The sequence below is a fragment of the Oncorhynchus masou genome, chromosome 29 (genome assembly GCF_036934945.1).
Source record: "Oncorhynchus masou masou isolate Uvic2021 chromosome 29, UVic_Omas_1.1, whole genome shotgun sequence".
In the NCBI taxonomy this organism is placed as follows: domain Eukaryota; kingdom Metazoa; phylum Chordata; class Actinopteri; order Salmoniformes; family Salmonidae; genus Oncorhynchus; species Oncorhynchus masou.
This window is the reverse complement of record NC_088240.1, coordinates 87089222-87233400: the sequence shown is the minus strand read 5'-3', so window position 1 is coordinate 87233400 and position 144179 is coordinate 87089222. Positions and strand designations below refer to the sequence as shown.

Below are 144179 nucleotides of genomic sequence, written 5' to 3'. Positions count from 1 at the left end.
ATCTCTCTGACAGAAACAACCGGGTGTTGTTCTCCTCCTCCCTCATCTCTAAATGATCTCTGACAGAAACAACCGGGTGTTGTTCTCCTCCTCCCTCATCTCTAAATGATCTCTCTGACAGAAACAACCGGGTGTTGTTCTCCTCCTCCCTCATCTCTAAATGATCTCTGACAGAAACAACCGGGTGTTGTTCCCTGCCTCGCTCACTAAAAACAAGCAGCCAATTATGGAACGGGTGTTGTTCTGTGTCCCTCATCTCTAAATGATCTCTCTGAAGAAACAATGGGTGTTGTCCTCCTCCCTCATCGAAGAACAGAAACAACCGGGTGTTGTTCTCCTCCTCCCTCATGTCCTTCTGACAGAAACAACCGGGTGTTGTTCTCCTCCTCCCTCATCTCTAAATGATCTCTCTGACAGAAACAACGGTGTGTGTGTCCTTCTAATCTCGAAGAATGTGCGTGTGTCCTTCTAACGAAGAACGGGTGTGTGTGTCCTCATCTAAATGATCTCTGACAGAAACAATTTGTGTTGTTGTCCTCCTCTCATCTCTAAATGATTCATGACAGAAATGTGTGTCCTTCAAAAACAAGCAGAATGGTGTGTGTGTCCTTCTAACGAAGAATGTGTGTGTGTCCTTCTAACGAAGAATGTGTGTGTATCCTTCTAACAAAGAATGTGTGTGTGTCCTTCTAACGAAGAATGTTTGTGTGTCCTTCTAACGAAGAATGTGTGTGTGTCCTTCTAACGAAGAACGTGTGTGTGTCCTTCTAACGAAGAATGTGTGTGTGTCCTTCTAACGAAGAATGTGTGTCCTTCTGTGTGTTGTAACGAGGCCACTGGGACCGGAGAGTGAACGGATTACTATTACACCCAGAGGGCTGAACCTGAATATGGTCCACACACACACACACACACACACACACACACACACACACACACACACACACACACACACACACACACACACACACACACACACACACACACACACACACACACACACACACACACACACACACACACACACACACACACACACAGTGTGATGACAGCAGTGTGTCAGCTGCCAGAGGACAGGGGAAATCAAACACGACACAACATCTCGAGGAGCCAATAAGGCTGAACTCTGATCAAAGCTCTTCCTGTAAGGAAAGAGGTTCAGTTCCACTTCACTGACTTCTCTACAATCCAAACAGAACTCTAATACCCATGACATCAGTCACCAAGATCCTCGCAACATTCATGGCTGTACACATACTAATTCTAACAGGCCATTAGGCTGCTTACAGACACTAACTTAAAACAACTTTTGATTTGGACAAACATATTGTAACATGTAACAATTAATGACACGGTAAACTCTATTTTGTAATTATAATTTTTTTCTCCTAAAGACAAAATCATATACTCATATACTTCAAAAACCAATTATTATTCATGTTGTATCATAGATTTATTTTATTTTATTTTATCTTTATTCAATGCCGGCTTAGGAACAGTGGGTTAACTGCCTTGTTCGGGGGCAGAACAACAGATTTTTACCGTGTCAGGTCGGGAATTCGATCTTGCAACTTTTCGGTTACTAGGCTACCTGCTGTAACCACTATTCTACCTGCTCTAACCACTAGGCTACCTGCTCTAACCACTAGGCTACCTGCTCTAACCACTAGGCTACCTGCTCTAACCACTAGGCTACCTGCTCTAACCACTAGGCTACCTGCTCTAACCACTAGGCTACCTGCTCTAACCTCTAGGCTACCTGCTCTAACCACTAGGCTACCTGCTCTAACCACTATGCTACCTGCTCTAACCACTAGGCTACCTGCTCTAACCACTATGCTACCTGCTCTAACCACTATTCTACCTGCTCTAACCACTATGCTACCTGCTCTAACCACTATGCTACCTGCTCTAACCACTATGCTACCTGCTCTAACCACTAGGCTACCTGCTCTAACCACTATTCTACCTGCTCTAACCACTAGGCTACCTGCTCTAACCACTATGCTACCTGCTCTAACCACTAGGCTACCTGCTCTAACCACTAGGCTACCTGCTCTAACCACTATGCTACCTGCTCTAACCACTAGGCTACCTGCTCTAACCACTATGCTACCTGCTCTAACCACTAGGCTACCTGCTCTAACCACTATGCTACCTGCTACCTGCTCTAACCACTATGCTACCTGCTCTAACCACTATTCTAGGCTATGCTACCTGCTCTAACCACTATGCTACCTGCTCTAACCACTATGCTACCTGCTCTAACCACTAGGCTACCTGCTCTAACCACTATTCTACCTGCTCTAACCACTATGCCACCTGCTCTAACCACTATTCTACCTGCTCTAACCACTATGCTACCTGCTCTAACCACTATGCTACCTGCTCTAACCACTAGGCTACCTGCTCTAACCACTATGCTACCTGCTCTAACCACTAGGCTACCTGCTCTAACCACTAGGCTACCTGCTCTAACCACTAGGCTACCTGCTCTAACCACTATGCTACCTGCTCTAACCACTATTCTACCTGCTCTAACCACTATGCCACCTGCTCTAACCACTATTCTACCTGCTCTAACCAGGCTACCTGCTCTAACCACTAGGCTACCTGCTCTAACCACTATGCTACCTGCTCTAACCACTAGGCTACCTGCTCTAACCACTATTCTACCTGCTCTAACCACTATATGTCTAAGTATTCTACCTGTAATGATAATGTTATATGATGTACTGTTTTATCAGTTTTACGTGTTTGGACCCCAGGAAGAGTAGCTGCTGCCTTGACACTATGCAGCTAACCACTATGCTACCTGCTCTAACCACTATGCTACCTGCTCTAACCACTAGGCTACCTGCTCTAACCACTATTCTACCTGCTCTAACCACTAGGCTACCTGCTCTAACCACTATGCTACCTGCTCTAACCACCCCAGGAAGAGTATGCTGCTGCCTTGACAACAGCTATTGGCTACCTGCTCTAACCACTATGCTAAACCCCTAGGAAGAGTACCTGCTCTAACCACTATGATACCCTTGACAACAGCTAACCACTATGCTACCTGGATCCACACTATTAAACCCCTAGGAAGACCTGCTCTAACCACTAGGCTGCCTTGACAACCAGCTAGGGGTTCTACAATATGCTACCTGCTCTAACCACTATGCTACCTGCTCTAACCACTATGCTACCTGCTCTAACCACTAGGCTACCTGCTCTAACCACTAGGCTACCTGCTCTAACCACTGGGGTTAACCACTAACCTGCTAAACCCCAGGAAGAGTAGCTGCTAACCCTTGACTAACCACAGCTACCTGCTCTAACCACTATGCTACCTGGGCTTCTCTAACCAAGGCTAAACCCCAGGAAGAGTAGCTGCTAACCTTGACAACAGCTATTGGGGATCCTAACCACTATAAACCCCAGGAAGAGCTAGCTGCTAACCCTTGCTACCTGCTCTAACCACAGCTAACCACTATGGGCTCTAACCACTAGGCTACCTGCTCTAACCACTAGCGCTACCTGCTCTAACCACTATGCTACCTGCTCTAACCTCTAGGCTACCTGCTCTAACCACTATGCTACCTGCTCTAACCACAGCTACCTGCTCTAAGCACTAGGCTACCTGCTCTAACCTCTAGGCTACCTGCTCTAACCAAGGCTATCTGCTCTAAAGGCTACCTGCTCTAACCACTAGGAAGATATGTAGTGGTGTAATGCTGTTATATGATGTACTGTTTTATCTTTTGTTTTACGTGTTTGGACCCCAGGAAGAGTTGCTGCTGCCTTGACAACAGCTATTGGGGTTCCACAATTAAACCCCAGGAAGAGTAGCTGCTGCCTTGACAACAGCTAATGGGGTTCCATAATAAACCCCAGGAAGAGTAGCTGCTGCCTTGACAACAGCGATTGGGGTTCCACAATAAACCCCAGGAAGAGTAGCTGCTGCCTTGACAACAGCTATTGGGGATCCACAATAAACCCCAGGAAGAGTAGCTGCTGCCTTGGCAACAGCTATTGGGGTTCCCACAATAAACCCCAGGAAGAGTAGCTGCTGCCTTGACAACAGCTATTGGGGTCCCACAATAAACCCCAGGAAGAGTAGCTGCTGCCTTGACAACAGCTATTGGGGATCCACAATAAACCCCAGGAAGAGTAGCTGCTGCCTTGACAACATCTATTGGGGATCCACAATAAACCCCAGGAAGAGTAGCTGCTGCCTTGGCAACAGCTATTGGGGATCCACAATAAACCCCAGGAAGAGTAGCTGCTGCCTTGACAACAGCTATTGGGGATCCACAATAAACCCCAGGAAGAGTAGCTGCTGCCTTGGCAACAGCTATTGGGGTCCCACAACAAACCCCAGGAAGAGTAGCTGCTGCCTTGATAACAGCTATTGGGGATCCACAATAAACCCCAGGAAGAGTAGCTTCTGCCTTGGCAACAGCTATTGGGGATCCACAACAAACCCCAGGAAGAGTAGCTGCTGCCTTGGCAACAGCTATTGGGGTCCCACAATAAACCCCAGGAAGAGTAGCTGCTGCCTTGGCAACAGCTATTGGGGTCCCTAATGAAATACAGTTCTATCCTTAGTCACATGTGTCTCTTTCCCCACTAACTAGTCTTGTGAGACAATCTGATCTGCTTCAATATCATACTCCAGTTTAGTTTAATATAATTATTAGTGACTGTCCAGTCAGAGGAATAGTTGACAGGTGATTGATGCTTGGCAGGACAGAGACTTCCTGTTTGGCAGTTGCAGGAATTCTGGGATGTGCTGAGGCCAGAGCTGACTGTGTGCCCATGCAAACACACACACACGCACACACACACGCACACACGCACACACGCACACACGCACACGCATGCACGCGCCCACGTGCGCACACGCGCACACACGCACACACACACACACACACACACACACACACACACACACACACACACACACACACACACACACACACACACACACACACACACACACACACACACACACACACACACACACACACACACACAGACCTGCTCTCCAGTCTAAAGGAGTCCACTGTATACAGATCTGCTATGACTGCTGCTGTTTCATGTGGGGGTACCGAGGGCTAAGTAAATAAGATAGTAGAGGTACACCTCAGAGTTTTTGTTGGCCAGGGAGTTGCAGTTTGTGTGTATTTAACACTGCCAGTCACGGAGTGTAAACCTAGTCTTGTTGACTGACCATGTTTGTAATGTTAACAGAGCTCCCCTCTGCCTCTCAGTGTACAGGGACCTCTCAGTTTGGTGTGGGGGAATGACCTGCATGGCCTCTGCTACACTGCCCCACAGCACTGTGTGTGTGTGTGTGTGTGTGTGTGTGTGTGTGTGTGTGTGTGTGTGTGTGTGTGTGTGTGTGTGTGTGTGTGTGTGTGTGTGTGTGTGTGTGTGTGTGTGTGTGACTTACATACTGAGTGTGCTGCTGTGTAGAGACCTCAGGGCTCCAAAATATTTGAAAGAAAACCAATTTGAACCCAGGTGTAGTATACTGTAGTAGTCCTGAGTCTTGTGGGGAATCAGACCTGAGTCAGCACAGGAAACAGATAGAATAACTGCCTCCCACATGGCACCCTATGCCCTACATAGTGCACTACTTTTGACCAGAGCTCTATGGGCCCTGGTCAAAAGCAGTCCACTATTTAGGAAAATTAGGTGCCATTTGGGACAGGACCAATGACTTTCCTTTTAGTGTGAACTATACAATTATGCTTTCTAATACATCCTCCTTAATAACTCTAGTGTGAGTTTAAATCAGGTGTTCGTCCAGTGCCTCGGTCCCTAGGGGCGATACAATACCATAAATCTAATATATTAATCATTGTGCGTCTATCAAATGCTGTAGAAGTGTTATATCATTGGAGATTCAAAAGCAGGGCTGCTATGAAGATTGCCAGGAGAATATAGCAGTGAGAATATAGCAGTGAGAATATAGCAGTGAGAATATAGCAGTGAATATATAGCAGTGAGAATATAGCAGTGAGAATATAGCAGTGAGTGTATAGCAGTGAGAATATAGCAGTGAGAATATAGCAGTGAGAATATAGCAGTGAGAATATAGCAGTGAGAATATAGCAGTGAGAGTATAGCAGTGAGAATATAGCAGTGAGAATATAGCAGTGAGAGTATAGCAGTGAGAATATACCAGTGAGAATATAGCAGTGAGAATATAGCAGTGAGAATATAGCAGTGAGAATATAGCAGTGTTATAAATCAGTGTCAGACAGTCGCTGATTGTTTGAGAACAAGTTCTTGTCATGGATATGAATTGTTGTAAATATCTTGTGTTTAATGGTTTAAAGATGATTCTGAGGAGAACAGAGTTCTGTCGTGAGACGTTGTGTACTGAATTTGAGTTTCTACCACAATAGTGAACATTCTGACAATCAGAAGAAAACATTGAACATGCAGGAAGTTATATTTATTGCAGCGTCTACAGCCTTGCAGTGAGTGTTTGTCAGTCAGTTCAGGGTGTTTTAAGAGTTCCCTCTTGACTGTGTAAATATGGTCACTCTTCCTGGGGTCCAAACACATGAAGGCACTTACATTACATATCAAACTAATAATGAAACAGTTAAAGATATAGCATTATTACACCACTACATATCTACAATATAAAATGTACAATAACTGGTATTGGTTAAACATAAGAGTATATCATTTTGTTTTTAGGATTTTTTTAAATTTACAAATGGCACCCTATTCCCTATATAGTTCCCTATGGGCCCTGGTCAAAACGTAGTGCACTATATAGAGGATAGGGTGCCATTTGGGACCCTTTTCAGAGTCTTCTCTAAACTCATTAAGTATTTATCATGGTGTTCAAGGCCAGAGAACCCAAGTGTACCACTGCATCTCCCAGACAGCTAGTTAGGTATTATACTGGTAATGAAAGCCAGAAGGTTTAGGTTCATTTTAGTTTGTTGCTTGTTGAGCTCCTTTCCATCATGTTATGACTGTTATGACATGTTATGTTATGGTTCTGTTCAGCGTGACCTTTAAAACTGGAATCACCAGTAGGGGGAAACAGCGCCACGGGCCACCACAGGCCACCACAGGCCGCCACAGGCCCCCACAGGCCCCACAGGCCGCCACAGGCCCCCAAGGGCCCCCACGGGCCCCCACGGGCCGCCACGGGCCGCCACGGGCCCCCACGTGCCCCCACGGGCTGCCACGGGCCCCCACGGGCCCCCACAGGCCCCCACAGGCCCCCACAGACCGCCAAAGGCCCCCACAGGCCCCCACAGGCCCCCACAGACCGCCACAGGCCACCACAGGCCGCCACAGGCCACCACAGGCCCCCACAGGCCCCCACAGACCGCCACAGGCCGCCACAGGCCCCCACAGGCCACCACGGGCCGCCACGGGCCGCCACCACAGGCCCCCACAGGCCCCCACAGGCCGCCACAGGCCACCACAGGCCGCCACAGGCCACCACAGGCCCCCACAGGCCCCCACAGGCCGCCACAGGCCGCCACAGGCCGCCACAGGCCCCCACAGGCCGCCACAGGCCGCCACAGGCCCCCACAGGCCACCACAGGCCGCCACAGGCCGCCACAGACCGCCACGGGCCCCCACGGGCCTCCACGGGCCGCCACGGGCCACCACAGGCCGCCACGGGCCCCACGGGCCACCACGGGGCCCCCACCGCAGGCCCCCGGGCCCCCACAGGCCGCCACGGGCCCCCACAGGCCCCCACAGGCCACCACGGGCCCCCACGGGCCGCCACGGGCCGCCACGGGCCCCCACAGGCCCCCACAGGCCCCCACAGGCCGCCACAGGCCCCCACAGGCCGCCACAGGCCCCCACAGGCCGCCACAGGCCCCCACAGGCCCCCACAGGCCCCCACAGACCGCCACAGGCCCCCACAGGCCCCCACAGGCCGCCACAGGCCCCCACAGGCCCCCACAGGCCGCCACAGGCCCCCACAGGCCCCCACAGGCCCCCACAGGCCCCCACAGGCCGCCACAGGCCCCCACAGGCCCCCACGGGCCGCCACAGGCCGCCACAGGCCGCCACAGGCCCCCACAGGCCCCCACAGGCCGCCACAGGCCCCCACAGGCCCCCACAGGCCGCCACAGGCCGCCCCAACACCGTTGTTATTGTTTGTGTTGCCGTGCTGAGGCGCGTTGTGCATCAAGGTAAATTAAATCGCACTACATATTGTGCTCTCCTATCGAGCGTGAAATGTCTGATGGGGAAAAAACAGTGTTGGTTGTTTGCAGTAACTTCTTTGTTGTTGTAATGTCCCAAACTGACAGTTTCACCATTACGGATTCCAGCATAGAAAAACAACATCAAACCTTTGAGTTCGAGCAGTAAAATAAACTTAGAAAATAAACTCAGAAATACACAGAAAAACATGAAATAGTAATACCCATTCAAATGTATTTCAAATGGAATATTTTATTTGTTCTTGTTGTTTGTTTTAATATATTTAATGAATCTACTTCATCAGGCAAAAATGTTAATCTACTTTCCTACATCCCCCCTTCATACTGCAACCTAATTGTCGCCCAAACTCTCAGTCAAACTCTCTCTTCCTCTCCATCTTGTTGTTACTTGGTTGATCCCATCTGTTGGAGTAGAGAGAGTAGAGTTTTGACAGGCAGAGGTCCTGCTCCCTGAGAGTTAGCGCTCAGCTCGAGGGGGCTTGTTACGATCAGGGGTGAACTAGCCGCCCGTCCATCACCCTGACAGGACTGACAGCCATTCAGCCAGACCTGAAGAGGCCCTGCCAGCAATCAAAGGCTTTTTCATTGAGGGAATCCAGCTCTAGTCTGTCATCAGGGAGGGGGTGTTACCAGCTGTCAGACCCAGAGAAGAGAAGAGGGGTCCACTATAGTACCGCCCCCTCCTCTCCCCCTCCTCTCCATTCTACTCCCTCTGTCAACTTTCTAGACCGAGGCATTGGGCCAGAGCAGGAGCTCCACCCTCTCTCTTGCTCTTTCTCTGTGGCTCTCTCTCTCTCCTTCTCTTTCGTTCTCTCTCACTCTGTCTCTCTCTCACTCTTCCTTTCTCTCTCTCTACATTTCTCTCTCTCGTTCTCTCTTTCATTCTCTTCCTCTCTCTCTCTTTCGTTCTCTCGTTCTCTCTTTCATTCTCTTCCTCTCTCTCTCTTTCGTTCTCTCTCTCTCTTTCATTCTCTTCCTCTCTCTCTCTTTCGTTCTCTCTCTCTCTTTCGTTCTCTCTCACTCTTTCTCTCTCACTTTTTCTCTCTCTCTCTTCCTCTCTCTCTCTTTCGTTCTCTCTCACTCTTTCTCTCTCTTACTTTCGCTCACTTTCTCTCTTCCCCTCTTTATGTGAAAACACAAAGATCATCTTTAGCATTTATATCATCGTTGGTCTATCTATTGCTGAGTGGTTCATTTTGAGGGTGTATACTGAAGCAACGTTAGAAAGACACATGATGCAACCTGAATGCATTCCCTGTACTCAGTAGGGTACCACACATTGTCTGGGTTGAACATGTGATGACAGGAGAGGTTTGCGTGTCTCGATCCAGCTGCTGGTTGTGGCAGGAACAACTCGTGTCTGTCGGGTGTGTAGTCCCACCTCTCACACAGCTCTCTTTTCATTTTGCAACCAGACTAATTATTGTCCATTTTGAAATAGTTATTTTAGTACTACAAAATAAGTGCCCACTCTGTATTTCATTGCGGGCCCACCTCAAAATAATTGAAATGCCTGGGGAGATATTAGCCTGTGTGCCAGACTGTGCTGTCTTGCCAAACATGTAAAAACTATTGGATAGTCCCGTGTGGCTCATTTGGTAGAGCATGGTGCTTGCAATGCCAGGGTTGTAGGTTTGAATCCCACAGAGGACCAGCACAGAAATGTTTCCACTCACTATTGTACGTCTCTCTGGATTAGAGTGTCTGGGAAAATGACTGAAATGTAAATGATAAGACTCTGGTTGTATTTGTGGCTCGTTGACCAAAACACTAATCTGTCATGAATTTCACTACACCTGCAATCACATCAGCTAAATATGTTTATGGACCAATCACATCAGCTAAATATGTTTATAGACCAATCACATCAGCTAAATATGTTTATGGACCAATCACATCAGCTAAATATGTTTATAGACCAATCACATCAGCTAAATATGTGTATGGACCAATCACATCAGCTAAATATGTTTATGGACCAATCACAACAGCTAAATATGTGTATGTGACCAATAACATGTGATTTGATTTGAACAGGAAAATAAGGAAGGATCAGACTCAGTGGAAGAAAGGAAAATGAATTCCCTCTTTAGAAATACTCTTTAAAGCTACAATCCTTAGTTGAAACAATAACTGAAAGGCTGAGGGATGGGCCTGAAGAAATGTCACCACTCTCAAAGTCATAGACAGAGCAGTCTGTTTGTGCTATCATGTCAAAACCTCGGGACTCAACATGTTGTCTGGACAAGGACAGCGACGTACTTGGCTAGAGAACAAACAGATCTGGGACCAGGGGATCTACCTGTGGGACTCTTTTCATTGGGTCATTGAACTAAACCATGTTTATCTTGGAATGGCATATATCTCTCCATTTACTCTTGGTGCATGAATACCCAATCTAAATACACTATCTACACATTGTGAGGATACCAGAGAGCGCTGGAGACAATAGCTACATAAAATATACGTTGCAGATAGTTTTTGTAGGTGAACATGTGATAATTCATCAAGAATGAAGTTGTATTAGCTACCTGTAAATACAACATTGACTTTTAATCAAGTGTAATGGTGAAGTGTTGAACCTTGAAGTCCTCCGAAGGAGGGAGTTCAGCTCAGTCACAGATTGATGAGCCACTCGGGACCAGGGCTTCGATGGGATGTGAAGGAAAGAACAGGGTTCACCTCAAGATGTCACTGTCGATTGATGATCATTATTGATGTTTAATGAAAACAGAATGTATTTGAAATGAGTTCGGATGTTGTTTTTCACCCTGCAACAGCGTGTATTTCTTCTGCTGACGTGACAGGTTCCAGTGATGCAGCTCTGCAGGAGACTGGAAGACCTACAGGAACACCCATATCACACATCAAAGAGTGGATGGAGAAAGATATTAAAGTTGGCCTTTTCAAGCATCCAGTAAACAAATGAGTAATCAATAAATGCATTGATTGATTGATGACTAATCTCTCGTATCACCTGGCTTGTCTGTGGTTTTTGTGTGTGAAGTTTTGAACAGATGTGAATGTTTTATTTTTTATTGTCAGTGTTCCCATTGCTGTTATTGTGAGACTGTCTGTGGGGCTTAGTGTTGTAATAATCTCGGTTAACCCAGAACTAAAATCTCTTAGTCTTTACGGAGTCTGTCCACGAAAAGATTAGTGTTGTTAAACAAAGGTTTGCCAAGGTTGATATGTGTCCTGGGGTGAGACTAGTATCAGAGGAGAGGGCTGGGGTCCTGCAGGGGGGGGAGGGGGAAGAGGAGGGCCCTCACGTCCTGTGTGGGAGCAGCAACCTCTGACCTCCTCCTCTCCTTATTTTTCTACACTCAACCCCCACCCTCCATCTCTCCTCTCTCTCTCAACCCCCACCCTCCATCTCTCCTCTCTCTCTCAACCCCACCCACTCTCCATCTCTCTTCTCTCTCTCAACCCCACCCTCCATCTCTCCTCTCTCTCTCAACCCCACACACCCTCCATCTCTCCTCTCTCTCTCAACCCCCACCCTCCATCTCTCATCTCTCTCTCTCAACCCCCACCCTCCATCTCTCCTCTGTCTCTCAACCCCCACCCTCCATCTCTCTCTCACAACCCCACCCTCCATCTCTCTCTCTCTCTCAACCCCAACCCTCCATCTCTCCTCTCTCTCTTAACCCCCACCCTCTATCTCTCCTCTCTCTCTCAACCCCCACCCTCCATCTCTCCTCTCTCTCAACCCTCCACCCTCCATCTCTCCTCTCTTGCAAACCCCCACCCTCCATCTCTCCTCTCTCTCAACCACCCCACTACCCTCCTTCTCTCCTCTCTCTCAACCCCCCCACTACCCTCCTTCTCTCCTCTCTCTCAACCCCCCACCCTCCATCTCTCTTCTCTCTCAACCCTCCCATTACCCTCCTTCTCTCCTCTCTCTCAACCCCCCCACTACCCTCTGTCTCTCTTCTCTCTCAACCACCCCACTACCCTCCTTCTCTCCTCTCTCTCAACCCCCCCCCCACTACCCTCTGTCTCTCTTCTCTCTCAACCACCCCACTACCCTCTTTCTCTCCTCTCTCTCAACCCCCCCCCCACTACCCTCTATCTCTCCTCTCTCTCAACAACCCCACTACTCCCCTTCTCTTCTCTCTCTCAATCCCCCCACCCTCTACAATATTTATGCTCTCTCTCGTCCAATTTCTCTCAGCTTTACATGTGTCCAAAGCAGAGACAATGTTGACCAAACATAAAACCCTGGCATCTAGTCTTGTTTTGTCATGTCTGAGAGCACTGTTTGGCCGACCACGGGCAATGGACACATCACATCACTTAGTTCCTGGAGGAACATAGGGCCTGTACTAAAGTTATCCTCTTAGTTCCTGGAGGAACATAGGGCCTGTACTAATGTAATCCTCTTAGTTCCTGGAGGAACATAGGGCCTGTACTAAAGTTATCCTCTTAGTTCCTGGAGGAACATAGGGCCTGTACTAAAATTATCCTCTTAGTTCCTGGAGGAACATGGGGCCTGTACTAAAATTATCCTCTTAGTTCCTGGAGGAACATAGGGCCTGTACTAAAGTTATCCTCTTAGTTCCTGGAGGAACATAGGGCCTGTACTAAAATTATCCTCTTAGTTCCTGGAGGAACATGGGGCCTGTACTAAAATTATCCTCTTAGTTCCTGGAGGAACATAGGGCCTGTACTAAAATTATCCAATATTTCCAGTCTTGGGTTGTTCTTTTTGCCTCTGACCATGACAGCAGATCTTCTTGAGTTCTGTATGTGAACTTCTGTGCCAGGTCAAGGTTGGGCGTCCTTTTCTGCACCTGCCTTTTCAAAGACCTGTAGCTTGTGTTCTGCTCCATAGAGTAGCAGTAGGCAACGGATAACAACAGTTAAAAGGTCTCAGTGACAAGGTGACGAGCATCAGTTCCTCCTGTCTATGTCATAAGGAACAGGATGACATCACTTCTGAGCTGTACTGCTTCTTATCAATGAATATTTAATGTGTCAAAACACTGAGGGGCCTTTGATTGGGACAGGAAACCAAACCAAGCAGACAAGGTAGCACAATAAACGTTGAAGAACAACATGTGTACAGTACATGTATCTCCACCGGGTCCCAAACACTTTGATTGGGACAGGAAACCAAACCAAGCAGACAAGGTAGCACAATAAACGTTGAAGAACAACATGAGTACAGTACATGTATCTCCACCGGGTCCCAAACACTTTGATTGGGACAGGAAACCAAACCAAGCAGACAAGGTAGCACACTAAACGTTGAAGAACAACATGTGTACAGTACATGTATCTCCACCGGGTCCCAAACACTTTGATCGATTTCTGCAGTTAAGAACAGCATCTTGAAGTCTTTGTCTCTCTATTGCACACAAAAGCCTTTTGAATGCCGAGCCCTGGAGTGAAGGGAGGCGTGAAGTGAGAAAGAGGGAGATATAGAGGAGTTAAAACCTTTGACAGGCGAGAGAACCAACACAAGTTCCTTCGACATCCACACAGAGAATATGTGGTACTGTATGGCTGTACGGGGAGTTGGATCTATGGATCTGAGGGCTTCTGTTTTAACGTTCAATCAACCAGATCCCAACCAGGACATCATCATCATCATCACCACCAGGTTCAATCAACCAGATCCCAACAGGACATCATCCCCACCACCAGGTTCAATCAACCAGATCCCAACAGGACATCATCCCCACCACCAGGTTCAATCAACCAGATCCCAACAAGACATCATCCCCACCACCAGGTTCAATCAACCAGATCCCAACAGGACATCATCTCCACCACCAGGTTCAATCAACCAGATCCCAACAGGACATCATCATCCACCACCAGGTTCAATCAACCAGATCCCAACAGGACATCATCCCCACCACCAGGTTCAATCAACCAGATCCCAACAGGACATCATCCCCACCACCAGGTTCAATCAACCAGATCCCAACAGGACATCATCATCATCACCACCAGGTTCAATCAACCAGATCCCAACAGGACATCATCCCCACCACCAGGTTCAATCAACCAGATCCCAACAGGACATCATCCCCACCACCAGGTTCAATCAACCAGATCCCAACAGGACATCATCCCCACCACCAGGTTCAATCAACCAGATCCCAACAGGACATCATCTCCACCACCAGGTTCAATCAACCAGATCCCAACCAGGATCTGCCTTTTTATCATCATCCTATAAACCTGTCTTCATATCAGGCCTTCATATCAGTCCTGATCTTCCTGACTAGTCCTGTCTTCATCTAGTCCTGTCTTCCTGTCCAGTCCTGTCTTCCTGATCCCAACAGGACATCATCCTGTCTTTCTATCTAGTCCTGTCTTCATATCAGTCCTGTCTTCCATCTAGTCCTGTCTTCCTGTCTAGTAAATGTAAATGTAAATGTAGTCCTGTCTTCCTATCTAGTCCTGTCTTCCAACAGTCTAGTCCTGTCTTCCTGTCTAGTCCTGTCTTTCTATCATCATCTGTCTAGTCCTGTCTTTCCACCAGGTTCAATCTAGTCCTGTCTTCCTATCTACCAGATCCCAACAGGACATCATCCATCTAGTCCTGTCTTCCTGTCTAGTCCTGTCTTTCTGTCTAGTCCTGTCTTCCTGTCTAGTCCTGTCTTCCTATAAAGTCCTGTCTTCATATCTAGTCCTGTCTTCCTGTCAGGTAGTCCTGTCTTCCTGTCTAGTCCTGTCTTCATATCAGTCCTGATCTTCATATCAGTCCTGTCTTTCTATCTAGTCCTGTCTTCATATCTAGTCCTGTCTTCCATCTAGTCCTGTCTTCCTGTCTAGTCCTGTCTTCAATCTAACCAGATCCCAACAGTCCATCATCATCACTGTCCAGGTTCAAGTCCTGTCTTCCTATCAGATCCCAAGTCCTGTCTTCCTATCTAGTCCAGGTCTAGTCCTGTCCTCTAGTCCTGTCTTCCTATCGAGTCCTGTCTTCCTATCATCATCTTCCCAGTCCTGTCTTCCTGTCTAGTCCTGTCTTCCTATCTAGTCCATATCTAGTCCTGTCTTCCTATCTAGTCCTGTCTTCCTATCTAGTCCTGTCTTCCTATCTAGTCCTGTCTTCCTATCTAGTCCTGTCTTCCTATCTAGTCCTGTCTTCCTATCTAGTCCTGTCTTCCTGTCTATCTAGTCCTGTCTTCCTATCTAGTCCTGTCTTCCTGTCAGTCCTGTCTTCTATCTAGTCCTGTCTTCCTAAGTCCTGTCTTCCTGAGTCCTGTCTTCCTATCATCATCTAGTCCTGTCTTCCTGTCTTTCAGTCCCAGTCCTGTCTTCTATCTATCTATCTAGTCCTGTCTTCCTGTCCAGAGTCCTGTCTTCCTATCTAACATCTAGTCCTGACATCTAGTCCTGTCTTCCTGTCTAGTCCAGTCTTCCTGTCTAGTCCTGTCTTCCTGTCTAGTCCTGTCTTCATCTAGTCCTGTCTTCCTATCTAGTCCTGATCCCAACCTAGTCCTGTCTTCCTGTCTAGTCCTGTCTTCCTATCTAGTCCTGTCTTCCTGTCTAGTCCTGTCTTCCTGTCTATCCTGTCTTCCTGTCTAGTCCTGTTCTATCTAGTCCTGTCTTCCTGTCTAGTCCTGTCTTCTATCTATCTAGTCCTGTCTTCCTGTCTAGTCCTGTCTTCCTATCTAGTCCTGTCTTCATATCTAGTCCTGTCTTCCTGTCTAGTCCTGTCTTCCTGTCTAGTCATCTTTCTATCTACCACCAGGTTCAATCAAGTCCAGATCCCAACAGTCCTGTCCTTCTATCTAGTCCTGACATCATCTGTCTTCCACCACTGTCAGGTTCTAGTCCTGTCTTCATATCTAGTCCAAGTCCTGTCTTCAGACATCATCCTGTCTTCAATCTAGTCCTGTCTTCAATCTAGACATCTGTCTGTTTCATATCACTATCTAGTCCAGTCTAGTCTTCAATCTGTCTACCAGATCCCAACAGGACATCATCTGTCCCACCACCAGGTTCTAAGTCCAACCAGATCCCATCTAGTCCTGTCTTCCTATCTAGTCCTGTCTTATATCTAGTCCTGTCTTCTATCTATCTAGTCCTGTCTTCCTATCTAGTCCTGTCTTCCTATCTAGTCCTGTCTTCCTATCTAGTCCTGTCTATATCTAGTCCTGTCTTCCTATCTATCTAGTCCTGTCTTCTATCTATCCTGTCTTCCTGTCTAGTCTTCCTATCTAGTCCTGTCTTCCTGTCTAGTCCTGTCTTCCTATCTAGTCCCTATAGTCCTGTCTTCCTATCTAGTCCTGTCTTCTATCTAGTCCTGTCTTCCTATCTAGTCCTGTCTTCCTGTCTAGATCCATGTCTAGTCCTGTCTTCATATCTAGTCCTGTCTTCCTATCTAGTCCTGTCTTCCTATCTAGTCCTGTCTTCCTATCTAGTCCTGTCTTCCTATCTAGTCCCTAGTCCTATCTAGTCCTGTCTATCTAGTCCTGTCTTATCTAGTCCTGTCTTCCTGTCTAGTCCTGTCTTCATATCTAGTCCTGTCTTCATATCTAGTCCTGTCTTTCTATCTAGTCCTGTCTTCATATCTAGTCCTGTCTTCCTATCTAGTCCTGTCTTCCTGTCTAGTAAATGTAAATGTAAATGTAGTCCTGTCTTCCTATCTATCTAGTCCTGTCTTCCTGTCTAGTCCTGTCTTCCTGTCTAGTCCTGTCTTCATCTATCTAGTCCTGTCTTTCTATCTAGTCCTGTCTTCCTGTCTAGTCCTGTCTTTCTATCTAGTCCTGTCTTCCTATCTAGTCCTGTCTTCCTGTCTTCATATCTAGTCCTGTCTTCCTGTCTAGTCCTGTCTTCCTGTCTAGTCCTGTCCTTCTATCTAGTCCTGTCTTCCTGTCTAGTCCTGTCTTCCTGTCTTCCTGTCTAGTCCTGTCCTAAAGTCCTGTCTTCATATCTAGTCCTGTCTTCCTGTCTAGTCCTGTCTAGTCCTGTCTTCCTGTCTAGTCCTGTCTTCCTGTCTAGTCCTGTCTTCATATCTAGTCCTGTCTTCATATCTGTCCTGTCTTTCTATCTAGTCCTGTCTTCATATCTAGTCCTGTCTTCCTATCTAGTCCTGTCTTCCTGTCTAGTCCTGTCTTCCTGTCTAGTCCTGTCTTCCTGTCTAGTCCTGTCTTTCTATCTAGTCCTGTCTTCCTGTCTAGTCCTGTCTTTCTATCTAGTCCTGTCTTCCTATCTAGTCCTGTCTTCCTATCTAGTCCTGTCTTCCTATCTAGTCCTGTCTTCCTATCTAGTCCTGTCTTCCTATCTAGTCCTGTCTTTCTATCTAGTCCTGTCTTCCTGTCTAGTCCTGTCTTTCTATCTAGTCCTGTCTTCTAGTCCTGTCTTCCTATCTAGTCCTGTCTTTCTATCTAGTCCTGTCTTCCTATCTAGTCCTGTCTTCCTGTCTAGTCCTGTCTTCATATCTAGTCCTGTCTTCATATCTAGTCCTGTCTTCCTATCTAGTCCTGTCTTCCTATCTAGTCCTGTCTTCCTGTCTAGTCCTGTCTTCCTATCTAGTCCTGTCTTCCTATCTAGTCCTGTCTTCCTATCTAGTCCTGTCTTCCTGTCTAGTCCTGTCTTCCTGTCTAGTCCTGTCTTCCTATCTAGTCCTGTCTTCCTGTCTAGTCCTGTCTTCCTATCTAGTCCTGTCTTCCTATCTAGTCCTGTCTTCCTGTCTAGTCCTGTCTTCCTGTCTAGTCCTGTCTTCCTGTCTAGTCCTGTCTTTCTATCTAGTCCTGTCTTCCTGTCTAGTCCTGTCTTTCTATCTAGTCCTGTCTTCCTATCTAGTCCTGTCTTCCTATCTAGTCCTGTCTTTCTATCTAGTCCTGTCTTCCTATCTAGTCCTGTCTTCCTGTCTAGTACTGTCTTCATGTCTAGTCCTGTCTTCATATCTAGTCCTGTCTTCCTATCTAGTCCTGTCTTCCTATCTAGTCCTGTCTTCCTATCTAGTCCTGTCTTCCTATCTAGTCCTGTCTTCCTATCTAGTCCTGTCTTCCTGTCTAGTCCTGTCTTCCTGTCTAGTCCTGTCTTTCTATCTAGTCCTGTCTTCCTGTCTAGTAAATGTAAATGTAAATGTAGTCCTGTCTTCCTGTCTAGTCCTGTCTTCCTGTCTAGTCCTGTCTTCATATCTAGTCCTGTCTTTCTATCTAGTCCTGTCTTCCTGTCTAGTAAATGTAAATGTAAATGTAGTCCTGTCTTTCTATCTAGTCCTGTCTTCCTGTCTAGTAAATGTAAATAAATGTAGTCCTGTCTTCCTGTCTAGTCCTGTCTTCCTGTCTAGTCCTGTCTTCCTATCTAGTCCTGTCTTCCTGTCCTAGTCCTGTCTTCATATCTAGTCCTGTCTTTCTATCTAGTCCTGTCTTCCTGTCTAGTCCTGTCTTCCTGTCTAGTCTTCCTGTCTAGTCCTGTCTTCCTATCTAGTCCTGTCTTCCTGTCTACCTGTCTTCCTGTCTAGTCCTGTCTTCCTGTCTAGTCCTGTCTTATATCTAGTCCTGTCTTTCTATCTAGTCCTGTCTTCCTGTCTAGTAAATGTAAATGTAAATGTAGTCCTGTCTTTCTATCTAGTCCTGTTTTCTAGTCCTGTCTTCCTATCTAGTCCTGTCTTTCTATCTAGTCCTGTCTTCCTATCTCGTCCTGTCTTTCTATCTAGTCCTGTCTTCATATCTAGTCCTGTCTTCCTATCTAGTCCTGTCTTCTAGTCCTGTCTTCCTATCTAGTCCTGTCTTCCTGTCTAGTCCTGTCTTCCTATCTAGTCCTGTCTTTCCTATCTAGTCCTGTCTTCCTGTCTAGTCCTGTCTTTCTATCTAGTCCTGTCTTCCTATCTAGTCCTGTCTTCCTGTCTAGTCCTGTCTTCCTGTCTAGTCCTGTCTTCCTGTCTAGTCCTGTCCTTCTATCTAGTCCTGTCTTCCTGTCTAGTCCTGTCTTTCTGTCTAGTCCTGTCTTCCTGTCTAGTCCTGTCTTCCTATAAAGTCCTGTCTTCATATCTAGTCCTGTCTTCCTGTCTAGTCCTGTCTTCATATCTAGTCCTGTCTTCCTGTCTAGTCCTGTCTTCCTGTCTAGTCCTGTCTTCATATCTAGTCCTGTCTTCATATCTCGTCCTGTCTTTCTATCTAGTCCTGTCTTCCTATCTAGTCCTGTATCTAGTCCTGTCTTCCTGTCTATCTAGTCCTGTCTTCCTATCTAGTCCTGTCTTCCTGTCTAGTCCTGTCTTTCTATCTAGTCCTGTCTTCCTATCTAGTCCTGTCTTCCTATCTAGTCCTGTCTTCCTATCTAGTCCTGTCTTCCTATCTAGTCCTGTCTTCCTATCTAGTCCTGTCTTTCTATCTAGTCCTGTCTTCCTGTCTAGTCCTGTCTTTCTATCTAGTCCTGTCTTCCTATCGAGTCCTGTCTTCCTATCTAGTCCTGTCTTTCTATCTAGTCCTGTCTTCCTATCTAGTCCTGTCTTCCTGTCTAGTCCTGTCTTCATATCTAGTCCTGTCTTCATATCTAGTCCTGTCTTCCTATCTAGTCCTGTCTTCCTATCTAGTCCTGTCTTCCTGTCTAGTCCTGTCTTCCTATCTAGTCCTGTCTTCCTATCTAGTCCTGTCTTCCTATCTAGTCCTGTCTTCCTGTCTAGTCCTGTCTTCCTGTCTAGTCCTGTCTTCCTATCTATCTAGTCCTGTCTTCCTATCTAGTCCTGTCTTCTAGTCCTGTCTTCCTATCTAGTCCTGTCTTCCTGTCTAGTCCTGTCTTCCTGTCTAGTCCTGTCTTTCTATCTAGTCCTGTCTTCCTGTCTAGTCCTGTCTTTCTATCTAGTCCTGTCTTCCTATCGAGTCCTGTCTTCCTATCTAGTCCTGTCTTTCTATCTAGTCCTGTCTTCCTATCTAGTCCTGTCTTCCTGTCTAGTACTGTCTTCATGTCTAGTCCTGTCTTCATATCTAGTCCTGTCTTCCTATCTAGTCCTGTCTTCCTATCTAGTCCTGTCTTCCTGTCTAGTCCTGTCTTCCTATCTAGTCCTGTCTTCCTATCTAGTCCTGTCTTCCTATCTATCTAGTCCTGTCCTGTCTTTCTATCTAGTCCTGTCTTCCTGTCTAGTAAATGTAAATGTAAATGTAGTCCTGTCTTTAGTCCTGTCTTCCTGTCTATCTAGTCCTGTCTTCATATCTATATCTAGTCCTGTCTTCCTCCTAAATGTAGTCCTGTCTTTCTATCTAGTCCTAGTAAATGTATATTAGTCCTGTCTTCCTGTCTAGTCCTGTCTTCCTGTCTAGTCCTGTCTTCCTGTCTAGTCCTGTCTTCCTGTCTAGTCCTGTCTTCCTGTCTAGTCCTGTCTTCATATCTAGTCCTGTCTTTATATCTAGTCCTGTCTTCCTGTCTAGTATGTAAATGTAGTCCTGTCTTCCTGTCTAGTCCTGTCTTCCTGTCTAGTCCTGTCTTCCTGTCTAGTCCTGTCTTCCTGTCTAGACCTGTCTTCCTGTCTAGTCCTGTCTTCCTGTCTAGTCCTGTCTTCATATCTAGTCCTGTCTTTCTATCTAGTCCTGTCTTCCTATAGTAAATGTAAATGTAAATGTAGTCCTGTCTTTCTATCTAGTCCTGTTTTCCTATCTAGTCCTGTCTTCCTATCTAGTCCTGTCTTTCTATCTAGTCCTGTCTTCCTATCTAGTCTTCCTGTCTAGTCCTGTCTTCATATCTAGTCCTGTCTTCCTGTCTAGTCTGTCTATCTAGTCCTGTCTTCCTAGTCCTGTCTTCCTGTCTAGTCCTGTCTTCATATCTAGTCCTGTCTTTCTATCTAGTCCTGTCTTCCTGTCTAGTAAATGTAAATGTAAATGTCTTCAGTCCTGTCTTCCTATCTAGTCCTGTCTTTCTTCTATCTAGTCCTGTCTTCCTGTCTAGTCCTGTCTTCATATCTAGTCCTGTCTTCCTGTCTAGTCCTGTCTTCTAGTCCTGTCTTTCTATCTAGTCCTGTCTTCCTGTCTAGTCCTGTCTTCCTATCTAGTCCTGTATATCTAGTCCTGTCCAGTCTAGTCCTGTCTTCCTGTCTAGTCCTGTCTTCTATCTAGTCCTGTCTTCCTGTCTAGTCCTGTCTTCATATCTAGTCCTGTCTGTTCTGTCTTCATATCTAGTCATATCTGTCCTGTCTTCTATCTAGTCCTGTCTTCCTGTCTATCTAGTCCTGTCTTCCTGTCTAGTCCTGTCTTCCTGTCTAGTCCTGTCTAGTCCTGTCCATATCTAGTCCTGTCTTTCTATCTATTAGTCCTGTCTTTCCTTCTAGTCCTGTCTTCCTATCTCCTGTCCTATCTAGTCCTGTCTTCCTAGTCCTGTCTTCCTGTCTAGTCCTGTCTTCTATCTAGTCCTGTCTTCCTGTCTAGTCCTAGTCCTGTCTTCATATCTAGTCCTGTCTTTCTATCTAGTCCTGTCTTCCTGTCTAGTCCTGTCTTCCTATCTAGTCCTAGTCCTGTCTTCCTATCTAGTCCTGTCTTCCTGTCTAGTCCTGTCTTCCTGTCTAGTCCTGTCTTTCTATCTAGTCCTGTCTTCCTGTCTAGTCCTGTCTTTCTATCTAGTCTGTCTTTCTATCTAGTCCTATGTCCTGTCTTCCTATCTAGTCCTGTCTTTCTATCTATCTAGTCCTGTCTTCCTATCTAGTCCTGTCCTATCTAGTCCTGTCTTCCTATATTAGTCCTGTCTTTCTATCTAGTCCTATCTAGTCCTGTCTATCTTCCTGTCTTCCTATCTAGTCTAGTCCTGTCTTCCTATCTAGTCCTGTCTAGTCCTGCCTTCCTATCTAGTCCTCTTCCTATCTAGTCCTGTCTTCCTATCTAGTCCTGTCTTCCTTTCTAGTCTCTTCCTATCTAGTCCTGTCTTTTCTGTCTGTTCTATCTAGTCCTGTCCTGTCTTCCTATCTAGTCCTGTCCTATCTAGTCCTGTCTTCCTATCTAGTCCTGTCTTCTATCTAGTCCTGTCTTCCTATCTAGTCCTGTCTTCCTATCTAGTCCTATCTAGTCCTGTCTTCCTATCTCCTGTCCTATCTAGTCCTGTCTTCCTATCTCCGTCCTATCTAGTCCTGTCTTCCTATCTGTCCTATCTAGTCCTGTCTTCCTATCTCCAGTCTTTCTAGTCCTGTCTTCCTATCTAGTCCTGTCTAGTCCTGTCTTCCTATCTAGTCCTGTCTTCCTATCTAGTCTAGTCCTGTCTTCCTATCTAGTCCTATCTAGTCCTGTCCTATCTAGTCCTGTCTTCCTATCTAGTCCTATCTAGTCCTGTCTTCCTATCTAGTCCTATCTAGTCCTGTCTTCCTATCTCTAGTCCTATCTAGTCCTGTCTTCCTATCTAGTCCTGTCTTCCTGTCTTCCTATCTAGTCCTGTCTTCTGTCTAGTCCTGTCTTCCTGTCTAGTCCTGTCTTCCTATCTCTAGTCCTGTCTTCCCTATCTAGTCCTGTCTTCCCTATCTCCTGTCCTAGTCCTGTCTTCCTGTCTAGTCCTTCCTGTCTAGTCCTGTCTTCATATCTAGTCCTGTCTTTCTATCTAGTCCTGTCTTCCTAGTAAATGTAAATGTAAATGTAGTCCTGTCTTTCTATCTAGTCCTTCCTGTCTAGTCCTGTCTTCCTATCTCCTGTCTAGTCCTGTCTTCCTGTCCTTCCTGTCTAGTCCTGTCTTCATATCTTCTATCTAGTCCTGTCTTCCTGTCTAGTAAATGTAAATGTAAATGTAGTCCTGTCTTCCTGTCTAGTCCTGTCTTCCTGTCTATCTAGACCTGTCCTAGTCCTGTCTTCCTGTCTAGTCCTGTCTTCATATCTAGTCCTGTCTTTCTATCTAGTCCTGTCTTCCTGTCTAGTAAATGTAAATGTAAATGTAGTCCTGTCTTTCTATCTAGTCCTGTTTTCCTATCGAGTCCTGTCTTCCTATCTAGTCCTGTCTTTCTATCTAGTCCTGTCTTCCTATCTAGTCCTGTCTTCATATCTAGTCCTGTCTAGTCCTGTCTTCATATCTAGTCCTGTCTTCATATCTAGTCCTGTCTTCCTAGTCCTGTCTTCTGTCTAGTCCTGTCTTCCTGTCTAGTCCTGTCTTCATATCTAGTCCTGTCTTTCTATCTAGTCCTGTCTTCCTGTCTAGTAAATGTAAATGTAAATGTAGTCCTGTCTTTCTATCTAGTCCTGTTTTCCTCCTGTCTTCCTATCTAGTCCTGTCTTTCTATCTAGTCCTGTCTTCCTATCTAGTCCTGTCTTCCTGTCTAGTCCTGTCTTCATATCTAGTCCTGTCTTCCTGTCTAGTCCTGTCTTCATATCTCGTCCTGTCTTTCTATCTAGTCCTCTTCTAGTCCTGTCTTCCTATCTAGTCCTGTCCTATCTAGTCTAGTCCTGTCTTCCTGTCTAGTCCTGTCTTCCTGTCTAGTCCTGTCTTTCTATCTAGTCCTGTCTTCCTGTCTAGTCCTGTCTTCTATCTAGTCCTGTCTTCCTGTCCAGTCCTGTCTTCATATCTAGTCCTGTCTGTCTTTCTATCTAGTCCTGTCTTCCTGTCTAGTCCTGTCTTCCTGTCTAGTCCTGTCTTCCTGTCTAGTCCTGTCTTCCTGTCTAGTCCTGTCTTCCTGTCTAGTCCTGTCTTCCTATCTAGTCCTGTCTTTCTATCTAGTCCTGTCTTCCTGTCTAGTAAATGTAAATGTAAATGTAGTCCTGTCTTTCTATCTAGTCCTGTTTTCCTATCGAGTCCTGTCTTCCTATCTAGTCCTGTCTTTCTATCTAGTCCTGTCTTCCTATCTAGTCCTGTCTTCCTGTCTAGTCCTGTCTTCATATCTAGTCCTGTCTTCCTATCTAGTCCTGTCTTCATATCTAGTCCTGTCTTCCTATCTAGTCCTGTCTTCCTATCTAGTCCTGTCTTCCTGTCTAGTCCTGTCTTCCTATCTAGTCCTGTCTTCCTATCTAGTCCTGTCTTCCTATCTAGTCCTGTCTTCCTGTCTAGTCCTGTCTTCCTAGTCCTGTCTTTCTATCTAGTCCTGTCTTCCTGTCTAGTCCTGTCTTTCTATCTAGTCCTGTCTTTCTATCTAGTCCTGTCTTCCTATCTAGTCCTGTCTTCCTATCTAGTCCTGTCTTTCTATCTAGTCCTGTCTTCCTATCTAGTCCTGTCTTCCTGTCTAGTCCTGCCTTCCTATCTAGTCCTGTCTTCCTATCTAGTCCTGTATATTAGTCTTTCTATCTAGTCCTGTCTTCCTATCTAGTCATGTATATTAGTTCTGTCTTTCTATCTAGTCCTGTCTTCCTATCTAGTCATGTATATTAGTCCTGTCTTCCTATCTAGTCCTGTCTTCCTATCTAGTCTTCCTGTCTAGTCCTGCCTTCCTATCTAGTCCTGTCTTCATATCTAGTCCTGTCTAGTCCTGTCTTCCTATCTAGTCCTGTCTTCTTTCTAGTCCTGTCTTTCTATCTAGTCCTGTTTATTTGTCTGTCTTCCTATCTAGTCCATCTAGTCCTGTCTTCCTATCTATCTAGTCCTGTCTTCCTATCTAGTCCTGTCTTCATATCTAGTCCTGTCTTCCTATCTAGTCCTGTCTTCCTATCTCTATCTTCATATCTAGTCCTGTCTTCTATCTAGTCCTGTATATTAGTACTGTCTTCCTATCTAGTCCTGTATATTAGTCCTGTCTTCATATCTAGTCCTGTATATTAGTCCTGTCTTCATATCTAGTCCTGTCTTCCTATCTAGTCCTGTATATTAGTCCAGTCTTCCTATCTAGTCCTGTCTTCCTATCTAGTCCTGTCTTCCTATCTAGTCCTGTCTTCATATCTAGTCCTGTCTTCCTATATAGTCCTGTATATGAGTCCTGTCTTCCTATCTAGTCCTGTATATTAGTCCTGTCTTCCTATCTCGTCCAGTCTTCCTTTCTAGTCCTGTCTTCCTATCTAGTCCTGTCTAGTCCTGTCTTCCTATCTAGTCCTGTCTTCCTTTCTAGTCCTGTCTAGTCCTGTCTTCCTATCTTCTAGTCCTGTCTTCCTATCTAGTCCTGTATATTAGTCCTGTCTTCATATCTAGTCCTGTCTTCCTATCTAGTCCTGTATATTCCTGTCTTCCTATCTAGTCCTATCTAGTCCTGTCTTCCTATCTAGTCCTATCTAGTCCTGTCTTCCTATCTAGTCCTGTCTTCCTATCTAGTCCTATCTAGTCCTGTCTTCCTATCTAGTCCTGTCTTCCTGTCTAGTCCTGTCTTCCTGTCTAGTCCTGTCTTCCTGTCTAGTCCTGTCTTCCTGTCTAGTCCTGTCTTCCTGTCTAGTCCTGTCTTCCTGTCTAGTCCTGTCTGTCTAGTCCTGTCTTCCATCTTGTCCTGTCTTTCTAGTCCTGTCTTCCTGTGTCTTCTATCATCCAGTCTTCCTTTCTAGTCTTGCCTTCCTATTAAGTCCAGCCTTCCTATCTAGTCCTGTCTTCTATTCCTGTGTTCCTATCTAGTCCTGTCTTCCCATCTAGTCCTGTCTTCTATTCCTGTGTTCCTATCTAGTCCTGTCTTCCCATCTAGTCCTGTCTTCTATTCCTGTGTTCCTATCTAGCCCTGTCTTCCTGTCTAGTCCTGTCTTCTATTCCTGTGTTCATATCTAGTCCTGTCTTCCCATCTAGTCCTGTCTTCTATTCCTGTGTTCATATCTAGTCCTGTCTTCCTGTCTAGTCCTGTCCAACAATGGATAGCCTGGCTAATTCATGTCAATCTAATGAAGTCTGGGATGCCTAAAGTAGTGAAAAATATAGGGAATACGGTGCCATTTATAGTGCACTAATTTTGACCAGGGCCCATAAGGTATAGTGTCCTATATAGGGAAAAGGGTCAGCCGTTTGGGACGCAGCCCTCCTCTCTCTACTGAACTCAGCCCTCACGTGTGCCTTCTGGTCTGTTTCATCTAAAGGCTAATGCATGAGGTTAATACCCAGTAGAGCTCAAAGTGACAGAGGTATTTCAACTACTCCTTAGACTAGATGCATGCCTGCTGGTCAGGGGGCAATCCCCATCACCTCTACAGTCAAAACTGATCTAGTGGTCCAAAACTTACCCAGTTCATATATATATATATGGTAGTATATATATATATGTATATATGTATATATATATATACTACCATTCAAAAGTTTGGGGTCACTTAGAAATGTCCTTGTTTTTGAAAGAAAAGACATTCTTTGTCTATTAAAATAACATAAAATTGATCGGAAATACAGTGTAGACGTTGTTAATGTTGTAAATGTCTATTGTAGCTGGAAATGGCAGATTTTTATGGAATATCTACATAGGCGTACAGAGGCCAATTATCATCAACCATCACTTCTGTGTTCCAATGGCACGTTGTGTTAGCTAACCCAAGTTTATAATTTGAAATGGCTAATTGATCATTCGAAAACCCATTCGCAATTATGTTAGTACAGCTGAAAACTGTGTTCTGATTAAAGAAGCAATAAAACTGGCCTTCTTTAGACTAGTTGAGTATCTGGAGCATCAGCATGTGGGTTTGATTACTGGCTCAAAATGTCCAGAAACAAAAAACTTCTTTCTGAAACTCGTCAGTCTTTTCTTGTTCTGAGAAATGAAGGATATTCCATGTGAGAGATTGCCAAGGAACTCATACAACGCTGTGTACTACTCCCTTCACAGAACAGTACAAACTGTCTCTAACCAGAATAGAAAGAGGAGTGGGAGGCCCCGGTGCACAACTGAGCAAGAGGACAAGTACATTAGAGTGTCCAGTTTGAGAAACAGACACCTCACAAGTCCTCAACTGGCAGCTTCATTAAATAGTACCCACAAAACACCAGTCTCAACGTCAACAGTGACGAGGCGACTCCGGGATGCTGGCCTTCTAGGTAGAGTGCCTCAGTCCAGTGTCTGTGTTCTTTTGCCCATCTTAATCTTGTCTTCTTATTGATCAGTCTGAACATGTTTTTTTCTTTGCAACGCTGCCTAGAAGGCCAGCCTCCCGAAGTCGCCTCTTCACTGTTGACATTTCAGTGGGGAATACTCATGCAATCTGGCAATCCTCCAACCAGGAGTTCTTGAAAAACTATGCATTTTTTAAATTGACAACTATATCCAATGCCTTGTGGTCAGGGGTCAACCTACATCACCTTTAAAAACGCTCAGATCTGTGGGTACTGACTGAACAGTTCACGCTGGCAATCTCAGATGTGTGGATGTTGACTGAACAGTTCAGACTAGCTGGCTCAGATCTGTGGATGTTGACTGAACAGTTCAGACTGGCTGGTTCAGGTCTGTTGATGTTGACTGGAAGTGGGTGGATGGGTAGATGGGTGGGTGTATAACAAGAACATCCAACAACCCAAAGGTTGCGTGTTAGAATCTCATCATGGACAACTTTAGCTACTTTGCAATAACTTTACATTTTAGCTAACCCTAACCTTAACCTTAACCCTAACTTTAACTCCTAATTCCTAGCCTACGTAAACGTCCAACTTCAACTGTAGGTGGCTAATGCTAATGTTATCTAGGTGACTAACGTTAGCGTTAGCCACCTACAGTTAAAGTTGGAAGTTTACGTACACCTTAGCCAAATACATTTAAACTCAGTTTTTCACAATTCTTGACAGTTAATCCTAGTTCCCTGTCCTAGGTCAGTTAGGATCACCACTTTATTTTAAGAATGTGAAATGTCAGAATAATAGTAGAGAGAATTATATATTTCAGCTTTTATTTCTTCATCACATTCCCAGTGGGTTAGAAGTTTACATACACTCAATTAGTATTTGGTTGCATTGCCTTTCAATTGTTTAACTTGGGTCAAACGTTTCGGGTAGCCTTCCACAAGCTTCCCACAATAAGTTGGATGGATTTTGGCCCATTCCTCCTGACAGAGCTGGCGTAACTGAGTCAGGTTTGTAGGCCTTCTTGCTCGCACACGCTTTTTCAGTTCTACACATTTTCTATAGGATTGAGGTCAGGGCTTTGTGATGGCCACTCCAATACCTTGACCTTGTTGTCCTTAAGCCATTTTGCCACAACTTTGGAAGTATGCTTGGGGTCATTGTCCATTTGGAAGACCCATTTGCAACCAAGCTTTAACTTCCTGACTGATGTCTTGAGATGTTGCTTCAATATATCCACATCATTTTCCTCCCTCATTATGCCATCTATTTTGTGAAGTGCGGTTGGGATGGTGTTCTTCGGCTTGCAGACCTCCCCCTTTTTCCTCCAAACATAACGATGGTCATTATGGCCAAACAGTTGTACTTTTGTTTCATCAGACCAGAGGACATTTCTCCAAAAAGTACAATCTTTGTCCCCATGTGCAGTTGCAAACCGTAGTCTGTATTTTTTATGGTGGTTTTGGAGCAGTGGCTTCTTCCTTGCTGAGCGGCCTTTCATGTTATGTCGATATAGGACTCGTTTTACTGTGGATATAGATACTTTTGTACCTGTTTCCTCCAGTATCTTCACAAGGTCCTTTGCTGTTGTTTTGGGATTGATTTGCACTTTTTGCACTGAAGTACGTTAATCTCTAGAAGACCGAACACGTCTCCTTCCAGAGCGGTATAATGGCTGTGTGGTCCCATGGTGTTTCTACTTGCATACTATTGTTTGTACAGATGAACGTGGTACCTTCAGGCGTTCGGAAATTGCTCCCAAGGATGAACCAGACTTGTGGAGGTCAACAATTTTTTCCTGAGGTCTTGGCTGATTTCTTTTGATTTTCCCATCATGTCAAGCAAAGAGGCACTGAGTTTGAAGGTAGGCCTTGAAATACATCCCCATGTACACCTCCAATTATCTCCAATTATGTCAATTAGCCTACCAGAAGCTTCTAGATCCATGACATAATTTTCTGGAATTTTCCAAGCTGTTTAAAGGCACAGTTATCTTAGTGTATGTAAACTTCTGACCCACTGGAATTATGATACAGTGAATTATTAGTGAAATAATCTGTCTGTAAACAATTGTTGGAAAGATTACTTGTGTTACTTGTGTCATGCACAAAGTAGATATCTTAACCGACTTGCCAGAAATTTGTGGAGTGGTTGAAAAACCAGTTTTAATGACCTCAACCTAAGTGTATGTAAACTTCTGACTTCAACTGTAGCCAATTCGTCACATATCATCTGCGAAATGAATGATGGACATCCACAAATGAATACAAACAAAACGTAACATGCTGTATCATACTAAATGAAGGGAGACAGATGTACATTTACTATGTTACTTCTACTCCTGAGTCCAGGTTTACTTATACAGTCATAATTCTATTTAGAATGGATGGGTAGTATAGTGCAGTATAGTGCAGTAGAGACTAGTATAGAGTAGTATAGAGTAGTATAGTGTGGTATAGTGTAGTATAGTGTAGTATAGAGTAGTACCGTGTGGTATAGTGTAATATAGTGTAGTATAGAGTAGTATAGAGTAGTATAGTGTGGTATAGTGTAGTATAGTGTAGTATAGAGTAGTATACCGTGTGGTATAGTGTAATATAGTGTAGTATAGAGTAGTATAGAGTAGTATAGAGTAGTATAGTGTGGCATAGTGTAGTATAGTGTAGTATAGAGTAGTATAGAGTAGTATAGTGTAGTATAAAGTAGTATAGAGTGGTATAGTGTAGTATATAATAGTATAGAGTAGTTTAGTGTAGTAGAGACTATCATAGTGTAGTAGAGATTAGTATAGCGTAGTATAGAGTAGTATAGAGTGGTATAGTGCAGTATAGATTAGTCTAGAGTAGTATTGTGTAGTATCGTGTAGTATAGTGTAGTATAGAGCAGTATAGTTTAGTATAGAGTAGTATAGTGTAATATGGAGTAGTATAGTGTAGTATAGAGTAGTATAGTGTAGTATAGAGTAGTATAGTGTAGTATAGAGTAGTGTAAAGTAGTATAGTGTGGTATAGTGCGGTATAGTGTAGTATAGTGTGGTATAGAGTAGTATAATGTAGTATAGAATAGTATCGTGTAGTATAGTGCAGTATAGAGTAGTATAGTGTAGTATAGAAGTATAGTGTAGTATAGAGTAGTATGGTGTGGTATAGAGTAGTATAGAGTAGTATAGAGTAGTATAGAAGTATAGTGTAGTATAGAGTAGTATAGTGTAGTATAGTGTAGTATAGTGTAGTATAGAGTAGTATAGAGTAGTATAGTGTAGTATAGTGTAGTATAGAGTAGTATAGAGTAGTATAGTTTAGTATAGAGTAGTATATAGTAGTATAGAAGTATAGTGTAGTATAGAGTAGTATAGTTTAGTATAGTGTAGTATATAGTAGTATAGAAGTATAGTGTTCCCTTGTGCTGCTATTTACCTTGCTATCCTTATGAAATGATAACATCATTCTGATTTCAAAGTGCAGTACAACATAAATGAGTAATACTCATGAAGTGAATGAAGCTGTCCCCTGGGCTGGTACAGTATGTTGTAATGAGGGTATGCATACATTCATGTAAATAGGCTACTTACTGGGCATTGCATTTGCATGGGCTTACTGGCAGAGTAGTTTCCAAAAATGAATTTAGATTGTTTCCTGTTCCTAGATGTCCTGCTGGGGTTCTATTTCCCCAGAAATTACACTCTCTGGTGTTATGATCATTATTATCATACAAATAGCTTTTATTTACATATGACTGACTGATTCACACAGGTTAGCAGAGGGTAGTGAGCTTCTAGTTTCAGTTTCCCTTTCAGATTCTGCATACAAAGCTGTTTATAATACTCAATCAGCATTTCGTAATGAAAGCATGTTATGGTCTTGTAACTAGGATTCTGTCATCATAAACAAACAGTTGGAGAGAGAAAGAAGGAATAAAGAGAGAGACAGTGAGTGAAAGAGAGAGAGAAAGGAGAGAGAGAGGAGGAAGAGAGGGAGAATGAATAAGGAGAGAGTAAGCAAGTGAAAGAGACAGAGAGAAGAATAGAGAACAAGAGCATGGAGCATGACAGAATGATAAACAGAGAGAGAGAGAGAGAGAGAGAGAGAGAGAGAGAGAGAGAGAGAGAGAGAGATCAAAGACTACTATATAGTCAGGCCCCGTAACCACACTGAGGTTGGTCCCCTCGGCTCCCCCTTCCTCTCCTTCCTGTTCTCCTCTGTTCAGTGGATTTGAGAATAAACTCAATCCCTGTTAAATTATAGATTACAGCCCGTCTCTGGCTATGGTCACAGTATGGCTGTGCTGATTGACTGCCTGCTGAGCTCTCTCTCTCTCTGTGTGTGTGTGTGTGTGTGTGTGTGTGTGTGTGTGTGTGTGTGTGTGTGTGTGTGTGTGTGTGTGTGTGTGTGTGTGTGTGTGTGTGTGTGTGTGTGTGTGTGTGTGTGTGTGTGTGTGTGTGTGTGTCGAACCAGTTCTGAGCCTCACACAGCTGTTTCACCTCTCAACCTCATTAATTAAAAGCAACATCAAACACTCTCGACAACCCTTCACAGAGCTGGAGCAGGGGATATAGTTAAAGAGACTATATGAATATGGAAACATCTCTTCTCTCACATTCAGTACAATATGGTTTCTGTTGGTGCTGTTGCTGTTTGAAGTCTTACCTTGTGCAATATTATTTACGGTGCATGGCTCTCTGAGACTGTACACATCATCTGGTGGAGCCTATACAGTACCTGTGCTGTGATATGGAGAACACTGTGGTCTGATATGGAGAACTCTGTGCTGTGATATGGAGAACACTGTGGTGTGATATGGAGAACACTGTGGTGTGATATGGAGAACACTGTGGTGTGATATGGAGAACTCTGTGGTCTGATATGAAGAACTCTGTGGTGTGATATGGAGAACTCTCTGGTGTGATATGTAGAACACTGTGGTGTGATATGGATAACTCTGTGGTCTGATATGGAGAACTCTGTGGTGTGATGTGGAGAACACTGTGGTGTGATATGGAGAACACTGTGGTGTGATATGGAGAACTATATGGTCTGATATGGAGAACTCTGTGGTGTGATATAGAGAACTCTATGGTCTGATATGGAGAACTCTGTGGTCTGATATGGAGAACACTGTGGTGTGATATGGAGAAGACTGTGGTGTGATATGGAGAACTCTAGGTGTGATATGGAGAACTCTGTGCTGTGATATGGAGAACTCTGTGGTGTGATATGGAGAACACTGTGGTCTGATATGGAGAACTCTGTGCTGTGATATGGAGAACTTTGTGGTGTGATATGGAGAACTGTGTGGTCTGATATTGAGAACTTTGTGGTCTGATATGGAGAACTCTGTGCTGTGATATGGAGAACTTTGTGGTGTGATATGGAGAACTGTGTGGTCTGATATGGAGAACTTTGTGGTCTGATATGGAGAACTCTGTGGTGTGATATGGAGAACTCTGTGGTGTGATATGGAGAACACTGTGGTGTGATATGGATAACTGTATGGTCTGAAATGGAGAACTCTGTGGTGTTATATAGAGAACTCTATGGTCTGATATGGAGAACTATGTGGTGTGATATGGAGAACTCTGTGGTGTGATATGGAGAACTCTGTGGTGTGATATGGAGAACACTGTGGTGTGATATGGAGAACTCTGTGGTGTGATGTGGAGAACTCGGTGGTGTGATGTGGAGAACTCTGTGGTGTGATATGGAGAACTCTGTGGTGTGATATGGAGAACTCTGTGGTGTGATATGGAGAACTCTGTGGTGTGATATGGAGAACACTGTGGTGTGATATGGATAACACTGTGGTGAGATACGGAGAACTCTGTGGTGTGATATGGATAACACTGTGGTGTGATATGGAGAACTCTGTGGTGTGATATAGAGAACTCTATGGTCTGATATGGAGAACTATGTGGTCTGATATGGAGAACACTGTGGTCTGATATGAGAACTTTGTGGTCTGATATGGAGAACTCTGTGGTGTGATATGGAGAACTCTGTGGTGTGATATGGAGAACACTGTGGTGTGATATGGAGAAGACTGTGGTGTGATATGGAGAACTCTGTGGTGTGATATGGAGAACTATGTGGTCTGATATGGAGAACTCTGTGGTGTTCTATGGAGAACTCTGTGGTGTGATATGGAGAACTATATTGTCTGATAAGGAGAACTCTGTGGTGTGATATGGAGAACTCTGTGGTGTGATATGGAGAACTCTGTGGTGTGATATGGAGAACTCTGTGGTGTGATATGGAGAACTCTGTGGTGTGATATGGATATCATTGTGGTGTGATATGGAGAACTCTGTGGTGTGATATCGAGTACACTGTGGTGAGATATGGAGAACTCTGTGGTGTGATATGGAGAACTCTGTGGTGTGATATGGAGAACACTGTGGTGTGATATGGAGAACACTGTGGTGTGATATGGAGTACACTGTGGTGTGATATGGAGAACACTGTGGTGTGATATGGAGAACACTGTGGTGTGATATGGAGAACACTGTGGTGTGATATGGAGAACTCTGTGGTGTGATATGGAGAACTCTTTGGTGTGATATGGAGAACTCTGTGGTGTGATATGGAGAACTCTGTGGTGTAATACGGATAACACTGTGGTGTGATATGGAGTACATTGTGGCGTGATATGGAGTACACTGTGGTGTGATATGGAGAAGACTGTTGTGTGATATGGAGAACTCTAGGTGTGATATGGAGAACACTGTGGTGTGATATGGAGACCTCTAGGTGTGATATGGATAACTCTGTGGTGAGATATGGAGAACACTGTGGTGTGATATGGAGAACACTGTGGTGTGATATGGAGTACACTGTGGTGTGATATGGAGAACACTGTGGTGTGATATAGAGAACACTGTGGTGTGATATGGAGTACACTGTGGTGTGATATGGAGAACACTGTGGTGTGATATGGAGAACATTGTGGTTTGATATGGAGAACACTGTGGTGTGATATGGACAACACTGTGGTGTGATATGGAGAACACTGTGGTGTGATATGGAGAACACTGTGGTGTGATATGGAGTACACTGTGGTGGGATATGGAGTACACTGTGGTGGGATATGGAGAACACTGTGGTGTGTTATGTAGAACACTGTGGTGTGATATGGAGAACACTGTGGTGTGATATGGAAAACATTGTTTATTTAGTCCTGTTCCATGTTACCAGGTTGTCTATGCAACACTGTTCTGCACATACTGTGCTGTATGGCTGTAGGAGTGGAAAATGTCTTCCTTTCCTTCATATTTCCAGAACATTGGATGACCATGTTTCTGGTCTTCAGCTTGTGTTAGAACTCTTCAGGTCGCTCTCATAGACAACCTAGAACACAAACACACACCAGTCAACAAAACAGATCATGTCTACTGCAGAATAAATATTTTAATCCATAAAGGAAGCGGCTTCCATGAAATGAAGCTCCACCTTGAGGTGTCTCATCTGCAAAGAGGATGACATGTTTTACTTATGAGATTGCATCCAATGGCCAATGATTATCAACACAAGCAACACATGATTATATCCTCTGACACTACAGAACAGGACACAACCATGTCCCAAATGGCTGCCTATTCCCCACATAGTGCACTACCTTTGACCAGAGCCCTATTCTACAGTACATCCACTGACCAGCAGAGAGCACTGAGGCCCACCGCGGTCTTCCTCTCGCAGCTCACTCCTGACCAGCAGCAGGGAAGTTGGTCTCCTCACCACTCTCCTCTACCTGCTCCCTCTCTCCTTGGCTCTCCTCCTCCTTCTCCTCCTCTCCCTCCTCCTGTTGCTCTTGTTCCAGGTCGTAAAGCATTACAGGAATGTAGGTGATGCCCAGAGGGGCAGTGGGCAGGACTATCAAGCAGGGGGAGGAGTCTCTCTCTTTCTCTTCCTGGTCTGTGTCTGGCTCCTCCTTGTCCGAGGACAGGATGGCCTGCTCCATGTTCCATGACTGAACAGATATTGAACCTGTGCAGTCACCGTTTGCAGTAATTTCTTGGTCCACTACTTCTGTGGTTGATCCTCTTGTATCAGACCAACTATGGCCATCTGTTTCAGAGTCTCTCTTGTCAACAATGTTGTGCAGATCCTCAATAAACTCTGGATGTTCATTGTCTGATCGCAGTCTTCCATTAAAGATGATTGGGCCGTCGTACACATCAAGGGAGGCACAGCACAGAAAACAATAGCAGAACCACCACTTGGCGGATCCTTTGCGTGGTCCTCCTTCCATGGTCAAATGTGAAATAACAGAATTAGAAAGAATAGAACAGCCCTCCCCATTCAAATGAATACGCCATGATTGGTGAACTGGCAGCCATTATCGGTGGACTGGCAGCCATTGTGAGTGTTATCAGGAGCACAGCAAGAAGTAATAGCAGGTGTTCCACTCAATCTATGCTGTGATTTGTTGTGTCAACTCAACTGACATTTCAAAAAAATACATTCTATGAGCCACATCAATTACTTTGCATCATTTGAATGGACATTCTATATTACCATGGAAACCAGCATCAGCTGATAGAACATTCCAAATTACCATGGAAATGTCCTGTCAATGTTAATTCAATGACTTGTCCCTTGTGTGTTCTTAGTTCTGGGCAGAGCCATAGTCCAACGTTCTTTCCTATTGACCTCCATTATGAAAGAGGCAACTCTGTTGTTGATATTATGGTAATACAGAAATTAAAGAAACATGCCGAAAAGCTGCTGTGTTGTTCAATGTACATGTAGCCAGATCAAAAATCTCAACCTACGGTTCGCAATGCTCTGTCTGTAGGGAAAAAGAGCCTGCAAGAAGAGCCCTGTGGCTTCAGGCTATTAGGTGTTGGAGAGTGGGAAGTGTGGGGACCCGGTGTCCAAGTAAGCAACACGTAGCCATGTGTGTGGAAAACATTTCATCACAGGTAAGACGTTTAACTTGTTAGTACTGTCCGTTTGTAACTCCACTCACTACTTGTAGCTGTATACTGTAGTCAGTTTGTTTGTGTTGCTGGTCTTGGCTAGCTTATTGGTGTTAGCAGGCATTATTTTCATTTTTGGGAAAAAAACGTTCCCGTTTTAAACGGGATATTCCGTCAGGAAAAGATGCTAGAATATGCATATAATTGACAGCTTTGGATAGAAAACACTCTAACGTTTCCAAAACTGTAAAGATATTGTCTGTGAGTATAACAGAACTGATGTTGCAGGCGACTGATGTTGCAGGCGACTGATGTTGCAGGCGAAAGCCGGAAGTGCCCCAGGTTTTGAAAGCGCTGCGTTCCAATGACTCCCTATTCAGCTGTGAATGTACCATCAACGAGCTTACGCTTTCTACGTATTCCACAAGGTGTCTACAGCATTGTGACGTAGTTTTACACATTTCTGTTGAAGAATAGCCGTAGGCGGCCACATTGCGTGAGTGGTCACATGGTGGCTCCGAGAGAGATTCTCGCGTAAAATACAGAGGTAGCCATTACTCCAATCGGTCCTAGTGAAAAACAAATTGTACCGACGGATATATTATCGAATAGATATTAGAAAAACACCTTGAAGGTGGATTCTAAACAATGTTTGCCATGTTTCTGTCGATATTATGGAGCTAATCTGGAATATTTTTCGGAGTTGTGGTGACCGCAATTTCCGGGTGATTTCTCAGCCAAACGTGAAGAACAAATGGAGCTATTTCGCCTAATATTTTGGGAAAAAATGAACATTGGCCGTCTACCTGGGAGTCTTGTGAGTGAAAACATCCGAAGTTCATCAAAGGTAAACGATTTAATTTGATTGCTTTTCTGATTTCCGTGACAAGGTTGCCTGCTGCTAGCAAGGCATAATGCTATGCTAGGCTATGATAATCTTACACAAATGCTTGTCTAGCGTTGGCTGTAAAGCATATTTTGAAAATCTGAGATGACAGGGTGATTAACAGAAGGCTAAGCTGTGTTCCAATATATTTCACTTGTGATTTTCATGAATAGGAATATTTTCTAGGAAGATTCATGTCCTTTGCGTTATGCTAATTAGTGTCAGATGATGACAACGGTCCCGTTCACGGGATGGGGTGTCACTACAGGTTAATGTTCTGTAGGTAGCTAGCTAGCACTCACTCGCTCAGGTTGCTGCTAGCATAGTCATGAGAAGGGACATGAAGGAAGCACACTATGAAGTGTTTCTAAGTAGTGAGAACTCTAGGGAGCAAGGCAATGTTGAAAAGTCATCCTTAGACATGTTATACTTTTCTTAAATGTATTTTTGAAATGAACTAAAACAAGCAGACAATAATAGAAAATTGCATTTGAAAAAGGTGATATTTTTTGCTGTGAGCCAATACGGTAACCAAGGTAACAACAGGTTGATTTCCCCTTTTCTGATTCCGACTGGGTCTATAGAGAGTTCGACCAGGTTTAGAATGGACGCCATGTTAGCTAGTCTGGTGTACAAGACTCTAACATTCCACTCCTTGTCATTGCCAGAGACTCAAATATGAACATTCTATTATGAATGTGCTGGAAGAGAACAGAGGATCCCCCCTCACAGCTATCCTCCAATCACAACGATTATGAAAATATTGGAACTCACTTTTTTCCTTTACAGAATGAGTTGGTATCCGGTTGCTAATCAACCGTTTTTGTTTGTCCAGATGAAACCAGTCCGTCAAAAGTTGCTAGGTTACATCTAAATTCCCAAACTAAATAAATACTGCAGTTTCATCCACAAAACCTCTTAGCTTTGATTAAGCCTCAAAATACAACAACTTGCCTAGCTAACAGCTAAATGTTTGTTTTTGATTTTGTTATATTTTTAATTATATTTTCAAGGCTCCACATCTTGTTATGGAAAATATGAATGTTATTTCCAACAACCAATGAGCAACTCCTCATCCAACATGGTGAAGGAATGGAATATTAGCTGAAGAGACTGGTACTCAGGTTACATGTTAACTGAAGAGACTCTGGTACTCAGGTTACATGTTAACTGAAGAGACTCTGGTACTGAGGTTACATGTTAACTGAAGAGACTCTGGTACTCAGGTTACATGTTAACTGAAGAGACTCTGGTACTCAGGTTACATGTTAACTGAAGAGACTCTGGTACTCAGGTTACATGTCAGCTAAAGAGACTGGTACTCAGGTTACATGTTAACTGAAGAGACTCTGGTACTCAGGTTACATGTTAGCTAAAGAGACTGGTACTCAGGTTACATGTTAACTGAAGAGACTCTGGTACTCAGGTTACATGTTAACTGAAGAGACTCTGCTACTCAGGTTACATGTTAACTGAAGATACTCTGGTACTCAGGTTACATGTTAACTGAAGAGACTCTGGTACTCAGGTTACATGTCAGCTAAAGAGACTGGTACTCAGGTTACATGTTAGCTGAAGAGACTCTGGTACTGAGGTTACATGTTAACTGAAGAGACTCTGGTACTGAGGTTACATGTTATCTGAAGAGACTGGTACTCAGGTTACATGTTAACTGAAGAGACTCTGGTACTCAGGTTACATGTTAGCTGAAGAGACTCTGGTACTCAGGTTACATGTTAGCTGAAGAGACTGGTACTCAGGTTACATGTTAGCTGAAGAGACTCTGGTACTGAGGTTACATGTTAACTGAAGAGACTCTGGTACTCAGGTTACATGTTAGCTGAAGAGACTCTGGTACTCAGGTTACATGTCAGCTAAAGAGACTGGTACTCAGGTTACATGTTATCTGAAGAGACTGGTACTCAGGTTACATGTTAACTGAAGAGACTCTGGTACTCAGGTTACATGTTAACTGAAGAGACTCTGGTACTCAGGTTACATGTTAGCTGAAGAGACTGGTACTCAGGTTACATGTTAGCTGAAGAGACTCTGGTACTGAGGTTACATGTTAACTGAAGAGACTCTGGTACTCAGGTTACATGTTAGCTGAAGAGACTCTGGTACTCAGGTTACATGTCAGCTAAAGAGACTGGTACTCAGGTTACATGTTAACTGAAGAGACTCTGGTACTCAGGTTACATGTTAACTGAAGAGACTGGTACTCAGGTTACATGTTAGCTGAAGAGACCTGCTACTCAGGTTACATGTTAGCTGAAGAGACCTGCTACTCAGGTAACATGTTAGCTAAAGAGACTGGTACTCAGATTACATGTTATCTAAAGAGACTGGTACTCAAGTTACATGTTAGCTGAAGAGACCTGCTACTCAGGTTACATGTTAACTGAAGAGACTGGTACTCAGGTTACATGTTAGCTGAAGAGACCTGCTACTCAGGTTACATGTTAACTGAAGAGACTGGTACTCAGGTTACATGTTAGCTGAAGAGACCTGCTACTCAGGTTACATGTCAGCTGAAGAGACTCTGGTACTGAGGTTACATGTTAGCTGAAGAGACTCTGGTACTCAGGTTACATGTTAACTGAAGAGACTCTGGTACTCAGGTTACATGTTAACTGAAGAGACTCTGGTACTGAGGTTACATGTTAACTGAAGAGATTCTGGTACTGAGGTTACATGTTAACTGAAGACACTCTGGTACTCAGGTTACATGTTAACTGAAGAGACTCTGGTACTCAGGTTACATGTTAACTGAAGAGACTCTGGTACTGAGGTTACATGTTAACTGAAGACACTCTGGTACTCAGGTTACATGTTAGCTGAAGAGACTCTGGTACTCAGGTTACATGTTAGCTGAAATAAACAAGTCAGGATTAAGCTGTCCCAGTTTATCTAACCTGTCTGGATTAACCTCTTGGAACTCCCCATCCCGGATCCGGGATCGTGACTAAAGCCTCAGGCTCATTAGCATAAGGCAACGTTAACGATTTCTGAAAATCGCAAATAAAATGAAAATAATGCGTCTGCTCTCAAGCTTAGCCTTTTCTTAACCTGTTGATGCTCTGGGGGCGCTATTTCATTTTTGGATGAAAAACGTTCCCGTTTTAAACAAGATATTTTGTCACAAAAAGATGCTCGACTATGCATATAATTGATAGCTTTCGAAAGAAAACACTCTGACGTGTCCAGAACTACCAAGATATTTTCTGTGCGTGCCCTAGAACGTGAGCTTCAGGCAAAACCAAGATGAGACGGCATCCAGGAAATGAGCAGGATTTTTGAGGCTCTGTTTTCCATTGTCTCCTTATATGGCTGTGAATGCAAGAGGAATGAGCCTGCCCTTTCTGTCGTTTCCCCAAGGTGTCTGCAGCATTGTGACGTATTTGTAGGCAGATCATTGGAAGATTGACCATAAGAGACCACATTTACCAGGTGTCGGCCGGTGTCCTGCGCCGAAATTGGTGCGCAAAAGCCAGCTGCCAGTATTTTTCCATGGGATACAGAGAGGAAAGCAAGCTTCCACGAACTGCATATCAATGAAGAGATATGTGAAAAAACACCTTGAGGATTGATTCCAAACAACGTTTGCCATGTTTCGGTCGATATTATGTAGTTAATTCGGAAAAAGTTTTACGTTGTAGGTGACTGAATTTTCGGTTCGTTTCGGTAGCCAGACGCAATGTAGAAAACGGAACGATTTCTCCTACACACAGACGCTTTCAGGAAAAACTGCGCATTTGGTATGTAACTGAGAGTCTCCTCATTGAAAACATCAGAAGCTCTTCAAAGGTAAATGATTTTATTTATTTGGTTATCTGGTTTTTGTGAAAATGTTGCGTGCTAAATGCTACTCAAAATGCTATGCTAGCTTTGCATACTCTTACACAAATTAGTCAATTTCTATGGTTCAAAAGCATATTTTGAAAATCTGAGATGACAGTGTTGTTAACAAATCAGGATTAAGATGTCCCAGTTTATCTAACCTGTCTGGATTAACAAGTCAGGATTAAGATGTCCCAGTTTATCTAACCTGTCTGGATTAACAAATCAGCATTAAGATGTCCCAGTTTATCTAACCTGTCTGGATTAACAAGTCAGGATTAAGATGTCCCAGTTTATCTAACCTGTCTGGATTAACAAATCAGGATTAAAATGTCCCAGTTTATCTAACCTGTCTGGATTAACAAGTCAGGATTAAGATGTCCCAGTTTATCTAACCTGTCTGGATTAACAAATCAGCATTAAGATGTCCCAGTTTATCTAACCTGTCTGGATTAACAAGTCAGGATTAAGATGTCCCAGTTTATCTAACCTGTCTGGATTAACAAATCAGGATTAAAATGTCCCAGTTTATCTAACCTGTCTGGATTAACAAATCTGTCCCAGTTTATATGGTGTCCCACTCTTTCTGAATTCACCCTTCAGTAATTGTAAAATTCTTGTGGATTTTGTCTATTTAATAATACTCTGGTATTCCGTAACTGTGTAGTATCATTGGGATCATTGTTTATGCCCTACTGCATAAAATAACCCTAACCCTAACGCATTAAATAACCCTAACCCTAAAGCATTAAATAACCCTAACCCTACTGCATAAAATAACCCTAACGCATCAAATAACCCTAACCCTAAAGCATAAAATAACACTAAAGCATTAAATAACCCTAACCCTAAAGCATTAAATAACCCTAACCCTACTGCATTAAATAACCCTAACCCTAAAGCATTAAATAACCCTAACCCTACTGCATTAAATAACCCTAACCCTAAAGCATTAAATAACCCTAACCCTAAAGCATTAAATAACCCTAAAGCATTAAATAACCCTAACCCTAAAACATTAAATAACCCTAACCCTAACCCTAACGCATAAAATAACCCTAACCCTACTGCATTAAATAGCCCTAACCCTACTGCATTAAATAACCCTAACCCTAAAGCATTAAATAACCCTAACCCTAAAGCATTAAATAACCCTAGCATTAAAGACTGGTACTCAGGTTAAATAAAGCATTAAATAACCCAGCATTAAATAACCCTAACCCTAAAGCATTAAATAACCCTAACCCTAACGCATAAAATAACCCTAACCCTACTGCATTAAATAACCCTAACCCTACTGCATTAAATAACCCTAACCCTAAAGCATTAAATAACCCTAACCCTAAAACATTAAATAACCCCAACCCTAATGCATAAAATAACCCTAACCCTACTGCATTAAATAACCCTAACCCTAAAGCATAAAATAACCCTAACCCTACTGCATAAAATAACCCTAACCCTAAAGCATAAAACAAATAATATACTTCACAATATTCAACACAAACCACACAGACATATTTTTGCATGCCAGTGCTTTTTAATTATTTACAAAACCACCTGAGGAAGACAGACATACATTCTATTGAACCTTTCCATTGCACAAATTCTCTCAATATTTCATCTAAGTATCCGTGTAGAATGTAGAAACGGTGAGCAAAATGCTAATTGTGTATCCCCCATACAATACATATAGAGCCTAATATATATATATATATATATATATATATAATATATATATACTATATATATACTTATTTCATCTTTATTTCACTATAATATATGAAAATATTGTCCGTTTGAATTCTGCTACGGAGTTGCTTTCTAAAATAGGAAACTGAGTCCGTCCGTATAGTACCACTTTCAATAGTGCACCACCTCCAGTACACATCTCCCTCCTCTCATCAGTGGAGACAAACTACTGTGGAGTAAAGACCGTTTACAGGAACATCTCAAATAAATGATCAACACACTATTCAGTGTCAACAACAGAACGACCATGTCAACACATATCAGCATGCTGTCCCATTTGGACTGTAGAAACCTCAGCATACCTCAACTCTACAGATACATTTGGACTGTAGAAACCTCAGCATACCTCATCTCTACAGATACATTTGGTTTGTAGAAACCTCAGCATACTTCAACTCTACAGATACATTTGGACTGTAGAAACCTCAGCATACCTCAACTCTACAGATACATTTGGACTGTAGAAACCTCAGCATACCTCAACTCTACAGATACATTTGGACTGTAGAAACCTCAGCATACCTCAACTCTACAGATACATTTGGACTGTAGAAACCTCAGCATACCTCAACTCTACAGATACATTTGGACTGTAGAAACATCAGCATACTTCAACTCTACAGATACATTTGACAAATAAATGCATACACATATAGTGTACACATCCAGTATTGATATCATGCATGTACACATTGAACAGAGCAAATGTTCAGCCACAGGCTGAGTACACTAACATGTACAATAAATGCATGCAACCAAAAGGTTGGTCATAGGCTACGTCACAAATGATACCCGATTCCCTATATAGTGCACTAGTTTAGACCAGCTCAAAAGTCCCACACTATACTCTGTATGGGGTGCCATTTGTGACACAGACATAGACATGTCAGCTACTCAAGTAGCTGACATAAACATTCAGGAACAAGATCATGCTCCGGTCTACATTCATTAAGGAAAACGACAGGATAGATAGAGGGAGACAGAAATAGAGAGGGCAGGGGGAGATACAGAGAGAAATACAGAGAGATACAGAGAGATACAGAGAGAGAGGACGGGGGGGTAGATACAGACAGAAATACAGAGAGATACAGAGAGATACAGAGAGAGAGGACGGGGGGGTAGACACAGAGAGAAATACAGAGAGATACAGAGAGATACAGAGAGAGAGGACGGGGGGTAGACACAGAGAGAAATACAGAGAGATACAGAGAGATACAGAGAGAGAGGACGGGGGGTAGACACAGAGAGAAAAACAGAGAGATACAGAGAGAGAGGACGGGGGGTAGACACAGAGAGAAATACAGAGAGATACAGAGAGATACAGAGAGAGAGGACAGGGGGGGTAGACACAGAGAGAAATACAGAGAGATACAGAGAGATACAGAGAGAGGACGGGGGTAGACACAGAGAGAAATACAGAGAGATACTGAGAGATACAGCGAGAGAGGACGGGGGGGTAGACACAGAGAGAAATACAGAGAGATACAGAGAGAGAGGACGGGGGGTAGACACAGAGAGAAATACAGAGAGATACAGAGAGATACAGAGAGAGAGAGGATGGGGGGTAGACACAGAGAGAAATACAGAGAGATACAGAGAGAGAGGAGGGGGGTAGACACAGAGAGAAATACAGAGAGATACAGAGAGATACAGAGAGAGAGGGCGGGGGGTAGATACAGAGAGAGAGGGCGGGGGGGTAGATACAGAGAGAGAGGGCGGGGGGTAGATACAGAGAGAGGGGGCGGGGGGGTAGATACAGAGAGAGAGGGCAGGGGGTAGATACAGAGAGAGAGGACGGGGGGTAGATACAGAGAGGGAAAGAGAGAGAGGACGGGGGGTAGATACAGAGAGAGAGGACGGGGGGTAGATACAGAGAGAGAAAGAGAGAGAGGACAGGGGGTAGATACAGAGAGAGAGGGCGGGGGGGGGGTAGATACAGAGAGAGAGGGCAGGGGGTAGATACAGAGAGAGAGGGCGGGGGGTAGATACAGAGAGAGAGGGTGGGGGGGGTAGATACAGAGAGAGAGGGCGGGGGGTAGATACAGAGAGAGGGGGCGGGGGGTAGATACAGAGAGAGAGGGCAGGGGGTAGATACAGAGAGAGGGGGGGGGGTAGATACAGAGAGAGAGGGCGGGGGGGGTAGATACAGAGAGAGGGGGCGGGGTAGATACAGAGAGAGAGGGCAGGGGGGTAGATACAGAGAGAGGGGGCGGGGGGGTAGATACAGAGAGAGAGGGCAGGGGGTAGATACAGAGAGAGAGGACGGGGGGTAGATACCGAGAGGGAAAGAGAGAGAGGACAGGGGGGTAGATACACAGAGAGAGAGGGCGGGGGGTAGATACAGAGAGAGAGGGCGGGGGTAGATACAGAGAGAGAGGGCGGGGGGTAGATACAGAGAGAGAGGACGGGGGGTAGATATAGAGAGAGGGCAGGGGGGTAGATACAGAGAGAGAGGACGGGGGGTAGATACAGAGAGAGAGAGGGCGGGGGGGTAGATACAGAGAGAGAGGACGGGGGGTAGATACAGAGAGGGAAAGAGAGAGAGGACGGGGGGTAGATACAGAGAGAGAGGGCGGGGGGTAGATACAGAGAGAGAGGAGGAGGGGGGGGGTAGATACAGAGAGAGAGGGGCGGGGGTAGATACAGAGAGAGAGGAGGGGGTAGATACAGAGAGAGAGGAAGGGGGGTAGATACAGAGAGAGAGGGCGGGGGTAGATACAGAGAGAGAGGGCGGGGGGGTAGATACAGAGAGAGGAAGGGGGGTGGATACAGAGAGAGAGGGCGGGGGGGTAGATACAGAGAGAGGAAGGGGGGTAGATACAGAGAGAGAGGGCGGGGGTAGATACAGAGAGAGAGGAGGGGGTGGTAGATACAGAGAGAGGGGCGGAGGTAGATACAGAGAGAGAGAGGAGGGGGGGTAGATACAGAGAGAGAAAGAGAGAGAGGACGGGGGGTAGATACAGAGAGAGAGGGTGGGGGTAGATACAGAGAGAGAAAGAGAGAGAGGACGGGGGGTAGATACAGAGAGAGAGGACGGGGGGTGGATACAGAGAGAGAGGGCGGGGGTAGATACAGAGAGAGAGGAAGGGGGGGGTGGATACAGAGAGAGAGGGCGGGGGGTAGATACAGAGAGAGGGTGGGGGTAGATGCAGAGAGAGAAAGAGAGAGAGGATGGGGGGTAGATACAGAGAGAGAGGACGAGGGGTAGATACAGAGAGAGAGGAGGGGGTAGATACAGAGAGAGAGGGCAGGGGGTAGATACAGAGGAAGGGGGGTAGATACAGAGAGAGAGGGCGGGGGATAGATACAGAGAGAGAGGGTGGGAGGGGTAGATACAGAGAGAGAGGAAGGGGGTAGATACAGTGAGATACAGAGAGAGAGGGCGGGGGGTAGATACAGAGAGAAAGGACGGGGGTAGATACAGAGAGAGAGGGCGGGGGGTAGATACAGAGTGAGAGGGCGGGGGGTAGATACAGAGAGAGAGGAAGGGGGGTGGATACAGAGAGAGAGGGCGGGGGGTAGATACAGAGAGAGGAAGGGGGGTAGATACAGAGAGAGAGGGCGGGGGGTAGATACAGAGAGAGAGGAGGGGGTGGTAGATACAGAGAGAGGGGCGGAGGTAGATACAGAGAGAGAGAGGAGGGGGGGGTAGATACAGAGAGAGAAAGAGAGAGAGGACGGGGGGGTAGATACAGAGAGAGAGGGTGGGGGTAGATACAGAGAGAGAAAGAGAGAGAGGACGGGGGGTAGATACAGAGAGAGAGGACGGGGGGTAGATACAGAGAGGGAAAGAGAGAGAGGACGGGGGGTAGATACAGAGAGAGAGGGCGGGGGTAGATACAGAGAGAGAGGAGGGGGGGGGTAGATACAGAGAGAGAGGGCGGGGGTAGATACAGAGAGAGAGGAGAGGGGGTAGATACAGAGAGAGAGGAAGGGGGGGGTAGATACAGAGAGAGAGGGCGGGGGGTAGATACAGAGAGAGAGGGCGGGGGGGTAGATACAGAGAGAGAGGAAGGGGGGTGGATACAGAGAGAGAGGGCGGGGGGGTAGATACAGAGAGAGGAAGGGGGTAGATACAGAGAGAGAGGGCGGGGGGTAGATACAGAGAGAGAGGAGGGGGTGGTAGATACAGAGAGAGGGGCGGAGGTAGATACAGAGAGAGAGAGGAGGGGGGTAGATACAGAGAGAGAAAGAGAGAGGACGGGGGGTAGATACAGAGAGAGAGGGTGGGGGTAGATACAGAGAGAGAAAGAGAGAGAGGACAGGGGGGTAGATACAGAGAGAGAGGACGGGGGGTGGATACAGAGAGAGAGGGCGGGGGGTAGATACAGAGAGAGAGGAAGGGGGGGTGGATACAGAGAGAGAGGGCGGGGGGGTAGATACAGAGAGAGAGGGTGGGGGTAGATGCAGAGAGAGAAAGAGAGAGAGGATGGGGGGTAGATACAGAGAGAGAGGACGAGGGGTAGATACAGAGAGAGAGGAGGGGGGGTAGATACAGAGAGAGAGGGCAGGGGGTAGATACAGAGGAAGGGGGGGTAGATACAGAGAGAGAGGGCGGGGGATAGATACAGAGAGAGAGGGTGGGAGGGGTAGATACAGAGAGAGAGGAAGGGGGTAGATACAGTGAGATACAGAGAGAGAGGGGCGGGGGGTAGATACAGAGAGAAAGGACGGGGGTAGATACAGAGAGAGAGGGCGGGGGGTAGATACAGAGTGAGAGGGCGGGGGTAGATACAGAGAGAGAGGGGGGGGGGTAGATACAGAGTGAGAGGGGGGGGGGGTAGATACAGAGAGAGTGGGCGGGGGTGTAGATACAGAGAGAGAGGAAGGGGGGTAGATACAGAGAGAGAGGGGGGGTAGATACAGAGAGAGAGGAAGGGGGGTAGATACAGAGAGAGAGGGCGGGGGTAGATACAGAGAGAGAGGAGGGGGTAGATACAGAGAGAGAAAGAGAGAGAGGACGGGGGGTAGATACAGAGAGAGAGGGTGGGGGTAGATGCAGAGAGAGAAAGAGAGAGAGGACGGGGGGTAGATACAGAGAGAGAGGGCAGGGGGGTAGATACAGAGGAAGGGGGGTAGATACAGAGAGAGAGGGCGGGGGATAGATACAGAGAGAGAGGGTGGGAGGGGTAGATACAGAGAGAGAGGAAGGGGGTAGATACAGTGAGATACAGAGAGAGAGGGCGGGGGTAGATACAGAGAGAGAGGACGGGGGTAGATACAGAGAGAGAGGGCGGGGGGTAGATACAGAGTGAGAGGGCGGGGGGGTAGATACAGAGAGAGAGGGCGGGGGGGTAGATACAGAGTGAGAGGGCGGGGGGGGGGTAGATACAGAGAGAGTGGGCGGGGGGTAGATACAGAGTGAGAGGGCGGGGGGGGATAGATACAGAGAGTGAGGAAGGGGGGGGATAGATACAGAGAGTGAGGAAGGGGGTAGATACAGTGAGATACAGAGAGGGAAAGAGAGACGGAAAGAGAGCGAGAAAGAGAGAGATCACAGTGATTTCTTGGACATGAAGGCATAACACATTGGTTACTGGACATCTTTGGTTTCAAAGCCGGTCCATGGATGCACAAGCTTTAACAAACAGGAGGTTTATCAGGTGGGCAGCATTACTACATTTCACAAGAGCAGTGCAACGAAGTTGTGAGCAGGAATCTAACATGAATGGATGTTTCACACTCAAGGTTCTTGTCATAAAGATCAACACGTAGTTCACTGACGTGTCCTACAAGATGGAAACAAAGTGTAAAAAACAGACCTTTTTTAATACCCCAACTAGATCAGGTTGAGGTACAGACACTACAGACACTACAGTACCACACAGCCTCCCTCTTCCTCTCTCCCCCTCCCTATCTCCTAATTCCCCCTCCCTCTCTCCTCCCTCCTCCTCTCTCCCCTCCCTATCTCCTAATTCCCCCTCCCTCTCTCCTCCCTCCTTCTCTCTCCCTTCCCTATCTCCAAATTCCCCCTCCCTCTCTCCTCCCTCCTTCTCTCTCCCCTCCCTATCTCCTAATTCCCCATCCCTCTCTCCTCCCTCCTTCTCTCTCCCCTCCCTATCTCCTAATTCCCCCTCCCTCTCTCCTCCCTCCTTCTCTCTCCCCTCCCTATCTCCTAATTCCCCCTCCCTCTCTCCTCCCTCCTTCTCTCTCCCCTTCCTATCTCCTAATTCCCCCTCCCTCTCTCCTCCCTCCTTCTCTCTCCCCTCCTTAGCTCCTAATTCCCCCTCCCTCTCTCCTCCCTCCTTTCTCTCCCCCTCCCTAACTCCTAATTCCCCCTCCCTCTCTCCTCCCGCCTTCTCTCTCTCCCCTCCCTATCTCCTAATTCCCCCTCCCTCTCTCCTCCCTCCTTCTCTCTCCCCTCCCTATCTCCTAATTCCCCCTCCCTCTCTCCTCCCTACTTCTCTCTCCCCTCCTTAGCTCCTAATTCCCCCTCCCTCTCTTCTCCCTCCTTCTCTCTCCCCCTCCCATTTCTCCTAATCCCCCTCTCTCTTAATTCCTCCTCCCTCTCTCCTCCCTTCTCTCTCTCCCCTCCCTATCTCTTAATCCCCCTCCCTCTCTCCTCCCTCCTTCGCTCTCCCTTTCCCTCTCTCTTCAAACCTCAGCCCCCTGCCCCTGAGACAGCTGACCAGACCCTATACTTCCATCTGACCCCAGATGACCACTAGACTCTGTAGTGAGAACTGAAGTCTGACCAAGTACTGAATTTGACCCAAACTCTGGATGACCACTAGACTCTGTAGTGAGAACTGAAGTCTGATCAAGTACTGAATTTGACCCAAACTCTGGATGACCACTAGACTCTGTAGTGAGAACTGAAGACCGATCAAGTACTGAATTTGACCCAAACTCTGGATGACCACTACACTCTGTAGTAAGAACGGATGTCTGATCAAATACTGAATTTGACCCAAACTCTAGTTGCGAGTTCTGACTGGAGTCAGGATTTTGATTGGTCTCTTGGTTGGGTCCTGACTCAGAGCCAGGACTCTGATTGGTCTCTGCAGTTCTGTGTGTGTGCTGCTGATAGGACGAGCCCAGCTCCTTCCACTTCATGCGGTTGGCTGCTATCCCATCAACCATAGGCTTCAGCTTCACGTTTAGCTTCATCAGAGCCTAGAGGGGAGACAGTGTGGGAGACTGACTTAGAAGGGGCTGAATCGCAGACAGACATGGGCTCATTTCATGCAGGACGACTGAAAAAAGGGCTGAAATAAAGACATTCCAGAGGACATCATACTGTGGAAACATACAGCTCTGGACTACTGGACTGAGATTTTATTGCGCTGGATTTCCCCTTGAACTTGGTGTGTCAGTAACAAACAGACGAGATGGGTTTAGAACAGGCGAGTCCGTTACCTGGTAGAGGGGCTTACAGATCCCATCTATCCACTCCAGCTGCAGGGCGGGCAGCTCGTCTTTACGATTACGGTCAAAGATGGCCTGAGGAGAGAGACGTCGAGATGTCAAGGCTAACTTTAGTCATTTCATCCCAACAGTTGAATATCTAAAGAAAGAACTCCCTACATCAAGGCTAACTTTAGTCATTTCATCCCAACAGTTGAATATCTAAAGAAAGAACTCCCCACATCAAGGCTAACTTTAGTCATTTCATCCCAACAGTTGAATATCTAAAGAAAGAACTCCCTACATCAAGGCTAACTTTAGTCATTTCATCCCAACAGTTGCATATCTAAAGAAAGAACTCCCTACATCAAGGCTAACTTTAGTCATTTCATCCCAACAGTTGCATATCTAAAGAAAGAACTTCCTACATCAAGGCTAACTTTAGTCATTTCATCCCAACAGTTGCATATCTAAAGAAAGAACTCCCTACATCAAGGCTAACTTTAGTCATTTCATCCCAACAGTTACATATCTAAAGAAAGAACTCCCTACATCAAGACTAACTTTAGTCATTGCATCCCAACAGTTGCATATCTAAAGAAAGAACTCCCTACATCAAGGCTAACTTTAGTAATTTCATCCCAACAGTTGCATATCTAAAGAAAGAACTCCCTACATCAAGGCTAACTTTAGTCATTTCATCCCAACAGTTGCATATCTAAAGAAAGAACTCCCTACATCAAGGCTAACTTTAGTCATTTCATCCCAACAGTTGCATATCTAAAGATAGAACTCCCTACATCAAGGCTAACGTCTGGGAACCCAGAGGGCGTTAGAAAGACACTGAAGCTCAGCAGAAGGAAATATAAAAGTCGACTTCCTAAATGCTGTGCAGACTAAAGGTGCATTAATGGAGTTTGGACTCAAGGGAATCAAGGTCGTAGTGGATGGAGAGTTAATATCAAAGTTGATGATCTGACATTGAAGAGAAGTTTATTTTGAAGGGAAGGGTAGTTGGAAGCGAAGTTGTACAATGAAGTGTAGTTTAACAGCATGTGTAGTTTAACAGGAAGTGTAGTTTGAAGGGAAGTGTAGTTTGAATGTAAGGGAAGTGTAGTTTGAAGGGAAGTGTAGTTTAACGGGAAGTGTAGTTTAACGGGAAGTGTAGTTTAACAGGAAGTGTAGTTGAATGGGAAGTGTAGTTTAACAGGAAGTGTAGTTTGATGGGAAGTGTAGTTTGAAGGGAAGTGTAGTTTGAAGGGAAGTGTAGTTTGAAAGGAGGTGTTACAGTAGTACTGTATTCTGCTTACCGCTGGAGTTAACTTGAGCTCAGACCTCTCCCTGTCACCTTGCTCGAAAAACTCACTGGTCACCAACTCCGCAACCTGTAGGGGGATTGTCAATGATGTCAATGATGATCCTTTGGACCCTAGTCAACACTAGTACATTATACAAGGATTAGGGTGTCATTTGTGACACAGGAAGAAGTTTTGTAACATTTCACCTGTTTGGAGATCTCCCAGGGGCGGGTCACTGCACCCAAGTCACATGCTGTCATTAGCATAGACCTGGTGATGACAGAGGTCAGAGGTTGTTTAGAACCAAACCAAGTCTCCACAGAAGGAGATTGTTGATCATGGTTCAATAAACAAGTAAGACAGATAGAAGGACCTGAGAAGTTCTCTGTGAGCCTCGTCTGTCCAGCTGAACTCTCCAGAGAGAACGCGGTCAAAGAACTGGCTCCTCCTCCTGTTTAGGAGCACAGACAGAGTCAAAGAACTGGCTCCTCCTCCTGTTTAGGAGCACAGACAGAGTCAAAGAACTGGCTCCTCCTCCTGTTTAGGAGCACAGACAGAGTCACAGAACTGGCTCCTCCTCCTGTTTAGGAGCACAGACAGAGTCACAGAACGGATACAAGGAAAAGGAGGGAGGTTCAATGGCAAAGCAGACGGGAGGTGGCCTGAGTGCCAGTCTGTTTGTGTTATCAAGTTTCTGTTCTACAACTGCATGTGGAAGTTGTAAGTCTTACTGGAAGTGCAGGGTGAGGTCAGTGGAGAGGATGGCCTGTTTCAGTAGCTGCATCATACTACTGTACTCTTTGGAACACAGGTTGGCAAAGATATTATGACCCTGTTGGAAGACATGAGCAAAATATATATTAAGATTTTATGACCCTGATGGAAGACATGAGCAAAATATATATTAATATTTTATGACCCTGATGGAAGACATGAGCAAAATATATATTAATATTTTATGACCCTGATGGAAGACATGAGCAAAATATATATTAATATTTTATGACCCTGTTGAAAAAGATATATTATCAGGTAATACATGCAAGGGGGAATTTCAGGGTTGAGGAATAAATGGAAGCTCTTAAGCCTTGGTTTCTCTAATGACTGCCTCGCCTGGTTTACCAACTACTTCTCTGATAGAGTTCAGTGTGTCAAATCGGAGGGCCTGTTGTCTGGACCTCTGATAGTCTCTATAGGTGTGCCACAGGGTTCAATTCTCGGGCTGACTCTCTTTTCTGTATACATCAATGATGTTGCTCTTGCTGCTGGTGATTCTCTGATCCACCTCTACTCAGACGACACCATTCTGTATACTTCTGGCCCCTCCTTGGACACTGTGTTAACAACCCTCCAGACGAGCTTCAATGCTACACAACTCTCCTTCCGTGGCCTCCAACTGCTCTTAAACGCAAGTAAAACTAAATGCATGCTTTTCAATCGATCGCTGCCCACACCTGCTCACCCGTCCAGCATCACTACTCTGGACACCTCTGACTTAGAATACGTGGACAACTACAAATACCTGGGTGTCTGGTTAGACTGTAAACTCTCCTTCCAGACTCACATTAAGCATCTCCAATCCAAAATTAAATCTAGAATCGGATTCCTATATCGCAACAAAGCATCCTTTGCCAAACATACCCTTGTAAAACTGACCATCCTACCGATCCTCGACTTTGGTGATGTCATCTATAAAATAGCCTCCAACACTCTACTCAACAAATTGAATGCAGTCTATCACAGTGCCATCCGTTTTGTCACCAAAGCCCCATACACTACCTAACGCTGCGACCTGTACGCTCTCGTTGGTTGGCCCTCGCTTCATACTCGTCGCCAAACCCACTGGCTGCAGGTTATCTACAAGTCTCTGCTAGGTAAAGCCCCACCTTATCTCAGCTCACTGGTCACCATTGCAGCACCCACTTGTAGCACACGCTCTAGCAGGTATATCCCACTAGTCACCCCCAAAGCCAATTCCTCCTTTGGTCGTCTTTCCTTCCAGTTCTCTGCTGCTCATGACTGGAACAAATTGTAAAAAATTCTGAAGCTGGAGACTCATATGTCCCTCACTAACTTTAAGCACCAGCTGTCAGAGCATTTTACAGATCACTGCACCTGTACTTAGCCTATATGTAAACAGCCCATCTATCTACCTACCTCATCCCCATACTGGTATTTATTTATTTTGCTCCTTTGCACCCCAGTATCTCTACCTGCACATTCATCTTCTGCCCATCTACCATTCCAGTGTTTAATTGCTATATTGTAATTACTTCGCCACCATGGCCTATTTATTTCCTTAACTTACCTCATTTGCACTCACTGTATATAGACTTTTTGTTTTCTTTTATTCTACTGTATTATTGACTGTATGTTTTGTTTACTCCATGTGTAACTCTGTGTTGTTGTATGTGGCGAACTGCTTTGCTTTATCTTGGCCAGGTCACAGTTGCAAATGAGAACTTGTTCTCAACTAGTCTACCTGGTTAAACAAAGGTGAAATAAATCCAATTTAAAAAAGTAAAAAAAGTAAAGGTGATGGTCGCCAAGTTCACCTCACTCTGTAGGATCATGACTGCATGGTTGAAGTGATGGTGCTCCAGAGTAGCTGATGTCCCGTAGAGCAGGGCCAGAGCAGAGCCAGTCCTGTAGGAAGCAGCAAAGGAGGGACATTCAACTGATTGATTGATTGATTAACAGGGAAGATGGACTGACAGGCAGGACGGACGGACGTGCAGACTGACTGACTGATCAGACTTCTTTATTTTCCTTCATTTTCCTTATTTGTCTTCGGCGCTCAGCCGAGGTGACTCACTTGGCCTGGAAGGCGTTGTTGGTGCCACGGTGGTCTAGGTCATGGCAGAGACAACCCACCATCAACGCCAGGGTCTCTGCATCCGACAGAACATCCTGGAAGCCAGCCGTCTGCGGACACAGAGGTAACGGAAGTACCGAATCTATCCAAACATGACTTGTGTCCCAAACGGCACTCTATTCACTATATAGTGCACTACCCTTGTCCCGTCCCTGGTCAAAAGTGGAGAACAAAATAGGTCATTTGGGACAGATCCATTGTAATTGGTTAATCTTCACTTTAATTGCCTTGGTGGGGAAACAAATTGAGGAACAATGTGAAGAAAACAGTTTTCCATGACAAAGGGGTTGAATACTTATTGACTCAAGGCATTTCAGCATTAAATGTTAAATTCATTTTAAAAGTTTAAAAAAACATAATTCCACGTTGACATTATGGGGTATTGTGTGGAGGCAAGTGACACAAAATCTCAATTTAAGAAATGTTTTAATTCTGGCTGTAACACAACAAAATGTGGAAAAAGTCAAGGGGTGTGGATTCTTGATGAAGGCACAGTAGAACCCTTTTTTGAAGGTTCTATAAGGGTTTTAAATTGAACTTTTACAGTGCTGTAGAAAACCCTTTCCTAAGGTTCTACAAAGAACCATTCAAATATGGTTCTATATACAATAGCACCAAAAAGGTTCCGCTATGCTTACAACCCTTTTCGTTGCTATTGAGAACTCTTTTTAATGGTTCTTTATAGAACCTTTATGGAGATTGACAAAGATTCTTTAAAGAACCAATCTCAAAAGTTCTACAAATAATATTTTGAAGAACATTACGCTGTGTTTTATTCTGGTTAGTTTTATATTGTTAAAACTCCATAGTTGTCATTATTGTGTTAACTGGTAGCTGTGGAAGGGCTGGGGTCCCTGAGGAGAGGATTGAGATCGTCTGACTCAGCAAACAGAACTGACACAAGGTCTTACACAGAGTCTTTTACGAGACACTGTCCTGGCCATATTCAAATGTGACATGTAATAACACAACAGATGACATCAACTGGAATGACACTCTCACTCACGGCTGCACAAAAAGATTTTTGAGCAAACCCCGCCCTTACATTTTAATTAGCACTAAAAGATCAAATAACCCTTTTCTGAACTGTAAAGAACCATTTAAGGGCTCAAAGGGAACTTTGACTCATTATGGTTCGGTTCCACATAGAACCATCCGCCTTACCAAAGAACCCTTGAGGAACGCTCTTTTCTAAATGTGTACACAGAGCATCTTTTGTTGTGTTGACTCACTGTGATCATGAGGAACATGCACTGGCACACGTTGAAGGCATGCCTCCAGTTATGGTATGCCACCGTGCGATAGTTCTTCCTCACCGTCAACAGCCAGCGACACAGGACCTGAGAGGGAGGAGGAACCGTCTTATGGAATAAATGTTTGCTTTGCTGTTGTTCTCATATCAGGTGTTACTGTAACATGTCACCAAGAGAGTTCATCAAAAACAAGATCAATAGGGTTGTAATATTCTGGCACTCCAAATAGGGTTGTAAAATGCTGGCACTCCCAATGGTGTTGTAATATTCTGGTACTCCCAATAGGGTTGTAATATTCTGGTACTCCCGATAGGGTTGTAATATTCTGGTCCTCCCAATAGGGTTGTAATATTCTGGTACTCCCAATAGGGTTGTAATATTCTGGTACTCCCAATAGGGTTGTAATATTCTGGTCCTCCCAATAGGGTTGTAATATTCTGGCACTCCCGATAGGGTTGTAATATTCTGGTACTCCCAATAGGGTTGTAATATTCTGGTCCTCCCAATAGGGTTGCAATATTCTGGTACTCCCAATAGGGTTGTAATATTCTGGTACTCCCAATAGGGTTGTAATATTCTGGTCCTCCCAATAGGGCTGTAATATTCTGGTACTCCCAATAGGGTTATAATATTCTGGTACTCCCAATAGGGTTGCAATATTCTGGTCCTCCCAAAATTCCCAGGTTTTACAGAAACCCTAGTTGGAAGATTCCCGGAATCAGGACAGAATAACCAGGAAATCTGCTACAATCCAACTTGGATTTCTGGAAAATGTAGTGATTTTGGAAAAGTTGCTGGAGAGAAATCTGAAAGCCTCTCCATTCTCCCTCATTGTTGACCTCACTCACGTTGTAGTCAATCTTAAACTTCTGGACGGCTAAGTTCCAGAAACATCCGGAGGGAGGCAGTGATCATGGCGTCGTTGTCCAGTGAGAAATCGTTGAAGTGGAACTCTTCGATGCCCAGCTCACTGCTCAAAGGGATCTTAGCAGCCTGAGGGAGTAGAATGTGGGGGTGAATATTCTGGCGTCCTAGTAGGTGAACAGGAAATGACAAACTCAAGGCCTCAGGTCCTCCGACCTACCTTCACCCCCCTGCCACCAGTCCCTCCAGTCCCTCTTTATGATTGGTCCTCCTCCCCCCACCTCCTCCTCCCCCTCACCAGTCCCTCCAGTCCCTCTTTATGATAGGTCCTCCTCCCCCACCTCCTCCTCCCCCTCACCAGGAAATCTGCTACAATCCAACTTGGAGTCCCTCCAGTCCCTCTTTATGATAGGTCCTCTGACCCCCACCTCCTCCTCCCCCTCACCAGTCCCTCCAGTCCCTCTTTATGATAGGTCCTCTGACCCCCACCTCCTCCTCCCCCTCACCAGTCCCTCCAGTCCCTCTTTATGATAGGTCCTCTGACCCCCACCTCCTCCTCCGGAGGAGCCAGTCCCTCCAGTCCCTCTTTATGATAGGTCCTCTGACCCCCACCTCCTCCTCCCACCTCACCAGTCCCTCCAGTCCCTCTTTATGATTGGTCCTCTGACCCCCACCTCCTCCTCCCCCTCACCAGTCCCTCCAGTCCCTCTTTATGATAGGTCCTCTGACCCCCACCTCCTCCTCCCCCTCACCAGTCCCTCCAGTCCCTCTTTATGATAGGTCCTCTGACCCCCACCTCCTCCTCCCCCTCACCAGTCCCTCCAGTCCCTCTTTATGATAGGTCCTCTGACCCCCACCTCCTCCTCCCACCTCACCAGTCCCTCCAGTCCCTCTTTATGATAGGTCCTCTGACCCCCATCTCCACCTCCCCCTCACCAGTCCCTCCAGTCCCTCTTTATGATAGGTCCTCTGACCCCCATCTCCACCTCCCCCTCACCAGTCCCTCTAGTCCCTCTTTATGATAGGTCCTCTGACCCCCACCTCCTCCTCCCCCTCACCAGTCCCTCCAGTCCCTCTTTATGATAGGTCCTCTGACCCCCACCTTCCCCCCGCCACCAGTCCCTCCAGTCCCTCTTTATGATAGGTCCTCTGACCCCCACCTCCACCTCCCCTCACTAGTCCCTCTAGTCCCTCTTTATGATAGGTCCTCTGACCCCCAGCTCCACCCTCACCAGTCCCTCTTTATGATAGGTCCTCTGACCCCCACCTCCTCCTCCCCCTCCACCAGTCCCTCCAGTCCCTCTTTATGATAGGTCCTCTGACCCCCACCTCCTCCTCCCCCTCACCAGTCCCTCCAGTCCCTCTTTATGATAGGTCCTCTGACCCCCCCTCCTCCTCCTCCCCCTCCACCAGTCCCTCCAGTCCCTCTTTATGATAGGTCCTCTGACCCCCACCTCCCCGCTCACCAGTCCCTCTTTATGATAGGTCCCCTGACCCCACCTCCACCCTCACCAGTCCCTCTTTATGATAGGTCCTCTGATCCCCACCTCCACCCTCACCAGTCCCTCTTTATGATAGGTCCTCTGATCCCCACCTCCACCCTCACCAGTCCCTCTTTATGATAGGTCCTCTGACCCACAACTCCACCCTCACCAGTCCCTCCAGTCCCTCTTTATGATAGGTCCTCTGACCCCCAACTCCACCCTCACCAGTCCCTCCAGTCCCTCTTTATGATAGGTCCCCCGACCCCCACATCCACCTCCACACCTCACCAGTCCCTCCAGTCCCTCTTTATGATAGGTCCCCCGACCCCCACATCCACCTCCACACCTCACCAGTCCCTCCAGTCCCTCTTTATGATAGGTCCTCCGACCCCCACATCCACCTCCACACCTCACCAGTCCCTCCAGTCCCTCTTTATGATAGGTCCTCCGACCCCCACATCCACCTCCACACCTCACCAGTCCCTCCAGTCCCTCTTTATGATAGGTCCTCCGACCCCCACATCCACCTCCACACTTCACCAGTACCTCTTTATGATAGGTCCTCTGACCCCCACATCCACCTCCACACCTCACCAGTCCCTCCAGTCCCTCTTTATGATAGGTCCCCCGACCCCCACATCCACCTCCACACCTCACCAGTCCCTCCAGTCCCTCTTTATGATAGGTCCCCCGACCCCCACATCCACCTCCACACCTCACCAGTCTCTCCAGTCCCTCTTTATGATAGGTCCTCCGACCCCCACATCCACCTCCACACTTCACCAGTACCTCTTTATGATAGGTCCTCCGACCCCCACATCCACCTCCACACCTCACCAGTCCCTCTTTATGATAGGTCCCCCAACCCCCACATCCACCTCCACACCTCACCAGTCTCTCCAGTCCCTCTTTATGATAGGTCCTCCGACCCCCACATCCACCTCCACACTTCACCAGTACCTCTTTATGATAGGTCCTCCGACCCCCACATCCACCTCCACACCTCACCAGTCCCTCTTTATGATAGGTCCTCTGACCCCCACATCCACCTCCACACCTCACCAGTCCCTCTTTATGATAGGTCCTCCGACCCCCACATCCACCTCCACACTTCACCAGTACCTCTTTATGATAGGTCCTCTGACCCCCACATCCACCTCCACACCTCACCAGTCCCTCCAGTCCCTCTTTATGATAGGTCCCCGACCCCCACATCCACCTCCACACCTCACCAGTCCCTCCAGTCCCTCTTTATGATAGGTCCCCCGACCCCCACATCCACCTCCACACCTCACCAGTCTCTCCAGTCCCTCTTTATGATAGGTCCTCTGACCCCCACATCCACCTCCACCCTCACCAGTCCCTCTTTATGATAGGTCCCCCAACCCCCACATCCACCTCCACACCTCACCAGTCTCTCCAGTCCCTCTTTATGATAGGTCCTCCGACCCCCACATCCACCTCCACACTTCACCAGTACCTCTTTATGATAGGTCCTCCGACCCCCACATCCACCTCCACACCTCACCAGTCCCTCTTTATGATAGGTCCTCTGACCCCCACATCCACCTCCACACCTCACCAGTCCCTCTTTATGATAGGTCCTCCGACCCCCACATCCACCTCCACACCTCACCAGTCCCTCCAGTCCCTCTTTATGATAGGTCCTCCGACCCCCACATCCACCTCCACACTTCACCAGTACCTCCAGTCCCTCTTTATGATAGGTCCTCTGACCCCCACATCCACCTCCACACCTCACCAGTCCCTCCAGTCCCTCTTTATGATAGGTCCCCCAACCCCCACATCCACCTCCACACCTCACCAGTCTCTCCAGTCCCTCTTTATGATAGGTCCTCCGACCCCCACATCCACCTCCACACTTCACCAGTACCTCTTTATGATAGGTCCTCCGACCCCCACATCCACCTCCACACCTCACCAGTCCCTCTTTATGATAGGTCCTCTGACCCCCACATCCACCTCCACACCTCACCAGTCCCTCTTTATGATAGGTCCTCCGACCCCCACATCCACCTCCACACTTCACCAGTCCCTCTTTATGATAGGTCCTCTGACCCCCACATCCACCTCCACACCTCACCAGTCCCTCCAGTCCCTCTTTATGATAGGTCCCCCGACCCCCACATCCACCTCCACACCTCACCAGTCCCTCCAGTCCCTCTTTATGATAGGTCCCCCGACCCCCACATCCACCTCCACACCTCACCAGTCTCTCCAGTCCCTCTTTATGATAGGTCCTCCGATCCCCCACATCCACCTCCACACTTCACCAGTACCTCTTTATGATAGGTCCTCCGACCCCCACATCCACCTCCACACCTCACCAGTCCCTCTTTATGATAGGTCCTCTGACCCCCACATCCACCTCCACACCTCACCAGTCTCTCCAGTCCCTCTTTATGATAGGTCCCCCGACCCCCACATCCACCTCCACACCTCACCAGTCCCTCTTTATGATAGGTCCTCTGACCCCCACATCCACCTCCACACCTCACCAGTCCCTCCAGTCCCTCTTTATGATAGGTCCCCGGCCCCCACATCCACACCTCACCTCACCAGTCCCTCTTCATGATAGTCCTGGGGTGTACTCATTAGTCTGACGTAACAAAACATTTTGCAATGAAAATGGACGTTTCTCTTGGACAAATTCAGGTATATTCCTCCCTGTTTCATTCCATTTTCTTCCGTTTGGTTCCTAGTGAATACACCCTGGGAAAGTAACCAGGTGACTTCTACATGGACACCTGTTTGGATTATTATCTTGTAGATTTTGTTTGTTTTGTTTGTTTGTTTTTCTATTTCTTCTACATGTAATGTAATTCTCAGACATACCTTGAGTCTGTCCACCTCTACCTTGGAGCATGTGGCGTGGTAGGACAGCATCTGAGGAAGGAGAAAACATCATCATGGACTCTCTCTCCCTCTTTATATCTCTCTATATCTCTATCTCTCTCTCTCTCTCTCTATATCTCTCTTTCTTTCTTTCTCTTAGTCTTTCTCTTTCTCTCTCTCTCTCTCTGGCCCCCTGCAGGTGGGTGTGGGACATGCATGATGATATGGGATCTAGCGCAAAGTAGTGCACTATATAGGGAATAGGGTGCCATTTGGGATGCATACAGAGACGCAATATTGTCTTCTTCCCACTACTCATGACTGCATTTTTACAGTATTATCCTCTACTGCCTGAGCCGATCCGGCACATTAATATTCAGCAGGGTTCTTCTCTCCCACCATAAATATTTCAGCTATTTTCACTGTTTCCAAAGAGGGGATGCTGTCAAAAAAAGATTGCACACAGCAAAAAGTGTCAGGAGTAAAAAATATACTAGTATATGATATATCAATATATAGTATATAAATATATATATAGTATATATATAGTATATATACTATATATATATAATATAATATATTAGTATATAGTATATATAATATAATATACTAATATATAGTGTATATAATATAATATACTAGTATATAGTGTATACATAATATAATATAATATACTAGCATATAGTAAATATAATATACTAGTATATAGTGTATACATAATATAATATAATATACTAATATATAGTATATATAATATACTAGTATATAGTGTATACATAACATAATATAATATACTAGTATATACATAATATAATATACTAGCATATAGTAAATATAATATACTAGTATATAGTGTATACATAATATAATATAATATACTAGTATATCGTATATATAATATACTAGTATATAGTGTATACATAACATAATATAATATACTAGCATATAGTAAATATAATATACTAGTATATAGTGTATACATAATATAATATAATATACTAGTATATAGTATATATAATATACTAGTATATAGTGTATACATAACATAATATAATATACTAGTATATAGTGTATACATAATATAATATACTAGCATATAGTGTATACATAATATAATATACTAGTATATAGTATATATAATATACTAGTATATAGTGTATACATAATATAATATAATATACTAGTATATAGTATATATAATATACTAGTATATAGTGTATACATAATATAATATACTAGTATATAGTATATATAATATACTAGTATATAGTGTATACATAACATAACATAATATACTAGTATATAGTATATATAATATACTAGTATATAGTGTATACATAATATACATAATATAATATACTAGTATATAGTGTATACATAATATAATATAATATACTAGTATATCGCCTCTCATCAAGTCTGATATGTGTTTTAACCACATTACCTCCGTTGTTTCATGAAGCATTCTGAGGACCAGACAGACAGACAGACAGACAGACAGACAGACAGACAGACAGACAGACAGACAGACAGACAGTCAGTCAGTCAGTCAGTCAGTCAGACAGACAGACAGACAGACAGACAGACAGACAGACAGACAGACAGTCAGTCAGTCAGACAGACAGTCAGACAGACAGTCAGACAGTCAGTCAGTCATACAGACAGACAGACAGACAGACAGACAGAGGAGCCCAAAGCCCAGCAACTAGACTGGCTAGCTAACACGTTCATTTTACATTTACATTTATTCATTTACCAGACACTCTTATCCAGAGCGACTTACAGTTAGTGCATTCATCTTAAGATAACCAGGGGAGACAACCATCTATCTCAGTCATAGTAAGTACATGTTTTCTCAGTAAAACAGCTATCAGTAAAGTCAGAGCTTGTAGGGGGGGAAAGTCAAGTGTGAGTGTTAGTGCACGAAAGGCATATTTTAAAAACTTTTAAAACTAAACGCCTAGTGAGTGAAGGGAGAAGAGTACATGGCTCAGTCCCAAATTGCACCCTAAGCCCTTTATAGTGCACTACTTTTGACCATTTGTGACGCATCCTATCAATGCTCACATCCAGGGCCACAGACTGCTTGGCCCAGGTCTTCTTCACTTGATTGTACATCATGGTGTTGTTGATCCCCAGCCCACAGAATATCACAAAGGCCTGTATGGAGAAAAACGTTTTGACCAATAAAACAGCTTTCGAATTAAGCAACAAGGCATGAGGGGGTGTGGTATATGGCTGATATACCACGGCTAAGGGCTGTTCTTAAGCCCTTCTTCACATCGCGGAGTGCCTGGATACAGCCCTTAGACGTGGTACATTGGCCATATATCAAAAACCACAGAGGAGCCTTATTGCTATTATAAACTGGTTGCCAATGTAATTAGAGCAGTAAAAATAAATATTTTGTCATAGCATGGCTGTCAGCCAATCAGCATTCAGGGCTCGAACCACCCAGTTTATAATATCTATTATACAACAGGTGGGTCTAATCCTGAATGCTGATTGGTTATAGCCAGTGTCTATTCCACAAGTTACCACCGGCTAAATCTATGACATTGAAATGTCTATTTACTCTGTTCCATCTGACTGCTGAATCCACTGTCTCATCATACATACATACAGTGAGGGAAAAAAGTATTTAATCCCCTGCTGATTTTGTACGTTTGCCCACTGACAAAGAAATGATCAGTCAATCATTTTAATGGTTGGTTTATTTGAACAGTGAGAGACAGAATAACAACAAAAATATCCAGAAGAATGCATGTCAAAAATGTTATAAATTGATATGCATTTTAATGAGGGAAATAAGTATTTGACCCCCTCTCAATCAGAAAGATTTCTGGCTCCCAGGTGTCTTTTATACAGGTAACGAGCTGAGATTATGAGCACACTCTTAAAGGGAGTGTTCCATATCTCAGCTTGTTACCTGTATAAAAGACACCTGTCCACAGAAGCAATCAATCAATCAGATTCCAAACTCTCCACCATGGCCAAGACCAAAGAGCTCTCCAAGGATGTCAGGGACAAGATTGTAGACCTACACAAGGCTGGAATGGGCTACAAGACCATCGTCAAGCAGCTTGGTGAGAAGGTGACAACAGTTGGTGCGATTATTCGTAAATGGAAGAAACACAAAAGAACTGTCAATCTCCTTCGGCCTTGGGCTCCATGCAAGATCTCACCTCGTGGAGTTGCAATGATCATGAAAATGGTGAGGAATCAGCCCAGAACTACATGGGAGGATCTTGTCAATGATCTCAAGGCAGCTGGGACCATAGTCACCAAGAAAACAATTGGTAACAGACTACGCCGTGAAGGACTGAAATCCTGCAGCGCCCGCAAGGTCCCCCTGCTCAAGAAAGCACATATACATGCCTGTCTGAAGTTTGCCAATGAACATCTGAATGATTCAGAGGACACCTGGCTGAAAGTGTTGTGGTCAGATGAGACCAAAATGGAGCTCTTTGGCATCAACTCAACTCGCCGTGTTTGGAGGAGGATGCATGCTGCCTATAACCCCCAAGAACACCATCCCCACCGTCAAACATGGAGGTGGAAACATTATGCTTTGGGGGTGTTTTTCTGCTACAACTTCACCGCATCAAAGGGACGATGAACGGGGCCATGTACCATCAAATCTTGGGTGAGAACCTCCTTCCCTCAGACAGGGCATTGAAAATAGGTCGTGGATGGGTATTCCAGCATGACAATGACCCAAAACACACGGCCAAGGCAACAAAGAAGTGGCTCAAGAAGATACACATTAAGGTCCTGGAGTGGCCCAGCCAGTCTCCAGACCTTAATCCTATAGAACATATGTGGAGGGAGCTGAAGGTTTGAGTTGCCAAACATCAGCCTTGAAACCTTAATGACTTGGAGAAGATCTGCAAAGAGGAGTGGGACAAAATCCCTCCTGAGATGTGTGCAAACCTGGTGGCCAACTACAAGAAATGTCTGACCTCTGTGATTGCCAACAAGGGTTTTGCCACCAAGTACCAAGTCATGTTTTGCTGAGGGGGTCAAATCCTTATTTTCCTCATTAAAATGCAAATCAATTTATAACATTTATAACATGCGCTTTTCTGGATTTTGTTGTTGTTATTCTGTCTGTTCAAATAAATCTACCATTGAAATTATAGACGGATCATGTCTTTGTCAGTGGGCAAACGTACAAAATCAGCAAGGGATCAAATACTTTTCTCCCTCACTGTAGATATAGATAGATAGAACCTGCTCAATCCACTGTCTCAACATATATATAGATAGATAGAAGCTCAATCCACTCTCATCATACATACATAGATATATAGAACCTGCTCAATCCACTGTTTCATCATACATACATAGATATAGATAGATAAAACCTGCTCAATCCACTCTCATCATACATACATAGATATATAGAACCTGCTCAATCCACTGTTTCATCATACATACATAGATATAGATAGATAAAACCTGCTCAATCCACTCTCATCATACATACAGTATATAGATATAAATAGATAGAACCTTCTCAACCCACTGTCTCATTATAGATATATAGATAGGGAGAGGGAGAGGGAGAGAGGGAGCTCGCCTCAAACAGTCTTTGATCTGCATCATTGAACGTCCTCCTGTCCAGGCGATTTAGAATCTGGGCAACCCCTTAAAACAGTACAGAAAATACATCAATATTTGTAATTATTGAATGGGTGGAATAGCAGAGAGGTAAAAAGACAGAGTGGTTTTCAAGTGACAGTGGATGGCTGAACAGACTGGTGAACCCACCTATTATCTGATGAGTCCGATTCCAGATGGGGACGCACAGTACTGATCTGATGTGGAATCCTGAGGCTTGATCTGCCTGGGGAGCACAGAGTGGAATGTTACTGTGTGTGCAAGTGTGTGTGTGTGTGTGTGTGTGTGTGTGTGTGTGTGTGTGTGTGTGTGTGTGTGTGTGTGTGTGTGTGTGTGTGTGTGTGTGTGTGTGTGTGTGTGTGTGCACGCACGCATACAGATGTGGAATCTTAATTTAATCACTCTCTTGTTGCTGAGAATGTTCCTGCACAGAAGGAAATGCAAACCTGCAGTGTATTCAAGGTTTAAAAAAAGCTTTCAAAGTTTTTAATTTCCACTTTAAAATGTCAGGATTGTCAGGATCAACAAATGTATCAACCCCCTACAAAACATTTGCCTTAATTAATCCAAAAAACATTTCCTGTTTCTTGGATTATTTTCCTGCTGTAGCAAACTGGCTCAAATTAAGATCCGACATCTGTACGTGCGTGCCTGCGTGTGCCTGTGTGTCCAAATGTGTGTGTGTGTGTGTGTGTCCATGCGTGCGTGTGTTGATTGTGAGTGATTGGTGCCCCACCTCAGCATCAAAGCGGGGGTCCTGACAGACGTCGCTGATGTTGACAGGAAGTCCTGTGGACGCCACCAGCTCAGCAATGCTGTTATTGATCAGCCAATCAGAGCAGGACAGCTTCTCCATGCTGACTTTGTCAAAGAGACACACACTCTCAAGAAATGCCAAATACATGAATTGGGGATACAGGAGGATGTCAGTCCTTCCTATCAATGATTATGTATAACTATTAAAATATCTTCTCCCAAGCAGCGGAGACTTCACCTGATGTCACGGTCCATGTTGCACAGGGGAGACATGAGCTCAAAGGTCTTTGAGAACTTTACCACCTGCATAAAATACACACAATTACAGAGGGGAAAATTGGAGAGGGAACATTGGAGAGGGAGAATTGGAGAGGGGAGAATTGGAGAGGGGAGAATTTGAGAGGTGAGAATTGGAGAGGGGAGAATTGGAGAGGGGAGAATTAGAGAGGTGATAATTGGAGAGGGGAGAATTGGAGAGGGGAGAATTGGAGAGCAAAGTATTGGAGAGGGGAGAATTGGAGAGCGAAGAATTGGAGAGGGGAGAATTGGAGAGGGAAATTGGAGAGGGAGAAATGGAGAGAATTGGAGAGGTATTGGAGAGGGGAGAATTGGAGAGCAAAGTATTGGAGAGGGGAGAATTGGAGAGCGAAGTATTGGAGAGGGAGAATTGGAGAGGGAGAATTGGAGAGGGGAGAATTGGAGAGTAAAGTATTGGAGAGGGGAGAATTGGAGAGGGGAGAATTGGAGAGCGAAGAATTGGAGAGGGGAGAATTGGAGAGGGGAGAATTGGAGAGGGAAGAATTGGAGAGGGGAGAATTGGAGAGGGGAGAATTGGAGAGCAAAGTATTGGAGAGGGGAGAATTGGAGAGGGGAGAATTGGAGAGCGGAGAATTGGAGAGCGGAGAATTGGAGAGCGAAGTATTGGAGAGAGGAGAATTGGAGAGGTGAGAATTGGAGAGGGGAAAATTGGAGAGGGGAGAATTGGAGAGGTGAGAATTGGAGAGGGAGGTATTGGAGAGGGAGGTATTGGAGAGGGAGGTATTGGAGAGGGGAGAATTGGAGAGGGGAGAATTGGAGAGGGGAGAATTGGAGAGCGAAGTATTGGAGAGGGGAGAATTGGAGAGGGGAGAATTAGAGAGCGAAGTATTGGAGAGGGGAGAATTGGAGAGCGAAGTATTGGAGAGGGGAGAATTGGAAAGGGGAGAATTGGAGAGGGGAGAATTGGAGAGAGGAGAATTGGAGAGGGGAGAATTGGAGAGGGGAGAATTGGAGAGTGAAGTATTGGAGAGGGGAGAATTGGAGAGGGGAGAATTGGAGAGGGGAGAATTGGAGAGAGAAGTATTGGAGAGGGGAGAATTGGAGAGGGGAGAATTGGAGAGGAGAGAATTGGAGAGCGAAGTATTGGAGAGGGGAGAATTGGAGAGGGGAGAATTGGAGAGTGAAGTATTGGAGAGGGGAGAATTGGAGAGGGGAGAATTGAAGAGGGGAGAATTGGAGAGCGAAGTATTGGAGAGGGGAGAATTGGAGAGCAAAGTATTGGAGAGGGAAAACAGAAGGATAGAGAAATTAAGAAAATAAAGGAGGAGAGAAGAGCTGAGGTCTCACAGGTGAGTTTATTGTTTATGACACATTCATAGCAGAGGAGAGGAGAGAAATGAGAGAAGGAGGGGGAGAGGAGCCAGGGAGAAGAAATTAGGAGGGGAGGGAGGAGGAAAAGAAGGAAGCAGAGGAGAAGAGGGGAGAGAAGCTGGGGAGAAGAAATTAGAGGAGGGGAATGAGAGGAGCCAAGAGAAGGAAGCAGAGGAGAAGAGGGGAGAGGAGCCTGGGAGAAGGAAGTAGAGGAGAAGAGGGGAGAGGAGCCGGGGAGAAGGAAGCAGAGGAGAAGAGGGGAGAGGAGACAGGGAGAAGGAAGCAGAGGAGAAGAGGGGAGAGGAGCCGGGGAGAAGAGGGGAGAGGAGCCGGGGAGAAGGAAGCAGAGGAGAAGAGGGGAGAGGAGACAGGGAGAAGGAAGCAGAGGAGAAGAGGGGAGAGGAGCCGGGGAGAAGGAAGCGGAGGAGAAGAGAGGTCAGTCTCACAGGTGAGTGTATATCCTCCAGCAGCAACACAGAGCAGCGTTCACACTGCAGCAGGGTCACAGCTCTCTGCATGATCTTCCTCACTATCTTCTCCAGGTCTGTCTGTTCTTCAAACAGGTCATTCACCACCTCTAGCAGAGCCTGGAGGAGCACAACAACAACACTGACCACTCTCTCTATTTGTCTAAGAAATGGAGAGAGAGAGAGTCTGGAGAACGGTGTAGTGTACAACTCATCAGAGGGTATAAAGATTAGCTTGTGATTGTTGTAAGACATGTTTTCCCATTTTTTGTTGTGAACAGTAGATTCAATGTATACTGTAAACTGTTTGTCCCTTTAAATGCAATAGACATCTAAATGATGGCTTACATAATCAGGACTAATCATCTTGTTTATGGTTGGAAGTCTAATTCAACATAAATTGAGAGACAGACAGGCTATGTGAGAGACAGACAGGCTGTGTGAGAGAGACAGGCTGTGTGACAGACAGGCTATGTGAGAGAGACAGACAGGCTATGTGAGAGACAGACAGGCTATGTGAGAGACAGACAGGCTATGTGAGAGACAGACAGGCCATGCACTCTTAGGAAAAAAATTGTTATGTAGAACCTAAAAGGGTTCTTTGGCTGTCCCCATAGGAGAACCCTTTGAAGAACCCTTTCCACAGAGTGTTCCATGGAACCCTTTCCACAGAGAGTTCTCTACATGGAACCCAAGAGGTTCTACCTGGAACCAGAAGGGTTCTCCTATGGGGGCAGCCAAAGAACCCTTTCCACAGAGAGTTCTACATGGAACCCAAAAGGGTTCTACCTGGAACCAGAAGGGTTCTCCTATGGGGGCAGCCAAAGAACCCTTTCCACAGAGAGTTCTACATGGAACCCAAAAGGGTTCTACCTGGAACCAGAAGGGTTCTCCTATGGGGGCAGCCAAAGAACCCTTTTGGAACCCTTTTTTGGAAGAGTGTGTGAGCCAACTTACTCTGCTCCTCTCGTACTCCTTCCGAGACTCTGAAAACAACGTGGCGTTGGAGATGGATATTCCGCAGAACGGTAGATACATCTGCAGCACCTGATGGGGGGAAAGCAGAGGAGGAGACAGAAAGAGTTCTAGTTCTGAGGCTAAATGATAAACAGAAAAAACAACATCTAGAATTCAGTGGTTGGAGTCTGATCTCAACTTTACTGTGTTCCTTCTAAACAGCCAAGTCACAAAATCCATCAGTGGGATATAACAAACTTTTTTGGTCCGTCTAGAGTATCTGTGTATACACGTGTGCATGTGTGTGTGTTGGTGGCTAGTTTACCATTGATAACGTTCTTCTTTTCTTCAACGTCTAATAACACACCTGGCTGCTTTCCTCTTAATGGAGTATTGATTTAGTAAATTCATTACTCAGGTATTAAGTAGGTATTCTGAATGTGCTAGACAACAAGCAGTCACTTACGTAAGATTGAGTCTTTTTTAATTGGTTTTCTGTTAAGCAGCCTGTGGGTTTACTGCCTAGACCTATTTTCAACACACACTGAACATACATCTCAACCCAACTCTTTGATATGTGCTGCCATTTCTCTCAAAGACTAGGTTCAAACCTAGTTTTTTCAAACCTAGATTAGCAAATAGCATGCATCACAGATAGCATGCATCACAGATAGCATGCATCACAGATAGCATGCATCACAGATAGCATGCATCACAGATAGCATGCATCACAGATAGCATGCATCACAGATAGCATGCATCACAGATATCATGCATCACAGATAGCATGCATCACAGATAGCATGCATCACAGATAGCATGCATCATAGATAGCATGCATCACAGATAGCATGCATCACAGATAGCATGCATCACAGATGCATCATCATAGATAGCATGCATCACAGATAGCATGCATGAAAGCATGCATCACAGATAGCATGCATCACAGATAGCATGCATCTGTGAAAATTGTTTTAACAAGGGGTTGCCAAGAATTGCACGTCTTCATATAAATGAGTCTGTGTCCATCGCTCTTTTGAAGATCTAATGCATAAAGTGTTGAAAAAGAGTTGACGGTCTTGTTTAACTAAATCCTGCCACCTGGTGGGCATTAAGGAGAACTCCACGGCTAATCCCAAATGGCTCCCTGTTCCTTACTCACACCATTCCCAACGTAGGGCCCATAGAGTCCTGATCTAAAGTAGTGCACCATGTAGGGATTAGGGTTCCATTGAGGACATCAAAACAAAAATCACCTGGCGACGAAGAGAGAAAAACTATTTCACAGGAAATGGTTGAACAGGACCAATGTGTGAAAAAATATGTACATTAGTGAAAGCCCTATAGCTCTAACATCTGTATTGGGGTTAGTAGTGAAAGCCCTATAGCTCTAACATCTGTATTGGGGTTAGTAGTGAAAGCCCTATAGCTCTAACATCTGTATTGGGGTTAGTAGTGAAAGCCCTATAGCTGCAACATCTGTATTGGGGTTAGTAGTGAAAGCCCTATAGCTCTAACATCTGTATTGGGGTTAGTAGTGAAAGCCCTATAGCTCTAACATCTGTATTGGGGTTAGTAGTGAAAGCCCTATAGCTGCAACATCTGTATTGGGGATAGTAGTGAAAGCCCTATAGCTGCACCATCCGTATTGGGGTTAGTAGTGAAAGCCCTATACCTCTGACATCTGTATTGGGGTTAGTAGTGAAAGCCCTATACCTCTGACATCTGTATTGGGGTTAGTAGTGAAAGCCCTATACCTCTGACATCTGTATTGGGGTTAGTAGTGAAAGCCTTATACCTCTGACATCTGTATTGGGGTTAGTAGTGAAAGCCTATAGCTACAACATCTGTATTGGGGTTAGTAGTGACATAGCTACAACATCTGTATTGGGGTTAGTAGTGAAAGCCCTATAGCTGCAACATCTGTATTGGGGTTAGTAGTGAAAGCCCTATAGCTGCACCATCCGTATTGGGGTTAGTAGTGAAAGCCCTATACCTCTGACATCTGTATTGGGGTTAGTAGTGAAAGCCTTATACCTCTGACATCTGTATTGGGGTTAGTAGTGAAAGCCCTATACCTCTGACATCTGTATTGGGGTTAGTAGTGAAAGCCCTATACCTCTGACATCTGTATTGGGGTTAGTAGTGAAAGCCCTTATACCTCTGACATCTGTATTGGGGTTAGTAGTGAAAGCCTTATACCTCTGACATCTGTATTGGGGTTAGTAGTGAAAGCCCTATACCTCTGACATCTGTATTGGGGTTAGTAGTGAAAGCCCTATAGCTGCAACATCTGTATTGGGGTTAGTAGTGAAAGCCCTATAGCTGCACCATCTGTATTGGGGTTAGTAGTGAAAGCCTTATACCTCTGACATCTGTATTGGGGTTAGTAGTGAAAGCCCTATACCTCTGACATCTGTATTGGGGTTAGTAGTGAAAGCCCTATACCTCTGACATCTGTATTGGGGTTAGTAGTGAAAGCCCTATAGCTCTGACATCTGTATTGGGGTTAGTAGTGAAAGCCCTATACCTCTGACATCTGTATTGGGGTTAGTAGTGAAAGCCCTATACCTCTGACATCTGTATTGGGGTTAGTAGTGAAAGCCCTATACCTCTGACATCCGTATTGGGGTTAGTAGTGAAAGCCCTATACCTCTGACATCTGTATTGGGGTTAGTAGTGAAAGCCCTATACCTCTGACATCTGTATTGGGGTTAGTAGTGAAAGCCCTATACCTCTGACATCTGTATTGGGGTTAGTAGTGAAAGCCCTATACCTCTGACATCTGTATTGGGGTTAGTAGTGAAAGCCCTATACCTCTGACATCTGTATTGGGGTTAGTAGTGAAAGCCCTATAGCTATAACATCTGTATTGGGGTTAGTAGTGAAAGCCCTATACCTCTGACATCCGTATTGGGGTTAGTAGTGAAAGCCCTATACCTCTGACATCTGTATTGGGGTTAGTAGTGAAAGCCCTATACCTCTGACATCTGTATTGGGGTTAGTAGTGAAAGCCCTATACCTCTGACATCTGTATTGGGGTTAGTAGTGAAAGCCCTATACCTCTGACATCTGTATTGGGGTTAGTAGTGAAAGCCCTATACCTCTGACATCTGTATTGGGGTTAGTAGTGAAAGCCCTATACCTCTGACATCTGTATTGGGGTTAGTAGTGAAAGCCCTATAGCTATAACATCTGTATTGGGGTTAGTAGTGAAAGCCCTATACCTCTGACATCCGTATTGGGGTTAGTAGTGAAAGCCTTATACCTCTGACATCTGTATTGGGGTTAGTAGTGAAAGCCCTATAGCTCTAACATCTGTATTGGGGTTAGTAGTGAAAGCCCTATACCTCTGACATCTGTATTGGGGTTAGTAGTGAAAGCCCTATAGCTGCAACATCTGTATTGGGGTTAGTTCTTATTGGATATTCCTGTATGTGAAATAATAATCTACCCGGTTGGTTCTGAGACAGTAACACTGATCTCCCATTGGTGGAGATAGTGGTGATGATGTCAATGACAATAATGAATTCTCATTGTACAGGAACTTTAGTTTTACCACTCTTCTATTGGTCCATGAAGCCAGACAAGCTCAATCGAGCCCAGCTAAAGGATTTGAAATGATTTCTAGTAGTATTCTGAACTCAGGTGTGCTGTGGACTGACCTTCTCGTCGTCCTCCGTAAAAGGTGTTCCGATTGGGTTCTTGTTGATGGCCTGCACAACCCCGATGACCTCTCCATCACTGTTACAGATGGTCATACACAGGATGGACTGGGTCTTATAGCCGGTCAGCTTGTCTATCTCATCACTGAACCGATGATCCTGCAGGGGGAGACATATAGGAGGAGAAATACACACACACACACACACACGCACACGCACACGCACACGCACACGCACACGCACACGCACACACACACACACACACACACACACACACACACACACACACACACACACACACACACACACACACACACATAAACACATCTTTTTATTATTCAGAAATCAGAGACAGCCTAAAATCAATCTGAACCAACAGAATAGATTTGACTGTAGCCTAGTTAATATGGGTCAAAACACTGTGTTAATGTAGCCTACAGCACTGTAGTACACTGTGTTAATGTAGCCTACAGCACTGCAGTGCACTGTGTTAATGAAGGCTACAGCACTGCAGTGGACTGTATTAATGAAGCCTACAGGACTGCAGTGCACTGTATTAATGTATCCTACAGCACTGCAGTACACTGTATTAATGTAGCCTTACAGCACTGCAGTGGACTGTGTTAATGAAGCCTACAGCACTGCAGTGCACTGTGTTAATGTAGCCTATAGCACTGCAGTGCACTGTGTTAATGAAGCCTACAGCAGGAGCTACATGGTATTCTTATGTGCAGTGCACCAGAGACCTACAGGTAACTGCCAAAAAATGAAAACCCCAACATAAAGTGTGTTAATGTTGGCCACCACAAGCCAGTACCAGGAACTATTGGAGGGAGAGGGGCACCACGCAGCCAGTACCTGGAACTATTGGAGGGCGTGGGGCACCACGAGCCAGTACCAGGAACTATCGGAGGGCATGGGGCACACGAGCCAGTGCCAGGAACTATTGGAGGGCGTGGGGCACCACAGCCAGTACCAGGAACTATTGGAGGGCATTAACGAGCCAGTACCTGGAACTATTGGAGGGCGTGGGGCACTACGAGCCAGTACCTGGAACTATTGGAGGGCGTTGGCCTCCACGAGCCAGTACCTGGAACTATTGGAGGGCGTGGGGCACTGTGCCAGTACCTGGACCTATTGGAGGGCAGCACCACGAGCCAGTACCTGGAACTATTGAGGCTATAGCACAAGCCAGTACCTGGAACTAATGGAGCGTGGGGCACCACAAGCAGTACCTGGACCTATTGGAATGTAGCACCACAAGCCAGTACCTGGACCTATTGAGGGCGTAAGGCACCATGAGCCAGTACCTGGAACTATTGGAGGGCGTGGGGCACCACAAGCCAGTACCTGGAACTATTGGAGGGCGTAAGGCACCACAAGCCAGTACCTGGAACTATTGGAGGGCGTTGGGCCACCACGAGCCAGTACCTGGAACTATTGGAGGGCGTAAGGCACCCAAAACCTGGACCTATTGAAAACCGAGCCAGTACCTGGACCTATTGGAGGGCGTGGGGCACCACGAGCCAGTACCTGGAACTATTGGAGGGCGTGGGGCACCACGAGCCAGTACCTGGACCTATTGGAGGGCGTGGGGCACCACAAGCCAGTACCTGGACCTATTGGAGGGCGTGGGGCACCAAGAGCCAGTACCTGGACCTATTGGAGGGCGTGGGGCACCACGAGCCAGTACCTGGACCTATTGGAGGGCGTGGGGCACCACGAGCCAGTACCTGGACCTATTGGAGGCGTGGGGCACCACGAGCCAGTACCTGGAACTATTGGAGGGCGTGGGGCACCACGAGCCAGTACCTGGACCTATTGGAGGGCGTAAGGCACCACAAGCCAGTACCTGGACCTATTGGAGGGCGTGGGGCACCACGAGCCAGTACCTGGACCTATTGGAGGGCGTGGGGCACCACGAGCCAGTACCTGGACCTATTGGAGGGCGTGGGGCACCACGAGCCAGTACCTGGACCTATTGGAGTGCGTGGGGCACCACGAGCCAGTACCTGGAACTATTGGAGGGCGTGGGGTACCATGAGCCAGTACCTGGACCTATTGGAGGGCGTGGGGCACCACGAGCCAGTACCTGGACCTATTGGAGGGCGTGGGGCACCACGAGCCAGTACCTGGACCTATTGGAGGGCGTGGGCCACCACGAGCCAGTACCTGGAACTATTGGAGGGCGTAAGGCACCACGAGCCAGTACCTGGACCTATTGGAGGGTGTGGGGCACCACGAGCCAGTACCTGGAACTATTGGAGGGCGTAAGGCACCACGAGCCAGTACCTGGACCTATTGGAGGGTGTGGGGCACCACGAGCCAGTACCTGGAACTATTGGAGGGCGTAAGGCACCACGAGCCAGTACCTGGAACTATTGGAGGGCGTGGGGCACCACGAGCCAGTACCTGGAACTATTGGAGGGCGTAAGGCACCACAAGCCAGTACCTGGAACTATTGGAGGGCGTAAGGCACCACGAGCCAGTACCTGGACCTATTGGAGGGCGTGGGGGAAGTAACTGAAAGGTGGCTGGTTTCATTACCCGAGCCAACAAGGTGAAAAATCTTTTGATGTGCCCTTGAGCAAGGCACTTTAACCTAATTTGCTCCCGGGGTGCCATATGTCTGGGGCGGCAGGTAGCCTAGTGGTTAGAGCATTTGACCCATAAGGGTTGCAAGATTGAATCCCAGAGCTGTCAAGGTAAAAATCTGTATTTTTCTGCCCCTGAACAAGGCAGTTAACCCACTGTTTGTAGGCTGTCATTGAAAATAAGAATTTGTCTTTAACTGACTTGCCTAGTTAAATAAAGGTTAAAAAAACACATTTCACTTCACCTATCCAGGGGTATGTGACAATCAACATTACTTCAGTTTTTTTCAGTCTTCCACAAAAATTCCATAATTCGGAGTTCCATAATTTGATAGTGGTGGAAAACGCTGTCTCAGGAGCTGCTCCAGAATCTCCCATAAGGGTTTAATTGGGTTGAGATCTGGTGACTGACACACACACACACACACACACACACACACACACACACGCACACACACACACGCGCACACGCGCACACACGCGCACACACACACACACTCACACACGCACACACGCACACACACACACACACACACACACACACACACACACACAATCTCTTTAAACCCTCTATGCTCATTTGAGACCCCTCTTTCAAAGTCACTGAGAACTCTTCTTCTAGCCATAGTAGCCAAAGTAATGGGCAACTGGGGATTTTTATACATGACCCTAAGCATGATGAGATGTGAATTGCTTAATTAACTCAGCAACCACACCTGGTGTCTATATACATGTATCTCTCATTTACTCAAGTGTTTATTTTGGCAGTTACCTGTACACCTTATTGCTCTAATACAAAGTTGTATCCCAAATGTGACCCTATTACCCAACTAGTGCACTACTTTTAACCAGGGCCTGCACTATATTTTCAAATGTACTGCACTATGGAGGGAATAGGGTGCCATTTGGGATGACACATGTCAAATAAATTGGTCCACTGGGTCCCAGGACTGGGCTTAACATCTCTCAATATCCCACGAGGCTGCTCTATTCCTGCTAGCCTATTGTCTATTGCCAGTAGCCCAGTTCCCACAAGGCTGCTCTATTCCTGCAAGCCTATTGTCTATTGCCAGTAGCCCAGTTCCCACGAGGCTGCTCTATTCCTGCTAGCCTATTGTCTATTGCCAGTAGCCCAGTTCCCACGAGGCTGCTCTATTCCTGCTAGCCTATTGTCTATTGCCAGTAGCCCAGTTCCCACGAGGCTGCTCTATTCCTGCTAGCCTATTGTCTATTGCCAGTAGCCCAGTTCCCATGAGGCTGCTCTATTCCTGCTAGCCTATTGTCTATTGCCAGTAGCCCAGTTCCCACGAGGCTGCTCTATTCCTGCTAGCCTATTGTCTATTGCCAGTAGCCCAGTTCCCACGAGGCTGCTCTATTCCTGCTAGCCTATTGTCTATTGCCAGTAGCCCAGTTCCCACGAGGCTGCTCTATTCCTGCTAGCCTATTGTCTATTGCAAGTAGCCCAGTTCCCACGAGGCTGCTCTATTCCTGCTAGCCTATTGTCTATTGCCAGTAGCCCAGTTCCCACAAGGCTGCTCTATTCCTGCTAGCCTATTGTCTATTGCCAGTAGCCCAGTTCCCACGAGGCTGCTCTATTCCTGCTAGCCTATTGTCTATTGCCAGTAGCCCAGTTCCCACGAGGCTGCTCTATTCCTGCAAGCCTATTGTCTATTGCCAGTAGCCCAGTTCCCACGAGGCTGCTCTATTCCTGCTAGCCTATTGTCTATTGCCAGTAGCCCAGTTCCCACGAGGCTGCTCTATTCCTGCTAGCCTATTGTCTATTGCCAGTAGCCCAGTTCCCACGAGGCTGCTCTATTCCTGCTAGCCTATTGTCTATTGCCAGTAGCCCAGTTCCCATGAGGCTGCTCTATTCCTGCTAGCCTATTGTCTATTGCCAGTAGCCCAGTTCCCACGAGGCTGCTCTATTCCTGCTAGCCTATTGTCTATTGCCAGTAGCCCAGTTCCCACGAGGCTGCTCTATTCCTGCTAGCCTATTGTCTATTGCCAGTAGCCCAGTTCCCACGAGGCTGCTCTATTCCTGCTAGCCTATTGTCTATTGCCAGTAGCCCAGTTCCCACGAGGCTGCTCTATTCCTGCTAGCCTATTGTCTATTGCCAGTAGCCCAGTTCCCACAAGGCTGCTCTATTCCTGCTAGCCTATTGTCTATTGCCAGTAGCCCAGTTCCCACGAGGCTGCTCTATTCCTGCTAGCCTATTGTCTATTGCCAGTAGCCCAGTTCCCACGAGGCTGCTCTATTCCTGCTAGCCTATTGTCTATTGCCAGTAGCCCAGTTCCCACGAGGCTGCTCTATTCCTGCTAGCCTATTGTCTATTGCCAGTAGCCCAGTTCCCACGAGGCTGCTCTATTCCTGCTAGCCTATTGTCTATTGCCAGTAGCCCAGTTCCCACGAGGCTGCTCTATTCCTGCTAGCCTATTGTCTATTGCCAGTAGCCCAGTTCCCACGAGGCTGCTCTATTCCTGCTAGCCTATTGTCTATTGCCAGTAGCCCAGTTCCCACGAGGCTGCTCTATTCCTGCTAGCCTATTGTCTATTGCCAGTAGCCCAGTTCCCACGAGGCTGCTCTATTCCTGCTAGCCTATTGTCTATTGCCAGTAGCCCAGTTCCCACGAGGCTGCTCTATTCCTGCTAGCCTATTGTCTATTGCCAGTAGCCCAGTTCCCACGAGGCTGCTCTATTCCTGCTAGCCTATTGTCTATTGCCAGTAGCCCAGTTCCCACGAGGCTGCTCTATTCCTGCTAGCCTATTGTCTATTGCCAGTAGCCCAGTTCCCACGAGGCTGCTCTATTCCTGCTAGCCTATTGTCTATTGCCAGTAGCCCAGTTCCCACGAGGCTGCTCTATTCCTGCTAGCCTATTGTCTATTGCCAGTAGCCCAGTTCCCACGAGGCTGCTCTATTCCTGCTAGCCTATTGTCTATTGCCAGTAGCCCAGTTCCCACGAGGCTGCTCTATTCCTGCTAGCCTATTGTCTATTGCCAGTAGCCCAGTTCCCACGAGGCTGCTCTATTCCTGCTAGCCTATTGTCTATTGCCAGTAGCCCAGTTCCCACGAGGCTGCTCTATTCCTGCTAGCCTATTGTCTATTGCCAGTAGCCCAGTTCCCACGAGGCTGCTCTATTCCTGCTAGCCTATTGTCTATTGCCAGTAGCCCAGTTCCCACGAGGCTGCTCTATTCCTGCTAGCCTATTGTCTATTGCCAGTAGCCCAGTTCCCACGAGGCTGCTCTATTCCTGCTAGCCTATTGTCTATTGCCAGTAGCCCAGTTCCCACGAGGCTGCTCTATTCCTGCTAGCCTATTGTCTATTGCCAGTAGCCCAGTTCCCACAAGGCTGCTCTATTCCTGCTAGCCTATTGTCTATTGCCAGTAGCCCAGTTCCCACGAGGCTGCTCTATTCCTGCTAGCCTATTGTCTATTGCCAGTAGCCCAGTTCCCACGAGGCTGCTCTATTCCTGCTAGCCTATTGTCTATTGCCAGTAGCCCAGTTCCCACGAGGCTGCTCTATTCCTGCTAGCCTATTGTCTATTGCCAGTAGCCCAGTTCCCACGAGGCCGGACCAGCGTCAACATGTTGCCTCTGCCTCGCCAGACGCCCGTGGCCATGATATATGATGTGTAGCGTGCGACTGGTGGATGGGACTCCGGAGAGGGTGAGAGATGCAGCCTTGCAGGGAATGAAATGAACATGGTTTTCATATCTCTGTCTATGGAGGAAATGTTGGTGGATGGGCAGTATGTTTGTTCATGTAATTGCAATAATTACACAATTTTTTTGCCGCAATTGTTGTCATGGTGATAATGTGTGGATGACAGCATAAAATGGAGGTGTTCTGATGGGGGAAGATATACAGCCTTCAGGAAGTATTCACACCCCTTTACTTTGTCCCAAACAAATGTGTGACAGCCTGCATTTCAATTGGATGAAATGTAGATATTTGTGTCACTGGCCTACACACAATACCCCATAATGTCAAAGTGGAATTAGGAAAATCAGGATACCTGGAGTTACCAAGTCAATTCATGAGGTGCTCTGGAGCAGACGGTGGTTCAGGTTCTGTAGAGAGAGAGACTGAGAGGATGCCGTTTCACATTTCTCTTCTTCCACTTTGACATTACAGAGTATTTTGTGTAGATCGTATCCATAGAGGATTCACACACTATTAATGTCATGGTTTTTCGTTTCTTTTTCCCAATAATAGCATTGAATCAAAATGAAATATTACAATTTTGCATTTGTGGTTTGCAGCGATGGGTCTACTTTAGGAAACCTGGTGTTTCCAACTTGATAATGTTTACCTCATATGCGTTAGGTATGTTTACAGTCTCCCCATGCTCTGCCACGTATCCGATAATGCCCTTTCCCCACGGCACCTGCACCTCGTTAGAGTTCAGAGTGCTCGAAGAGGGTCGCACCGTGGTGCCCAGGTGCACGTCGAATAACTTAGACACGAGCGTTCTCTTGTGAGATGGTCCCTCAACTAGGAACAGCGAGCACCTATCTGCATCCACCAGGATACACACATTGATTAGGATCTTATAACTCAGGTTGGTCATGTCCAGGTCATTGGAGACATCTTTCACCAACTCAAGGAAGAACTCCCTCTCGTTGGTCTCCTTCAGTCTGTATTTGTAGTCGATGGCACTGGAAGCGTACTGGGGCACATTGACCCTGGATTCGAGAAGGGCGCTCAGAATGTGCCCGGTGGTTGGCGGCAAAGAACTAGCTTTGCGCAGTAACGCGCGGCGTCTCATGCTGGACTGGGAATCATCGTGTTCCCTGTGACTGGCGTGCTCGTCGTAGGTTCTGTGAGCGGTGGTGGCTTTGGACCGGGCAAAGTTCCTTCGCAGCTCCATGTGGGAGGAGCGGCGCCGGAGACCGTCAGGGTTGGTCGGCCAGAGCGGGTCCCTGGGCACTCCACCACACTTTTCCTCGCCAAGGGAGACTTTGGACCGCTGTTGGTCCTTCAACCACCTGCTCACCGTATCGCATTTTCCTTTACGCACGACATACTCCTCAAAGAGGTCCGGGTGGCCGTCCAAAAACGCTTCCACATCAGAGAAGTCAAAAGTAGTCATCAGGGAAAAATAAAAGACCCTAAGAAGAAGCAAAATAATATCAGGATAACAGGAGATACTGAATCAATGAATGAGGTGCTCTGGAGCAGACGGTTGTTCAGGTTCTGGGGAGAGAGAGAGAGGATGCCGTTTCAGGTCTTCATTTACTCCCTGCTGCCCATTTAAAACAATCCGTCTTTGTCCTCTTCTATGGAATGCTGCAAGCAAAGATTTTCAGCTAGAGTATTAAATCAATTATTAATGAATTATGTTTACTTCTTGAGACTAACGCCGAGTGTAGCAATTTGAGGGGCTGTGTGTCAGTCAGCTGAGACTACAACACCGGATTCCCTGGTGGTTCTGAAGCTTATACAATGCAGATCAGGAGGAAAACACTGTCCGCTTGTTGCAGATCAGGAGGAAAACACTGTCCGCTTGTTGCAGATCAGGAGGAAAACACTGTCAGCTTGTTGCAGATCAGGAGGAAAACACTGTCAGCTTGCTGCAGATCAGGAGGAAAACACTGTCAGCTTGTTGTAAACAGTCAGCTTGTTGCAGATCAGGAGGAAAACACTGTCAGCTTGTTGCAGTTCAGGAAGAAAACACTGTCCGCTTGTTGCAGATCAGGAGGAAAACACTGTCAGCTTGTTGCAGATCAGGAGGAAAACACTGTCAGCTTGTTGCAGATCAGGAGGAAAACACTGTCAGCTTGTTGCAGATCAGGAGGAAAACACTGTCAGCTTGTTGCAGATCAGGAGGAAAACACTGTCAGCTTGCTGCAGATCAGGAGGAAAACACTGTCAGCTTGCTGCAGATCAGGAGGAAAACACTGTCAGCTTGCTGCAGATCAGGAGGAAAACACTGTCAGCTTGTTGCAGATCAGGAGGAAAACACTGTCAGCTTGTTGCAGATCAGGAGGAAAACACTGTCCGCTTGTTGCAGATCAGGAGGAAAACACTGTCAGCTTGCTGCAGATCAGGAGGAAAACACTGTCAGCTTGTTGCAGATCAGGAGGAAAACACCGTCCGCGTGCCTGTAGCAGTAGATGTTATCTTTCTTTATTTGCCAGGGACACTTGAAATAGCACACTATTCCATATTTAGTGCACTGCTTTTTGCCAGGGCCTATGATGAGTGAATAGGGTGTCATTCCAGACTCGGGCTCTCTCTCTTTACAGGGCTCCAATTTAAAATGAATGAGAATATTAAATTACATTTCCTTTGAATCATTTTAGAGTGAATGCAGCCAAATATATTGTATGTGTGTGTGTGTGTGTGTGTGTGTGTGTGTGTGTGTGTGTGTGTGTGTGTGTGTGTGTGTGTGTGTGTGTGTGTGTGTGTGTGTGTGTGTGTGTGTGTGTGTGTGTGTGTGTGTGGAATAGCACAGAGTGAGATAGAGAGGGAGAAAAAGAAGAGAGAACATTAATGTTAATGTCCAAGTGCTCCTTTGTCGACACACACTTGCCAGCCCAGCACACCTTGAGAAGCCAGTTACCACTTTGTACAGGACATAAATAATCCTCCCTCTGCTCTCAGATATGGAGCACCAACTTTGAAGTTTATGGAGCACAATTTGTTATTTACAGTGGGATTTACTGTCCATATGCACATTTTAATTACATTATTAAAACACTACACTTGTGTCTAAAATGGCACCCTATTCCCTATGAAGTGCACTACTTTGGGCCATCCTCATAGGCTCTGGTAAAAAGTAGTGCAATATATAGTGAATAGCGTGCCATTTGGGACTCAAATCCTTCTGGATAAACAACAATAGTTGATAATATAAAACAGAAAAGGCTGAGTGGTAGGACTAACAGTAATGATGGTGATGACTAAAGGCTGAGTGGTAGGACTAACAGTAATGATGGTGATGACTAAAGGCTGAGTGGTAGGACTAACAGTAATGACGTTGATGACTAAAGGCTGAGTGGTAGGACTAACAGTAATAACGGTGATGACTAAAGGCTGAGTGGTAGGACTAACAGTAATGACGGTGATGACTAAAGGCTGAGTGGTAGGACTAACAGTAATGATTGTGATGACTAAAGGCTGAGTGGTAGGACTAACAGTAATGACGGTGATGACTAAAGGCTGAGTGGTAGGACTAACAGTAATGACGTGATGACTAAAGGCTGAGTGGTAGGACTAACAGTAATGATGACTAAAGGTGATGACTAAAGGCTGAGTGGTAGGACTAACAGTAATGACGGTGATGACTAAAAGCTGAGTGGTAGGACTAACAGTAATGATTGTGATGACTAAAGGCTGAGTGGTAGGACTAACAGTAATGACGGTGATGACTAAAGGCTGAGTGGTAGGACTAACAGTAATGACGGTGATGACTAAAGGCTGAGTGGTAGGACTAACAGTAATGATGGTGATGACTAAAGGCTGAGTGGTAGGACTAACAGTAATGATGGTGATGACTAAAGGCTGAGTGGTAGGACTAACAGTAATGACGTTGATGACTAAAGGCTGAGTGGTAGGACTAACAGTAATGACGGTGATGACTAAAGGCTGAGTGGTAGGACTAACAGTAATGACGGTGATGACTAAAAGCTGAGTGGTAGGACTAACAGTAATGATTGTGATGACTAAAGGCTGAGTGGTAGGACTAACAGTAATGACGGTGATGACTAAAGGCTGAGTGGTAGGACTAACAGTAATGACGGTGATGACTAAAGGCTGAGTGGTAGGACTAACAGTAATGACGGTGATGACTAAAGGCTGAGTGGTAGGACTAACAGTAATGACGTTGATGACTAAAGGCTGAGTGGTAGGACTAACAGTAATGATTGTGATGACTAAAGGCTGAGTGGTAGGACTAACAGTAATGACGGTGATGACTAAAGGCTGAGTGGTAGGACTAACAGTAATGACGGTGATGACTAAAGGCCTAGGACACAATCTTGCTCCAATCTGACTTTTTTATATTTCTATATAACTTTCTGTATTTCTAGTGTGCCGTTTTTACACTGTATAGATGTTCCTGCCAAAACCAGCAGCTGGATCTACGCACTGGTATTTTCTTTCTTTCTAGAACTAATTTTACAATTACATCACTCCCTGCAGAGTCGACAGGAAGTGGATATTTCTCGTTTTCATTATACAGTCATTTTCAACTTAATTTTCGTTTCCCATGAAAAACAGAAGCAGCGACTCTGTTCAGGCGTCCTTCAATGTGTAATATCTCTTTTGTAATTGAGTCCTGCATGGTAAAGGGGGATACATTCAGCTCTTGTCTTAACCGCCCTACACGTGTACATGACTTGACTTCTTAATAAACAGGGCTGTAGTCCAGTGGCCTTGTCTCTCCATATCTAGTCCTTCTTAATAAACAGGGCTGTAGTCCAGTGGTCTTAACACCATTACTGTTAGTCCTACCACTCAGCTTTTAGTCATCACCAACATTACTGTTAGTCCAACCACTCAGCCTTTAGTCATCACCGTCATTACTGTTAGTCCTACCACTCAGCCTTTAGTCATCACCGTCATTACTGTTAGTCCTACCACTCAGCCTTTAGTCATCACCATCATTACTGTTAGTCCTACCACTCAGCCTTTAGTCATCACCATCATTACTGTTAGTCCTACCACTCAGCCTTTAGTCATCACCATCATTACTGTTAGTCCTACCACTCAGCCTTTAGTCATCACCAACATTACTGTTAGTCCTACCACTCAGCCTTTAGTCATCACCGTCATTACTGTTAGTCCTACCACTCAGCCTTTAGTCATCAACGTCATTACTGTTAGTCCTACCACTCAGCCTTTAGTCATCACCGTCATTACTGTTAGTCCTACCACTCAGCCTTTAGTCATCACCGTCATTACTGTTAGTCCTACCACTCAGCCTTTAGTCATCACCATCATTACTGTTAGTCCTACCACTCAGCCTTTAGTCATCACCAACATTACTGTTAGTCCTACCACTCAGCCTTTAGTCATCACCATCATTACTGTTAGTCCTACCACTCAGCCTTTAGTCATCACCAACATTACTGTTAGTCCTACCACTCAGCCTTTAGTCATCACCAACATTACTGTTAGTCCTACCACTCAGCCTTTAGTCATCACCGTCATTACTGTTAGTCCTACCACTCAGCCTTTAGTCATCACCGTCATTACTGTTAGTCCTACCACTCAGCCTTTAGTCATCACCGTCATTACTGTTAGTCCTACCACTCAGCCTTTAGTCATCACCAACATTACTGTTAGTCCTACCACTCAGCCTTTAGTCATCACCATCATTACTGTTAGTCCTACCACTCAGCCTTTAGTCATCACCGTCATTACTGTTAGTCCTACCACTCAGCCTTTAGTCATCACCAACATTACTGTTAGTCCTACCACTCAGCCTTTAGTCATCACCATCATTACTGTTAGTCCTACCACTCAGCCTTTTCTGTTTTATATTATCAACTATTGTTGTTTATCCAGAAGGATTTGAGTCCCAAATGGCACGCTATTCACTATATATTGCACTACTTTTTACCAGAGCCTATGAGGATGGCCCAAAGTAGTGCACTTCATAGGGAATAGGGTGCCATTTTAGACACAAGTGTAGTGTTTTAATAATGTAATTAAAATGTGCATATGGACAGTAAATCCCACTGTAAATAACGAATTGTGCTCCATAAACTTCAAAGTTGGTGCTCCATATCTGAGAGCAGAGGGAGGATTATTTATGTCCTGTACAAAGTGGTAACTGGCTTCTCAAGGTGTGCTGGGCTGGCAAGTGTGTGTCGACAAAGGAGCACTTGGACATTAATATTAATGTTCTCTCTTCTTTTTCTCCCTCTCTATCTCACTCTGTTCTTTTCCACACACACACACACACACACACACACACACACACACACACACACACACACACACACACACACACACACACACACACACACACACACACGCACACGCACACGCACACGCACACACACACATTCACACACATTCTCCCCTCTAGGTCTCCATAGATTAGTTCTGATTTGTTTAGAAATGTGCTTTGAAATATTCACTTTATTCTCCTGGAAACTGGAAACGAGTCCAGCTGGATTGCTTTGAGCACCAGGCTCCTATCATTCTCAGCAACACAGATGAGAGAGCACTAAGCCAGGAGAGTTGTCTCCATCATATAACTGTTTGGCCAGTCCATTGTCCATGAGACAGAAATGGACTGGCCATAGGGCAGATGGGCTCTACCGTCTTCCTTTATCCCATGCGGGCCTGTCTAAATGGGATGTTTTGGCAGAATTATCATTATTTGGCTAATCATGAGGGCATCTTGGAAAAACGTGTGTGGTATGGGGGCCTCGTTGGGAATAAATGGGCCAGTGTGTTAGAAATTCCCTTTCTGGTTCCAGTCCGCCCCCTTCATTGTCTTTGAGATCTGGTACAGAGCAGAGGAGACGTGAAGTGGTGTGATGTCTCAGGGGGGTCGGTGGCTGTTGCAACATGTTGCAACATTGTAAACGCTCATCATTAGTCTGTGTACAATGGCTGTTGATTAATTCATTTAAATGTCATTTAAATGTTCTGCAAATTTCATTTCATATATTAATTCCCCTACAGCATAATTATGTCTTCCCATACAGCAGCATAGTTGTATGTCTTCCCATACAGCATAGTTGTATGTCTTCCCATACAGCATAGTTGTATGTCTTCCCATACAGCATAATTATATGTCTTCCCATACAGCATAGTTGTATGTCTTCCCATACAACATAGTTGTATGTCTTCCCATACAACATAGTTGTATGTCTTCCCATACAGCATAATTATATGTCTTCCCATACAGCATAGTTGTATGTCTTCCCATACAGCATAATTATGTCTTCCCATACAGCATAGTTGTATGTCTTCCCATACAGCATAGTTGTATGTCTTCCCATACAACATAGTTGTATGTCTTCCCATACAACATAGTTGTATGTCTTCCCATACAACATAGTTGTATGTCTTCCCATACAGCATAATTATATGTCTTCCCATACAGCATAGTTATATGTCTTCCCATACAGCATAATTATGTCTTCCCAGCATAAGTACAGCATAGTTGTATGTCTTCCCATACAGCATAATTGTATGTCTTCCCATACAGCATAATTATGTCTTCCCATACAGCATAGTTGTATGTCTTCCCATACAACATAGTTGTATGTCTTCCCATACAGCATAAGTTTATGTCTTCCCATACAGTACAGCATAGTTGTATGTCTTCCCATACAGCATAGTTGTATGTCTTCCCATACAGCATAATTGTGTGTCTTCCCATACAGCATAGTTGTATGTCTTCCCATACAGCATAATTATGTCTTCCCATACAGCATAATTTATGTCTTCCCATACAGCATAGTTGTATGTCTTCCCATACAGCATAGTTGCATGTCTTCCCATACAGCATAGTTGTATGTCTTCCCATACAGCATAGTTGTATGTCTTCCCATACAGCATAATTATATGTCTTCCCATACAGCATAGTTTATGTCTTCCCATACAGCATAATTATATGTCTTCCCATACAGCATAGTTGTATGTCTTCCCATACAGCATAATTATATGTCTTCCCATACAGCATAATTATGTCTTCCCATACAGCATAGTTGTATGTCTTCCCATACAGCATAGTTGTATGTCTTCCCATACAGCATAATGTCAACCCATGTTGACACATAGACTATGTTGTCTAGTCTATGCCATAATGAGGCCTTCCCATACAGACATACAGACAGACAGACAGACAGACAGACAGACAGACAGACAGACAGATATCTACTGTATTCACAACACTGGTATGTCTTCCCTACAGCAACGTTTTATGGGCCCCAGTGTGTAGTGAGCATAATCAAACTTCCTCTATAATATCCTGGTGTCTTAACCCAAGCAGAGCCAACAGAGCCTGGAGAAATAGTCTGCATCTATTCCACATGTATAATGCAGCCCATGTTGACAATGGAACTATGTTGAGCAGAACAGCTCTTCAGTTGAGGCTGAACAGGCTGATTGGTCACAGACAGATATCTACCAAATGGGACACAACACTTTTATAGTGCACTACTTTTGACCAGAGTTCATAGATAGTAGTGCACTATATAATATATGGTGCCATTTGTCACCAAGCAGAGCCAACAGAGTGGAGAAATCCTATTCATCTATATACATAATATAATAATAATAATAATAATAATATATCCCATTTAGGCAGAACAGGCTGATTGGTCACTGGACTTACATGTCCCCAAATGGGGCCACTACTTTTATACATATGGTTGACCAGAGTTCATAGATAGTAGTGAACCCACTATATTGGGAATATGGTGCCATTTGTCACAGTGACTGAGCCAGTGAACAGGACCCATACTGTAGTGCATTACTTTTGACCAGAGTCCTATGGAAGCCTATTGGCCCAAAATAAGTGCACTAAATAGAGAATAGGGTGCTATTCGGGATGAGAGCTTAGTTCTGGGTCAGCTGCAAGAAGTGATACATCTCTGTGTTTTGCTGAGACTTTGGACAAGGTCTCACGAGAATCCCAATTAAGGAGCTAATGCTGAATATATTTCCTTAAAACAGTTGGTAAACCAGGCATGTCTCGGCTTCTTGGCAAACACTCAATGTTTACGTCCAAAATGGCACCCTATTTCCGATGTAATGTACTACTTTGACCTGGGCCCGTCGTGCATTATGTAGGCTATAGGGTGCCATTTTGGACGCCCCTACGACACGTCCGAAATTGTATTGATTATGAGGGATGCGGGGGATGGAACGGTTGCCTAGATTTTAGAATAAGGGCAGGGCATTGTAGCCTAGAGGTGTGTTGTTTTTCATGGCGGGTCGATGTTTTTATTGATAGACGCAGTGTGAATTGAAACATGGAGCGGGAGAGCGCCTGTTTTTAACAAGGTTCAAATCAATAAAACACCCTTAGCATTGACCAACTTATTAAATTAGTAAACAAAGAAAGTCCTACTTCTATTCTTGATACTGTGAGAAATTGATCCACAAACTAGGCAAATTGCTCCTGGACAAAAGCCGTTATTGTGTTTTCTGGAACAACCCGATCCTCGCATAGACTCAGCACCATAGACAACTAAAGGAGAGGATATATTCAACGCCGCGAAATCCTGCCTTTGATCCCGATTCCATTGTGATTTCACAAGAGAAGGTGACCTGCTCTGACGTAATCAACAGCGCATGATTGTACTGCCACAAACCTGTACGGACCGCAAAGCAGTTCTTTCCGATCTAAACCTAACAACGGCGTTGCCCTTGGGAACATAAGGTCGGTAGACCTCTTCGCGCTGAAGTACATTACCCCGTTGACCCAATTTATTCTGGGTCAGTCTTTGATGTCTTGTAGAGAAAAACAACACATAGGCCTGCATGTGAAACGAACATAAAATTAGAAAGTACTGCAGTCAGTCGTGTGCGAATGTTTAATAACATAAATAGAGCGAATTCAAGGTGTAGTATTCTAGCGGTGTATCTATCCTGCCATTCTAATGTTATGTGTGCATGCAGGTGAGTGCAGGCCTATATACATAAAAGCATGGATAATGAAGGCTATACACTGTGACCTGAGGTCTGGATTAGTTCACAGGTGTGTGTGTGTGTGTGTGTGTGTGTGTGTGTGTGTGTGTGTGTGTGTGTGTGTGTGTGTGTGTGTGCGTGGAGGAACATGAGTAGCCATGCAGTAACCAGAGCCCACCTCTGTCATTGAACCCATCTGTTGGCATCAGACACTGCCTCATGCTAACCTGTTTCAGGCTTTGTGAGGCTGGTCATTCTTCTCTCTGCTGCTACACTGAGCTGTGACGCTGTGATATTATCACTGGGGAGACTCCATGACACGTCACTGAGCCCACGCTCTGATATTATCATGGGGAACCATGACATCTGCTGTGGCTGTGATATTATCGGGGAGACACTGACCGTCATGCTGTAACCTGATATTATCACTGGGGAGACTCCATGACACGTCACTGAGCTGTGAGGCTGTGATATTATCACTGGGGAGACTCCTGACACGTCACTGAGCTGTGACGCTGTGATATTATCACTGGGGAGACTCCATGACACGTCACTGAGCTGTGACGCTGTGATATTATCACTGGGGAGACTCCATGACACGTCACTGAGCTGTGACGCTGTGATATTATCACGGGGGAGACTCCATGACACGTCACTGAGCTGTGACGCTGTGATATTATCACGGGGGAGACTCCATGACACGTCACTGAGCTGTGACGCTGTGATATTATCACTGGGGAGACTCCATGACACGTCACTGAGCTGTGACGCTGTGATATTATCACGGGGGAGACTCCATGACACGTCACTGAGCTGTGACGCTGTGATATTATCACGGGGGAGACTCCATGACACGTCACTGAGCTGTGACGCTGTGATATTATCACGGGGGAGACTCCATGACACGTCACTGAGCTGTGACGCTGTGATATTATCACGGGGGAGACTCCATGACACGTCACTGAGCTGTGACGCTGTGATATTATCACGGGGGAGACTCCATGACACGTCACTGAGCTGTGACGCTGTGATATTATCACTGGGGAGACTCCATGACACGTCACTGAGCTGTGACGCTGTGATATTATCACGGGGGAGACTCCATGACACGTCACAGTGACGCTGTGATATTATCACGGGGGAGACTCCATGACACGTCACTGAGCTGTGACGCTGTGATATTATCACTGGGGAAACTCCATGACACTTCACTGAGCTGTGACGCTGTGATATTATCACGGGGGAGACTCCATGACACGTCACTGAGCTGTGATGCTGTGATATTATCACGGGGGAGACTCCATGACACGTCACTGAGCTGTGACACTGTGATATTAGTAGCATCTTTCTGTATGGTACAGGTCCTGCTGAGAGCACAGACACAGAGATGAAGCCTGTCTGCTGCTCAGCCTAGACAGTGGATAGGGTGTCACTAACCCAGATCCTGTTGCGGACGCTAGCCTACTGCTGTTGACAACGCCATCGTCACTATGACCAGCCTAGGGATCCAGCAACGTCCCACTGACCACAGACAGATCGGGAGGAGTCCTTTACTCCTGTCTCACAAACAGAGGTCCTCCTCCTCCCTGCCCCTCCTGAAACGCCTGCACCAGGCTGGGGGGCCGTATGCTGTCGCTGAGCCCCAGACAGACCCGCCGTTGCAGGGTGACTACTTCTCCCTCCTCCAGCGACTGAAAGAGGAGACTTACATGTACAAACAGAACAAGGATCTGAAACAGGTACAGAGCAGGATGCCATGGTCTAAGCAACAGCCTCACTCTCCACCTCTGGCCAGGTAAGAGAACAGTCTTATCCTCCTGCATGACTCCATTTTGTTTGCCAGTGCTCTACAGTATATTTGGTTATTGTACTGTCTGTGTTGTACATCATGTCTTGGTGCATTATGTACTGTCTGTGTTGTACATCATGTCTTGGTGCACTATGTACTGTCTGTGTTGTACATCATGTCTTGGTGCACTATGGGAACTACATGTACAGTGGAATGTTATTCGGTCCATCTTGAACTTTGCGACCTTTTGCCACATTTCAGGATTCAAACATAAAGATATAAAACTGTATTTTTTTTGAAGAATCTTTGACAAGTGGGACACAATCATGAAGTGGAAACATTTATTGGATATTTCAAACTTTTTAACAAATCAAAACTGAAAAATTGGGGGTGCAAAATTATTCCCCTTTACTTTCCCAGTGCAGCAAACTCTCTCCAGAAGTTCAGTGAGGATCTCTGAATGATCCAATGTTGACCTAAATGACTAATGATGATAAATACAATCCAGCCACAGGATGTAATCAAGTCTCCGTATAAACGCACCTGCACTGTGATAGTCTCAGAGGTCCATCGCGCAGAGAGCATCATGTAAAGTGGCTGTTCCACTGGATGTCAGAAGGTGTATTCACCAATTTGTAAGTCGCTCTGGATAAGAGCGTCTGCTAAATGACTTAAATGTAAATGTAAAAGAACAAGGAACACACCAGGCAGGTCCGAAAATTATGTTGTGAAAAGTTTAAACATTTTTTACAAAAAGATTTCCCAAGCTTTAAACATCCCAAAGTCACTGTGCAAGCGATAATATTGAAATGGAAGGAGTATCAGACCACTGCAAATCTACCAAGACCTGGAAATCCCTCTAAACTTTCAGCTCATACAAGGAGAAGACTGATCAGAGATGCAGCCAAGAGGCCCATGATCACTCTGGATGAACTGCAGAGATCTACAGCTGAGGTGGGAGACTCTGTCCATAGGACAACAATCAGTCGTATATTGCACAAATCTGGCCTTTATGGAAGAGTGGCAAGAAGAAAGCCATTTCTTAAAGATATCCATAAAAAGTCACCATTAAAGTTTTGCCACAAGCCACCTGGGAGACACACCAAACATGTGGAAGAAGGTGCTCTGGTCAGATGAAACCAAAATTGAACTTTTTGGCAACAATGCAAAACGTTATGTTTGGCGTAAAAGCAATACAGCTCATCACCATGAACACACCATCCCCACTGTCAAACATGGTGGTGGCAGCATCATGGTTTGGGCCTGCTTTTCTTCAGCAGGGACAGGGAAGATGGTTAAAATTGATGGGAAGATGGATGGAGCCAAATACAGGACCATTCTGGAAGAAAACCTGATGGAGTCTGCAAAAGACCTGAGACTGGGATGGAGATTTCTTCCAACAAGACAATGATCTGAAACATAAAGCAAAATCTACAATGGAATGGTTCAAAAATAAACATATCCAGGTGTTAGAATGGCCAAGTCAAAGTCCAGACCTGAATCCAATCGAGAATCTGTGGAAAGAACTGAAAACTGCTGTTCAAATGCTCTCCATCCAACCTCACTGAGCTCAGCTGTTTTGCAAGGAGGAATGGGAAAAAATGTCAGTCTCTCGCTGTGCAAAACTGATAGAGACATTCAAGCGACTTACAGCTGTAATCGCAGCAAAAGGTGGCGCTACAAAGTATTAACTTAAAGGGGCTGAATAATTTTGCACGCCCAATTTTTCAGTTTTTGATTTGTTAAAAAAGTTTGAAATATCCAATAAATGTCGTTCCATTTCATGATTGTGTCCCACTTGTTGTTGATTCTTCACAAAAAAATACAGTTTTATATCTTTATGTTTGAAGCCTGAAATGTGGCAAAAGGTCGCAAAGTTCAAGGGGGCCGAATACTTTCGCAAGACACTGTAGCTTAGCTGATGGAAAGAAATCCTTTAGTCTGTCATAGACTTGATGGTCAGAGATGTTAGGAATCATGTCACATGGGAATGTTAGCGGGTCACATCTGAACAGGAATGTCATTGGGAACCCTACATCCCATATGCCATCCTATTCCATTTACAGTCAACTACTTTGACCTGTCCAAATGGGGAATAGGGTAACATTAGGGATGACCTTGACTTGTTCCTCAGCAACAGGTTTAAATGTCCTCTTGCAGTCCTCTTCCCAGAGGCCCTAGCAGCAGAGTCCCACCACTTCCTGGAGTTCCCAGTAGCAGCAGCAGGGTTTTAGCGTCGGGTAAAACCCAGCGTGGACTGAGCCAGCACTCCAGCCACAGGATGGCGTCCTCCTCCCAGAAGACTAAACACACCCCTGCCATCATCAAGGGCCATCGCCACTTAAGCTACGGAGGATCCGTCCCACCTGAGTAAGATTATCATTAGGGCCATGACTTTTTAATGACGGAAACTTGACTTCTGATTACTTGAACCCTTCTGAGTATCAAGCATTCAATAGCATTCAGAAAAGTATCTCTCAAAATAATATAAACATTTTTAAAAAACTATTCCAAGTGTGAGCCAAAGTCCTTGATTTCAAGTAATTGTGAGATTGTGGATGGCTTGAAAATGTACAAACCAGGGTTTTTCTCCTTTGAAATGTCAACATTCACCTACCAAGGGTATGTTGTATTTGTTGGAACAGGGTTCCAAATGGCAGATAAACCTACACTGTGCACTCCTTTTGACCAGTAGTGCACTCTATAGGGAATAGGGTGCCATTTCCAGGCAACTGAGGGTTCTTCTCCTTTAATGTCTTCACAGGAACATCACCATTCAACAGTTTTATGACCTTACACCTACCAAGAAAAGTAACGTCCGCCTCAACGACCAGCTGTAGGTTGCCTTTTACATATTATAAAGTGTGTCCCAAATGGCACCCTATTCCCGATATGGTGCACTATTGTTGACCAGGGCCCATATTTGTGGTCAAAAGTAGTGCACTATAAAGGGAAGAGGGTATACATTTGGGATGAACTGCTATAGTTCATCACTGGCCCATGGCTGAAATCAGTTTTACACCAATATAATGTTCATATTGATTATCCTCTTATTTTACAAACATTTATTTTCAGTATACCAAAACCAACGGACATCAACATCGCGTGTACTCATTCTGTGATCTAGATCAGTTTCTCATTCTCAATTGTTACAGTACTACTGGAATATCCTTAATGTCTGGGCTCTCCTTCACTGTTCCTGGAGAGCTACCCTCCCTCCCGACAGAGAGATAACTACACCCTGTTCCTGAAATACCCTCCTGTAGGGTTCCCTTCACCCTGTTCCTTTGCTACCCTCCTGTAGGTTATACAAGAGAGATACCCTCCACAGTTATAACTCCAACCATGTTCCTGGAGAGCTTTACCCTCCTGTACAGAGATAATCCAACCCTGTTCCTGAAGCACTCCCCTACCCTCCTGTAGGGTTTCCCTCCAACCCTGTTCCTGGAGAGATACCCTCCTGTAGGTTAACTCCAACCCTGTTCACTGCTTTGCTCCCCTCCCTACAGGAGATAATAATACAGTTGTAATGGCTGTACTTCCTTCAGGTTAACTCCAACCCTCCCTCCCTACAGAGAGATAATACCCTCCTGTAATGGTTCTCTCTCCTTCCTAATCTTAGCACACCTGATTCTAATAAGAGCTGGTTGATAAGCTGAATCAGGTCAGTTCCTTCACTGGGGTTGTTAACCTACAGAGATAATCCAGGAACAGTTGTAATGGTTAAAACCTTCACAGGAGCCCTCCCTCCCTCCAGAGAATAATGAGTTACAGTTGTAATGGCTAACTCTTCCAGGAACAGTGTTAGTGAAAACTCCCTACAGAGAGATAATCCAGGAACAGGGTAATGGCTGTTTCCTTCACAGGAGCCCTCCTCTCTCCAGGAACAGGGTTTGTGTTAAAACCTACAGGAGGGTAGCTCTCCAGGAACAGTGTTGGAGTGAAAACCTTCAGGAGGGTTGCCTCCAGGATAAGGGTTGTAAGCTGTCCTTCCTTCACTGCTATGCCCTCTCTCCAGGAACAGGGAGAGATAAAATGATAGGAGGGTAATGGCTCCTTCCAGGAACAGGGTTTCCCTAAAACCTACAGAGGGACTCTCCAGGAACAGGGTTGGAGTTAACCTTCAGGAGGGTAACTCTCCAGGAACAGTGTTGGAGTGAAAACCTACAGGAGGATAGCTCTCCAGGAACAGGGTTGGAGTTAAAATGGAGGGTAACTCTCCAGGAACAGGGTTTGTGTTAACACCTACAGGAGGGATCTCCAGGAACAGGGTTGGAGTTAAAACCTACAGGAGGGTAGCTCTCCAGGAACAGGGTTTGAGATAAAACCTACAGTTGTCATGGCTGCTCTCCAGGAACATGGTTTGAGATAAAAACCTACAGGAGGGTAGATCCAGGAACAGGGTTGAGACTGCTATGCCTTCCCCAGAGATAATGATAATGATACTGTCCTTAAACCTACAGGAGGGTAGCTCTCAGGAACAGGTTTGGAGATAAAACCTACAGGCCAGTAGCTCTCAGGAACAGGGTTGGAGACTCCCAGTTCTACAGAAACAATATATACAGTTGTAATGGCTGTGCTTCCTTCATTGTTATGCCCTCCTCCTGAACAGTAAGATCATTATAAAATGTGTAGGATTAATATCCATCTTAGTTGTAATGGACATGTTGTCTCTGTCACTTTATTGCTCTGCCCTCCCAACAGAGGGGAGATAAGGACAGTTTAATGGCTAATATTCCTTCACTGCTATGCTTACAGAGAGATAATACAGTTGTAATGGCTGTCCTTCCTTCACTGCTATGCCCTCCCTCCCTACAGAGAGATAATGATAGCAGTTGTAATGGCTGTTGTCCTCCCTTCACTGCTTTGCCCTCCCTCCCTACAGAGAGATAATGATACAGTTGTAATGCCTGTCCTTCCTTCACTGCTTTGCCCTCCCTCCCTCCCTCCCTCCCTCCCCAGAGAGATAATGATACAGTTGTAATGCCTGTCCTTCCTTCACTGCTATGCCCTCCCTCCTTACAGAGAGATAATGATACAGTTGTAATGGCTGTCCTTCCTTCACTGCTTTGCCCTCCCTCCCTCCCTACAGAGAGATAATGATACAGTTGTAATGCCTGTCCTTCCATCACTGCTATGCCCTCCCTCCCTACAGAGAGATAATGATACAGTTGTAATGGCTGTCCTTCCTTCACTGCTATGCCCCCTCCCCTACAGAGAGATAATGATACAGTTGTAATGGCTGTCCTTCCTTCACTGCTATGCCCTCCCTCCCTACAGGGAGATAATGATACAGTTTTAATGGCTGTCCTTCCTTCACTGCTTTGCCCTCCCTCCCTACAGAGAGATAATGATACAGTTGTAATGGCTGTCCTTCCTTCACTGCTATGCCCTCCCTCCCTCCCTACAGAGAGATAATGATACAGTTGTAATGGCTGTCCTTCCTTCACTGCTATGCCCTCCCTCCCTCCCTACAGAGAGATAATGATACAGTTGTAATGGCTGTCCTTCCTTCACTGCTTTGCCCTCCCTCCCTACAGAGAGATAATGATACAGTTGTAATGGCTGTCTTTCCTTCACTGCTTTGCCCTCCCTCCCTCCCTACAGAGAGATAATGATACAGTTGTAATGGCTGTCCTTCCTTCACTGCTATGCCCTCCTCCCTCCCTCCCTACAGAGAGATAATGATACAGTTGTAATGGCTGTCCTTCCTTCACTGCTTTGCCCTCCCTCCCTACAGAGAGATAATGATACAGTTGTAATGGCTGTCCTTCCTTCACTGCTATGCCCCCTCCCTCCCTACAGAGAGATAATGATACAGTTGTAATGGCTGTCCTTCCTTCACTGCTTTGCCCTCCCTCCCTACAGAGAGATAATGATGCAGTTGTAATGGCTGTCCTTCCTTCACTGCTATGCCCTCCCTCCCTCCCTACAGAGAGATAATGATACAGTTGTAATGGCTGTCCTTCCTTCACTGCTATGCCTTCCTCCCTACAGAGAGATAATGATACAGTTGTAATGGCTGTCCTTCCTTCACTGCTATGCCCTCCCTCCCTACAGAGAGATAATGATACAGTTGTAATGGCTGTCCTTCCTTCACTGCTATGCCCTCCCTCCCTACAGAGAGATAATGATACAGTTGTAATGGCTGTCCTTCCTTCACTGCTATGCCCTCCCTCCCTACAGAGAGATAATGATACAGTTGTAATGGCTGTCCTTCCTTCACTGCTATGCCCTCCCTTCCTCCCTACAGAGAGATAATGATACAGTTGTAATGGCTGTCCTTCCTTCACTGCTATGCCCTCCCTCCCTACAGAGAGATAATGATACAGTTGTAATGGCTGTCCTTCCTTCACTGCTATGCCCTCCCTCCCTCCCTACAGAGAGATAATGATACAGTTGTAATGGCTGTCCTTCCTTCACTGCTTTGCCCTCCCTCCCTCCCTACAGAGAGATAATGATACAGTTGTAATGGCTGTCTTTCCTTCACTGCTTTGCCCTCCCTCCCTCCCTACAGAGAGATAATGATACAGTTGTAATGGCTGTCCTTCCTTCACTGCTATGCCCTCCCTCCCTCCCTACAGAGAGATAATGATACAGTTGTAATGGCTGTCCTTCCTTCACTGCTTTGCCCTCCCCCTCCCTACAGAGAGATAATGATACAGTTGTAATGGCTGTCTTTCCTTCACTGCTTTGCCCTCCCTCCCTCCCTACAGAGAGATAATGATACAGGTGTAATGGCTGTCCTTCCTTCACTGCTATGCCCCCTCCCTCCCTCCCTACAGAGAGATAATGATACAGTTGTAATGGCTGTCCTTCCTTCACTGCTTTGCCCTCCCTCCCTACAGAGAGATAATGATACAGTTGTAATGGCTGTCCTTCCTTCACTGCTATGCCCTCCCTCCCTACAGAGAGATAATGATACAGTTGTAATGGCTGTCCTTCCTTCACTGCTTTTGCCCTCCCTCCCTACAGAGAGATAATGATACAGTTGTAATGGCTGTCCTTCCTTCACTGCTATGCCCTCCCTCCATACAGAGAGATAATGATACAGTTGTAATGGCTGTCCTTCCTTCACTGCTATGCCCTCCCTCCCTCCCTACAGAGAGATAATGATACAGTTGTAATGGCTGTCCTTCCTTCACTGCTTTGCCCTCCCTCCCTACAGAGAGATAATGATACAGTTGTAATAGCTGTCCTTCCTTCACTGCTTTGCCCTCCCTCCCTCCCTACAGAGAGATAATGATACAGTTGTAATGGCTGTCCTTCCTTCACTGCTATGCCCTCCCTCCCTACAGAGAGATAATGATACAGTTGTAATGGCTGTCCTTCCCTCACTGCTATGCCCTCCCTCCCTACAGAGAGATAATGATACAGTTGTAATGGCTGTCCTTCCTTCACTGCTATGCCCTCCCTCCCTCCCTGCAGAGAGATAATGATACAGTTGTAATGGCTGTCCTTCCTTCACTGCTTTGCCCTCCCTCCCTACAGAGAGATAATGATACAGTTGTAATGGCTGTCCTTCCTTCACTGCTATGCCCTCCCTCCCTCCCTACAGAGAGATAATGATACAGTTGTAATGGCTGTCCTTCCTTCACTGCTTTGCCCCCTCCCTCCCTACAGAGAGATAATGATACAGTTGTAATGGCTGTCCTTCCTTCACTGCTTTGCCCTCCCTCCCTACAGAGAGATAATGATACAGTGTAATGGCTGTCCTTCCTTCACTGCTATGCCCTCCCTCCCTCCCTCCCTCCCTACAGAGAGATAATGATACAGTTGTAATGGCTGTCCTTCCTTCACTGCTTTGCCCTCCCTCCCTACAGAGAGATAATGATACAGTGTAATGGCTGTCCTTCCTTCACTGCTATGCCCTCCCTCCCTCCCTACAGAGAGATAATGATACAGGTGTAATGGCTGTCCTTCCTTCACTGCTTTGCCTTCCCTCCCTCCCTACAGAGAGATAATGATACAGTTGTAATGGCTGTCCTTCCTTCACTGCTATGCCCTCCCTCCCTACAGAGAGATAATGATACAGTTGTAATGGCTGTCCTTCCTTCACTGCTATGCCCTCCCTCCCTCCCTACAGAGAGATAATGATACAGTTGTAATGGCTGTCCTTCCTTCACTGCTATGCCCTCCCTCCCTCCCTACAGAGAGATAATGATACAGTTGTAATGGCTGTCCTTCCTTCACTGCTTTGCCCTCCCTCCCTACAGAGAGATAATGATACAGTTGTAATGGCTGTCCTTCCTTCACTGCTATGCCCTCCCTCCCTACAGAGAGATAATGATACAGTTGTAATGGCTGTCCTTCCTTCACTGCTATGCCCTCCCTCCCTACAGAGAGATAATGATACAGTTGTAATGGCTGTCCTTCCTTCACTGCTATGCCCCCTCCCTCCCTACAGAGAGATAATGATACAGTTGTAATGGCTGTCCTTCCTTCACTGCTTATGCCCTCCCTCCCTCCCTACAGAGAGATAATGATACAGTTGTAATGGCTGTCCTTCCTTCACTGCTATGCCCTCCCTCCCTACAGAGATATGATGATACAGTTGTAATGGCTGTTCTTCCTTCACTGCTATGCCCTCCCTCCCTCCCTACAGAGAGATAATGATACAGTTGTAATGGCTGTCCTTCCTTCACTGCTATGCCCTCCCTCCCTACAGAGAGATAATGATACAGTTGTAATGGCTGTCCTTCCTTCACTGCTATGCCCTCCCTCCCTCCCTGCAGAGAGATAATGATACAGTTGTAATGGCTGTCCTTCCTTCACTGCTATGCCCTCCCTCCCTACAGAGAGATAATGATACAGTTGTAATGCCTGTCCTTCCTTCACTGCTTTGCCCTCCCTCCCTACAGAGAGATAATGATACAGTTGTAATAGCTGTCCTTCCTTCACTGCTTTGCCCTCCCTCCCTCCCTCCCTACAGAGAGATAATGATACAGTTGTAATGGCTGTCCTTCCTTCACTGCTATGCCCTCCCTCCCTACAGAGAGATAATGATACAGTTGTAATGGCTGTCCTTCCTTCACTGCTATGCCCTCCCTCCCTACAGAGAGCTAATGATACAGTTGTAATGGCTGTCCTTCCTTCACTGCTATGCCCTCCCTCCCTCCCTGCAGAGAGATAATGATACAGTTGTAATGGCTGTCCTTCCTTCACTGCTATGCCCTCCCTCCCTACAGAGAGATAATGATAAAGGTTCCAGTTCCAAAAGAACATCCGTATCAGGCCCACATCTCCCGCTTCGCCCTGTTCCCAACGTTCCGCTCACCAGACGACCCCGACACAGGCGTGAGAGCTGCGTCCCTACGACCCCTGAACCCCCTCATCCCGTCCTCTGCTCCAGAGATCACCGTGCTGAGAAAGACAAAAGGTGTTGTGCGTGTGTGCTTGTGCGTGTGTGTGCAAACTGCATGTGTGTCTGTGTGTGTGTGTGTGTCTGCGTGCTTGCCCGTATAAGGTTGCACACACAAGCACAAGCCTCATTCCCAGATGAAGTGTCTTGTCTTCAATCCCAGGAGGTCCTTATCGTCATGAGGTACTGGAGGCACCCATGACAACCAGGAAGAAAACCATCTCATGGCCAGGACAACATGGCTTCCTGGATGTGAGTAGCTACAGTACAGTCATTTAGCTAAGTCAGGTTTCCCTCTCACTGTACACAGAAACATGTGTGTCCCAAAATAGCACACTATTCCCCATAGAGTGCACTGCATAGGGTATCGGGTGTTATTTGGGAGGCAGAATATGATCCTTATGTTATATTTCATCTCATCTGACCAGTGAAGCCCAATAAATGAATGTTCTCACTGAAGTGGATGACTAGGGATTTGTTCTAAATGGTACCCTATTCCAGGGCCCTGCTCAGAAGTAGTGCACTTTTAAGGGAATAGGGTGCCATTCAGGAAACAACCTAAGGAAGAAGGTCACATGCACACTCCATCTGTTCCCGACACCTGTGTCCTGTCTCACCTTTCTCTTTGTCTCTCTCAGCACCCCAAGCCAGTTAAGGGCGAGGCCCAGACCCAGGTATTCTACCCCAAGTCCCAGAAGACAGTGTTTCCCAACCCCACATTGCGTGACTGGGACGTCACGCTGTCTGAACGAACAGCCAACATGCTCCGCAACGTGGAGAAGTCCCACTGGGTCACCTCCTACCAGTTTCACTACACAGGTACAGAGAGCAGAGCCCTGAACACACAGGCTGTATCCCAACAGGCTTCCTATTCCCTATGTAGTCCATACGGTTCTGGTCAAAAGATGTGTCCTCTATAGGGGATAGGGTGCCATTTGAGACGCTACGAGAGACATGGAGTAATACCCAGACTAGTTGGACCAGGGAACTGGCGGCCCGCGGATCAATTTAACAATTATTATTGTACAATAATAATAATAAGAGTTAGAATAGTAGAATACACAAGGTGCAAGTTTTGACATTTGGTTGTGGATCAGCAGTTTTTCTACAGTCACTCAATTAGCCCCATGTCCACTACCATTGTTTAGATTGGTTAGTTAGTCTCGCCAGCTATCTAAACGTGTAGTAATCATGGTTGAATTACCGACCGGGGGCCCCATTGATTTGGTTAGTCACTCTCACTCAGATATCATATTCAAAATAGCAAGCATGTCATATGTTTTTACTCCAGGCACTGGGTCTACTAATCCCTGGAGGTTGGATGACTACCATGAGAACACCGTTGACATGATCACTGGGAAGATGACTCCCTACACAACAGAGCTGGTACGTACAGTAACACATGAATCACCTGAATATACAGTGCAGTTGTAATATTCCTACATTTAACTGCTTCGCTAGAATATCACATTATTAGCCTCCAAACCTTCTTTAACTTCCCCAACTACCATAGAAATAGTTTTAGACTGCTTAAACAAACAGTTTTTCTTCAGTATCACTTTACTCTGATGACTGAACGAGACAAACCTCCTAACAAAGCAGTGCTCGTCTCTCTCAGAGGGAGCGATCCCACCCCGTCCTGCTGCCCCCTAAACCACGAGACGGGCGCAAGGCCAGAATACGCCAGGGCCGTCATATGGTGGAGAGCACCTACCACCCTCCTGTCACTGCCCCAGCAGCAGAGTCCCACAGCACAGACCAGACTTCCACACAGAATCACCCTGCTGGGCCTCTGGGAACTATGTCTGGTCACCAAAGTCATCGGGAGATAAAGGGGAACCCTTCTACTCAGGACGGCCATCCCAACAACCGCCACGGCCACTCAGAGCTCAGTCTAGCCAGGCCTGGGGCTGGAGATGTGTCTGGGCTGGAACCTGCTCAGGTGTCTGGCTATGTGTTCCCTGGTCACCACCTTCAAGATCAAGGCTCCGGGTGTGAGAGGTGTGGGGAGGAGAGGTGTGGGGAGGAGAGGTGTGGGGAGGAGAGGTGTGGGGAGGAGAGGTGTGGGGAGGAGAGGTGTGAGTGCCAGGTCAAGGAGGTCAGAGAAGGGCTCCATCACCCAGGGCCAGGGGCATCAGACCCCCAGCAGAGCAGCCAGGCTCCCAGAGCCTCTCTGGAGAAGGTCACAGACACAGAGAGCTCTCTGGCCTTGTACAGCCGCCAGCTGCCCCATTCTCCCCTGAATGAGACCACAGAGGTCACCAAAGAGAATAACACCCAGAGAGAGGTATGGTACGAGGACGTTCCTCGCAGCAAGAAGCAGAGCTACACAGCATCAGGGGGTAACCTGTTCAGCCTGAGCCAGCCAGCTCCAGCATTGGCTACTAACAACACAGGGGCGGCATATGAATCTGAGACGGAGCTGTCTGCTGCTGATCTGGTCTCTCCCAACATCCGTAACTGGCGTTCTGGCGGGAATTTAGTTCTGGGTTCTGAGATGACTGTCAATCAGACCCTTGAAGAACAGGATCGGGAGTGGCAGAACAGAGAGATCCCCATCCCACGCAGTATCTCCAACCCCTGTATCCAACCCCGTCCACATGCCCTGCCTTCCACCCACCCAGGGGAGAGGGGCCGGTGCCAGCTGGCCCTGTTGGAGCTCCAGGACTCCTTCAGTAAGTCGGAGGCCCACCATCTCTTCCACAGCTCCCTCCAGGGGGGCGCGGTCAACCTGCAGGACAATGTACACACCGGGAGAAAGCACCGCTTCTACGGATTCAACTCCTTCTATTTCCACAACTGAGCACTGCATTGTATACCTACCACTATGCCCACAGTCTGTAGGGAGTGGAAGACATCAGAGGGCTTAGTGAGTTGAATGGGTCTACGGTCTACAATGTTATCTCTTCATGTTGGGAAATCCAACCATATACTGTTGCTTACTCAAAGCTACTGACATGTTTTGCTTATGATGTCTGTCTTATCATGTCTGTCTTATCATGTCTGTCTTATCATGTCTGTCTGTCTTATCATGTCTGTCTGTCTTATCATGTCTGTCTGTCTTATCATGTCTGTCTGTCTTATCATGTCTGTCTGTCTTATCATGTCTGTCTTATCATGTCTGTCTGATGTCTCTTATGATGTCTATCTTTCCATGTGCAGATGGTTCTAATAAAATCATCCAGAAGTAGGTTACATGCTTTGAGTGTATATATGCGGCACTATACATGACACAACGACAGATGGGATGACTGATGAACACATGAAAGGGACACATTTGTGGTCCGTTAAAAAAGCGTAAAGAAGTCTACAGATGACTAATAATACAGGTGGACCAAGGAGTCCACCTCAGACAATATACTGATGTGCATGTAGCCAGATACAGAGTCCAGATACAGAGTCCAGATACAGAGTCCAGTTACAGAGTCCAGTTACAGAGTCCAGATACAGAGTCCAGATACAGAGTCCAGATACAGAGTCAGATACAGATCCAGATACAGATCCAATCCAGAGATCCAGATACAGAACAGGATCCAGATACAGATCCAGATACAGAATCCAGATACAGAGCCAGATACAGAATCCAGATACAGAATCCAGATACAGGATCCAGATACAGAATCCAGAATACAGATCCAGATACAGAATCCAGATACAGAATCCAGATACAGGATCCAGATACAGATACAGAATCCAGATACAGAGATCCAGATACAGGATCCAGATACAGATACAGAACAGATACAGATACAGAATCCAGATACAGAATCCAGAGACAGAGTCCAGATACAGAGTCCAGATCCAGAATCCAGATACAGGATCCAGATACAGGATCCAGATCCAGATCCAGAATCCAGAGCCAGATACAGAATCCAGATACAGAATCCAGATACAGAGTCCAGATACAGAATCCAGATACAGAATCCAGATACAGGATACAGATACAGATACAGAATCCAGAGACAGAGCCAGATACAGAATCCAGATACAGAATCCAGATATCCAGAGTCCAGATACAGAATCCAGATATACCAGGATCCAGATATAGGATCCAGACAGAGTCCAGATACATCCAGATCCAGATACAGAGCCAGATACAGAATCCAGATACAGAGTCCAGATACAGAATCCATATTTTCACACCGCAAGTGCTGCATTGACCTTCTTTCGAGCAGCAGCGTCTGAGAGAGAAAAATACCTTTTCACCTCCAACACCATGTGTTGCCAGTCAGATTGGCTTTACAGCTTGACACAAAAGACTGTTCTGTGTTCCATGCCAGTGAGTCATACCGGAGGGGAATGTCCTTGAGCGTTCTACAGCAGTCTGTCATTCCACCTTAGTCAGGTACATACTCTCTAAGAAATGACACTCAGAGTACAGCAGGGATCTGGAGAGATCTACTGATCACTGATCATGTACTGATGTTGTTCAGACAAATAAAACTAGTTATGAATTAGAATTGTATAAGACTGCATGTGAAATAACTTAAAAGCTCTTGATAATGTTTTATCTAGCTAGATGTGTAGTGCCAATTCACTGTGTAAATCAGTTTCATTCACGTAGAAAATATAGACATTGTTTTCAGTAGGTTTATGACCATAATTTCTTCCTATGACAGCTTCTCTGGTACATCAGTGGCTATTATACCGTTTGTCCAGTAGATGGCAGTATAGGCCAGGATTTCCCAACTGTCTCTGGTCTTTAGAACTGTGGGTAGTTCCCGGAAGCCTCTCAAAGGATGCTCAGCTGACCTCAGACAAGTGACCTTCGACCCCACTACCCTGTTGCATAATTCTCTCATGTGGCCATAACTCAACAGCATGGCACCATGTAAAATATGTGTTTTGATTGTAAAAACGAAAAGAAAAAGAGACCAGGTAGGCTATGCTACAGTTGAACACCATCAGCTCTAAAACGCTTACTATAGGCCTAACTCAGAACAACTGTAGGCCTAACTCAGAACAACTGTAGGCCTAACTCAGAACAACACTGTAGGCCTAACTCAGAACAACACTGTAGGCCTAACTCAGAACAACTGTAGGCCTAACTCAGAACAACACTGTAGGCCTAACTCAGAACAACACTGTAGGCCTAACTCAGAACAACACTGTAGGCCTAACTCAGAACAACACTGTAGGCCTAACTCAGAACAACACTGTAGGCCTAACTCAGAACAACACTGTAGGCCTAACTCAGAACAACACTGTAGGCCTAATTCAGAACAACACGGTAGGCCTAACTCAGAACAACACTGTAGGCCTAACTCAGAACAACACTGTAGGCCTAACTCAGAACAACACTGTAGGCCTAACTCAGAACAACACTGTAGGCCTAACTCAGAACAACACTGTAGGCCTAACTCAGAACAACACTAGGCCTAACTCAGAACAACACTGTAGGCATAACTCAGAACAACACTGTAGGCCTAACTCAGAACAACACTGTAGACATACAGCACTAAGAAGATCCAAATGCATTGTCACATGAAACTGATTGAGATCAAATGGTTGGCATGCAAATGCTGCATGGACGTTTCACCGATACAACTTGAAGAATTTTCATTCACAATTGACAGTGAGGAATATGAAGGGAGGGTGACCATAAAACTGTGTGTAAAATAGAGGTAAAGAAACACATGTGCAGGACAGGATATGAATCTATCCTAAATCTGTCAGTTAAACTTTCAAATGAAAACATCTAACAAAGTAAACAAGCTAGTGGAGTCATTCACAGTGTAAACCAGCGCACCACCCAGGGTTAGAATCAAGTGCATTGCCTGGGAAACAGTAGCCGATGGCAACAACGTATCATTACCAGTAATGCTCATGATTGTTTTCATGTTATACTTTGAAATTATTGGCATGAATAATGACTAGGTATAATCTCAAGGAGACAGGTGTGGCCACAAATATGCCTCATGCTCCTGTATGTGTAGTCATGGTGACAGTGGGAGCAGACCATGTTTTGCACAACTCCAGGGGAAGGTCTTTTGGAACCTACATCATGACCAAAGCTAATTAATTGCTTCAAGTTTCTCGACCTCGTTCACATTCCCCACCATTGAATGGGGCAGTGATTGTTTAACCAGGGCTTTAGGAACACACTTACACCATTCAAAAACAACAAAACAAACACATCTGCAGCCGCAGTTCGAGAGGTGGGGTTGTAATCGCTCATATGAGAGGACGCTCTTTTGGTCACAGAACGTGTCTGGTGTAGCTGTTTAAGATGGTGAGTAAGTGGCCTTTACCTCAGAGTAGGCCATGCTGAATGAACACCTTTACCTCAGAGTAGGCCATGCTGAATGAACACCTTTACCTCAGAGTAGGCCATGCTGAATGAACACCTTTACCTCAGATTAGGCCATGCTGAATGAACACCTTTACCTCAGAGTAGGCCATGCTGAATGAACACCTTTACCTCAGAGTAGGCCATGCTGAATGAACACCTTTACCTCAGAGTAGGCCATGCTGAATGAACACCTTTACCTCAGAGTAGGCCATGCTGAATGAACACCTTTAGGCCATCTGAAGATTAGGCCATGCTGAATGAACACCTTTACCTCAGAGTAGGCCATGCTGAATGAACACCTTTACCTCAGAGTAGGCCATGCTGAATGAACACCTTTACCTCAGATTAGGCCATGCTGAATGAACACCTTTACCTCAGAGGAGGCCACGCTGAATGAACACCTGTCCATTATCAATCCCAGAGACGGGCAAGTTTTTGAATGCACGATAGAGGTCAATGAACGAGACAAACACATTTTAGCCTGCCTACTTACAGAAGTTGTGTATCAAGCCTTTTTTAAATGTCAGTTTCGTGAGCTGATCAATATGATCCAATCACTATCTGATCAAGGTTTGTTGCTTCTACATTTTGTATTAAAATGTGTCTCTTATCTGTCCACTGTGTCCACATTGTGACCAGATTAGCTGGTGCCTCCCTGTATGCAAATAATAAAAAAATAAAAAAGATATATACATGTACATACATATACATTTTAGACAGTTACAAATTCCATTGGATTTCCAATGGTGCTACCTGTCAATGGTTTTAGAGACCAGAGACCAGTATAATGATCATTTATTAAACGGTTTGACCATCCAGATCTGTTTACACTCGATTGATATCCAGACACAATGGGTGCCGGACTACCTCTGGAGGTGGTTAAGGAAGATCTGATCACAATCAGATCACAATGTGTCTTTTATTCATCTACACCTGTCTAAAAATGTGGCCACAATCAGAATGTGGACAACATCAAAACAAAGGGAGCATGTTAGAAAGTTTTTTTGTTTGTTTATGTCCCAAATGACAAATAGCACCCTATTCCCTCAAATGGCACCCTATTCCCTATATATAGTGTACTACTTTTGACCAGAATCCTGTGGGCACTATGAGTCCTGGTCAAAAGTAGCGCACTATAAAGGGAAACCTGAGCCATCCTCAGAAAGCATACCTGGGACAATTCGTGGGTGCGCTCTCGTGATGACTATCTACGTCACGGAAAAGATGCTGTCAACGGTACCCAATCCCGCCTCTGAACATGAGATGTCCTCCACGGTTCAGTGTTCTGATTTGAGACTGTACTTGTCATTTACACATCGCCCCGCCCCCTTATAAACCGCTTAGCTGAGAAGGAGGCTGGCTGCGGCTGCACGCACTTCGGAAACATTCAATTCACGATGGTGTCAATCGTCAGTCTGGAGACTGGAAGAAAGCTGCTAGTACTGTAGGTTCAAGTTGTCATTTTAAAACTTTGTTTTTAATTTATTTATACCGCAAAATATAAATTATAGTCTTATATTATTCGCCAACAAATAACACATTAGTTCAGCGAAAATATTTTACTCTCGTTTATCGTCTCTCGGGAATCTAAACCTCAGTAGAAACTTTACAAAGGTGAGTCCCATGTTGTTTTATTGTATTGTCGGTAGGCCTAAATACTTTATGCTAATTAGTCTGATGTAGCCTGACCGATATTCAGTATGGAGGCATATGACAGTATTTTAACTGATTTGTTACAACTTTATAGTAAACCTATTCGTTTTACCTGCTCATAATCCTTCCAGCTGAAGTGCTACTCCCATGTTCCAGCAGTGCACACTGCTTCACATTTTCAGTTGCAGCACCCAACCTTTCTTTCAGGGAATAGTCTACTGAGCTGCGTGGTACAGTTAGAGCTATGCTCCTGTTCCAGCTAAGTGCAGCACATACATTATTCAATTGACCTTATGTTGTCATAAGAATACTCTATAACTACCTTCCACCAGACTGTTATTGCTCAAGTGAATATAATAGGATGGAATGAAATGGAATCGAATAAAATAGATGAGAAAATAATAGACTGGAATGGAATAGAACTTTAGGCCTACATGATCATTTCAGATCATGTATGATACAGTGATTGGACAGACTTCTCTCAAATGATGATATAAAAACTCATCAAACTCTCTGTTCAACTAGTTGCTCTTTTAATACTTTCAGATTTTTATCAGGAAACAAGATACTCATGGATCCTTCACCGTTTCCATGGAAACTCCTCTCCTTTGGAGCATTCCTTTATCATGTAGTGGATTCCATCTTCCATACAGTCATCACAGAATCTAAGCTTCCTTACATGTGTTCTTCATTATTACAGTCATCACAGAATCTAAGTCATCACAGAATCTAAGCTTCCTTACATGTGTTCTTCATTATTACAGTCATCACAGAATCTAAGCTTCCTTACATGTGTTCTTCATTATTACAGTCATCACAGAATCTAAGCTTCCTTACATGTGTTCTTCATTATTACAGTCATCACAGAATCTAAGCTTCCTTACATGTGTTCTTCATTATTACAGTCATCACAGAATCTAAGCTTCCTTACATGTGTTCTTCATTATTACAGTCATCACAGAATCTAAGCTTCCTTACATGTGTTCTTCATTATTACAGTCATCACAGAATCTAAGCTTCCTTACATGTGTTCTTCATTATTACAGTCATCACAGAATCTAAGCTTCCTTACATGTGTTCTTCATTATTACAGTCATCACAGAATCTAAGCTTCCTTACATGTGTTCTTCATTATTACAGTCATCACAGAATCTAAGCTTCCTTACATGTGTTCTTCATTATTACAGTCATCACAGAATCTAAGCTTCCTTACATGTGTTCTTCATTATTACAGTCATCAGAACAGAATGTGTTCTTCATTATTACAGTCATCACAGAATCTAAGCTTCCTTACATGTGTTCCTTACATGTGTTCTTCATTATTACAGTCATCACAGAATCTAAGCTTCCTTACATGTGTTCTTCATTATTACAGTCATCACAGAATCTAAGCTTCCTTACATGTGTTCTTCATTATTATCATCACAGAATCATCACAGTTCTTCATTATTAATCATCACAGAATCTAAGCTTCCTTACATGTGTTCTTCATTATTATTCACAGAATCATCACAGAATCTAAGCTTCCTTACATGTGTTCTTCATTATTACAGTCATCACAGAATCTAAGCTTCCTTACATGTGTTCTTCATTATTACAGTCATCACAGAATCTAAGCTTCCTTTACATGTGTTCTTCATTATTACAGTCATCACAGAATCTAAGCTTCCTTACATGTGTTCTTCATTATTACAGTCATCACAGAATCTAAGCTTCCTTACATGTGTTCTTCATTATTACAGTCATCACAGAATCTGTGTTCTTCATTATTACAGTCATCACAGAATCTAAGCTTCCTTACATGTGTTCTTCATTATTACAGTCATCACAGAATCTAAGCTTCCTTACATGTGTTCTTCATTATTACAGTCATCACAGAATCTAAGCTTCCTTACATGTGTTCTTCATTATTACAGTCATCACAGAATCTAAGTTCTTCATTATTACAGTCATGTGTTCTTCATTATTACAGTCATCACAGAATCTAAGCTTCCTTACATGTGTTCTTCATTATTACAGTCATCACAGAATCTAAGCTTCCTTACATGTGTTCTTCATTATTACAGTCATCACAGAATCTAAGCTTCCTTACATGTGTTCTTCATTATTACAGTCATCACAGAATCTAAGTTCTTCATTATTACAGTCATCACAGAATCATGTGTTCTTCATTATTACAGTCATCACAGAATCTAAGTTCTTCATTATTACAGTCATCACAGAATCATGTGTTCTTCATTATTACAGTCATCACAGAATCTGCTTCCTTACATGTGTTCTTCATTATTACAGTCATCACAGAATCTAAGCTTCCTTACATGTGTTCTTCATTATTACAGTCATCACAGAATCTAAGCTTCCTTACATGTGTTCTTCATTATTACAGTCATCACAGAATCTAAGCTTCCTTACATGTGTTCTTCATTATTACAGTCATCACAGAATCTAAGCTTCCTTACATGTGTTCTTCATTATTACAGTCATCACAGAATCTAAGCAGCAAAATATGAACAGTGTGAACCATTTATTAGTCTGTGTGTGTGTGTATAATATGCCACAAGCATTTCCCTACACCCACAATAACATCCTCTAAATATGTGTATGTGACAAATGACATGTGATTTGATATTACAGGGAGGTGTTGTGGGAATGAACCATTTTCAGATTCTCTGGCTGTGTGCCCAGCCCAGTCCATAAGCACTTCAGACAATAGTGTTGTTGAATGAAATGATACTTATTTACCTTGACCTTGTGGTTGTAAGAACAACACATTAGTATAAATGAATGGCGTATCACTATCAGACTCTACCTTTGTAAATGGTGTCTTTTCCTCACAGAGATCACTGCACCATTTGCATTCCAGGTATTTCCACAACACATCATGAGGTTAAAGCATTTATCAGAATCTATCTGCTCAGTCAAGGTATTCTAACCAGCAAGCCTCTCCAACACTGTTCTCTTCAGTCTCATTAATAGGGTAGTCTTCTCATGCCTCTCCAACACTGTTCTCTTCAGTCTCATCAACAGGGTAGTCTTCTCATGCCTCTCCAACACTGTTCTCTTCAGTCTCATTAATAGGGTAGTCTTCTCATTCCTCTCCAACACTGTTCTCTTCAGTCTCATTAATAGGGTAGTCTTCTCATGCCTCTCCAACACTGTTCTCTTCAGTCTCATTAATAGGGTAGTCTTCTCATTCCTCTCCAACACTGTTCTCTTCAGTCTCATTAATAGGGTAGTCTTCTCATGCCTCTCCAACACTGTTCTCTTCAGTCTCATCAACAGGGTAGTCTTCTCATGCCTCTCCAACACTGTTCTCTTCAGTCTCATCAACAGGGTAGTCTTCTCATGCCTCTCCAACACTGTTCTCTTCAGTCTCATTAATAGGGTAGTCTTCTCATGCCTCTCCAACACTGTTCTCTTCAGTCTCATTAATAGGGTAGTCTTCTCATGCCTCTCCAACACTGTTCTCTTCAGTCTCATCAACAGGATAGTCTTTCTCATGTGTCTCCAACACTGTTCTCTTCAGTCTCATCAACAGGGTAGTCTTCTCATGCCTCTCCAACACTGTTCTCTTCAGTCTCATTAATAGGGTAGTCTTCTCATGCCTCTCCAACACTGTTCTCTTCAGTCTCATCAACAGGGTAGTCTTCTCATGCCTCTCCAACACTGTTCTCTTCAGTCTCATTAATAGGGTAGTCTTCTCATTCCTCTCCAACACTGTTCTCTTCAGTCTCATTAATAGGGTAGTCTTCTCATTCCCCTCCAACACTGTTCTCTTCAGTCTCATTAATAGGGTAGTCTTCTCATTCCTCTCCAACACTGTTCTCTTCAGTCTCATTAATAGGGTAGTCTTCTCATTCCTCTCCAACACTGTTCTCTTCAGTCTCATTAATAGGGTAGTCTTCTCATGCCTCTCCAACACTGTTCTCTTCAGTCTCATCAACAGGATAGTCTTCTCATGTGTCTCCAACACTGTTCTCTTCAGTCTCATCAACAGGGTAGGCTTTCTCATGTGTCTCCAACACTGTTCTCTTCAGTCTCATCAACAGGGTAGTCTTTCTCATGTCTCCAACACTGTTCTCTTCAGTCTCATCAACAGGGTAGTCTTTCTCATGTGTCTCCAACACTGTTCTCTTCAGTCTCATCAACAGGGTAGTCTTTCTCATGTCTCCAACACTGTTCTCTTCAGTCTCATCAACAGGGTAGTCTTCTCATGTGTCTCCAACACTGTTCTCTTCAGTCTCATCAACAGGATAGTCTTTTTAGTGTGTCTCCAACACTGTTCTCTTCAGTCTCATCAACAGGGTAGTCTTTCTCATGTGCCCCCAACACTGTTCTATTCAGTCTCATCAACAGGGTAGTCTTCTCATGCCTCTCCAACACTGTTCTCTTCAGTCTCATCAACAGGGTAGTCTTCTCATGCCTCTCCAACACTGTTCTCTTCAGTCTAATCAACAGGGTAGCCTTTCTCATGTGTCTCCGACACTGTTCTCTTCAGTCTCATCAACAGGGTAGTCTTCTCATGCCTCTCCAACACTGTTCTCTTCAGTCTCATCAACAGGGTAGCCTTTCTCAGGTGCTGTGTGTTGGTAGTTGTTTACTGTTGAAAGAAGGGTTACTGGTTGAATATATGGGGCTATGCATTCAGTATGTTTGGTCAGAATGTCTTTCGTTGAGTTTAGAACAGGGTTTCCCTGACCTGTGAGGTAGGTGTGCTCTCTGTGCCTGCTTTGCTCCTGACCTGACGTCCATGCTCTTTACATTCCCTCAGCCTTTAGCCCAGAGGCATGTTGACTGCATTTCTGGGTAGTTTCATCTCATATTTCTCAAATAAACAGCAAATCTGATTTAAAAAAACAGATAAAGCAACACTTCACGGCACAACGTGTCCTACGTGTCCTTGATAGTTTGTGTGTATGCATTGATATGTAGGCTACGTGTGCTTTTACATTTTTGTAATGTATGTAGTTCTGTTCTTGAGCTGTTGTCTAGTAATGTTCTGTATGATGTCATGTTTCATGTTTTGTGTTGGACCCCAGGAAGAGTAGCTGCTGCTTTGCAACAGCTAATCGGGATCCTAATAAAATACCAAATACCAAAAAGACCCTGAGGGTGTGTCCAAAATGGCCCCTTATTCCCTATGTAGTGGATTATCTTTGACCAGGGCCCACACTATGTAGTGGATTATCTTTGACCAGGGCCCACACTATGTAGTGGATTATCTTTGACCAGGGTCCACACTATGTAGTGGATTATCTTTGACCAGGGTCCACACTATGTAGTGGATTATCTTTGACCAGGGCCCATACTATGTAGTGGATTATCTTTGACCAGGGTCCACACTATGTAGTGGATTATCTTTGACCAGGGTCCACACTATGTATTGGATTATCTTTGACCAGGGTCCACACTATGTAGTGGATTATCTTTGACCAGGGCCCACACTATGTAGTGGATTATCTTTGACCAGGGCCCACACTATGTAGTGGATTATCTTTGACCAGGGTCCACACTATGTAGTGGATTATCTTTGACCAGGGTCCACACTATGTTGTGGATTATCTTTGACCTGGGTCCACACTATGTAGTGGATTATCTTTGACCAGGGCCCACACTATGTAGTGGATTATCTTTGACCAGGGCCCACACTATGTAGTGGATTATGTTTGACCAGGGTCCACACTATGTAGTGGATTATCTTTGACCAGGGCCCAAACTATGTAGTGGATTATCTTTGACCAGGGCCCACACTATGTAGTGGATTATCTTTGACCAGGGTCCACACTATGTAGTGGATTATCTTTGACAAGGGTCCACACTATGAAGTGGATTATCTTTGACCAGGGTCCACACTATGTAGTGGCTTATCTTTGACCAGGGCCCACAATATGTAGTGTATTATCTTTGACCAGGGCCCAAAATATATAGGTTATTATATTTGATCAGGGCCCACACTATGTAGTGGATTATCTTTGACCAGGGCCCACACTATGTAGTGTATTATCTTTGACCAGGGCCCAAAATATATAGGTTATTATATTTGATCAGGGCCCACACTATGTAGTGGATTATCTTTGACCAGGGCCCACACTATGTAGTGGATTATCTTTGACCAAGGCCCACACTATGTAGTGGATTATCTTTGACCAAGGCCCACACTATGTAGTGGATTATCTTTGACCAAGGCCCACACTATGTAGTGGATTATCTTTGACCAGGGCCCACACTATATAGTGGATTATCTTTGATCAAGGCCCACACTATATAGTGGATTATTTTTGACCAAGGCCCACACTATGTAGTGGGTTATCTTTGACCAGGGCCCACACTATATAGTGGATTATCTTTGACCAAGGCCCACACTATATAGGGTGCCATTTGAGATGCAGCCCTAGACTCAACATGATGTGAACAATATCGTGGATATGAAAAAGTGGGGATTGGAGAACGGAGCTCAGTCCATGAGGTCACCTTCACTGTGATATTCTATCTAAACAGCTTTAGTTCACCATTGTCCTTTACATGCTAGAATCTTCCATTACTGTTGAGCTGACATGATGAGTCCATAGGTTGTGATTATAATACACTATATATACAAAAGTATGTGGACACCCCTTCTAATTAGTGGAATTGGCTATTTCAGCCACATCCATTGCTGACAGGTGAATAACATTGAGCACACAGCCATGCAATCTCCATAGACAAACATTGCCAGTAGAATGGGGCGGCAGTGTAGCCTAGTGGTTAGAGCGTTGGGCTAGTAACCGAAAGGTTGCAAGTTCAAATCCCCGAGCTGACAAGGTACAAAATCTGTCGTGCTGCCCCTGAACAGGCAGTTAACCCACTGTTCCTAGGCCGTCATTGAAAATAAGAATTTGTTCTTAACTGACTTGCCTAGTAAAATAAAGGTTAAAAAAATGGCCTTACTGAAGACCCCATTGACTTTCAATGTGGCACCATCATAGGATGCCACCTTTCCAACAAGTCAGTTCGTCAAATTCCTCCTCTGCTAGAGCTGAAAACGTCTAGGAGCAACACCTTCTCAGCCGTGAAGCTCACAGAACAGGACCGCTGAAGTGTGTAGCTCGTAAAAATCTTCTGTCCTCGGTTGCAACACTCACTACCGAGTTCCAAACTGCCTCTGGAAGCAACGTCAGCACAAGAACTGTTCGTCGGGAGCTTCATGAAAAGCTTCACCGCAATGCCAAGCGTCGGCTGGAGTGGTGTAAAACTTGCCACCATTGAACTGGAGCAGTGGAAACGTGTTCTCTGGAGTGATGAATCATGCTTCACCATCTGGCAGTCCAACGGAGAAATCTGGGTTTGTCGGTTGCCAGGAGAACGCTACCTGCCCTAATGCATAGTGCCAACTGTAAAGTTTGGTGGAGGAGGAATAATTGTCTGGGGCTGTTTTTCATGGTTCGGGCTAGGCCCCATAGTTCCAGTGAAAGGAAATCTTAACACTACAGCATACAATGACATTCTAGACAATTCTGTGCTTCCAACTTTGTGGCAACAAAGGGAAGGCCCTTTCCTGTTTCAGCATGACAATGCCCCCATGCTTACAGCGAAGTCCATACAGAAATGGTTTGTCGAGATTTGTATGGAAGAACTTGACTTGCCTGCACAGAGCCCTGACCTCAACCCATCGAACATGAATTGGAACCCCGACTGCGAACCACACAGTGCCCGACCTCACTGATGCTCTTGTTGCTGAATTAAATGCAAGTCCCCGCAGCAATGTTCCAACATCTAGTGGAACGCCTTCTCAGAAGAGTGGCGGAGGTTATAGCAGCAAAGGGGGGAGACAAACTCCATGTTAATGCCCATGATTTTGGAATGAGATGTTCGACGAGCAGCTGGCCACATACTTTTGGCCATGTACTGTATAATATGTAATAATCTCAGCATAGTTCCATATTATATGTGTGTGTGAACAAGGCAGTTCAACCCACTGTTCCCTGGTAGGCCGTCATTGTAAATAGGAATTTGTTCTTAATTAACTGACTTGCCTAGTTAAATAAAGGTAAACAAATAGATTTGATAAACTGTACAGAGAATAGGGTGTATTTGAGACACCGGCTTCTGTCTTGACCCCTCAGTTCCTTTCCTTGCCTGCAGCAGCAGCCTCACAGCAGCATTATTAACCACTGAATAACTTCTGCAGTTTTCCAGGTCACCTACTCTCTGTACTGTAGGTCGGCATCGTGCTGCATTGCCCTCTGTTCAACAGATGTTTCCTGCAACCCAGCCTGAGGCTCGAATGGCACGCTACTCCCTACATAGTGCACTACTTTTGACCATAGTCCCTGGCTGAAAGTAGTGCGCTATGTAGGAAATAGGATGGCATTTGGGAGGTGGCCTCTGCCATACCTCAGGATATCAGCCACAGAGATGAATCAGACAATGGTACAGTCATAGTTAGCCTAGTTACCATGGACACTGATGTGTGAATGAGATGTCAGCCATGGCAATGTGGCCATGTGGGTAATATGTGTAATATACGAGTCTCTTCAGACCTATATTTAGTAGCTAAAACCAATGACTATTAGATCTATAACTCCACCAGGTTAACTCCAGTTCCCCCTCGCAAAAGAGCTTCGTAGCCACAAGGGTCTAATCCTGGTTTAAAAATGGTCAATTGGGGCGGCAGGGTAGCCTAGTGGTTAGAGCGTTGGACTAGTAACCGGAAGGTTGCAAGTTCAATTCCCCGAGCTGACAAGGTACGAATCTGTCGTTCTGCCCCTGAACAGGCAGTTAACCCACTGTTCCTAGGCCGTCCTTGAAAATAAGAATTTGTTCTTAACTGACTTGCCTAGTAAAATAAAGGTAAAATAAATAAATAAATAAAAATAAAACAACTGTTGGTGACAGTTGTTCGTCGGGAGTTGTGGCAGTCTTTGAAGAGACAGAAAGGATATTTGTGAATGCAGGTGGACGAGCAGAGCAGCTGTTGACAATAATACCCATAATGCACAGTGGCAGTGGGTGTGGCAGTTGTGGGTGTGGCAGTTGTGGCAGTGGGTGTTGCCTCCTGCGAGGGCGGGCACATGCATAATACATGGCGCTCGGAAATGTAGATTACGTCCCAAATAACACCATATTCCCTACATAGTGCACTACTATTGACCAGAGCCCTATGGGCCTTCGTCATGAGTAGTCCCCTATATAAGGAACAGGGTGGCATTTGGGTCCAGGTGAGTGTGGTTTCAGGTGGTGGAAAGCAGTCTCACGAGGGAGGGATGCCTGGGTGTAACTTACCATTGCTACTCTGATCTGTTCAAGTTCTGATTTCACAGATGCTATCATGACTAAATACATTTTGTGATTAATGAATGGAGATTTAGGTCTACACCAATGTAATTAATGAGTGAAGATTTAGGTCTACACCAATGTGATTAACGAGTGGAGATTTAGGTGTACACCAATGTGATTAATGGGTGGAGATTTAGGTCTACACCAATGTGATTAATGAGTGGAGATTTAGGTCTACACCAATGTGATTAATGAGTGGAGATTTAGGTCTACACCAATGTGATTAATGAGTGGAGATTTAGGTCTACACCAATGTGATTAATGAGTGGAGATGTAGTTCTACACCAATGTGATTAATGAGTGGAGATGTAGTTCTACACCAATGTGATTAATGAGCACAGGAGGTTGGTTTAATTGGAGAGGACAGGCTTGTTGGAATGCCTGGAGCAGGAATGAGTAGAATGGTATCAAATACACAAAACACATGTGTTTACACGGTTTACATGTGTTTACATGGTTTACATGTGTTTACATGGTTTACATGTGTTTACATGTGTTTACATGGTTTACATGTGTTTACATGTGTTTACATGGTTTACATGTGTTTACATGTGTTTACATGGTTTACATGTGTTTACATGTGTTTACATGTGTTTACATGGTTTACATGTGTTTACATGTGTTTACATGGTTTACATGGTTTACATGTGTTTACATGGTTTACATGGTTTACATGTGTTTACATGGTTTACATGTGTTTACATGGTTTACATGGTTTACATGTGTTTACATGGTTTACATGTGTTTACAGGGTTTACATGGTTTACATGTGTTTACATGGTTTACATGTGTTTACACGGTTTACATGTGTTTACATGGTTTACATGGTTTACATGTGTTTACATGGTTTACATGTGTTTACATGGTTTATATGTGTTTACATGGTTTACATGTGTTTACATGGTTTACATGGTTTACATGTGTTGACATGGTTTACATGGTTTACATGTGTTGACATGGTTTACATGGTTTACATGGCTTACATGGGTTTACATGTGTTTACACGGTTTACATGTGTTTACATGGTTTACATGGTTTACATGTGTTTACATGTGTTTACATGGTTTACATGTGTTTACATGGTTTACATGTGTTGACATGGTTTACATGTGTTGACATGGTTTACATGGTTTACATGGGTTTACATGTGTTTACATGGGTTTACATGTTTTTTTATTTATTTCTATTTTACCTTTATTTAACCAGGCAAGTCAGTTAAGAACAGATTCTTATTTTCAATGACGGCCTGGGAACAGTGGGTTAACTGCCTGTTCAGGTGCAGAACAACAGATTTCTACCTTGTCAGCTCTGGGGTTTGAACTCGCAACCTTCCGGTTACTAGTCCAACGCTCTAAACACTAGGCATGTGTTTGCATGGTTTACGTGGTTTACATGTGTTTATGTGGTTTACATGTGTTTACATGGTTTACATGTGTTTACATGGTTTACATGTGTTTACATGTGTTTATGTGGTTTACATGTGTTTACATGGTTTACATGTGTTTACATGGTTTACATGTGTTTACATGTGTTTACATGGTTTACATGTGTTTACATGTGTTTACATGGTTTACATGTGTTTGCATGGTTTACATGTGTTTACATGTGTTTATGTGGTTTACATGTGTTTACATGGTTTACATGTGTTTACATGGTTTACATGTGTTTACATGTGTTTATGTGGTTTACATGTGTTTACATGGTTTACATGTGTTTACATGGTTTACATGTGTTTACATGTGTTTACATGGTTTACATGTGTTTACATGGTTTACATGTGTTTGCATGGTTTACATGTGTTTACATGTGTTTATGTGGTTTACATGTGTTTACATGGTTTACATGTGTTTACATGGTTTACATGTGTTTGCATGGTTTACATGTGTTTACATGTGTTTATGTGGTTTACATGTGTTTACATGGTTTACATGTGTTTACATGGTTTACATGTGTTTATATGTGTTTACATGTGTTTACATGGTTTCCATGTGTTTACATGTGTTTACATGTTTTACATGTGTTTACATGTGTTTACATGGTTTACATGTGTTTACATGGTTTACATGTGTTTACATGGTTTACATGGTTTCCATGTGTTGACATGGTTTACACGGTTTACATGTGTTGACATGGTTTACATGGTTTACATGTGTTTACATGGTTTACATGTGTTTCCATGTGTTTACATGTGTTTACATGGTTTCCATGTGTTTACATGTGTTTACATGTTTTACATGTGTTTACATGTGTTTACATGGTTTACATGTGTTTACATGGTTTACATGTGTTTACATGGTTTACATGGTTTCCATGTGTTGACATGGTTTACACGGTTTACATGTGTTGACATGGTTTACATGGTTTACATGGTTTACATGGGTTTACATGTGTTTACATGGTTTACACGGTTTACATGTGTTTACATGTGTTTACATGTGTTTACATGGTTTACATGTGTTTACATGGTTTACATGGTTTACATGTGTTGACATGGTTTACATGGTTTACATGTGTTGACATGGTTTACATGGGTTTACATGTGTTTACATGGGTTTACATGTTTTTTTATTTATTTCTATTTTACCTTTATTTAACCAGGCAAGTCAGTTAAGAACAAATTCTTATTTTCAATGATGGCCTGGGAACAGTGGGTTAACTGCCTGTTCAGGTGCAGAACAACAGATTTCTACCTTGTCAGCTCGGGGGTTTGAACTCGCAACCTTCCGGTTACTAGTCCAACGCTCTAAACACTAGGCATGTGTTTGCATGGTTTACGTGGTTTACATGTGTTTATGTGGTTTACATGTGTTTACATGGTTTACATGTGTTTACATGGTTTACATGTGTTTACATGTGTTTACATGTGTTTACATGGTTTACATGTGTTTACATGTGTTTACATGGTTTACATGTGTTTACATGTGTTTACATGGTTTACATGTGTTTACATGTGTTTACATGGTTTACATGTGTTTACATGTGTTTACATGGTTTACATGGTTTACATGTGTTTACATGGTTTACATGGTTTACATGTGTTTACATGGTTTACATGGTTTACATGTGTTTACATGGTTTACATGTGTTTGATGCCATTCCATTCACTCCATTCCAGCCTTTATTATGATCCGTCCTCCCCTCTGCAGCCTCCACTGTTAGTGGGGGAGTCATAATCAGATTTCTACTCATTAGGATTCATATGAGTGATCACATAAACACACAGTAATTCTTCCTCTTGCCTCACGAGTACAATCTTATCCGTCAAATTTTGGTGGTGGTATCACTTACTCTCCTCTACTCTGTGGAGTGACAGGCTGCTCTCCTCTACTCTGTGGAGTGACAGGCTGCTCTCCTCTACTCTGTGGAGTGACAGGCTGCTGTCCTCTACTCTCCTCTACTCTGTGGAGTGACAGGCTGCTGTCCTCTACTCTCCTCTACTCTGTGGAGTGACAGGCTGCTGTCCTCTACTCTCCTCTACTCTGTGGAGTGACAGGCTGCTGTCCTCTACTCTCCTCTACTCTGTGGAGTGACAAGCTGCTGTCCTCTACTCTCCTCTACTCTGTGGAGTGACAGGCTGCTGTCCTCTACTCTCCTCTACTCTGTGGAGTGACAGGCTGCTCTCCTCTACTCTGTGGAGTGACAGGCTGCTGTCCTCTACTCTCCTCTACTCTGTGGATTGACAGGCTGCTGTCTTCTACTCTCCTCTACTCTGTGGAGTGACAGGCTGCTCTCCTCTACTCTCCTCTACTCTGTGGAGTGACAGGCTGCTGTCCTCTACTCTCCTCTACTCTGTGGCGTGACAGGCTGCTGTCCTCTACTCTCCTCTACTCTGTGGCGTGACAGGCTGCTGTCCTCTACTCTCCTCTACTCTGTGGAGTGACAGGCTGCTGTCCTCTACTCTCTACTCTGTGGCGTGACAGGCTGCTGTCCTCTACTCTCCTCTACTCTGTGGAGTGACAGGCTGCTCTCCTCTACTCTCCTCTACTCTGTGGAGTGACAGGCTGCTGTCCTCTACTCTCCTCTACTCTGTGGAGTGACAGGCTGCTGTCCTCTACTCTCCTCTACTCTGTGGATTGACAGGCTGCTGTTCTCTACCTGTTCTCTACCTTATAGAGTGAAAGGTTAGTCTCCTCTACTCTGTAGATTGAAAGGTCACGCTCCTCTACTCTGTAGAGTGAAAGGTTACTCTCCTCTACTCTGTAGAGTGAAAGGTTACTCTCCTCTACTCTGTAGAGTGAAAGGTTACACCCTCTACTCTGTAGAGTGAAAGGTTACTCTCATCTACTCTGTAGGGTGAAAGGTTACTCTCCTCTACTCTGTAGAGTGAAAGGTTACACTCCTCTACTCTGTAGGGTGAAAGGTTACTCTCCTCTACTCTGTAGAGTGAAAGGTTACTCTCCTCTACTCTGTAGAGTGAAAGGTTACACTCCTCTACTCTGTAGAGTGAAAGGTTACTCTCATCTACTCTGTAGAGTGAAAGGTTACTCTCCTCTACTCTGTAGAGTGAAAGGTTACTCTCCTCTACTCTGTAGAGTGAAAGGTTACTCTCCTCTACTCTGTAGAGTGAAAGGTTACTCTCCTCTACTCTGTAGAGTGAAAGGTTACTCTCCTCTACTCTGTAGAGTGAAAGGTTACACTCCTCTACTCTGTAGAGTGAAAGGTTACTCTCATCTACTCTGTAGAGTGAAAGGTTACTCTCCTCTACTCTGTAGAGTGAAAGGTTACTCTCCTCTACTCTGTAGAGTGAAAGGTTACTCTCCTCTACTCTGTAGAGTGAAAGGTTACACTCCTCTACTCTGTAGAGTGAAAGGTTACTCTCATCTACTCTGTAGGGTGAAAGGTTACTCTCCTCTACTCTGTAGAGTGAAAGGTTACTCTCCATTACTCTGTAGAGTGAAAGGTCACTGTCCTCTACTATGTAGAGTGAAAGGTCACTGTCCTCTACTCTGTAGAGTGAAAGGTCACTGTCCTCTACTCTGTAGAGTGAAAGGTCACTCCTCTACTCTGTAGAGTGAAAGGTTACTCTCCTCAACTCTGTAGAGTGAAAGGTTACTGTCCTCTACTCTGTAGGGTGAAAGGTTACTCTCATCTACTCTGTAGGGTGAAAGGTCGCTCCTCTACTCTGTAGGGTGAAAGGTTACTCTCCTCTACTCTGTAGAGTGAACGGTTACTCTCCTCTACTCTGTAGAGTGAAAGGTTACTCTCCTCTACTCTGTAGAGTGAAAGGTTACTCTCCTCTACTCTGTAGAGTGAAAGGTTACTCTCGTCTACTCTGTAGAATGAAAGGTTACTCTCCTCTACTCTGTAGAGTGAAAGGTTACTCTCCTCTACTCTGTGGAGTGACAGGCTGCTCTCCTCTACTCTGTGGAGTGACAGGCTGCTGTCCTCTACTCTCCTCTACTCTGTGGATTGACAGGCTGCTGTTCTCTACCTGTTCTCTACCTTATAGAGTGAAAGGTTAGTCTCCTCTACTCTGTAGATTGAAAGGTTACTCTCCTCTACTCTGTAGAGTGAAAGGTTACACTCCTCTACTCTGTAGGGTGAAAGGTTACTCTCCTCTACTCTGTAGAGTGAAAGGTTACTCTCCTCTACTCTGTAGAGTGAAAGGTTACACTCCTCTACTCTGTAGAGTGAAAGGTTACTCTCATCTACTCTGTAGAGTGAAAGGTTACTCTCCTCTACTCTGTAGAGTGAAAGGTTACTCTCATCTACTCTGTAGAGTGAAAGGTTACTCTCCTCTACTCTGTAGAGTGAAAGGTTACACTCCTCTACTCTGTAGAGTGAAAGGTTACTCTCATCTACTCTGTAGGGTGAAAGGTTACTTCCTCTACTCTGTAGAGTGAAAGGTTACTCTCCTCTACTCTGTAGAGTGAAAGGTTACTCTCCTCTACTATGTAGAGTGAAAGGTCACTGTCCTCTACTCTGTAGAGTGAAAGGTCACTGTCCTCTACTCTGTAGGGTGAAAGGTCGCTCCTCTACTCTGTAGGGTGAAAGGTTACTCTCCTCTACTCTGTAGAGTGAACGGTTACTCTCCTCTACTCTGTAGAGTGAAAGGTTACTCTCCTCTACTCTGTAGAGTGAAAGGTTACTCTCCTCTACTCTGTAGAGTGAAAGGTTACTCTCGTCTACTCTGTAGAATGAAAGGTTACTCTCCTCTACTCTGTAGAGTGAAAGGTTACTCTCCTCTACTCTGTGGAGTGACAGGCTGCTCTCCTCTACTCTGTGGAGTGACAGGCTGCTGTCCTCTACTCTCCTCTACTCTGTGGAGTGACAGGCTGCTCTCCTCTACTCTGTGGAGTGACAGGCTGCTGTCCTCTACTCTCCTCTACTCTGTGGAGTGACAAGACATTAGCTTTATCATTCCCTGCTTCAGCGACTGTAGTGCCATTTCTCAGTTCCACTAGCTAGCCTCATACTGACATCGAGCCAAGCCAAAATCCTGAGGTAGTAAGTCTATTACTGTATTAAGGTTACTCTCCTCTACTCTGTAGAGTGAACGGTTACTCTCCTCTACTCTGTAGAGTGAAAGGTTACTCTCCTCTACTCTGTAGAGTAAAAGGTTACTCTCCTCTACTCTGTAGAGTGAAAGGTTACTCCCCTCTACTCTGTAGGGTGAAAGGTTACTCTCATCTACCCTGTAGGGTGAAAGGTTACTCTCCTCTACTCTGTAGGGTGAAAGGTTACTCTCATCTACTCTGTAGGGTGAAAGGTTACTCTCCTCTATTCTGTAGGGTGAAAGGTCGCTCTCCTCTACTCTGTAGGGTGAAAGGTCGCTCTCCTCTACTCTGTAGGGTGAAAGGTCGCTCTCCTCTACTCTGTAGGGTGAAAGGTCACTCTCCTCTACTCTGTAGGGTGAAAGGTCACTCTCCTTTCCTCTGTAGGGTGAAAGGTCACTCTCCTCTACTCTGTAGGGTGAAAGGTTACTCTCCTCTACTTTGTAGGGTGAAAGGTCACTCTCCTCTACTCTGTAGGGTGAAAGGTCACTCTCCTCTCCTCTGTAGGGTGAAAGGTCACTCTCCTCTCCTCTGTAGGGTGAAAGGTCACTCTCCTCTACTCTGTAGGGTGAAAGGTCACTCTCCTCTACTCTGTTGGGTGAAAGGTCACTCTCCTCTACTCTGTAGGGTGAAATGTCACTCTCCTCTACTCTGTAGGGTGAAAGGTCGCTCCTCTACTCTGTAGGGTGAATGGTCACTCTCCTCTACTCTGTAGGGTGAAAGGTCACTCTCCTCTCCTCTGTAGGGTGAAAGGTCACTCTCCTCTACTCTGTAGGGTGAAAGGTCGCTCCCGACCGCCAGCATTACAAAGTGTTGTTTTATAACATGACATGTTCAACAAGGTTGTTCATTACTTCCACTTCCATAAAACCTTTCAACAAACCAGTAGACTTCTCCATGAGGAGCCCAACTGGCTTTCTACAGAAACCCCTTCACCCCCCCAGTAGGTCACGTCTCTTCCTGTTTTCCACAACTACTATCTTCTGAATTATTCAAACATGTTCAGAGATTACAGCTTTCAAGTTGTTCAATAATGTAGAGTTGTTGGTACTTTAAAAGGCTGTATATACTGTAAGTCCACCTCCAGGACTTTACCATTATGAAACCATATTGAAACTTTAATGAAAGGCCTGTCTCACCACCTCTGTTGTATTGTGGGTGGTTGTCTGAAACCTTTGCAGGGAGCCGACCCGGCACGACCACCTGGTACTGAATCAGCTCTACACTATTTGTTTTCAGCAGAGTTGGAATTATGGAACGGGCTATTTTCACATTTACTTCTTCTAGCTCTGTGAAAATAGTCTGTTCACTCAGATTCTCCGATATTTGACCTGAGTGATCCCTCAGACGGTAGGATTGTTACTAAGCTGTAGGCTAAGTGAAGCGACCACTCACTCCCAGTATCTCCAGCCAGCGCAGTAGATGTGTTAGAGGAAGTCCCTAGAAATGGTCAAAGACACCAGCCGCCCGCGTCATAGACTGTTCTCTCTGTCCTGGAGCGCCAAGTCCAGGTCCAAGAGACTTCTAAACAGCTTCTAGCCCCAAGCCATGAGACTCCTGAACAGCCAATCAAATGGTTACCCAGACTATTTGCATTGTCCCCCCCCCCACCCACGCTGCTGCTACTCGAAGTTATTATCTATGCATAGCCACTTTAATAACTTTAACTACATGTACATAATTACCTCAATTACCTCGACACCGTTGCCCCTGCACATTGTCTCTGTACCCCCTGCTATTGTTATTTAATGCTGCTCTTTAATGATTTGTTTTTCTTATATCTTACTGTTGGGGGGTATTTTCTTAAAACTGCATTGTGGGTTGAGGGCTTGTAAGTAATCATTTCACTGTAAGTCTACACCGGTTGTGTTCGGCCCAAGTGTCATATAATATAATTAGATTTGATTTGACATGTTAATGGGTTGAGTGTCGTCACTCAGAACGCTGCTGTAAGGAAGCTTCTTCAGTTCTGCATCTTGTTATCTGCATCAGAGGGAGGTCTTGGACTATGTCCTATATAGTGCACTACTTTTGCGCAGGTAGAAGGGACCCATTTGACATGCAGCCCCTGGGCTTTAGGAGTGGGGTTATAGAGTGGTGTTAATGGAGAGGGAAGAAGGACTGTGGTTCTACAAAGAGAAACATCACAGCAGGCTGCTTCATGAGACTGAGAGATCTGATCACTGTCTGAAACAGCAATACAACTGCTGCAAATAGAACACTGCCTTCCATGAACATCTGCATCCCAATGACATGTATTTACGTCTGGTTTCTGCTTGTGTTCATCCTGCACTTAGCCCAGAGCTAAAAGGAGAGCTTAGCCCAGAGCTAAAAGGAGATCTTAGCCCAGAGCTAAAAGGAGATCTTAGCCCAGAGCTAAAAAGAGATCTTAGCCCAGAGCTAAAAAGGAGATCTTAGCCCAGAGCTAAAAAGAGATCTTAGCCCAGAGCTAAAAAGAGATCTTATCCCAGAGCTAAAAAGAGATCTTAGCCCAGAGCTAAAAAGAGATCTTAGCCCAGAGCTAAAAAGAGATCTTAGCCCAGAGCTAAAAAGAGATCTTAGCCCAGAGCTAAAAGGAGATCTTAGCCCAGAGCTAAAAAGAGATCTTAGCCCAGAGCTAAAAAGAGATCTTAGCCCGGGGCTAAGTGACTGGTCAACATTGCACATGCTAAAGTGAGTTAACATTACCCTCAGCTGAGGGACTGCTCCAGAGTAGGTTAGCACCGACTTTCGGGTTAACAGAGTTCGGGTTGCCACAACATTTGAATATTCTACTGTAGAAAAGCGGCAGTTAGTTTCTGTTAGCCGAGGGCTTGACTGAGGTGCAATATGCAGAAATCGCAACACCATTTCCTGGTTGCTCAAATTCTAATAGTTGGGGCCTGCCGGGTGGTGCAGTGGTCTAGGGCTCTGGGTTCACGCCCAGGCTCTGTCACAGTCGGCTCTGTCACATTCGGCCGTTAGGGAGGGCTTGGACCGTAGGGATATCCTTGTCTCATCGCGCATTGGCGGGCTGGGCGCATTGGTGTGGCTGGCTTCCGGGTTGGGTGCGCGCTGTGTTAAGAAGCAGTGCGGCTTGGTTGGGTTGTGTTTCGGAGGCTCTCGACCTTTGTCTCTCCCGAGCCCGTACGGGAGTTGGAGCGATGAGACAAGATAGTAACTACTAACAATTGGGCACCACGAAAAGGGGGGTAACATTAAAAAAATATATGTTTTTCTAATAGTTCAGCTAATTTCAGTTTATGTGACAAAACAAACAATATGGCGTATAAAATCATTGTACCATCTAAACCATCTAAACCACTGTGAAATATATTTTCAATAACCCAAAATATTGTATTTTCAACTGTATTTTCAAAAATAAAGTTAAGAACGGGAAGCATAGAAATAGCTCATATAGCTCATGTAGCTGATGTAGCTCATGCTTCTTAGACTTGCTTTTAATAAGAATGACAGATCTATAACACACATTTCTATGTGAATTTGGTCAGGTCGCCCAACAGGTTATATATGGCAGCTTTAAGATGTGGGAGATACTCAGTCAGTCAGGCTGTGTGAATCACTAACTGGCCATAAACGGACCTGGAAAAGGAAATGGATTCTATTTATACTACATTTATCACTACTTACTTACAGGACTTAGGGGGATTTGGTAGCATTACAGATGCTTTCCACTGCTCCACTTTACTTCAGTTCACTGCTCTTCCGTCCCAGTTCTGAGATCGTTTAGAACACGTTCACACTTGAAAAGGAATACTTGAAACTAAGTGGAAGTGTGCATTTGAAGTTACTATCGTATTCTTAAAGGGATTTCAAGAGGACAACAGCCCCCCCAAAAAATGACCAATGTAGATCAGTCAAACAAAAGTAGGTTATTAGGTTTTGAGGGAGCAGGAACTGCCATTGTGCCAATCCATCCAGCATGCAAGTTATCTTGAAGGGTGGTTCAGGGTAAAGATGGATGGAGTCTCTATGCTGTGAGTGTCTCTGGGGATTTGTGTTGATGTCTGAGCCAACTATCCACTGTTACTTTCCCTCTGTGTGACTGAGCACTGAGCAGCAGCTGTAACAGGGCTGGTACCAGACAGAAGGGCCTCAGGCAGGACAGGACAGTGACTGACTGAGTGACAGTAACAGGGCTGGTACCAGACAGAAGGGCCTCAGGCAGGACAGGACAGTGACTGACTGAGTGACAGTAACAGGGCTGGTACCAGACAGAAGGGCCTCAGGCAGGACAGGACAGTGACTGACTGAGTGACAGTAACAGGGCTGGTACCAGACAGAAGGGCCTCAGGCAGGACAGGACAGTGACTGACTGAGTGACAGTAACAGGGCTGGTACCAGACAGAAGGGCCTCAGGCAGGACAGGACAGTGACTGACTGAGTGACAGTAACAGGACAGGGCTGGTACCAGACAGAAGGGCCTCAGGCAGGACAGGACAGTGACTGACTGAGTGACAGTAACAGGGCTGGTACCAGACAGAAGGGCCTCAGGCAGGACAGGACAGTGACTGACTGAGTGACAGTAACAGGGCTGCTACCAGACAGAAGGGCCTCAGGCAGGACAGGACAGTGACTGACTGAGGGTGACAGTAACAGGGCTGGTACCAGACAGAAGGGCCTCAGGCAGGACAGGACAGTGACTGACTGAGTGACAGTAACAGGGCTGGTACCAGACAGAAGGGCCTCAGGCAGGACAGGACAGTGACTGACTGAGGGCTGGTGACAGGGTAACAGGGCTGGTACCAGACAGAAGGGCCTCAGGCAGGACAGGACAGTGACTGACTGAGTGACAGTAACAGGGCTGGTACCAGACAGAAGGGTCTCAGGCAGGACAGGACAGTGACTGACTGAGTGACAGTAACAGGGCTGGTACCAGACAGAAGGGTCTCAGGCAGGACAGGACAGTGACTGACTGAGTGACAGTAACAGGGCTGGTACCAGACAGAAGGGTCTCAGGCAGGACAGGACAGTGACTGAGCACTGAGCAGCAGCTGTAACAGGGCTGGTACCAGACAGAAGGGCCTCAGGCAGGACAGGACAGTGACTGACTGAGTGACAGTAACAGGGCTGGTACCAGACAGAAGGGCCTCAGGCAGGACAGGACAGTGACTGACTGAGTGACAGTAACAGGGCTGGTACCAGACAGAAGGGCCTCAGGCAGGACAGGACAGTGACTGACTGAGTGACAGTAACAGGGCTGGTACCAGACAGAAGGGCCTCAGGCAGGACAGGACAGTGACTGACTGAGTGACAGTAACAGGGCTGGTACCAGACAGAAGGGCCTCAGGCAGGACAGGACAGTGACTGACTGAGTGACAGTAACAGGGCTGGTACCAGACAGAAGGGCCTCAGGCAGGGCAGGACAGTGACTGACTGAGTGACAGTAACAGGGCTGGTACCAGACAGAAGGGCCTCAGGCAGGACAGGACAGTGACTGACTGACTGAGTGACAGTAACAGGGCTGGTACCAGACAGAAGGGCCTCAGGCAGGACAGGACAGTGACTGACTGAGTGACAGTAACAGGGCTGGTACCAGACAGAAGGGCCTCAGGCAGGACAGGACAGTGACTGACTGAGTGACAGTAACAGGGCTGGTACCAGACAGAAGGGCCTCAGGCAGGACAGGACAGTGACTGACTGAGTGAGTGACAGTAACAGGGCTGGTACCAGACAGAAGGGCCTCAGGCAGGACAGGACAGTGACTGACTGAGTGACAGTAACAGGGCTGGTACCAGACAGAAGGGCCTCAGGCAGGACAGGACAGTGACTGACTGAGTGACAGTAACAGGGCTGGTACCAGACAGAAGGGCCTCAGGCAGGACAGGACAGTGACTGACTGAGTGACAGTAACAGGGCTGGTACCAGACAGAAGGGCCTCAGGCAGGACAGGACAGTGACTGACTGAGTGACAGTAACAGGGCTGGTACCAGACAGAAGGGCCTCAGGCAGGACAGGACAGACTGACTGACTGAGTGACAGTAACAGGGCTGGTACCAGACAGAAGGGCCTCAGGCAGGACAGGACAGTGACTGACTGAGTGACAGTAACAGGGCTGGTACCAGACAGAAGGGTCTCAGGCAGGACAGGACAGTGACTGACTGAGTGACAGTAACAGGGCTGGTACCAGACAGAAGGGTCTCAGGCAGGACAGGACAGTGACTGACTGAGTGACAGTAACAGGGCTGGTACCAGACAGAAGGGTCTCAGGCAGGACAGGACAGTGACTGAGCACTGAGCAGCAGCTGTAACAGGGCTGGTACCAGACAGAAGGGCCTCAGGCAGGACAGGACAGTGACTGACTGAGTGACAGTAACAGGGCTGGTACCAGACAGAAGGGCCTCAGGCAGGACAGGACAGTGACTGACTGAGTGACAGTAACAGGGCTGGTACCAGACAGAAGGGCCTCAGGCAGGACAGGACAGTGACTGACTGAGTGACAGTAACAGGGCTGGTACCAGACAGAAGGGCCTCAGGCAGGACAGGACAGTGACTGACTGAGTGACAGTAACAGGGCTGGTACCAGACAGAAGGGCCTCAGGCAGGACAGGACAGTGACTGACTGAGTGACAGTAACAGGGCTGGTACCAGACAGAAGGGCCTCAGGCAGGACAGGACAGTGACTGACTGAGTGACAGTAACAGGGCTGGTACCAGACAGAAGGGCCTCAGGCAGGACAGGACAGTGACTGACTGAGTGACAGTAACAGGGCTGGTACCAGACAGAAGGGCCTCAGGCAGGACAGGACAGTGACTGACTGAGTGACAGTAACAGGGCTGGTACCAGACAGAAGGGCCTCAGGCAGGACAGTGACTGACAGCCTGATGATGCCAGGATCCTGTTGCTGGAGGCAGGATCTTTATCCCACAGGGCCCCTTTTCCCTTCATATAGCACCACTGTTGACTCATATAGCACCACTGTCGGTCCCGCACGTGGGGCTCTGGTCTAAAGCAGGGCACTATGTAGGAAATAGGGGGCCATTTATCACGCCTCAGTGTCTCCATCCCCTGCCTGTCGTGGTCAACAGATTGACCAATATCCTTTAACCTTCTTAGTGGTTATGGAAGGCAGAAAGCTGCAGAGTCCCTCAGTCCTAATCTTACATTTATTTAGGCTATTAACCACTCAGAATGACACGCAAGGACTGTAGGGAAACTCAATGAGAGTTGTGGTGGCTCATTTCTGAGAGCACCTGCTTCAGTGTGTACCTAGTCCTCTGGGACTCCCCATTAAGACCAGTTGTGATAAACCCAAACCCGGACGACGCTGGGCCAGTGGTACCCCGTCCTCTGGGACTCCCCATTATGACCATTAAGACCAGTTATGATAAACCCAAACCCGGACGACGCTGGGCCAGTTGTACCCCGTCCTCTGAGACTCCCCATTAAGACCATTAAGACAGGTTGTGATAAACCCAAACCCGGACGACGCTGGGCCAGTTGTACCCCGTCCTCTGGGACTCCCCATTAAAACCAGTTGTGATACAGCCTATTTGTTTTAAATATTATTGTATTTTTAATTTAATTTTGTTGCAGAAAGGCCTTCTTGAACATGTCGACTTTCATGTGCCTTAATTACAAACTGGTCTGAACAACAGAAGAAAATCTTATCAAAATCTTTCAAAGGGCATTTTCTCCTACTTGTCTTTTCAGTTGGATAACAAGTGGACCAACTTTTACAGCAGCATAACTTCCTCCTACTACAGTGGACCATATAGACCAGCTCTCACTTACATTGGACATAAGCCTCAGGAGAGAAATCTGGACATTATTGTCCATTCAAATGGACCGGTTCTGTTCTCATCGTCTATTACTGAGAGGGTGTAAGTTAAACTGTGTGAGTCTGTAATGAGCACTGAGTCTAACAGAGGAGAGGAGGGTCAGTCAAACACACACACACACACACACACACACACACACGCACGCACACACACACACACACACACACACACACACACACACACACACACACACACACACACACACACACACACACACACACACACACACACACACACACACACACACACACACACACACACACACACACACACACACACACACACACACAAAGACATAGAGGGTGTAAGTTAAACTGTGTGAGTCTGTAATGAGCCCTGAGTCTAACAGAGGAGAGGAGGACCAGTCAAACACACACACACACACACACACACACACACACACACACACACACACACACACACACACACACACACACACACACACACACACACACACACACACACACACACACACACACACACAAAGACATAGAGGGTGTAAGTTAAAGTGTGTGAGTCTGTAATGGGCCCTGAGTCTAACAGAGGAGAGGAGGGCCAGTCAAACACACACACACACAGAGACAGAGAAACGCACACCTGTCACTATCGTTACGTGCACCTGCATGTCATTCCTATATATGTCCCTCCCCTTGGTTCCTTCCCCAGACGTTATAGTTTCTGTTCCTGTGTTGTTCCTGTTTCTGGTTTTATGTTGTGTTTATTTATTAAAACACTCACTCCCTGAACTTGCTTCCCGACTCTCAGCGTGCATCGTGTGAGTGTGGGTAGAGTGAGTGAGGGAGAGAGAGAGAGAAAGAGTGAGGGAGAGGAGAGAGGGAGGGAGTAGGTAGAGTGAGGGAAAGAAGAGAGAGCGTGAGGGAGAGAATGGGTAGAGTGAGGGAGAGGCGCTGTGAACGACAAGGCAAGAAGGGCCTTCTATGTCATCAAAAGGAACATAAAATTCAACATACCAGTTAGGATCTGACTAAAACTACTTAAATCAGTTATATAACCCATTGCCCTTTATGGTTTTGAGGTCTGGGGTCCAGTCACCACCAAGTCATTCACAAAATGGGACAAACACTGTAACGGCTGTTGGTGGAAGAAGGTGAGGACCAAAGAGCAGCGAGGTACGTGTTCCTCATTTATTAAACAGAACTGAACACTAAATACAAAGGAACAAAAAGAACAACTGAAACAGCTCCGTCAGGTGCAAAACAGAAAGCAACTACCCACCAACACCAGGTGGAAAAAGGCTGCCTAAGTATGGTTCTCAATCAGAGACAACGACAGACTGCTGCCCAGGCCAAACACATAGAAAAGAAAACATAGAATGCCCACCCCAACTCACGCCCCGACCAAACCAAATCTGAGACATAAAAAAGGAACTAAGATCAGGGCGTGACAAATTGAGACTCTGCATGCAGAATTATGCTTAAATATCCTTCGTGTACAACGTAAAACACCAAATAATACACGCAGAGCAGAATTAGGCCGATACACGCTAGTTATCAAAATCCAGAAAATTCTATAATTTAAATTCTACAAATACCTAAAAGGAAGCGATTCCCAAACTTTTCATAACAAAGCCATCACCTACAGAGAGATGAACCTGGAGAAGAGTCCCCTCAGCAAGCTTGTCCACAGAGCCCCAGGACAGCCACACTACAGACCCAGCTAAATCCCTTTTGTACTTTCACATTTTTCAAATCAAATGTATTTATATAGCCCTTCGTATCACAAAGTGCTGTACAGAAACCCAGCCTAAAACCCCAAACAGCAAGCAATGCAGGTGTAGAAGCACGGTGGCTAGGAAAAACTCCCTAGAAAGGCCAAAACCTAGGAAGAAACCTAGAGAGGAACAAGGCTATGTGGGGTGGCCAGTCCTCTTCTGGCTGTGCCAGTTGGAGATTATAACAGAACATGGCCAAGATGTTCAAATGTTCATAAATGACCAGCATGGTCCAATAATAATAAGGCAGAACAGTTGAAACTGGAGCAGCAGCACGGCCAGGTGGACTGGGGACAGCAAGGAGTCATCATGTCAGGTAGTCCTGAGGCATGGTCCTAGGGCTCAGGTCCTCCGAGAGAGAGAAAGAGAGAATTAGAGAGAGCACACTTAAAAAATGGAGCTCTATAGGAGAAAGCCCTGCCTCCAGCTGTTTGCTTAGAAATTCTAGGGACAATTAGGAGGCCTGTGACCGTAGCGTACGTGTAGGTATGTACGGCAGGACCAAATCAGAGAGATAAGTAGGAGCAAGCCCATGTAATGCTTTGTAGGTTAGCAGTAAAACCTTGAAATCAGCCCTTGCTTTGACAGGAAGCCAGTGTAGGGAGGCTAGCACTGGAGTAATATGATATATTTTTTGGTTCTAGTCAGGATTCTAGCAGCCGTATTTAGCACTAACTGAAGTTTATTTAGTGCTTTATCCGGGTAGCCGGAAAGTAGAGCATTGCAGTAGTCTAACCTAGAAGTGACAAAAGCATGGATTAATTTTTCTGCATCATTTTTGGACGTAAAGTTTCTGATTTTTGCAATGTTACGTAGATGGAAAAAAGCTGTCCTTGAAATGGTCTTGATATGTTCTTCAAAAGAGAGATCAGGGTCCAGAGTAACGCCGAGGTCCTTCACAGTTTTATTTGAGACGACTGTACAACCATTAAGATTAATTGTCAGATTCAACAGAAGATCTCTTTGTTTCTTGGGACCTAGAACAAGCATCTCTGTTTTGTCCGAGTTTAAAAGTAGAAAGTTTGCAGCCATCCACTTCCTTATGTCTGAAACACAGGCTTCTAGCGAGGGCAATTTTGGGGCTTCACCATGTGGACATTCACTATTTGGACATCATTACAACACCATATATAGACATAATATGACATTTGAAATGTCTCTATTTCTTTGAAAGTTGTCAGTGTAATATTTACTGTTCATTTTCACTTTTGTTTATTATCTATTTCACTTGCTTTGGCAACGTACACGTGTTTTCCCAGAGAGAGAGAGAGAGAGAGAAGGGGTGGAGGAGGATGTGGTTAATTGACAGGATGTGATGCAGCTTTGTGCAGTGTCGTGACTCCCAGCCCAACCATTATGCATCAGCATCCCAGACATCACTAAGACGCTGCCACTCACCCCCTTTTCCACGTGAGACTGAGAAACCTGCAGTAGCTGCAACATGACCATACTGACCCTGGAGACGTCATCCATCATCCGACCTTTCAGCCCACATCCATAGTTGTAAAAACAGCTGAAATGTGATAGTAAAAGCCGTTTCCCCGCTGAACTCTCAGCCAGCTGTGATTTAGTTATGGGAGTCCTGCAGACTGTCCACACGCAGCACCCGCCAAAGGCACCTCATGAGTTTTCTCTCTCTCTGATACACACACACACACACACACACACAGACACACACACACACACGCACACACACACACACACGCACACACACACACACACACACACACACAGACACACACACACACACACACAGACACACACACACACGCACATGGACACGCACACACGCACACGCACACACACACACACACACACACACACACACACACACACACACACACACACACACACACACACACACACACACGCATACACACGCACAGACACACACACGCACACGCACACACACACACACACACACACACACACACACACACACGCACACATGCACTCACACACACACACAAAAGCATGCAGACACACACACACACAAAAGCATGCAGACACAAACACACGAGCGTGCACACATACACACACACACACACCGTTATCCCCCTTGGTCAAGAGATATGTCCTGAGGAAATATGCAGCGTATCATGGTGGGACCTGGTCTGTTTGTCATTGTGTGTGTGTGTTTCAAATCTAATTTTATTTCAAATCAAATGTATTTGTCACATACACATGGTTAGCAGATGTTAATGCGAGTGTAGCGAAATGCTTGTGCTTCTAGTTCCGACAATGCAGTAATAACCAACGAGTAATCTAACCTAACAATTCCACAACTACTACCTTATACACACAAGTGTAAAGGGATGATATATGAATGAGTGATGGTACAGAACGGCATAGGCAAGATGCAGTAGATGGTATAGAGTACAGTATATACATGAGATGAGTAATGTAGGGTATATAAACATTATATAAAGTGGCTAGTGATACATTTTTACATCAATTTTTTCATTATTAAAGTGGCTGGAGTTGAGTCAGTATGTTGGCAGCAGCCACTCAATGTTAGTGGTGGCTGTTTAACAGTCTGATGGCCTTGAGATAGAAGATGTTTTTCAGTCTCTCGGTCCCAGCTTTTATGCACCTGTACTGACCTCGCCTTCTGGATGATAGCAGGGTGAACAGGCAGTGGCTCGGGTTGTTGTTGTGCTTGATGATCTTTATGGCCTTCCTGTGACACCGGGTGGTGTAGGTGTCCTGGAGGGCAGGTAGTTTGCCCCCGGTGATGCGTTGTGCAGACCTCACTACCCTCTGGAGAGCCTAACGGTTATGGGCGGAGCAGTTGCCGTACCAGGTGGTGATACAGCCCTACAGGATGCTCTCGATTGTGCATCTGTAGAAGTTTGTGAGTGTTTTTGGTGACAAGCAGAATTTCTTCAGCCTCCTGAGGTTGAAGAGGCGCTGCTGCGCCTTCTTCACAACGCTGTCTTTTGTTTTGTTTTGTTGACGTTGAGTGTGAGGTTATTTTCCTGACACCACACTCTGAGGGCCCTCACTTCCTCCCTGTAGGCCGTCTCATCGTTGTTGGTTATCAAGCCTACCACTGTTGTGTCGTCTGCAAACTTGATGATTGAGTTGGAGGCGTGCATGGCCACGCAGTCGTGGGTGAACAGGGAGAACAGGAGAGGGCTCAGAACGCACCCCAGTGTTGAGGATCAGTGGGGTGGAGATGTTGTTCCCTACCCTCACCACCTGGGGGGCGGCCCGTTAGAAAGTCCAGGACCCAGTTGCACAGGGCGGGGTCGAGACCCAGGGTCTTGACCAGTTTGGAGGGTCGTATGGTGTTAAATGCTGAGCTGTAGTCGATGAACAGCATTCTTACGTAGGTATTCCTCTTGTCCAGATGGTTAGGGCAGTGTGCAGTATGGTTACGATTGCGTCGTCTGTGGACCTATTGGGGTGGTTTGTGCGTCTGTGTGTGTGTGTGTGTGTGTGTGTGTGTGTGTGTGTGTGTGTGTGTGTGTGTGTGTGTGTGTGTGTGTGTGTGTGTGTGTGTGTTCTGTGATATAGCCTGCACAGTGTTTACCAAGATAACAGAGGAAGAGTAATCCTACTCATGTAGTGGCTGGGACACAGAGTTTACCAAGATAACAGAGGAAGAGTAATCCTACTCATGTAGTGGCCGGGACACAGAGTTTACCAAGATAACAGAGGAAGAGTAATCCTACTCATGTAGTGGCTGGGACACAGAGTTTACCAAGATAACAGAGGAAGAGTAATCCTACTCAGGTGGTGGCTGGGACACAGAGTTTACCAAGATAACAGAGGAAGAGTAATCCTACTCAGGTGGTGGCTGGGACACAGAGTTTACCAAGATAACAGAGGAAGAGTAATCCTACTCATGTAGTGGCTGGGACACAGAGTGTCATGTCTTGTTATGTCTGTTCCTGTCCTTTCTCTTCACTCTGTCTCTCTCTGCTGGTCTTTTTAGGTTACCTTCTCTGTCTCTCATTCTTCAGCTGTTCTACATCTCCCCTAACTAGCTCATTCACTCTTTCCCACCTGTTCTCTCTTCCCCCTCTGATTAGGTCTCTATTTCTCTCTCTGTTCCTGCTACTTTCAGTGTCTGATTCTTGTTTGTGTTTTTGATGCCAGAAGCAAGCTGTCGTCTCGTTTGCTTCCACCTTGTCCTATCCTGTCGGAGTCTGCCTGGCAGGTGCATCCTGCATTATACTAACGTTCTTTTTGTTCCATTGACTACGTTGGAAGAGGATTTATGCCATTCCTGTTTTTCATTAAAGAACTCTGTTTTCTGTTAAAACCGCTTTTGGGTCTTCACTCAAGTACATAACAGAAGAATCAGACCAAGAATGGACCCAGCGGCTCCGGACCCTTTTCACTCCGCCGTCGAGATCCAGGGAGCGATGCTAGGCAGACACGAGGAGGAATTGTCTGCTGCTCGACATGCCGTTGAGACCCTGGCCGTCCAAGTCTCCGACCTCACAAGACAGGTTCACCAACTCCACCTCGATCCACCGCCCACTTCCAGGGTTTCCGAGTCTCCGGAGCCCAGGATCAACAACCCGCCGTGTTACTCTGGGGAGCCCACTGAGTGCCGCTCATTCCTCACTCAGTGTGATGTGGTGTTCTCTCTCCAGCCCAACACTTACTCCAGGAGCGCAGCCCGCATCGCCTACGTCATTTCTCTCCTTACCGGACGGGCGCGTGAGTGGGGCACGGCAATCTGGGAGGCGAGGGCTGAGTGTATTAACCAGTATCAGGACTTTAAGGAGGAGATGATACGGGTTTTTGACCGTTCTGTTTTTGGGGAGGAGGCTTCCAGGGCCCTGTCTTCCCTATGTCAGGGGAATCGATCCATAACGGATTATTCTATTGAGTTTCGCACTCTCGCTGCCTCTAGTGACTGGAACGAGCCGGCTTTGCTCGCTCGTTTTCTGGAGGGTCTCCTTGTCGAGGTTAAGGATGAGATCCTCTCCCGGGAGGTTCCTTCCAGTCTGGACTCCTTAATAGCTCTCGCTATTCGCATAGAGCGACGGTTTGATCTTCGTCGCCGAGCTCGTGGAAAGGAGCTCGCGTTCTCCGTTGCTCCCCTCGCCGCATCACTGCCACCCTCCTCCGCCTGCTCGGATGCTGAGCCTATGCAGCTGGGGGGTATCCGCATCTCGGCCAAGGAGAAGGAACGGAGAATCACCAATCGCCTCTGTCTCTACTGCGGCTCCGCTGGTCATTTTGTCACCTCATGTCCAGTAAAAGCCAGAGCTCATCAGTAAGAGGAGGGCTACTGGTGAGCGCAACTACTCAGGCCTCTCCTTCTGGATCACGCACTACCTTTCCGGTCCATCTCCGCTGGCCCGGTTCATCTGCTTCCTGCAGTGCCTTGATAGACTCTGGGGCGGAGGGCTGTTTTATGGACGAGACCTGGGCTCGGGAACATGACATTCCTCTCAGACAGTTAGGGAGCCCACGGCCTTGTTCGCTTTAGATGGTAGTTCTCTCCCCAAGATTCAGCGTGAGACGCTGCCTTTAACCCTCACTGTCTCTGGTAATCATAGCGAAACCATTTCTTTTTTAATTTTTCATTCACCTTTTACACCTGTTGTTTTGGGTCATCCCTGGCTAGTGCGCCATAACCCTTCTATTAATTGGTCTAGTAATACTATCCTATCCTGGAATGTTTCTTGTCATGTGACCTGTTTAATGTCTGCTATCCCTCCTGTTTCCTCTGTCTCTTCTTCACAGGAGGAGCCTGGCGATTTGACAGGGGTGCCGGAGGAGTATCACGATCTGCGCACGGTGTTCAGTCGTTCCAAGGCCACTTCTCTCCTTCCACACCGGTCGTATGACTGTAGTATTGATCTCCTTCCGGGAACTACTCCCCCCGGGGTAGATTATACTCTCTGTCGGCTCCCGAACGTAAGGCTCTCGAGGATTATTTGTCGGTTTCGCTCGACGCCGGTACCATAGTCTCCTCCTCCTCTCCCGCCGGAGCGGGGTTTTTTTTTGTTCAGAAGAAGGACGGGTCCCTGCGCCCATGCGTGGATTATCGAGGGCTGAATGACATAACAGTTAAGAATCGTTATCCGCTTCCTCTTATGTCTTCAGCCTTCGAGATCCTGCAGGGAGCCAGGTTTTTCACCAAATTGGACCTTCGTAACGCCTACCATCTCGTGCGCATCAGGGAGGGGGACGAGTGGAAGACGGCGTTTAACACTCCGTTAGGGCACTTTGAATACCGGGTTCTTCCTTTCGGCCTCGTTAACGCTCCAGCTGTCTTTCAGGCACTAGTTAACGACGTCCTGAGAGACATGCTGAACATTTTTGTTTTCGTTTACATGGACGATATCCTGATTTTTTCACCGTCTCTCTCGATTCATGTTCAGCACGTGCGACGCGTCCTCCAGCGCCTTTTGGAGAACTGTCTTTATGTGAAGGCTGAGAAGTGCACTTTTCATGCCGCCTCTGTCCCTTTTCTCGGTTCCGTTATTTCCGCTGAGGGCATTAAGATGGATCCCGCTAAGGTCCAGGCTGTCATTGATTGGCCCGTTCCTAAGTCACGCGTCGAGCTGCAGCGCTTTCTGGGCTTCGCTAATTTCTATCGTCGTTTCATCCGTAATTTCGGTCAGGTGGCAGCTCCCCTCACAGCCCTTACTTCTGTTAAGACGTGCTTTAAGTGGTCCGTTTCCGCCCAGGGAGCTTTTGATCTTCTTAAGAATCGTTTTACATCCGCACCTATTCTTGTTACACCTGACATCTCTAGTCAGTTTGTTGTTGAGGTTGACGCGTCAGAGGTGGGCGTGGGAGCCATTCTTTCTCAGCGCTCTCTCTCTGACGGCAAGGTCCATCCTTGCGCGTTTTTCTCTCATCGCTTATCGCCGTCAGAACGTAACTATGATGTTGGTAATCGCGAACTGCTCGCCATCCGCTTAGCCCTAGGCGAATGGCGACAGTGGTTGGAGGGGCGACCGTTCCTTTTGTCGTTTGGACTGACCATAGGAACCTTGAGTACATCCGTTCAGCCAAACGACTTAATGCGCGTCAGGCTCGTTGGGCTCTGTTTTTCGCTCGTTTCGAGTTTGTTATTTCTTATCGTCCGGGCTCAAAAAAACACCAAGCCTGATGCTTTATCTCGTCTCTTCAGTTCTTCTGAGGTCTCCACCGACCCCGAGGGGATTCTCCCTGACGGGCGTGTTGTCGGGTTGACTGTCTGGGGAATTGAGAGGCAGGTAAAGCAAGCACTCGCTCACACTCCGTCGCCGCGAGCTTGTCCTAGGAACCTTCTGTTCGTTCCCGTTCCTACTCGTCCGGCCGTTCTTCAGTGGGCCCACTCTGCCAAGTTAGCCGGCCACCCCGGCGTTCGGGGTACGCTCGCTTCCATTCGCCAGCGTTTCTGGTGGCCCACTCGGGAACGTGACGCGCGTCGATTTGTCGCCGCTTGTTCGGTCTGCGCGCAGACTAAATCTGGGAACTCTCCTCCTGCCGGCCGTCTCAGACCGCTTCCCATTCCCTCTCGACCGTGGTCTCACATCGCTTTAGATTTTATCACCGGACTGCCTTCATCAGCGGGGAAGACAGTTATTCTTACGGTTGTCGATAGATTCTCTAAGGCGGCTCATTTCATTCCTCTCGCTAAGCTCCCTTCTGCTAAGGAGACGGCTCAGATCATTATCGAGAATGTTTTCCGAATTCATGGCCTTCCGTCTGACGTCGTTTCCGACAGAGGCCCGCAGTTCACGTCTCAATTTTGGAGGAGTTTTGCCGTTTGATTGGGGCTTCCGTCAGTCTCTCGTCCGGCTTTCATCCCCAGTCTAACGGTCAAGCCGAACGGGCCAATCAGACTGTTGGTCGCATTTTACGCAGTCTTTCTTTTCGTAACCCTGCGTCTTGGTCAGAACAGCTCCCCTGGGCAGAGTACGCCCACAACTCGCTTCCCTCGTCTGCTACCGGTCTATCTCCTTTTCAGAGTAGCCTCGGGTACCAGCCTCCGCTGTTCTCATCTCAGCTCGCCGAGTCCAGCGTCCCCTCCGCTCAGGCTTTTGTCCAGCGTTGCGAGCGCACCTGGAAGGGGGTCAGGTCGGCACTTTGCCGTAATAGGGCGCAGACTGTGAGGGCCGCTAATAAGCGTAGGACCAAGAGTCCTAGATATTGTTGCGGTCAGAGAGTATGGCTCTCCACTCAGAACCTTCCCCTTAAGACAGCTTCTCGCAAGTTGGCCCCGCGGTTCATTGGTCCGTTCTGTATTTCTCAGGTCATTAATCCTGTCGCAGTGCGACTTCTTCTCCGCGCTATCTTCGTCGCGTTCACCCGGTCTTCCATGTCTCCTGTGTTAAGCCCGTTCTTCGCGCCCCGCTCGTCCCTCCCCCCATCCTTGTCGAGGGCGCACCCATCTACAGGGTTCGTAAGATTTTGGACATGCGCCCTCGGGGCCGTGGTCATCAGTACCTAGTGGATTGGTAGGGGTACGGTCCTGAGGAGAGGAGTTGGGTTCCCTCTCGGGACGTGCTGGACCGTTCGCTGATCGATGATTTCCTCCGTTGCCGCCAGGTTTCCTCCTCGAGTGCGCCAGGAGGCGCTCGGTGAGTGGGGGGGGTACTGTCATGTCTTGTTATGTCTGTTCCTGTCCTTTCTCTTCACTCTGTCTCTCTCTGCTGGTCTTTTTAGGTTACCTTCTCTGTCTCTCATTCTTCAGCTGTTCTACATCTCCCCTAACTAGCTCATTCACTCTTTCCCACCTGTTCTCTCTTCCCCCTCTGATTAGGTCTCTATTTCTCTCTCTGTTCCTGCTACTTTCAGTGTCTGATTCTTGTTTGTGTTTTTGATGCCAGAAGCAAGCTGTCGTCTCGTTTGCTTCCACCTTGTCCTATCCTGTCGGAGTCTGCCTGGCAGGTGCATCCTGCATTATACTAACGTTCTTTTTGTTCCATTGACTACGTTGGAAGAGGATTTATGCCATTCCTGTTTTTCATTAAAGAACTCTGTTTTCTGTTAAAACCGCTTTTGGGTCTTCACTCAAGTACATAACACAGAGTTTACCAAGATAACAGAGGAAGAGTAATCCTACTCAGGTGGTGGCCGGGACACAGAGTTTGTTGTGGCCTCATTGGAATGTTGTGTCTTCACCAACCAGGTGGATTCTGTGAATAGATTTATTTGTTCTACTTCCTACTTCCTGCTTCAGGTGGACTGGATTGGCTGTGTTGAGGACAGAAAGGTGGACAGATGGGGACAGAGGAGGATAGAGAGGGGAACAGAGAGAGCTGATGAATGGGAGGTGTGATTAACGAGTATGCCAGGCATAGCTGCCAGGCTCCACCTACAAGGGAAAGACCGCAGGGAGAACAGAGCTTCTCTAGCTATGCTTCTGTACAGGTTGATACAGTACTGCATAGTGCAACTCTTGGAGGACAATGGAACGCGTAGAAATGCGTATGTGTTTTTATTAAATTCCACTGTCCTCCAAGAGGAATTTCCTGTTCACTTCAGACTGCTCCTCAGTTCATGCACCTTGGTTGGAGAGCCAGGTAGCTGCAGTGATACATACAGTAACTGACGGAAAGCTCAGACTTTACACTCTCTCTGATCTGGGGACATATTAGGTTTTTCTATGTTTTATTATTATTGTCCATGTCATCTTATTCACTGTGATCTAAAACCCAAACCTGATCCCAAATTAGCACTCCTCCTCTGTGATCTAAAACCCAAACCTGATCCCAAATTAGCACTCCTCCTCTGTGATCTAAAACCCAAACCTGATCCCAAATTAGCACTCCTCCTCTGTGATCTAAAACCCAAACCTGATCCCAAATTAGCACTCTGTGATCTAAAACCCAAACCTGATCCCTGTGATCTAAAACCCAAACCTGATCCCAAATTAGCACTCCTCCTCTGTGATCTAAAACCCAAACCTGATCCCAAATTAGCACTCCTCCTCTGTGATCTAAAACCCAAACCTGATCCCAAATTAGCACTCCTCCTCTGTGATCTAAAACCCAAACCTGATCCCAAATTAGCACTCCTCCTCTGTGATCTAAAACCCAAACCTGATCCCAAATTAGCACTCCTCCTCTGTGATCTCCTGATCAAATTAGCACTCCTCCTCTGTGATCTAAAACCCAAACCTGATCCCAAATTAGCACTCCTCCTCTGTGATCTAAAACCCAAACCTGATCCCAAATTAGCACTTCTCCTCTGTGATCTAAAACCCAAACCTGATCCCAAATTCGCACTCCTCCTCTGTGATCTAAAACCCAAACCTGATCCCAAATTAGCACTCCTCCTCTGTAACGGCGTTCTTCTTTTGTCGAAGGAGAGTCGGACCGAAATGCAGCGTGTAGGTTACTCATGTTTATTAGGTGAAACAAACAAAACGAACTATACATGAAATAACAAATAAATACAAAACAACAAACGGAATGTGAAACCTATTACAGCCTGACTGGTGAAACTAACACAGAGACAGGAACAATCACCCACGAAATGTAAAGCGAAACCCAGGCTACCTAAATACGGTTCCCAATCAGAGACAACGAGAATCACCTGACTCTGATTGAGAACCGCCTCAGGCAGCCAAACCTATTAAACACACACACCCCTAATCAGCTACAATCCCAACTACTACAAACCCCAATACGAAACTACAATACATAATAACCCCATGTCACACCCTGGTCTGACTAACTAATAAACTAAAACACAAAATACTAAGACCAAGGCGTGACAGAACCCCCCCCCCTAAGGTGCGGACTCCCGAACGCACCTCAAAAACCATAGGGAGGGTCCGGGTGGGCGTCTGTCCATGGTGGCGGTTCTGGCTCCGGACGTGGACCCCACTTCATAAATGTCATTATTCCTCCCCTTCGCGTCCTGGGATAATCCACCCTCACCGCCGACCATGGCCGAATAGTCCTCACCCAGAACCCTACATAACAGAGGAGCAGCTCGTGACTGAGGGGCAGCTTGGGACTGAGGCAGCTCGGGACTGAGGGGCAGCTCGGGACTGAGGGGCAACTCGGGACTGAGGGGCAGCTCGGGACTGAGGGGCAGCTCGAGACTGAGGGGCAGCTCGAGACTGAGGGGCAGCTCGGGACTGAGGGGCAGCTCGGGACTGAGGGGCAGCTCGG

General features: G+C 45.7%; 3 protein-coding genes across 3 annotated transcripts in view; 2 read left to right on the top strand and 1 right to left on the bottom strand.

The window, feature by feature from the left end:
* Nucleotides 1-8156, top strand: part of LOC135519815 (proline-rich protein 2-like) — a 10970-nt gene extending 2814 nt beyond the window's left edge. The window contains exon 2 of the mRNA XM_064945027.1: nt 7054-8156. Coding sequence (XP_064801099.1) covers nt 7054-8156 — 1103 coding nt within the window. The remainder of the gene's footprint in view (nt 1-7053) is intronic.
* Nucleotides 8157-34312: 26156 nt separating this feature from the next.
* Nucleotides 34313-80165, bottom strand: pde11al (phosphodiesterase 11a, like). The gene is given in 23 exon segments (XM_064945026.1): nt 34313-34354; nt 34755-34973; nt 49304-49519; nt 49763-49846; nt 51061-51135; nt 51255-51318; nt 51422-51499; nt 51780-51880; nt 53604-53694; nt 53864-53973; nt 55156-55263; nt 56025-56055; nt 56057-56169; nt 60381-60431; nt 62448-62540; nt 64963-65030; nt 65154-65229; nt 65740-65860; nt 65998-66062; nt 67835-67975; nt 68813-68902; nt 72481-72639; nt 79386-80165. Coding segments are annotated over 23 exon segments (2976 nt in total).
* Nucleotides 35784-102628, top strand: LOC135519813 (uncharacterized). The gene is made up of 11 exons (XM_064945025.1): nt 35784-35928; nt 53850-53987; nt 90037-90470; nt 92625-92834; nt 93229-93300; nt 93540-93569; nt 99653-99843; nt 99989-100077; nt 100464-100644; nt 101117-101211; nt 101444-102628. Exons 3-11 carry the CDS (start codon nt 90166-90168, stop codon nt 102626-102628), a joined length of 2358 nt encoding a protein of 785 aa, XP_064801097.1. The 5' UTR covers nt 35784-35928; nt 53850-53987; nt 90037-90165.
* The last annotated feature ends 41551 nt before the right edge of the window (nt 102629-144179 follow it).

What these genes read in the sequence shown, in the direction of transcription:
- LOC135519813 (XM_064945025.1), top strand. Translation starts at nt 90,166, where the DNA reads ATGACCAGCCTAGGGATCCAGCAACGTCCCACTGACCACAGACAGATC. An exon ending in CACTCTCCACCTCTGGCCAG is followed by an intron (nt 90,471 to 92,624) that starts GTAAGAGAACAG and finishes GTCCTCTTGCAG; the next exon opens with TCCTCTTCCCAGAGGCCCTA. An exon ending in GTCCGCCTCAACGACCAGCT is followed by an intron (nt 93,301 to 93,539) that starts GTAGGTTGCCTT and finishes ATTTATTTTCAG; the next exon opens with TATACCAAAACCAACGGACA.